The 144179-nt window shown below is 40.2% G+C and overlaps 6 protein-coding genes across 7 annotated transcripts; 4 read left to right on the plus strand and 2 right to left on the minus strand.

Annotated features, from left to right (window-relative positions):
• Positions 1 to 5299: 5299 nt before the first annotated feature.
• On the minus strand, positions 5300 to 23601 carry LOC146308930 (uncharacterized). Its single transcript, XM_084744101.1, has 6 exons — positions 23463 to 23601; positions 20824 to 20923; positions 10903 to 11186; positions 9671 to 9960; positions 9148 to 9280; positions 5300 to 5965 (listed from the first exon to the last, which is right to left on the minus strand). The coding sequence occupies exons 3-6, from the start codon at positions 11129 to 11131 to the stop codon at positions 5949 to 5951; spliced, it is 669 nt and encodes a 222-aa protein (XP_084600227.1). The 5' UTR covers positions 11132 to 11186; positions 20824 to 20923; positions 23463 to 23601; the 3' UTR covers positions 5300 to 5948.
• On the plus strand, positions 23383 to 25773 carry LOC146308931 (uncharacterized). Its single transcript, XM_084744100.1, has 2 exons — positions 23383 to 23625; positions 24495 to 25773. The coding sequence occupies exons 1-2, from the start codon at positions 23400 to 23402 to the stop codon at positions 25547 to 25549; spliced, it is 1281 nt and encodes a 426-aa protein (XP_084600226.1). The 5' UTR covers positions 23383 to 23399; the 3' UTR covers positions 25550 to 25773.
• A 5280-nt stretch (positions 25774 to 31053) lies between these two features.
• doc2a (double C2-like domains, alpha) lies at positions 31054 to 88124 on the minus strand. 2 transcript variants are annotated; one of them, XM_084744815.1, is made up of 12 exons: positions 87953 to 88109; positions 73530 to 73865; positions 67638 to 67717; positions 61225 to 61299; positions 59307 to 59416; positions 55031 to 55157; positions 54442 to 54501; positions 40357 to 40568; positions 38268 to 38349; positions 35397 to 35493; positions 32410 to 33937; positions 31054 to 32199 (listed from the first exon to the last, which is right to left on the minus strand). In XM_084744815.1, the coding sequence occupies exons 2-11, from the start codon at positions 73858 to 73860 to the stop codon at positions 33801 to 33803; spliced, it is 1311 nt and encodes a 436-aa protein (XP_084600941.1). In that variant the 5' UTR covers positions 73861 to 73865; positions 87953 to 88109; the 3' UTR covers positions 31054 to 32199; positions 32410 to 33800. The 2 variants fall into 2 exon arrangements, with proteins under 2 accessions (XP_084600941.1, XP_084600942.1); XM_084744816.1 differs by lacking the exons at positions 31054 to 32199; positions 32410 to 33937; positions 35397 to 35493; positions 38268 to 38349 and adding an exon at positions 39063 to 39296 and having other exon boundaries at positions 87953 to 88124.
• Positions 88125 to 107932: 19808 nt separating this feature from the next.
• Positions 107933 to 116219, plus strand: LOC146308933 (GTPase IMAP family member 8-like). The gene is made up of 4 exons (XM_084744077.1): positions 107933 to 107957; positions 109279 to 109857; positions 113358 to 113402; positions 114998 to 116219. The coding sequence occupies exons 1-4, from the start codon at positions 107933 to 107935 to the stop codon at positions 115783 to 115785; spliced, it is 1437 nt and encodes a 478-aa protein (XP_084600203.1). The 3' UTR covers positions 115786 to 116219.
• An 11889-nt stretch (positions 116220 to 128108) lies between these two features.
• On the plus strand, positions 128109 to 130837 carry LOC146308934 (GTPase IMAP family member 9-like). Its single transcript, XM_084745145.1, has 2 exons — positions 128109 to 128184; positions 129758 to 130837. The coding sequence occupies exons 1-2, from the start codon at positions 128160 to 128162 to the stop codon at positions 130558 to 130560; spliced, it is 828 nt and encodes a 275-aa protein (XP_084601271.1). The 5' UTR covers positions 128109 to 128159; the 3' UTR covers positions 130561 to 130837.
• A 4227-nt stretch (positions 130838 to 135064) lies between these two features.
• On the plus strand, positions 135065 to 138944 carry LOC146308935 (GTPase IMAP family member 9-like). Its single transcript, XM_084744944.1, has 2 exons — positions 135065 to 135135; positions 137926 to 138944. The coding sequence occupies exons 1-2, from the start codon at positions 135114 to 135116 to the stop codon at positions 138738 to 138740; spliced, it is 837 nt and encodes a 278-aa protein (XP_084601070.1). The 5' UTR covers positions 135065 to 135113; the 3' UTR covers positions 138741 to 138944.
• Positions 138945 to 144179: the final 5235 nt, after the last annotated feature.

Genomic DNA, 144179 nt, shown 5'->3' on the forward strand with positions numbered 1-144179 from the left:
TCACAACTGAAGTTATCCATGATTTTTAAATCTATGGTTCACACATTAATTTTCAGTTGTTTGGTGTCATTACTGTCTGTTCTGCACAGCTCACTAGTTTCCACCATGTGTGTTAGCTAAGACAACAGGAATAGTCCACTGTTGGTTGGTGTGTTGGTTTTCTTTAATACTAACTGCAAAAATGTTTTTAAAATATGTTGTGTTTCTTTAATACTAACAGTTAAAATAGTATACTGTCACAGTTAGGACTTAAAATTAGTATGTGGTTGGGACAGAGCTGAAGTTAGGCTAGGCTAGTTTCCATCATTTTGCATTAGCTAAGAGAACTAGAATAGCCTGCTAGCATACAATGGTATAGTCTGCTGTGTTTCTATAATACTAATTGCAAAAATAGTATACTGTTATAATTAGGATTTACAATTAGCTTGTACTTTGCAAGTTTTTAATATCCTTTTTTTTTCCCAAAAAACAATCAAATGGTTTCACTAAATATGTACATCGATGCAGACAAACGAAAATCTTCCACAGAACTGATCATTTCTCAGTGTAAGACAACTCGGTTCTTATAGGGCAGTTTTCTGTCGTTTTTTCTTTTCTATTTACAGAACTTATGCCAGTTGAATTAGAGAAGACTGTATAGATTTGTGGGAATGTTCATAATTTAAATTATCATAATTACAATGCTAGCAGGGAAAATCTCCAATCGTAACAAAACAGAGCGAAATACAAACAATCACAGAAGAGATTTAACAGTCGAAATGAAACAATGTGAGGCGGCTCTGAGAGGTAACGCAAGCAAATTCCTAAAACCGTGTACGCGTACACAACCAGAGCAAAACTCAGGGAAGCTAGCATTGACATCGAGCTGAAATTTTCTTTTTTGTCTTTTCTTTTCTTTTCTTTTCTTTGCATAATGTGATTTAGTTAACAGGCATGCTACATACAGTACAGGAGTGGGTAGAGTGAAGGTGCAGCCTGACCTCACCTGACCTCATCTCTGATTGGTGCAAAGATCAAACTGCTTTAAACCTTCGAGCTGAACTTTATCTTCATAGCTGCAACATCTTCTACAAAAAAAGCAACCCACGGTTCATGTGCATCTTTTGTGGCAAGTAGATTGTGGGTCTTTTATGTCTCCATGACAACAGGAAGAGAAAAATGTGATACCTTTACTGGGTGGGCATCTTACATTTATTTACATGTGCTACTCAGTTAGCTGTGCAGCTAAGTGAGGCTACAGTCTTTTGTAAAAGCATCCTGTAATAAATACTGTAAACATGCACAGGTTATAGTGGATGAAGGATGGATTTAGTTCCATAACAACAGCTTATTTCCTCATAGTGCCCACAAAGTGTGTTATTACTGTACACACACACACACACACACACACACACACACACACACACACACACACGTCTGCTCCTGTGCAGGTTGGCACACACTCTGCTGTTTGGCACAGGGCATCTGTGTAAAAATCAAGCTGTTAATAAACTCTAAACTGTGTCACAAAAAAAAACACGTCCCAGGACATTAGAACAATGATAATGATGATAATAATAATGATAACAGGATGTTCCTTCAACAAGAACAAAAAGCAGATTTCAGGCTTGTGAAGCCTCAGAGATCCACCTGGATTCAGTTTAGTGGAGAGGAGGTTTCATTAAACAGGGTGGATCAATACCTTATCAATACTACCAACAGTGAAGCTGTGACCCAACTGTGGACAATTCAGTAAATAAAAGCTGCAGCTTCTCAGCCTGATGTAGAGCTCCTGTGTGTGTGTGTTGTTTTCTGACTGTGGGAGGAGTGTCGCTATGACAAGTTTCCTTTTATTTTTATTCTTATTATTTTTTTCATCATTATTATGATTTATCTGACTGGTTACACTGTAACAAAATACAAGACAATGTACTGCAAAAGATTTTTGATTTATCTTTTGATGAGATAATTTTCTTTTACCAAAGTTAAGATGAATCAGGTTTACAGTTATGGAGTTTGATCAGTTCATGATGACCAATTTCTGAAATACTTTTTCTGTTTGTTTGTTTTTAAATAAAACTTAAAGCTTAAAGATTCAATTTTATTTAAAGAAGAAAAGTAAATTATCTCAACTTAAAGAGCATAGGTTTGCAAAACTTTTATAAATGTATTTCAAAAGTCACAAAGTTTGAGTTGGGCTCAAAACTCAACTATATATGTATGTATATATACATATATAGTTGAGTACATATATATATATATAATATTATCATGGGCCATGTCTATGGTTTGGTGAGAGAAAAGAGAGAATTAACAGTTGAGGCTCATGACAGATTTTGTTTTGGCTCTTTTGATCTAACCTTTGCAGACCTCTGGACTAAAACACTGGATCAGACTCACATTAATATTTGCTCTGGTTTTGTTTAACACATTTTAAACACTGAAGACTTTACAACTCAAACAATCATTTCTCTGAAAACCAGACTGAGGGTCAGAAAACAGAATGAAATAAAATTTTATTTGCTCAAGAGCAAATAAAAAGTGATGCATCACCCTCTGTGGGCACGTGAACAGTCGAGACCCGTGGTGTAAACGAAAAGCTTTGTCACCCAAATGAATAGAAGGGCTGGAGATCACAAACTGCCCTCGACTTCAAGTCCATTAAACTGCTGCTGCGCCTGCTGTGGTCAGAGAGAATAATTCATTAGGTCTGAATCAGCTGCACTCAGACCAACAGCAGAGCGCACAAACACACACTGTATCTGTGTGGTCATGTAGGGACTCACACACACACACACACACACACACACACAGACAGACTAAAGTTAGAGACGCTGTGATCAGACGGCTGTTTCTTTAACTCAAACATGTGATGTCACTGTAATATTTGTGTTTTAGCAGCTTCAACAAACTGCATGAGACACAAGAAAGAGGCTGACTGTAATAAGTGTTAGAAATACTAATAAGGCCTTTATAAGATGCTTATTAACATTGATGTGTAAATAAGACTAAATAAGTGTTAATAATAGCTTGACAAACATGTTTATATTCAGATTAGATAAGACATATAAACACTCATAAGAAACTGCTCAAAATGTTAATAAAGCCTTATGAGTTTCTTATAATAACATTACAAACACATTTATTGAGTTTAACTAGTTTAAGTTAGCCGTTATGTCATTTGTTGTTGCTTTATTAAGATTTACACATCCTTTGTTATTCATTTATTAATAAATATCTATGCACTTATTAACACCAGAACAGCTGATGAGGTCATTTTGACCGTTTTCTAATTTATATGTTCAATTAAAAAACACAATGCCGCTGATACCTGACTTTTCCTGAAAGTGACTGTATTTGCATTTAAAATAATAGTAATTTATATATAAATAAAAAAGATAAACAGAATAAATGCACTAATGATTAATGATTAATATTCAGATTAATTAATCCTTTATTATGGACTTGGTTAACATTAATAACTGTTAATAAGTGCATGATATAGGATATAGGATTAATTACCATTAATAAGCTCTGATAACTCCTAACAACTGCATAGTTAACTGTTACTAAATGCATAATAAAGTATGAATAACTCTTAATAAAGCAACAACAACAGCTTTGTAAAGGTTTAACAGTGACATAACGGGTAAATTAGTCAAACTCAATTAACTTTTAATAATTGTTATATTATTATTATTATATTTATTTCATTGACATTCTTAAACAATCTATAAAATGTACTGATGTTAATAAGGATGTTATAAGGGACTTATTACCATTAACTAACACTTATTACAGTCACATTAATATTAAGTGTTACCAAGAGTCGTGTGGCTCGTGTCATATGTAGATTTCTTAATTCTCAAGTTTTTAATGTCATCGTTAATTAATGTTTAGATTTTTTTTAATGGTCTTTAACAAACACTATTTCCCATAATCCCCACACTCGACAGTCAACACAGAACACACTGTAAAAATTTAACGGTCACTGGAGTCGGGTGAAATTAATTTTCTTTACTGTCTTAAAAATCTCATGTTCGGACTCTTTCTCTCTTTCTTCTCTGCTTCCTACGAGAGCTGCTCTTGGTTTTATGCGACCACCAGAGAGAAAGATGGCGGTGCAACGTGAAGCACAGCAGGACGAAATGCCACTGTAAAACTGCCTCATAAATAAACTAAAATAATTATAATAGAAGAATTATAGAATTATAAAATGATAATAATAATAAAATAAAAAGTTAATCAGAATTTGAAACTTGGCATTTCATTCTTGCGGCTGCAGCAAAGTTCAAGCCTCAGAGCGGTGGTGACTTCCTCCCTGTGATGTCACTGTTTAACATCAAACAGGTTGTGCACTAAAACACAGGAAGTTGTGTCAAGCAGCAGCTTCGGCCCAAAGATTTTATTCTACGACGTGTTTTCAGTGGTGGAAAAATTATGTCGCATCTTTTACTAATCAAATAAAAGTATCAGTACTTACTACACTGTAAAAAAAAAAGTTGAAAATTTCAAATCAACTTATAATTTACTTGCTTCTTTTTGTGTTTTGAGCCCAACGTTTTTTTTCTGTGAGCCCTTTTGGTACCGTGTGGTTTTGTTCTCCGTGGAACAAGTTGCCTTTGTTTGTAATGAAAAAAATCGCAGCTTTCTTTTGCAATTTTCTCTCACTCCTGCAATTTCACTATAAAAAAAATGCCTAAAAACATTGTGGGATGAGTGAAATCAGACATTTCAGGCTGAAACAATCCCTCAAAACAGAAACATGAAATCCGAGAGGGACTGGATACTGAATTTGAACGAAGTTTCAACGTTTCATCGTTTCATGATCGATCTCTGGAAGAGTTTGAGTTGGGCTCAGAACTAAAAGAAATCTATTGCATTAAGTTGCCTTGAAGTTTTGAGTTGTATCAATGTTTTACAGTGTGCAGATGGAGGATTAGGAACAAAATGTGCTCTAAAGATTAAAAGTAAAAGTTAGTCATTCTGCAGCAGGAAGTCTGAACATGAGATTTGTCGACGATAAGAAAATATGACGGTGTGTCATGTCAAGTTATTTTCTGTGTGTTAGAATATTGATGACAGAAAACGTCACTGCAGCGTTTTTTAGAGTCCCAGATGTTGTCGGAGCAGCAGCTGGATAAGAGGAAACATCAGGACTGCAGCTCTGTGTGTGTGTTTGTGTGCGTGTGTGTGTGTGTGTGTGTGTGTGTGTGTGTGTGTGTGTGTGTGTGTGTGTGTGTGTGTGTGTTTGTGTGTGTGTGTGTGTGTGTGAGCACAATGCAGCAGCAGCATGGGTGTGTCCACCTTGATAGTGTGTGTGTGTGTGTGTGTGTGTGTGTGTGTGCCACAAACAACAGGAACAGATGGATGATGAAACATTCAGAGGAAACAGGTCGCTCTGTTTGTTTCTCTCTCCTGCCTCCGCAGCACAAAGACGTTCGTCTTCAGTTTCTCGTAGCAGCAGAATCTCACTTCACCTAAAGTTTCTCTTTTTTTTTTGGCATCAAAAAGTGAAAACCACGTCCCCCTCTAAGTTTGCACCATTCCCTGACCATGAAGATTCGTGCAGGAATCAGAATAATCCCATTTCCATAGAGACAAATGCACGTTTCCATGACAACAGACCCACTCGTTCATCACTGAGAGAAAGTGGTCTGAGGAGGAGATAAGCTGCTACCACAGAATGAAATGAGCATCATGTGATCCATCCTGCTCTCCTTGTTCCACAAGTTGATTGGTGGCCGGAGTGGGTGAGTTGGTTGGTTGGTTTGTCGGTCAGTCGTGTCGGAGGTAGAGCGTCAGGCAGACCATGCTCGTCGTGCAGCAAGAAACAACAGCAAAGTACAGGAACAGATTTGTTTTTCATCCAGTGCAGGCGCTTTGAGAAAGAAGAGTACTTCAGGAGATCAGAGGGAGCAGTGGTGTCGTGTCGTGAAGTCGGTCTCACCGTTCCAGACGATTTGAAATCAGGTTTTTAATATCACTGCAGACAGAAGAAAGACATAAATTCACATATATTTGAAATGGTTTTACATCCTGGAATAAATGTGTAACTCTGTCCTTTTTAAGATTTAAAGAGAAAAAATGATTTATTTTATTAACAGTTAGAAGACATATGGTGCTGCTTTCCTGGAGAAGAGTTAAGCATCCTCTAGTTTCAAAAATGCCAGGCAATCTGGAAAGTTATGGTTAGGGTCACTCATCATCCCTGTCAGGTATTGCCTCACCGGCTCCCCCTTCTGCTCAGGTGCTTTCAGGACCAATACACTCCTCTCTACTGGTGTGGACATCGAGGTCTTCCTCAGCTTCACCAGCGTTAACGTCTGACCTCAGTGCTCCTCTAGAGTCACAGTCTATTCTACACCCGAGCCTTACTCCTTTAGATTTTAAGAAAAGGAGAGGGCTGGGTCTAATTCACTGAGATATGAACAAAACAAATGTCCATCTGCAATAAGAAAGGCTAAGTCTGATTATTATTTAAATCGAATCCCAAAGTCAAATTCAAATCCAGCTCATTTGTGGAAGGCAGTAAATTCTCTTAAGTCTTCCATCTCGTTTCCTCCTCTCACCACAGCAAACGTCTCTTTTATATCAGAGCATGAGGAGATCTGTGCAGCTTTTAATGGACTTTTTTCATCTGCTGCTAACCTGTTTGATCAAACTCGTACAGGACCACGTCTGTCCACTATTGATCCAGCCAGATAATGACAACTTCACTGCAGCGTTTCTCTTTTGATGAAGAGGCCACTGCACTCCTTTCTATGGATTCTAAGATTTCTGTGGAAGAGGATAAACTTGACCCCGACTTTTTAAAACTTGCTGCTCCAGTTATTACTCATATTTTGAACCTTTCAGTTTTAAACAGCACAGTCCCGAAGGTTTGGAAGGTCGCTTATTTAACACCTTAATAATTACAGACCCATTTCTAAATGATCATCTCTTGTCAATAATCAGCTAAAGTCATTTGTCTCGACTCACTGCATTCTCAGCATGCATCAGTCAGGATTTAGGGAAAGACATCGCACTGTTACTGCTGCCACCTGTTTTAAATGACATCATCACAGCCTTAGATAAGAAAAAACACTGCGGCTCTTTTTATTGATCTCTCAAAAGCATTTGATACGGTGGATCATGAATTGCTCTGTAGTGTTGGATTTGATGAAATGGCTTTGAAATGTTTTCAGTTACCTCAGCAACACGCAGCAGTCTGTTTGATTTGGTTACTAAATCTGAATTTGTGCAAATAGCAAAAGGTGTCCTGCAAGGCTGAATCCTGGGATCAGTGATATTAGCTCAGCTGTCACTGGCTGGAATATTCATCTTCATGCAGATGACACTGTTTTCTTCTGTGTTGCTGATGATGCACACTCTGACATAAATTCCTGAATTTCTGATATCAAAGTTGAACTCAATAATCATAAACTGCTTCTCAATGCAGAGAAAACAAAATTCATGTTGTTCATCAGATCAAAAGATATGAACCTTGACAGCCTCATCATCTCCACCAACAAAGGTACAAATATTGAGAGGCTCACAGAGTAGAAGTACTTTGGTATTTGGATCCATGAAAAGTTTAAATATCATGTTTCCAAGACTTGAATGAAAACTGCTTTATTTTATAGAAACAGACTCTCCTTTCTGCTGCAGTGTAGAAAGATGCTTGTTTTTTTTTATCAGTCTCAGACTGTGGTGATATTTTATACATGCACACCTCTGCTGCCACTCTGAAGCCCCTGGACTCTGTTTATCACTCTGCCTTCAGATTCATCACTGGAGACAGTTATAACAGCCATCATAGTGACTTGTATACTAAGGTTGGGTGTCCCTCTCTCTGTGTAAGACGTGAAAGACACTGGCTTTGATTGATTCATAAAGATCTTATGGCTCTTTTACCTTCGTACATCAGTTCAATCATTTCTTTTGATGTGGGCTCTTATCAAACTCGGTCCAGTGACTGGATTACACTGCAGGTGTCGACTGTTTTCACTGAATCTGGAAAATTCACTTTTTCATATTTTTGCACCTGCGACATGGAACAACATGCAGAACCATTTAAAGCTCTCCTCATTTTGATCCACTGGACAATTTAAATCTTTATCACATTTTACTTCTAGGTGTTCCTGTTTTACCTGATTAAAGGTTTTATATGTTTACTGTTTTTATTGATTATTGATGCTTTTATTTACTGTTGTTACTTCTTGTTGCCACTTCTATGTAATTTTCTCTTTGGCTTCTTCTGTGTCTAAGTGCTTTGATTTATTTGTTTTATTGTTTTACTGGGCTGCATTGTATTTCTGAGTTAAAATAAAGATTGAATGAATGATCACAACAGTTAGTGAAAATTCAACCAATCCCCATGAATTCTGCATCACCTTGCAGTTTTTTCCAGTCACTCCAACTTCATGAAAAGAGCACAAAGTTCAACACTCTGTGCAGAGTCTGGTTTTCTTCTTCATAGTTGCCTTTGATTTTTAATGAATTATAAACAATAAATGCATTTTAAAAATAGCAACTTGTTTTTCAGAGCAGTGAAACGTGTGACTTTTCAAATCTGGACTGGTGACGTTCCTCTACCAGTCACCTGCAGAACTTGGGATCCTATAAAGAATTATGGGACCAGTTTCGTTAAAGGAGCAAAATGGAGCCATTCCGTGTGCAAAAATCAGACCTGCAGTCCAAATATTGAGTCGGAGGGACAGATTGTAGATTAAATAAACTGAAATCATATTTATTACATGATCCATGGTTGAAGCAAGTTGTCCTCCTCCCCAGACGTGACAGAGACAGACAGCCTGCGGGAACGTAAATTAACAATAACAAGTGAGGACGAGTCCTCCACTGTCAGCTGATCAGCTGGTTATAATTCTGTCAGTTGTCTGTTGATGTAAAGTTTCAGCCAGTTGTCCTGAAAACAAAATTTCAGTTTCACTGCTGCCAAACTCCATTCACACTTTGATCAGTTTAACCGTTATAAACATCTACTCCTTCTAAAGCTAATGAAGGATTTCTAATGAATCATAAACAGACATTAACTCATTCGACATAAATAAATAAATACATCTATCAGGTTGAATTTTGGAGAAATGTGTCAAAATTAAATATTTCATTCATCATAAGTACAAACATCTGGACCAAGCAAGGAGACATTTATGGGATGTTACTTACATCCCCAGTTGAGGATGATGGCGGCGGTGAGGATGGCGATCCCTCCCAAGATGGAGACAATGGACAGAACCATGGCGTTACGGCCCAGACGGCGAGCGCCATCAATGTTTCCTTGCTGCAGACTGTTCCGGGACTGAAGACAGAAACCAGAGACGAAAAGTGGGACGTGATCAAAACTTTGCATGTGGAGCGCACAGACATACGTACGTCCATGTGCTCCACGTGTCTGGACCCGTTTTTCAGATGACAAGATTTAGACTTTGAGAAACATTTTATGGTTCAAACAACTAATTGGTTTGTGGAAAAATTATTGTCAGATTGATCACAAGTTGAAAAATAGGTCCAAACGTCCACCTGTTTTCACATGTTTGGACCTATCGTTCAATTGACAAGATTGTGACAGAATTAATTAATCGATTTGTATTATTTTCTGACATCAAACAACTAATTGATTAGTAAAAAAAAAAACGACCCTGTTAAAACGTGTTTTGTTGTGTTTTCCCTCTCAGATCTAAAGTCGTACCATCACGGAGAAGGTGAGGGCTACGATGTTGATTGGCCACAGTGGGCAGAAGCAGGACATGATGGCGAGGAGCAGGTAGTCCCTCGGTTTGGACCCGTCCACAGTGGCCTCCGTGATGGCGCTGGGCTGGCGGGTGAGCGAGGGCCGGGGTGAGCCCGCCGCCACCGAGCCGGACCGGCTGCCCAAGCCGGGCCGACCGTTAGCGTGGCCGCCTGGCTTCGAGTGCAGCTTGGGCGACACGGAGGACACTGTGGGAGACGAGTCAACTCTCACAGGACCGACACCGTTACCTGGACGACAGGAAGTAACAAGACAGGTGGAGTAATCAGATTACACACACAGGAAGTGAGAAGACAGGCTGAGTAATCAGATTACACAGATTACATTACTGTTACAATGATTACATCTGTACCAACAACCACTCTCAGCTCACAGGATACTGTTCTAAAGAGTAACATCATCACTACTAGAACCATGAAGGGTTCTTCAGCTTGTCCTCTTTTGGTTCCTAGAACTCAACATAAAGTGCTATATCTAGAACCATGTGTAAAAGGTTTCACCTAGAACCTAGAAGCCACTAAAGAGAACCCTTGTACTATGTAACGGTTCCACCCAGGACCCTCTCTGGAGGTTCTATCTCTTTCCACCTTTAAAGAGTGCTAACAAGAACCCACCAGGATGTTCTACCAAGAATATTTTAATATTCTGAGGTTTTGATCTAGAACCCGCCCAGGAGGTTCCATAGAGAACCTTTTTACATTCCAATGGTTTTTGTTCAGAATCTACCCTGGAGGTTCTACCAAGAACCCTGTTATATTATAGCATCCTTGATGAAAGAGTTGTTCGAGGATTTCAACAACCCTCGAACTCTTTCTTCCAAAAAGGGTTCTTTGGATTAAAAAGGGTCCTTAATGGAACAGTTAGTCTTACAAAGAAACCTTTACAAAGAACCTCTTCATAAAAATGTTCCTCAGAAGCAAATGGCTCTAGGTAGAACTTCAGCCCGTCAGGGAAAATCTTTATGTTGCATTGTGTGTCCAGTTTTCAGGTGTAGGGTTCTGTATCTGAAGCACAGTAGGAACAAAATGTCCCTAAAGTATCTAAAATCAACGTTCTCAACAGGCGGCAGATGGAACCTGTAGAGTTACTGGATTATAATTTGTGAGAACAGAGAAAAGTGTTGGACGGTGTCCATGGTGGGACATGCACAGGTGGAGGACAGGTGTATTTACTGGTCTCCATGTTGTCGGTGATCACTGTCAGGTGGTCCATGTCTTTGTCCTCCTGTGTTTGTTTGGCATCGACAGCGTCTGTTGTCGGGGGCGGGGCTTGTTGCTCCGTGCTGACCGGTTGAGAAGTCACAGCGGCTTCTCCTTCCTGCTGCGTGCTGACTGGTTGGTCTGGTTGCTGCGACTCCTCCATGCTGCTGGACGGCTGGGCGGCGCTGGGACTGGTGGCCATCAGACGGCGAAAGATGAAGCTAGAAGTTGAAGACAAGCTGAAGGCAGGGCACGTTCTGAAATCCAGAAAAGAGGCGGAGTCAGAGATTTAACTACTTAAAGTTTGTTATGAATTATTTTAATCATTGATTGGCTGTTGAGCACCAGATGATCTTTATTAAATATTGTAGGGATGAGCTTGTTATCATCAGCACAAATTTTATTTTGAAGGGTCAGTTTCATCTATTAATACACACAGGAACACAGCATCTCATTGGATGACAGACTCAACTCAAGGCATCTTGGGATTGCATGCTAACAACAACAACTTTTATCAATGCAAAAAAATCCTAAATAATAACAGACAACATTCAGTGTTGGATTTATCATCATAGATTTATTTGACCACATCTTCAAAAAGGTGCTGGATTACAAAGCTTCTGAAAGGGATGCAGCCGCACTGAGGCCAACGCTGTAAAGGCACAACATTAGCATTAGCTTAACTTCCTGCTCGCCTTACTTCGAGGCTAACCTCCGTTACTTTTACAGCAGTTGGGAAACAAAAGATGAGACTTATCTTGGTGTGGAGAAGCTGCAGTGTTTATTAACTGACACACTGTAACCTGAACTGTACATTTACTGCCACACTGACAACCGACTGCCAAGTTAAAGTTTCTGCACCACTCAGTCTCCCGATCGCGCTCCTTCACCTGCACGCCATACACACATACACACTGCTCTGGTCCTGAAAAGGGTTACGCTGCACTAATGACAGTATGCCTCAATAAAGTCCAATAAAATGTAATTATTAAGGTAGTACATTAAACTGAGACTAATAGATCTACCAACTGACCAACAGAGCAACCAACCTACCAACTGACTGACGAAACAACCAACTGACAACCTATCAACTGACCGACCAATGGAGAGAACGACTGACTGACCAATGGAGCAACCAGTCACCTGCCCAAGGGAGCGATCAACCGACCAACCAACTGACTGACTGATGGACTGACAATGTACCCACCAACCCACATCCCATGGAGGGAGCGATCAACCGACCAACCAACCTACAAACAAACTAATCATGGTTTTGACATTAGCTGGATTTTCCTCCAAATGTAACAGAAATTTCAACCAAATTTGAGGAAACTGGAGAAAGAAATGCAAAATGACACATTTCCATCCACCTGTATGTGATTATCAGGAGTTGGTTTGACAAGATAAACAACAGGAGGATCTAAATCTCCAGTTGATGTCAGGAAGAACTGCAGAAGAAGAGCCAAAACCAACCGAAGGAAACATGATGGAAATCAGACGCTGTAAGTTTACAGATCTGATCTTTTCAGCTTGTCACATGTCTTAGGTGCATCAGAAATTCTCCTAAAGTGTTTTTTGAAATATTGTGTGATTTTTTTTTCTTTATTATGATTCTTGTTCTTTTGTTGGATGATTTATGGGGATTTTTTATGGGTACTTTTCAATATTATTTGCATATAATAATCACAAAAACATGCTGTGAAAAACCACTGAGAATTCAGGGCTGCAATATTCATTTTGTTTCTGGTCACTCAATAACTGTGGTGTTATAAAAAGCTTGAGTCAGGAGATTTGAGAGAGAAAATTAAAACTTCCGCAGTTTAATGAAAGAACATTATTACGTTTTTCAGACGTCTCTTTTTAAGTCCCCGCCGTCTAACCAACATCAGACTGCACCCGACAACAAAGGAGGGAGAAAGTCTGCACAGTTCAGATATTAAAGCTACGTTATGTAACTATTGTACCTTAAAATAACTGCTTCAGAATCATTTTGATGTGACAGTGACTTCTGTCAGGCTGAGTGGTGCCGCGCTGCAGCCGGTACACCGGCTCTTGCACCATGTAGCATCTCCAGGAATACTGATATTTAACATGAACAAATACACACAGAGAAAGAATGCTGTGAAACTTCATGAGATGTTGCTGAGAGGCAGCAGGGTCACATTTTGGGTAAATTACATGATATCAGATCAGTTCAAAGACTCACATATTCACTGATACGTTACTCTGGGTGGGAGAAAAAACTGGATTCCTTAATCTATTTTTGACTGCTGAATAGATTTTTACACATTACATATATACATATCTGTTAGCTTGATGCTAACTGATATTGTGAATTCCAATTGAAATGCTAACAGAAATTAGCGTAACGATTGAAGTAATATCTTCACCAATGGATGCATTTTACTTCACATGCTTCACAGAAAGCATATATTGCACGTACTTCCACTGATCTGTAGAAACTAGAGTTTGTAACAATTAAGTGACATTTTATCAAAATTGCAATATGACTTATTGCTGTTTTCAAATCGCAGGAGGTGTAATGTTTGTTAAAGGCAGTCGACCTACCAAGCGAGCGATGAAGTGACAGCTTGAATGACCCACCAGTTTATCTGACTGGTCAACCTACCAGCTGACAGAGTGACCGACCCACAGCCCGGTCAACATAGTAACTGACTGAGCACCATCTGAACACTTTAAATGCTACGTGCTACATGCTAAAGGACCAGGATTTAGTGGCATCTAGTCGTGAGCTTGCAGATTGTAAACACCTCAACCTACAGCGGCCAAAAAACTGCAAAACTGCAGAACTGCAGAAAACCAACAAAAGAAAACATGAGGGAAATCGGACAATAAATCACAAATAAATCACAAATAAATCTTACATACTGGACTTTTAAAAGTTGAGATACAACTTTAAACATGGTGTGATGCAACTGAAAGCTCCAGGACAGACATTTTGTCATTGATTGATCTGTTCATGAGGTCAAGAATGAACCTACAATCTCAAATTTTGAGACAACAAGAAAGAAAACTTGCTTGAACATGTAGTTAATTCCATGCTTGAGGAAGATCATGTGAAGGCGTCAAAAGCTCCCATCAAGCCCAAGTGAGAGTCTTGTCAAGAAGCAAACCTCAGACCTGCTAAACATCTTGTGGGAGTGATCATTTTAATCCAAACCATGATCTTTCCCAAACTTTTACCAAGTGTTTTCTGCCACTAAACCTGCCCAGATCTCAACCACAGCCTTGTAAACATTGTTTATAACGTGTGAACAATGAAGAAACAACATTGCAGGAGTCAAGAGTTTCCATTTGGACATGAGTTACAAAGATTAGAACGTGATCAAGCAAGAGTAAGAAGAAGAAAGTTTTTGTTACCTCGAGAACAGAATAAATAGAACACAGATCTATCTGTGTGGGTTGAAGGTCGCTGATTTATTTCAGTGACTCAACGGCTTCTTGCTGGCAGCTGCTGAGGTTTCTGGCTCCTGGTCCTTTGTGTAGGTGGACACGAGCTCTGTCAGTATTTGATTTAAGTCCCACTGGTCACTGATGGGGTTTATTTAGCCTCATACATCACTGAACGCCTCTTTACACACTAAAAACCATTAATCAGCTGTGGATATTAACAGTCCTGTAACAGTGAGGCTGAGCAGGGATGGTAAGTTGCCTCCAAGTGTTTGTTCTGTTTCACAACACAGTAATCACCAAATTACAGAGTTCTCTACAGGAAGATTACTGAGGCTGCTTTCACTCCAACCTCCACTCAAAGAGGAAGTCTTGATCAAAATGAGCCAATGAAAACCAGGACGTACACCTAAAAAACTAAACAGTGCAGCAGCAGCAGGTTTAGACGGAGGTGAAAAATGTCCAGCATGACATCTTCAAATGTCTTGTCTTTGTTCTCTCAAACAATCTTTTTCCACTAATCAATCAGTTGTCTGGTCCATAAAAAGTCAAAACTGTATGTTCACTCTGCTGCAGTGGTATCTTCTTCATGCATTGATCTCATATCTTTTCTGACATAAATACATGTTCTTGTGATCAGCTGTTTGATAAGACATTCCTCTTTCAGCAGCGTGGATGTTATTTCTCACTCAGACGGAGGCTCATCGATCTGAGCGACGGCTCAGAGGACAAACAGCCTCTTAAAGAGCAGGTTTGGGAGAAAAGCTCGGCTGCTGCAGCTCCTTCACACACTCAACATTGTAATGACCTGCCAGGTCTCGACTGATGACTTGTACCGTCCCCCTGAGGGACCGAACGCTGCGGCGCTGCAGCGCTCGGTAAAAGCTGACAAAGACAGTCTTTTCTTACACTCTGTGTGACTGTGTGTTGTGTTACAGCACATTTCTTCAGCAGTCTGAGGGGCTGCAGTGTAATTTAAAACATGTTACAGGATACAAGTGCTCTTCAAAGGACCTCTGCAAAAACCGCCATGTTTCAGACAGCTGTGAACTCCAGACGTCCTGTTAGAGCGCCACACCTGAGATGATGCTGCTGAAATATCATTTTTCAACATGTTTCATTCATTATCATTCAAAAAACTGGACATATCTGACTGTGATTTAGCCATTTTAAACACTTTTATTTTTGAGTTGCAACATGTAAGAAGCTCCTGTACTGTATTGTACTCCTGCATAAAACTGCACAGCTTCGTCATCCATTTAAATAACAGTCACACTTTTAAATATTGTTCCTAATGTTTTACATTTTTGTTTTTGTATATTTGTCTATTCTCTGTTTTTCTATTCATGTTGCTTTAACAGACAGTACTTGCCTTTATCTTTATAATCTATAATTTATCTAATCTATCAAATTTGTTGCAAGTGAAAACCTACTTGGCAAAAAAACGGTTTCAGACTCTGATTCTGATATTACAGTTATGCATCCAAAAGTGAGTCCTGCGGTCCAAACAGCAAGTTGGAGCAATAAACTGTAAAATAAATGGGTTTAAATATTTAAAATATATCCTATTTAAAATATAATCTACATTTGAAGTGAGTTATTTACTCCTGCCCCCTCCTCTCCAGACCCGAGGAAGCTCTGCAGGAACACTGCATGAATGCAGGACAAGCTCAACATTATATATTGTCATCGAGTCCTCCAGAGTCAGTTGATCAGCTGTTTATAACTGTCAGTTGTGTGTTGATGTAAAGTTCAGCCCACTGCTCTGAAAATACAAAGTCATCTCATTGCTGCAAAACTGCTTTAAAGCTGTGGTAGGCAATATATGTTTGGTATCAGTGAGAAATGATTTTCTAATAACCTTTCAGCATGTTGTAAATGGAGTGGTCTAAGACAGAACTCCTCTTGGTTCTGTTTACAACATTCAGAGCTGGGGAGCTGTGCAGGAGAGGGTCGGTGGCAGACTGGAGCTTCTGGAGGAAGAAACAGCAGGGATTATAAAGAGGATTTATTTTCACTTGTGCTTCTCAGCTCGTTTGCAGCAGCAACCCATGAAGAAATTACAGAGCTGAACACTGTTCAGATGAAAGCTCAGGGTTTGTGTTTTGAACAGTTGATGTTTCTTGCCTGCGCACAAGAAGTGCGTGTTGCTTGTGTGGCAGGAGGAGCTCAGGACGGAGAAAAGGAAAACTAACTCAGATGAGACTCAACAAAACTGTTTTTAGGCTTAACTACCTACTGCAGCTTTAAGAATTTGAGTTGGGTTCAAAACAAAAAAATATACTGCAGTCCAAGTTTCCTCAACTTATTTTGTTTTTACAGTGTGGAATCAGGTTCCAGCTAAGAGTGTGGGTTAAGTTTGGGGACATTTGCTAATTTCCCCCTTTTTTTCCACTCTGTGAGATTCAGAGCTGAAGAGGAGGTGAGAAGTCTTTAATGAAAAGCTGGTGGATCTTTAAAGGGGGTCTGAGGGGTCTACACTCCCACAGCAATTAACCTGCGGCTGCTGTCGTGGTGTTTGCAGTAAGTGGCAGGATTAGCCGGCAGCATTGAGCTGCATTGGACTCTCAGGAGTCAGAGGGGGAAATTAGCAGGAAGAGATGCCCATTAGAGTCATCAGTCTGTTGTTTTTAGCTCTGCAGCTGCAGCAGCAGCAGCGTAATGACTCTCTGATAATGTTTATTTCATGCGGCGGTCAGACCATCAGTCAGCTGATGGACTGACATGATTCAGACTGTTATTAAAGACTGGAGCTGCTCAGTGTTGACCAGAGTCAGAGGGGTTGGTCTGCAGAAACTGAGATTCTGGGACAAACATGGGTCCATAACTATGCACTTGTGTAATCGGTTTTAACAATAAATGACATTTTGGAGATTGAAGTTCTGCCAGTATGAACTATAACCCATTTAATAATAATAATAAGAAAAATAAATTAAAAAATAGGTAAATAAATTCATATTATCAAGTTGTTGTTGTTGTTCAGTACTGAAACTAAAAGTGAAAAAATTTCTCATAAAGAAAACTGTTTTTGAAAAGGTGAAATGTTTTGAGTTTGAATATCGTATCAAACCACTGACCAATCAGATCAGTGATGAAGTCATCAGTCCTACAGGATCCTGACAGAAGTCCTCCAAAGTGTGTGAGTAAAAAAGGAAGGACCAATAAATAAATATGTCTATTCTGTGTCAGAAAAGAGAATTCACAACTTCAAACAATTAACAAAAAATAGAACTAACAATATCTACTGATAACATAGCTGTAAAAATACAATATATATTATAGATATTATTAAACAATATAATGTTATATATTGGCCAGTCCTTATCCCTGTGGTTTAATCATAACTTTGCCCTTTTGAAATATCTGAGTTGGGGTTAGAGTTTTAATATTTGAGTTTGGATCAAAAATTATTCACAATAATCATAAAATCAGAGACTCTGGAAACACACTCTGCTGATGCTTCTGTCTGTAAATCTACAAAATGAATACATTAAAAAAAAAAGGAAACAAAAAGGGAGTTTGGTGTAATAATTTCCACAGAGAGCACAGGGATCCTCAGACTGCTAGTACGTATATTCTTTATCATTTTGTCACCACTGCAGAAAAAAATCCTGCCATACCTCCTCCTTCCTGGCACTAATGTTTCACGCCCACCTTGAACTCTAACTGGGCGTCCATGTTTATTATGTGTGCACACAGATGAATATATTAAATGCTGCCTCCACCAAAAAGAAAACTCAGAGCTTCCAACCTGCACAGATGGATGAATTTTTCTTTGATAGATGTTGGGGACACGTGTCCTGCAGTCCCCTGTGCTGAGTACTTTTTTTTTTTTTAGCACAAATTATCTTAACGAGACTTTTGCAGAAATGAGTGTCGGTATGTTGAAACAGGACGGACTGCTGAGCCAGAATCAAGAAAGAATTTGATATCTCTCTGAACTGAGGGTGGAGCGGCTGCTGATGGGGCACTTCAGTCAAACTCTGGAGGCATGAAGGTGTAGAGGCAGATAATACCTCGCTCACACACACACACACACACACACACACACAGATACAGAGTTATTCATGCATATTGCAGAGGCAGATTCTCAGTCGCTCAGACCACCTGTTGGACCACACAGATCAATTTTCATGCCTTTCTGACAGAACTGCACACTTGCAGAAAAACCTCCATTAATGTTGAGTTTGACTCTTTACACATTTCGGTGCACATGAGTAAAGCCGTCTGTGTTCATCACACAGCAGCAAAATATGTGCATTGCATCAAATTTTGCACAATTTCTGCGTGCTGGTGCATCCTGGGTACGATCAGTAATCAGCTGTCTGTGGTTTTCTTCATGATGGTGAGTTGTTCCATGTGTTTATGAGCAGCAGCTGAAACATGACAGCCAGAGGATCTATTTCACATATTTGTTGAAATTATCTTCACACCCCCGACTGCAATCAATAAATCAAAAAAAAAAAAAAAAGGAAAAAAAATGTGCTATCTGTTTCTGTTGCAGGCCTGTGATTCAGGTGGACCGAATGAAATGATTGAGCCTGACTACTAAACGTAACACACACACTCACTGCACATGACCACAGTCACAGATCTGTGTATATAATGCTAAAGCTATAGCAAGCTAGTTACACAATAATGGCACAGAAAGTGCAGCCAAAATGTCTCAATGCTAACATGCTAACATGCTAACATGCTACTAACAGTTAGAGGTGAAATGATGTAATGAAGGATCTAATGTGATCAATGCAAAGTGAAAAGAAAACATCCATGTAATTATAGCTTTTATTTTGAAATTCTCTGACCACACTTCTGTACAACTGTTTTGTCCATTAGAAGGACACTTTGTAGGGCGTTACCTTTACCCTAACTACATTTTGTCCAGTTGTAGGGCCCTTTAAAGGACATTTTACTATGTTTTGTCCACTAGAAGGGTAACTTAGAGGACACTTTACCAAATTTTGTCAACTAGAAAGGCAGTTTACCATGTTTGGGCCAGTAGAAGGGCACTTTAGAGGGCACTTTACCACATCTTGTCCATTAGAAGGGTCATTTAGACGGCACTTTACTATGTTTTGTCCACTAGAAGGGAAATTTAAAGGACATTTTACCAGGTTTTGTCCATTAGAGAGCCACTTTAGAAGGCACTTTACCAAATTTTGTCCACTGGAAGGCGGGTTAGAGGGTACTTCATCCTGTTTATCATTATCATTACCTGGGTGCCCCTAAGCTGCCGGATTTGACACTTTGCGAGTGAGAATGAGCTGATTTTTGGGGAGTGGCTTTCAAGGGAAGCCTGACAGGAGCAGAGGGGATTTTTTCCAAATCTGGCTCACTCTGCCTGGTTTCTCCAACATCCCCAAGCCCAGCTTTAAGCTAATCTTAAAAGCAAAGTCATCAGCACATCAGAAGCGGATAAAGACTCCAGCAGGATGAGCAGAGCAGCTCTGCAGCCTCAACATGCTTCAGCTGCTCTGAGACTCCTGCTGTGTTTCCTGATCCTTCGACAGAAACGTCTGAAGAGGATCGTCTTTGGTTTGTTCTCATCAAAAAGACAAAAGTTTTAATGGAGCAGTTCAAGACTTAAGGACACGTGTGTCCTCAGACATTCGCCCTGCTAGCCTTTAACTTCATCTTCACACACACAGACACACACATGCTGACAACAGAGCAGATTTTGGAGGCAGCCATGTTTCTGTAGCTTCACACATTTAAATCCACAAACAGTGACTCCATCTGTCACTGACTTCATCTTCACACTGAAATCTGAAGTCAAACCATCAGCTCTTTTCAGTTTAAACACCTGATTTCACTTTAATTTTAATGATCCTTTAAGTCATCTGTTGGGGAAAAATACCATCTGGAGCAGCTTGAACCACCGAGGTTAGATCTGGTCCAGCTCTTCTTTCTTTAATATGCTTGTAAATCAAATGTTTTAGGGTTTTTCCACTGCTGCTCAGATGAAACAAGATAAAAACAAATCTTAGTTGCAGCATTATGTGGAGGATGATTTCATATGCTCTCATGATCCCCATGTAGTGAGGATGTGGCATCAATGTTATGGAGCAGTGATCCCAACAGAACAACCAGCTTCTCACAGGAAACAGAATGATCTGATGAAACACACAAATATGACAGAAAAATATCTGAATATTTGGTGAAGCAGCAGAGATCGAAAACCTGGGATGAAGCAACGTGAGTGCAGCCATGTTTAATACATTTTAACACACATGATGCATGAACATCATCAGGTCTCACACACACACACACACACACACACACACGCACACACACACACACACACACACAAATGCACCAAAAGCATCAAATGCAGACAAAAGATGTGACTGAGGCTGAACTGAAGGAAGCTGAAGTGACACACCCACTGAGTTGCTGTAGCAGCATCAGCAGCAGCACATGTTCTGTGTGTTTAACATGTTCTACACCCCCGACCCCCCACCCCGACATGTAAAGATCTCTCACCTGGTCCTGGTCTACGGCAGCTGCAGGCTGGTGTTCATGGTGCCTCTGCAGGAGGAGGGACAGGACGTACGATCCAGCAGTGAGAGACGAAGCAACAGAACTGAAAAAGAAAAAAAAAAAAAAACAGACGCAGGATTCAGGCTGACACACCTTTAAAAAAATGGCGAAATGTCTCTTTAGTGTTTAATTTGTTCTGCTGGTTTGTGGTGATGCAGAGTGTCGCTGCAGCAGCTCTGTTCTACTGCAAGAGGTGAAAGCAAAGGGAGGGGTGCTTTAACTGTGTGTGTGTGTGTGTGTGTGTGTGTGTGTGTGTAGTACAGGAGCTTCTCTGCTCTCCATCCTCCAGCAGTGTGAAGCTCTCTGAAGCTAAAAGCAGTTCCTGTCTGAACTTTCAAAATAAAAGCTCAGAAACACTTTCTGGTGAGCAGACCTGTCTCTCTCTCTCTCTCTCTCTCTCTCTCTCTCTCTCTCTGTGTGTGTGTGTGTGTGTGTGTGTGTGTGTGTGTGTGTTTGTAGTTTAAACACACATGTCTGCTCAGATTTTTGAATAATTTGGATATTTAACAATGTATAATGAAGTTTATTTTGTGACTTATGTTGAGTCAATAAGAGTCATTAATATTTTGAGTTTGTGAAGTGACAAATAATTCCACAGCCTGCAGTTGTTCATCACTTTTTGTGCAACTGCAAAAAAAAAAAAAAAAAAGTGAGGGAAAAAATTATGCAAACATACATATATATATAATATCCTGCGCATGTGTGTAATACACAAAGAAATAGTAGCTGTAGAAATATGTCTCCGTGTTTACAAAGGTTTTTTAGTTGTAGAAATGCTTTGTGTATTTGGAATTAATATATATAACATTAAAAAACTTTCTGTGCATATTAAAAGATACTGATTTTGCTCTGTAGTTCAGACTCGAGGTCCCATTTAGTCCTAAAAAATTTTCAGCTTTTGTCATTTTATCACTTTTTTTTATGATTTTAGGAGGCCAATCAACATCAGGCGAATGGACAGCCAATGAAAACTAACCTTTAATAAATGCAGCTGCAGGTACATTTGGTTCAGTGTTGATCAATGTGCTCCATCCCTTCTCAAATAAAAACAGAAAAATGAATAAAGTATGATCATAAATAATAATAAAAAAGAAACCACTTTGTGTGATCTGGAGTCATTAAATAAACTTGAATCTCGTTTTTATAAATGTTCATTGATCCTACACGTGCGTGTCAGCTGTGCTCTTATTTTGGTGGGAAACGTGCCGGTTTCCTGTGTGGTGCTGGTTAACGGTGGTTCACTTTCTGTCCCCGTCCTGCTGCGTTTCTGCTGACGGAGCACAATCCAACAATGCACCAGTTACAACTACACACTCCTCACCAGGATCAATATTCAGATTGATTCTGATGATTGTTTCTGTGCGGATTGATTAAAGACGTTCATTAATGTTCAGCACGTGTGTTAATGACGAAACAAACAACCCTGAAAATACAGATTAACTCTGAGTGTTCATGTTCAGTAAAGAACAGTAAATGTCTGATTTGATGGTGTTTTTATTTTGAAAGTGTGATGATGCAGGTGGAGTCATGACAGTTTCCTGCCCCCCAGTGGTCACAGACAGGAACTGCAACACTACAGTTCAGTTCATCACGGTGTTTTAATGTCTGTGGTCTGCAGGGACACTGACTCACAGAAAAAAACAAACTTTACCAGAATAACGAGTTATTATCATCATCCTACAAAGTCAGAAACATCCTGAAAATACGTTTTTTTTTCTGAACTCTGTAAACTAAATAACTAAGGTTAGATTTGCTCCTGTATTTCTTTACCTTGGTTTTAATTTCACTCCTTATTTACGTACAATTTAGTAATTTCTTTTTCCTTGTTAAATGATAAATGTATATTTCAGACTAAAAGAGTTTAAATCTGCTCTTCATTCTGTCCCTGTAGGAAAACATTTCAGTGTTTTCATGATAGAAAAGGTTCCAGCTGTAACATTTACAGCTAAAATGCAGTTGCAGTTATGATATGCAGTAAAATATCTGATGTATTTGTCAAATCTTTGTACCGAGTTGTTCAAGTTAAATTAATAAAGCTAAATTAATTTGAAAATAAAGACTTTCAAAGAAAGATGATTTATGGGCCTTAAAATGTTAAGACTATTGTTATTTTTGGTTTATTTATTGTTCTGAAGTGGTGATCAGACACTAATGAATATTATATTTCTACTAAACCTTACTGCATTCACATGAGAAAATACATTCTTCTGTTTTTAATTATGAATCAATGAGATATTTTTCATGGAAAAGAATTACTGAGGTAACTTTCAGCATTTTTTCTTAATCGAATGCAATAAACTGAACGGAAGAAAAAAAAGAGACTCTCAGATTCAGATTAACATTTGTGACTTTTGAGATTAAAGTATCAACTGTTTAATTCCTATTTGGCTGACAATTAACGAACTGCTTTAACTGTTTTTTGTACGTTTAAATTTTTTCAGAACACTTTTATTGTGAAGGAGCCCGTTGGAGCCGTTTCCTGTCTGGTTTGTTGATGTCTGGTTCTGCTTCCGGTGTGGATGGAAGCGGCCGCAGCTGTTTGTGGTTCCAAAATGACCAAACTGCAGCTGCTGAACGCCTACCTGACGGAGCGGCTGACGGTGGTGGTGAAGGAGATCCTGGACGTGGTGGAGGACACGGTGACCGAGTACCGGGAGGAGACCGCCAGGACCAAGCGGGAGAACGAGAGCCTGCGGAGGCAGCTGCGGGACATCCTGCTGCTGGAGGCCGAGACCGAGTGGCTGAGTAAGGGCCGAGCCAGACAGCGAGCTCCGAGGGGAGAGACGGCGTTCCGAACTGCGCTGAAAACATTCCCACTTTAAACTCGTATAGCGAATTAACGTTAAAATTCGTGTTTTATCCGGGTTTTAACAATTGCAGTTATTCTTTAGGAGGCGGTTTTAAATTCGGCATCCACTAAATGTACCGACAGAACCGAAATCTGATGAAAAATGTGACTTTTCGTTGTCGCTTTGCTTTTTACTTCCTCTTCTCCCACCGAGCATCAGCTGATGTTCGAGAGTAGAGTTTTTGTTGGAATTGAAAGGTGCTGCTTTAAAGATCATCTAAAAACACGACGAATTAACATTTGAAACGTATTGTTGCAAAATAAAATTAAAAATACATGCATTTTTGTGATCTGTAATGTAACGCTAAACATTGAATTAAATATCCTGATTTTCGCATGGAGTCTGGCTTGATGTTCCCTCAACACAGAGATCTTTTGGGACTTTTGGCTGAATTACTTACCCATAACTTACTTTATCTGACTGGGATTCACGTCTCTGCTGACTGTCAGATATTCGTGTTTCTGTTAAAGGGCAATTCTGTGCACATTATTGTTCACTCTGACTGAAGTCTTCCAAAATATTGGGGGCGAGGCGGGTATTCTGTATATGTGTTTTTAAAAAAAAAAAGTTTATGGAAAGATGTCATTTAAACGTACAAAACAAATGTAATATTTTGTGCATGTCTGAAAAAGTTTTGTGCAGAGATACATTTGCACATGTACAAAGGTTTTGTAGTTGTAGAAAAGCGTTGTGTATTTGTAATTAAAATAAAATAAGATTTTTGTCCGTATCGTAACTGTCGTGTTGTTCTCTGTGTTGTTTCAGGGTCCACCAGGTCCCGTCTTGGTTTTGTGGCCCCTGAGCAGCAGCAGCAGCAGCCGCCTTGTGACCCAGAGCTGAGGCCCCACTCTGAGGAGCCAGACTCCACCCTGAACCAGCCCCGCCAGCCTCCAGCGAATGCTGCTCCGCCCTCACACGATCAGCTCGTGTCTGTGAAGCTGCTGTCGGTGCAGAGCGACATGGCCCCGGGGCCCGTTCTCCCCCTGCCGGGGGACAAGAAACCCCCTGAGGTCTGGGAGCCGGTGCTGAAGCCCGACCCTCAGACATCACCTCTTCCCTCTCGCTCCGCGGTGACTCCTCCGGCTGCCGCGGGCCCTAAAGTCCACGTCGAGGTTCCTGCAGTTAGAGAGGAGGCTCGGGCCCCGGCCCCGCCCCCGGCCCCGCCTCTGATCAAAACTGAACCTGAGGAGTACACAGTGACTGAAGCCGAAGGTGTCACAGACGCTCTGACGGCGAGTTCTCACGGCGCACAGGATCAGTTCAGGAACAGAAGCGACACAGACCGGACGGCGGCGGTACGTGCAGAGCGACACGAAGCTCGTGGAAACAGGAAGTCCTCTCAGGAGAAGGTCACAGCTGATGATGTCACAGCCGCCACGTACGTCCCTGAGCTCGTACATCGCTGCCCACGCTGCGGCGAGGCGTTCGGCCAGGCCAGCAGCCTCCGCCTCCACCTGGAGCAGAAGAGGAAGACGTACGCCTGCGAGTGGTGCTGCAAGTCTTTCGCTCAGTCCGCCGACCTGCGGCGTCACCTGCGCACGCACACAGGCGAGCGGCCGCATCGTTGCACCTTCTGCTCCAAGAGCTTCAGCCAGAGGGGGAACCTGCGGCGCCACCTGCGCATCCACACGGGGGAGCGCCCGTACAGCTGCCCGTACTGCTGCCGCACCTTCAGCGACGGCGACACCATGAAGAAACATAAACGCACGCATTCGGGAGAGAAACCGTACCGCTGCGTCCAGTGCTCCAAGACCTTCACCAGCGCCAGCGGCCTGCAGATACACCTGAAGAAGGACATGTGCTTTGTGGCTCACGCCTGATTGGTCGCTTTAGGAGGGAGGGAGGGCACATCACTCAGCCTGACGCTTGTTTTACTGAGAGCGTCACGAGTCAGGAGGCTGCTGATAATCTACATATATTAATATATATGTAGTTTATCTTCATGTGAAATCTTTACGCCTTTAAACACTAAACTGGTGCATCAACAAACGAAAGTTGTTTAAACCGGAGCTGAAAGAAATTCTCAAGTAAAAAGTAGCAACAATTCTAAATATTTTGAGCTGAGCCCTGCATTAAAAATCGAAGTGCAAAAATACAGAATTACTAACAGCATAATAATAATAACAGCATTAAATATATCGTATAATAAACAGTTCTCTCTCCAGTTTGTATGACTGAACAGGTGAAAATAAGTTTTACTTCCCTAAGTTCTTAATTTTTCCCGTCGAATCTCTTTTTTCCAAAACATTTTTTGAAGTGTTTGTTGCTGTAATACTGTTTTTGGCCACAGGAGGCAGAAGAGCGCCACCACATGTTCTATACATCACTAAAATCTATGGCTGCCAACAACAATTAATGTCATAGGCACTTAATTGGTTGATTATTTTCTCAATTAATCATTTAATGGTTGTTTGCCTATAAAATGTCAGAAAATGATTGACAGTGACGCCGCGTTGTCTCTTCGCTCCACCTCTTCACGTGTTTTTTTTTTCACCTGACAGGATTCATTTTTTCTTTCTGCAGCCCTTCAGAGATGTTTCAGATGTTGCAGCTCCGGCGATTTGAAAATTCCAGCCAACTATTTTGTGATTTTGACAAAATTTCGATTCATTATTCAGCCACGAGTCAATTTGATTTTAAACAAAGTTTTTTTGTTTGTTTGTTTGTTTGTTTGTTTTGGAATGGACGGCTGCATTATTGTTCAACTTTAATTGTTAGTTTTATGGCCTGATAACTGTCATTTATATTTTCAGATTCTTCTTTGAAAAGGTCTAGAAGGTGAATCTGATATGAAGTGTGATCTAACGGCTCCAGTATGTCGGCTTTTAAATCGTTTTTTCTGCAGATGCCAAAAAACCCCACTGACTTTTTGACTTGATTCTTGAAATGGAAAGCTCATTTTGATGTACGCAGTCGTGTGTAAAGACGTAAAGACGTTTCCAGCCTGCTGCTTTGTGATGCAGCAGGTCAGATCACCTGTCCGACCATCGCAGGCAGCCAATCAGTGACGAGGAGACATTTTACATTCCAGCTGAGCATCACTGATGCACTTTGTTGTTTCCCTGAACGGGACAGGATGCAGTTTTTAAAGGGCAGCTACACTGACTTTCATCCTTCATATTTATTTATTTATTTATTCTAAAGTTTTACTTCCAGCTGATGGACTGAGTCTGCAGAGGACTCAGAGACGGAGACAGACATGTCCATCCTGGATGAGGACTTCACATCTTTAAACATGAAAAAAGGAAAGTTTAAACCTTTCTGTCTCACAGCATCAGGTGGATTCTTCCTGCACAAATCGATCAATGTGTTATCAATACTGTTACATGACAGGAGATCTGATCAGCTGATATTTGACTTACAGTAACATCCTCTGAAACATCTGTAAACATCAAATAAATAATGTCATCGCTGTAATAATACAACATTTCACTGAGTTACCAGTTTATTAGGCACAACAGCTGCAATGGTTGATCAATTAATTGATTATTTAAATTTAGTGGCCAAATAGTGAGTTTTCATAATTGATTAATGGTTTGAGCCCATTTGCTTCTAAAATGAGAGAATTAGCTGATTTTCTTTGTCATTTAGGAGAATAAATTAAAGGTTTCTGACTGAAGAAGAGCTGCAGCATCGATTATGTTCTGTCATCGATCAATAGATGATTTCCTATAAAATATTAGAAAATGGTGAAACATTCATCCTGCCACAATCTTGTCAATTCAAAAATAGATCCAAAAGTGAAAACAGATGGGGCTCCTGTTTTCACGTGTTTGGACCTGTAACAACTGATCAGTTTCAAGTTCAGTTATGATCAAAGAGATCAATAACTCACAGTTACACAGCTGTGGTTTAGTGGTGCAACAAGCAGAACACTGGTTCCTGCTCCTGGTTGTAGGAGCTCTGATGGAGGCCAGACTGAGTTCACCTGTGTGTAGTTGAGTCCAGGTGAGCTCGTTGCTCCGCCCACAGATCAGCAGAGGCATCAGACTGTCTGCACAAATCAAAGTGTTTGAGTTTTTTCCAGACTGACTTTGGAAAGTTTGCACAGCAAAAAAAAAGAAATGCATTTTTTTTGCAAATCAGATACAAGTTGATTCCAGTTTGGTTTGATTCCAGTTGGATTTCAGTGTAACAACAACAACAACAACAACAACAACAACAACAACAACAAAACCTTCAGACTTTGTGTCAGATTGACAAGTTAAAGGAGAAATCTGTAATATATTTACTGCAAATTATCATAAAATGGTCATGAGAACAACAGTACAGCTGTGGTGTCTACCTCTCAAATTTCCACTTCAGGCCACAATAACAAGTTAATTTGAATTCAAATTAATGCCGAATTTTGGGCCAAATGAGTTAGTGTCTGTTTATGAGTCGTAAGAAATCATTAATAACCTCGTAGAAGACGTAGGTGTTTGTAACGGTTAAACTGAGCAAAATGTTAATGGAGTTTGGCCACAGTGAGGCAGACAGGCTTTTGTTTTGTTTTTACATGAACAGAAAACTTATAGTGGAGGACTTGTTACTAGTTATTGTCTGTTTCTGATGCTGTGTTCCTGCAGTGTTCCTGCAGTGTTCCTGCAGTGTTCCTGCAGAGCTTCAGTCTGTAGAAGGGACGGGGAGGAACAACTCACTTCAGCTATAGATCGTATCTCGAAAAAGACTTGAACCTATTTAATGTAGTTGCTTCGTATTGCTCACCTGTTCCTAATAAAGTGGTAACTGAGTTGAATATTGTCTCATGCTGATGTCACGGTGTTTAAAGTCAAACATAAGATGCTTATTTTGTTCTAATCACTCAGAACTGTCTGTGGCTCCATTAATAAAATGGCTAAACGTTTAAACTTCAGATTTTGTTCTTAAACAGAAAACAAGATGAAAAGTTCTGAAAGAGAAAAGAATTGAACTGAATCGATGGATTTGGATCATTAGCCGTGTTTCCATCACATTTTTGGCTTTAGAAAAGTCAATGGACATGAAAAAATAACAAAAAACTTTCTCAATTTTGTAAAAACATTCACTGACTTTGAGTTCCAGCTCTTAATGGGAGACAGAAACAGTTTTTCTGATGTAGTGAACATTTAACTCACATGACTGATCAGCTGTTTCTGCTCTGAGAGAAGAAGAAGAAGAAGAAAAAGTTGTTTCTGCTGTCATGAATGTGGCTAATATGAAATATAATGTGTGTGATGCACCAGTTGGTCTTTTCTGTTCAGTCTGTCTTAGTTAACCGCAGCCTTTAGACTGGACTTAAGGTCGGTTGCAACAACCAAACTTCAGTCTGATTTTTCTGATGTTTTTGATCGCCAAGGCAACTGACTTTGGTTCTCCTTCTTCTCTGTTTATTAATGAACTAAACTAGTTGATGGAAACTCGCCTAATTCTCTTTTTTTGCATTTCAAAATTTGTCTTCAGTTTTGCTGATAACAGGCGTCGGTGGTCACTTCCTGTCCAGGTGACAGGTGTGTGTTTGAGGACAAACGTTCTGTCAGCTGATTGGTTCTGTACCTGATGTACTAAAAACTAAACCAACTGCTAACTAACTAAAAACAGAATAATATGATTTACTTCCTTTGTTTTGATCAGTGTTCGAAGGCTCGAGCTGTCAGGAAACGTTCATCCGTTTGTTGACAGCTGATTGTGAAGCATGATGGGAAACCAGAGACGACAGACGGCAGATTTGTGAAATTTCACAGAAAACAAGAACAAACATTGTGCGAGGCGTCGGCAGACAGACGGGAGCAGCAGCTTCACTGTGGACGTGTGTCTGTGATCATCAGTGTTTTGTATCGATGTGAAACATCTTGTTTTTTTTAGGCAAAATAAATGTTCAGTGAAACTGTCGAACTTTGAAAATGTTTTATTTTTAAAATGAATAAAATCATCTGTGGACGTGTAGATTTAGGTTTTAGGACAGTTTGAATTATATTAAAACATATTTTATACGTTCTTCATATGTTCTGTGTAAAAATCTTACATTTTAAATTAACTAGAAACTAAAGGTGTCAGTCTGTGAACACAGAGGCAGAAAATAGACAGAAACTCATTACTTCTTATACAACGTCATTATTTCAAGTACAAACTGTCAAACTGACTCAGTCCTTTTTACGATGATCTCATTATTTATGTCATTATTTTGAGATACTAAGTAATTATTTGAGAAACTGAGTAATAATTGAGATTCTGAATCATTATTTTTAGACACTACATCATTAATTTGAAATATTGTAAAGTAAAAGAGATACGACATCATTATTCTGATTACTGGTTTGTACTCAGGTGCAGTACTTGAGTAAATGTACCTTCTCGTCATGCTGGTGTGTTTGTGTTGTGAATATTTTGGCAGTCGGCTCAGACAGGACTTCACAGTATTGATTGTTTACTCGCGGTGTGTATTGATTTGTTCACTTCCTGTTTCAGGAGGCGTTCAGTGACCTTAAAGGCCCGTGTGTTGATAAACAAAGAAAACTTGTCATCTGTGCGTTTAGAATCAATAGATCACAACAACCATTATGATAAACAAGCTGTGGACAGAACAAAACAAACAAACAAACAAACAAACGTCAAGTTCTCACTACTCATCATAATTATTAAAAATAATTTGAATATTCGGTTTTACAGTCTAACAGATACTTTGACATTTTAAACAGATTTTGTTGCTAAAATTTTATTTACTGTAACTAAGATTGTGCTTATTAATGAATGCATGACTTTAACTTGTAATGTAGTATTTTTACAGTGTAGTACTGAAACAAGGAATACACTATGTATGTAGAGCTGCAACATTACTCAAATAACTGATTATTAATCAACTATCAAATTTATTGCAAACTTTTTATAATCAATTAATAATTGAGTCATTTTTAAATTGAAAAAAAGTCTAAATTCTCTGATTTCAGCTTCTTAAATGTGAATATTTTCTGTTTTTTTTCTCCTCTCTGACAGTAAACTGAAGATCTTTGAGTTGTGGACAAAACAAGACATTTGAGGACGTCATCTTGGACTTTGAGAGACATTTTGTAATATTTTATGGATCAAACAAATAATCAATTAAGAGACAAAATGATCAAAATATTAATTTATAATGGAAATAATTAATAATTTAAGCACAAAATAAAGCAATAATGATCGAGGAATTATATAATTATATATATAAATTGTGCAAATCTTTTACACATCATCAGCCTGTGTGTGTGTGTGTGTGTCTGTGTGTGTGTGTGTGTGTTGCAGTCCTCTGCTGTGGCTGCAGGGGGCAGCAGTGACTCACTCACCTGAGCAGCATCTCAGCAGAAGAACAAACCCAAACTGTTCTCCTGAGTTCTGTGTTGCATTCCAAATTTATTGTTGCATCATCGTACATAAAACACCTGATAGAAATGTAAGAACACCTGTAAAGCACGAGATCAGTGTAAACAACAGTAGAACGATATCGTATAGAAAGCCACACTCGTACATTCAGTCGTGCATAAAAGAGATGAACAATAACACTGTAAACATGTTCACGTGAGACGTACCTGAACGCCTCATGAGACGCACTTGAACGCCTCATCAGGTCTCACTTCAACACTTTGAGTTAGAAAACAGGCAGGGGGAATATAGAGATATAAAGAAGTATATCAACATATTGCATCATGCAACAACAAGGAAGAACCACTTGTATTAATTCATCATCATCATTATCATCATCATCATCATCGTCATGGCAACAACAGGATGCAGTTTGTTTGTTTTTTCACAGTTGTATTAAGGAGTGCAATAAAGATGTCATCCGTGCGTTACAGAGCAAATATCAGAGAAATGACATGAAGGAAGTTCAGATTATTTCAGGGTTTGACCGAAACGTACGGAAGCCGAGAACGCCATGCTCGCAACTGTTAATGTTAACGTGTCACAAGAAAATGTAGTTTTCTTGAGATACTGAAATAATGAACTCGGGATCTGGAGATAACAGAATTAAAAGAAAAACTCTTCCTGTCAAAATGAAACGAGATGATGCAGATTTTAAATGGAAGCTGCTGATGGTTTTTATTTTCTGTAGATGTTTTTAAGCCCTCAGATGTTTGGTATGTGATTGTCCAATAATAGCTTAGCAACCGCAGCTAAGCACAGCAGTGTGGAGTTTTTTAGACTTTAAAAACAAACAAACAAAACTCAATATAAGTTTAAAGGATGCATCAAACAGTGAGGTTGTTTGTTCTAATGTAACTTGTAGTCATTAGCATATCCAGCTAGCTAGTTTACTATCAACAGTAACAACCAATATTGATGGAAAAACACATCAAATGGCACCTGTGTACAACATGTTAGCTTTAGCCTCAGTCTTTTAGTATGACCTGAGACATATTAGCTTTTCAGTTGCATACAGACAGGAGCCTGTTAGCTTAAGCCTGAATCTGTTAGTATAATACTAAGACCAGTGACTTAGCTTAGCTTCAATCTCCTTCTGTTAGCATGATATCACAACCTGGGACCTGTTAGCTTTAGTCTGTTAGTGTGACATCATGACCTGGGACCTGTTAGCTTTAGTCTGTTAGCATGATATCACAACCTGGGACCTGTTAGCTCTAGTCTGTTAGCATGACATCATGACCTGGGACCTGTTAGCTTTAGTCTGTTAGCGTGACATCATGACCTGGGACCTGTTAGCTTTAGTCTGTTAGCATGACATCATGACCTGGGACCTGTTAGCTTTAGTCTGTTAGCATGACATCATGACCTGGGACCTGTTAGCTTTAGCGTCAGTCCTTCAGCTTTATGTCATGTCATTATGTCATGTAGGCTACGTAACCATATGAAGTGCAATATTTTTTTTACGTTAGCTGAACTAGCTAGCAAAGGACAGTTGCTAATGACTGCTAGTAAAACAAATATTCTCTTGCTAGAAACAAAAATCTTCTTTTGTCCACATCTGTCTGAGATTAAGTTATTTTTGTTTCAAATATCAGTGTGGATTTTGGTGTTAAATTTGTCACCTTTATAGTTGTGAACGTTCTCAGAGCAGGAACAGAACGGGGCGGGTCTTAGAGAACGTTCAACGTTTATAAGTTCACTATATTCTTGTCAGGATATTTCACTGACTGAAATACTTCATATAAAAAAAAGAAGATTTTAAAGCTGCAGGAATAAATAAATTTGCACACATCTGCAGCTTTTCCTGCCTGTTTTTTTTTTTTTTTTTTTTAATAACTGTCAGTGTTGGCAGATTTGACCTAATCAAAGCCCTGAACTGTCCAATCATCATTATATTTTAATATTGCCTTGAGTCTCATTGTTATGCAGCTGAATATCAGAAGAAGAAAAATAAAACTCTCCATCCAGGGACGCACCTCCGGACTTCACATATCACAGTTTTACACCTCTGTTATCAGCAGGTACTGTTGGTTTGAAGTATTTCTGAAGTCATGAATTCTTGTCTGTGAAAATGCTGTTTTTTTAAAAAAAAAATCATAAATGACGTATTTCATATAAATAAATAAATCCTTAAAGAATACATTTTCACTAAAAATAGTAATCAGTGTTAGTGTTTCTCTTGATAAGACATGACTTGTTTTGAATGAGTCTTCATATATTATGTATTCAAGTTCTCTGTCTTTATAGACAGAAAAAACTGCAGTTCTGAGTGGAACATGCAGGAACAAGCAGCATCATGACAGCAAAGATATAACGTAGAAATTTCTCCTTTTTAGAGGCAGATTTTTCTTCAATCAAGAGCACAGAACAAACAAATATCTGTGCTGCAGGAGAGAAACAAACATGCAGTTTAATGTCACCGAGTGCAGCTGTGGTTCTAATGAACATGTGGAATATTGAGTGTATCGGTGGAACCCTGCTGAGGATGAAACCTGGTTCTGAGTGTGATGTTGATGGAACCACCGAGGTTCTTCTTCTGGATGATCAGTAATGAAGGCACACCACCACCACCAGCCGTCACCGTGGCTCTTATTATAATACACCGCTGCCCCCTGTGGTGAAGTCGTCCCGTAAAGAACCCAGAAGAACCCCCCCCCCCCACCCCCCCAGCTGCCGTCTGCACGTGCTCAGGATGCCGCCGCTGCTGTGGGGGGTTTAGTCGTGGCTGAGGGTTCGAGGCAGCTCATTGGTCAGGATGTGCCAGCGCTCCACCCTCGTGCCTTTGTTCTTCAGGCAGTCCATCCAGTGACGGAGGGCGTCGCCCTGAGAGTGACAGCTGAGACAGACGCCACCTGGACAGGAAACAGGAAACGGACGCTGATGTAAAAGAGTTAAACACACACTCTACTAATTAATTATTACTTACAGTTTAGTATTTAAGAATTTTATTCCTCGTTTAAATTATTTAGAGTATTTTTTTATAGTTTTATTTACTGTTATTTTATTGTTTCCTGTGGAAATGACCGATCTGTTTATTTCTGAACGGTTCTACATCAGGTACGTGAACAAGAGGCAGGTTCCATGTTGGTGGACCTTCTAAGGTTGCTAACATGAGCCCACACAGGGAGTTCTACAAAGAACCCCTTTATTTTCCAATGGTTTCATCTAGAACCCACTGAGGGGCTTCTTCTATTTTATATTTCAAGAGTTTCATTTAGAACCTGCAGAAAAAAAAAATTGTATGCTAAAAGTTCATGTAGAACTCACTGAGGGGTTTATACCAAGAACCCTTTTATTCTCCAGTGCTTTCATCTAGAACCCTCTGAGGGCGTTCTACCAGGAGCACTTTTATATTTCACCATTACACTTTGTATTGTGTAAGGGTTCCACCCAGAACCCTCTATGAGGGTTCTATCCAGAATGTTTCCACTTTCTAAAGTTGCAAACAGGAACCCACACAAGGGTTTCATCTAGAACTCACTGACAGGGTTCTATCGAGAACCCTTCTACACTGAAAGGGTTTCTTGTAGAACTTTAGGGGGATGTAAAAGTATACTTTAGAAGGCTTAACCTCGTCTTCCAAAAGTTCTGAGGAAGATAAGAAGGGTTCTTTGGATGAAAAGGTTCTTGATGAAACTCCTGGTCTTACAGAGTTCCCTTGAGGAACCCTTTCTTCAAAAAAGGACTCTTTTTCAGAACCTCAGCCCTGTAGGAAGAACCCTTCTGGAACCCTTACTGTGTTTTTTTCCTGTTGGTCCCTGGAGATCTCTAGTGTTCTCAGAGTGTTCTCTGACGTGGTCACAGAACGCTGCTGTAAACTGCAGCTGTCTGATGTTCTGTTCGTATCGTGCAGTAAAACCTGCAGTGGTTGAACGTTGTGTTGGTTCTTCAGCTTCGGGACAAACAGCAGTAAACCAAACACGGTGCTCAAGATTCAGGTCTAATTAAGTCGTCCTCTTGAGATGAATAATCGGCCACCAGCAGCGCTCTGAGTTTCCATAATTAACCAGAATATTAATATAATGATACACAGAAGCTGTTGATGTAAAACGGAGGGGAGTCTGATCAGTGACACAGATGGTAAGAATGAAAAAAATCCATCAATAATCATAAACATACACGCTGAACAGCTTTGCCAACACTAATTAGCAGCTTGTGTTAAATTCATTAATATTTACAGACGACGATCCTGTCAAACCGTTTCACTTCATTTTGTGACTCAACCGTGAAACATATTTCTGAGAGTTTTACAAAAAGGCCAGCAGCTGTTCAGAGGATGTTTCTGAGCCTCTGAGAGGATCAGAGTCTCACCGATGAAATCATTGGAGCGTCCCAGGTCGTAGTCCCACACCGTCACCTCCAGCGTCTTGTTGGTCAGCTCCGACAGAGAGATCTCGTAGAAGAACTCCTGCAGAGAGCAAAGCACACGCTGAGATTTCAATCACAAGACAGGTCAGTGAGCTCCGGCAGGGAAAAATACTACTTCATTCTGAGGATTTTCAACTGGAAGTCTGGTGATATTCTCTAGTTTTCTTGAAAATATTAATATTAAACAATGAGGATGCAGAGTATGCACTGCACTCCAACAGGTGCTGGACTGAGGTTTGCTGCAACATTTGGAAAAGTAAACCAGATTTAAACTTTGTCTAAAAATCCTCTGAGTGAAATACTGGCAGAGATGTAGCAAATGAAAGATTTACCTTCAACAGTTTGCTGAGGCTAAATGCGCTCCTCACGGAAGAATCCATCCAAAATCTCACACCAAGTAAGTGAGAACTTTGTTTTTTAATACTAATTACTAATTCTGAGTGATTATTAGACCAACTGTTTCTCAATTAACCGTGTACAAACCAAGCCCTCTGCTGGAGTCGCAGCAGCCTCTGAACGCCAACAGAATATGACAAATGACGAATGATGAAAACGCCAAATAACTTGTTTTAACAGATTTCTTTTGTTTATAATATGAAGAATTTATCCAAAGCACTTCTGAGTGAAATACTGGCAAAGATGGCAACTGACTGATTTACATTCAACAGTCTGCTGTGGCTAAATGCGCCTCTCACTGCAAAAAGACACCAAAAGTTCCTGTCCAGAATCTCACACCAAGTGAGTGAGAGCTTTAGTAGAGCTTTACTTTTTAAAATTCCGACTGATTTTTAAATTTATTGAGTTGACTGTTTGTAATATAACAATGTGCACGGTGCAAGCCTTCTGCAGCACTTACCAGTAGCCTCTGAACGCCAAAAGAATATAAAATCAGTCTCCGCTCAATAGAATCAATTTGAAAACACCAAATAAATAGTTTTAGCAGATTCCATTTGTTCATAACATAAAGAATTGTAAAATATCACTTCCATGAGGCTGTTACTATATGTATGTGTACTATGTACTACTATAAACTTTCCTATTCATCCTGTAGCGGAGCAGCATGCACAGTTTATATTGTTATAATGTTGATTAATGTTGAAACGGCGTTCTTCTGCCTCAATAATAATTAATACCACCAGATAATACACTGAAGCAGTCAGGACTGGAAACAACAAAAGTTAGTTAAATATCTGCCTGCAATATTTGGCTCAAAAGTGTTTTGAGCCAAAATTATACCTTAAAAACAAGTGCATTTCACGGGATGGTGAGCTTCTGTTCCCACGTTAGAAAATACCTAATTTTCGGTTAAAATAATTATCCCTGCTCTTCACCGCATCACATCATCTAACATTACAGCAGCAGACATTTTTTTCCCCCATCAACCCAAGGCTATATGGATAATTTAGAATTCTATTATAATTCAAAATACAGTCAAATCAAATGTCTTTAAACTAATAAAATATACATTAATTAGTGAAAAATGTCTCCTAAAAACCACAAATCTGTTTGTACGGGTGGTTCTATCATCAGGCCCAGTGTTTTAAAACTTTTTCCCCAACATATGCATATCAGTTTTCACATGAGCATTTTACAAGGTTTCAAACAGTGACAGGAAGTGCAGGAGAAGATCTGATGAAACACTGGAGGCATTTCAGGTGTTCAGAAACGCAAGAAGAAACAGTGCAGAGGGTTTTTTTCTTTGCACTCAGAGCAGAGCTGCAGTCAGAGGCAGACGAGACCAGATTAAACAATATCTGTAGAAGACAGACTGAGTAGGATCTCATTAAGGCCCAGATCAGACAGAGAGCAGTTTTTGCAGTGAGAGGCGTCTTTTCCCAGCTGCCCTGTAGGCGTTTCAGACCCTTTAAACTCTCTGAATGCCTCCAGTTAAAAACTTTTTAACTCAAAGCAGGATAACGCTCCAACAGCACCCCAATGTCACCTTCTCACAGGGTCACGCCCCTCAGTCCACCTGAGCGGCAAAACATCCTGAAACATGGCTGCCTTTAGTCGGGAAACTGAGAGTAAAAAAGTCAACATTTGGCCAGAATCAGGTTTATTTTGATGTTGGGGAAATACACGAAGCACAGAAGGAAAACAAAAGTCGTTACAACGTTACTGCAAAGTGAATTTGTTGGTGAAATGAAAGTGACGAGGATATTCCAGGATATTCTGGTCGGATGTGGACAGGTCTGTACACGTAGTTTTATTTTATGATGAAATGTTCACATGCAGCAGCGTTGAGGATGTGCGATGTGCTGCATGATTGTTACATGGAATATAAATGAAAGATGCTAAATATTTAATTCTTAAGAAACATTAGTCAATTCTAGTGATGTAAAATACCAAAAACTCACAGCACGATAAATCCGCCAATAAAAAGTCCATGATATGATATTTATCACAATATTAAAAAATAAAGAAAAATCACAACTATAGAATTTGTCTCTTTTCAATTTTTTTTCTCCTTTTAACAAGGGAGGTTCTATATTAATCATTAATGACTTAATCACCTTCATGAATTCAACCAATAAAAAAAGGTGTTCACTGATAATTAATTCATATTAGTATCAGTAATTGTTCTTCATTTGACATTATTTTGTCGGCAACGACACTTAAACTTCAACCTAAAATGAAAAACAAAGAGAAAAAGCAACAACATCCATCTTTTTAAAAAATCATCCTTAACCATGAAGTTCAATTCATGATGTCTGTTGTTTTATTTGATCGTCTCACATCTGAACTTTGTCCACTAAAACAAAACGACATGAAACGTCCCGTGGCCCCTAAAATGAAAAGGTTCCTGGTTCTCACCTCGTTGAATTCAGGGTTGAGCGTCTTTTTCATCACTGCTGTTTTGTGTTTGGATTTCTTCTGTATGTCGGGCTTCAGGTATCTGAGACAGGAAGAAGAGAAAACCCACATCAGTTTGTTCTGTTTGTCGTCATTTACAGTAGAGACGATTCAGCTGCAGTGTCTCTGTGCAGCTCAGTCAAATAACACTCACTCATAGTTTGAGCTCATGAAGTGACGTTCACAAATGATTTCCTGCAGCTGTATATCACTTTTTGTCTGCATGTGCAAAAAAAAGAATCATGGACATACAAAAGACTGACTGTGTCAAAAAGTTTTGCAGCTGTAGAAATATTCTGTGCATCTTTCAAAAAAATGTGAGCACATATCATTTAGACATCCAAAACAAGTAACTATAGAAATATTTTGTTCATTTGTGAAAAAGTGTGTACTTATGCACAGATATGTAGTTTGCACAGGAATGTTGCATATTTGTCATAAAAACATTTTATATTCAAAAACGTTTTTACACATGCAGAAAATATATAATATTTCTACAGCTGCAAAACATAAATTTTCATGTGTGCAAGACATTTTAAGAAATTTGCTTTTCCTTGAACTTGTTTATTATTATCAGGTAATATAACAAGTTGTCATAATTTCAGTTTTCACTGCAGCTTTAAAACTCATCAGAAGTGCAGAATGGACACATTTTCATCTTGTTGGATATCAGAGATCATCATGAAGTCAGATTTTTAAAGATATATTGAGCCGTTTTAAAGAGATGGACTGTCTGAGTGTCGCAGCCTGCTGACACTCTGCAGTCATTTCTAAACTGTTCATCCGTCACTTCTTGTTCTGGTTCAGACTCAGTTTGTATTCCGACGGCGTGTGACAGAAAACTCTCCTCCGCTTCAAAGCGAGTGTCCCTCGAGTGCCGCAGGAAACAAGAGCGAACAGAAAGGCTTGAAATCCTCGACTCTGGCCCTCTGAGTGTTTCCTCCTGACAGACTCACACTGTTTCCTTTTCCTCTCTGATTATCCTTCCTGCTGGAAAACAGATGGGCCTTCTTTAACAACAATTGCATCATTGATAGCAAATTTAATAAGATGGAAAAACTCCAGCTTTTATTTGTCTCATTAGTGCTGAGGTCCAGTGTTCAGTCCTGAGTGAGATCCAGGAGGACTTCAGGTCTGGACTGTTCGTCCCACAGTGAGTCAACAGGCTGTAAAGAGGATTTCTTGATGAGGTTTTTATCTTCAACACAGATAAATACACAAAACTACACTCATGCAGTGAATCTACGTGGACAGAACTGACTGTTTACTTGGTTTCATTTGAATTTATCGGAGGACTGGACAACATCATTTTGACTAAACTCTTGATTTGGGGGCGTGTCCACAGCTACTATTGATTATTGTTAATGCTTGATCAATTGCACACATACTATAAATCCCTGATCAGTTTTGTTAGTTGTAGTTGTGTTGTTCACTTCATACTGTGTCAGACGTTTTTATCTCTCTATGCTTGTTAATAAAGATGTAACAATATATCAAATATGAAAAACCTGTGATATTAACAGTTCATTAAAAGTCTGCTGTGTGTTTTTTGTTTTGCGTTTGAAGATGCATTATTCAAACATTTACTGCCAAAGACAGTTCAGGACAAAGTCTTGCACAGGTAAATGCACACATGCTGTTTTAAAATTTTATTGTGGATATTTAGATTCTCTTGTTTTTGACACATTTATTTTTTTGTGATGTATCTTGCTACTCTCTCTGTATGACCCCTTGCAGCTGTTTACTTTATCATGCATTGTATTGATGAGTCAGTTGCGTTTCCCTGCGTGCGTTAATGAATTAATATTTATGCAGCAAAACTGTAATAAACTGATCTGGTAGAAACTGGAAAGCACAGAGAAAATAGCATTAAATAATCAGTTGTGCTGCTGTTCCTCGTGCACAAACGCACACAGTGTCTCTGTTACTGGGGAGACGCAGATGATTTCCCGTCTCCCAGTAATGTTATTTTTTACTACCACCGGACTGTAACATGTCAGATAATGCACTGATTCTGGACTTTTCCACGAGCGTGTGTCAGCATTCTTACATTTTGACGTAGGGGTCGGAGAATCCGTTGACGTCCATGGCTGCCAGGTGGGCGCAGCGCTTCACGCCAACACAGAGACCTCCGCCGCGACGTCCTTCACTTCCTCCTCCTCCCTCTGTGTCTTTGTCGTCCAAACCAGATGGAGGCAGAAACTGCAGCGAGAGAAGAAGACGACCTCTCTCCTCCAGGCTGTGCAGCTGCTCGTTCTCCCACTGTGGACAAAATCAGATTCATCTCATTAGTTCAGTCTGATCACTTTCTACTTTATGATATTCTGTTGTTTTCAATTAACCATCTTTTTAATCTCTTATTTTCATAAAAGCCCTACTAAGGATGGATTCACAAATTAGCTATCAAACGAGCCGTGAATGAATAAACCATGAATGAGTGACGTGAAAAACACCGGGAGCAGAGCAGAACACTTTTATTATCGTGGCTAAACTAACACAGCATTGAGCGCATCGCTCCAGAGATTCAAACCATAAAATAATAAAATGTCTCATTCTTTGATATCAGAGGTTTTCAGTTCGTTTGGTTTCCATTCGATGCTTTTCTCCCCTCTGGTTTGGGCTCAGTAATGATGGCAGGACATGATTGTCTCTGGTGTTTTCAGCTGCTTCAGGCACTTCAAATTGAAAATATTCCAGCATTTTACATCCAGTGATCAGTGTCACTCCCACAGGTGAGAACATCACAGACATCAAACCCACATCCTGCCGTGTTTCCACCGAGGATTCACACTGCCAGCAGGTTTCTCTGTGTGTGCACACACTCTCTGTGGGTGAGGCTCCACTGTCAGCGCTCTTTCTTCAGTCGGCTGCTAAAATCAATATCAAAAACCACATTTTAAAGAGTTTTTTTCCTCCACAAAAAGGCGAGGTCTTTACATAGTGATGCTGGAGGTCATGTCACACAGGTGGATCTCATCACATCATGTTACATCCTGTTAGAGAGGCAGATTAAACTGACTGATCAAAACCATCCTCTTCTTCTACATAAAGTGAGAGCACTTTACTGATCCCACAGCGGGAAATTCACTTTCTTATTAGATAAAGATGAAATAGAAGAAAATTCATATGTAAAAGAATTAAGAAATATAAAATATAAAGCGCTAAATTTCACAAAGCTACACTCTCAAGACTATATACACTTTATACACCTTTAACTTGTCGCATATGTGGAGATATTTGTATATACAGACAGATAAATATGGATAACTGGTGTGTTGCATTATAATTAAAAGGAAACAAATCATGTAAGTAGTGTTGCCTTGTAAAGGCAGATTGAACAGAGGCTGGTTGGACTGAACTGAATATTACAAACAAGTTAATTCAAAAACATAAAGTTTTTTATTTGGATCAAACTTCAGACTTAAAGTTTCGGCCTCCGAGGGGGCGTTCCCATACGGACGTGACGCCACGTGAAAACTATGAATTAGACAGTGAAGTGACGTGGTCAAAGCAAAACTGAGAAAACTGTTGCGGTCATGAAGAAGTTGGTCTGCAGGGTCTGTGCAGATACACACCATCACACACTGACACCGAGTCACAAGAGGTGATTAACACACATCATGCTTATATCTTTTTTAGGGAAATGTTTCATATTTTGCTCTTAAAAACCGAGCTGGAGGGAGAATATCTAATATCTAATATCTAACAGCAGCTGGTTCAGGAGCAGGAACAGGCTGTCAGCTGTGAGTCGTAGTCGTGACGGTGAGACACAGCAGAGACTTCAGACCTGAGTGCCAGTGAATCAGGTCTGTGATAGAAGACGGGGTCAAACTATTAAGAGCCACAAAAGCAATCAGCAAAGTCTTAAATTGAATTCTGAAATGAACAGGGAGCCGATGAAGAGGCCTGGACCGGGGTGCTGTGCTACACTGACTGCAGCTGGTCCAAAATGCACTGGACTGAGTTAGGAATGATTGGGGAAGGCCTTCACAGACAGAACCACAACAGTCCAACAAAAGCATGACTTTTTCCATGTCATGGAAAGACAGACATGACTTTAGACACGGTTCTTAACTGATAGTAACTATATTATTAAGAGTAGAGCTGATTTATTTGTCAAAATACAGCTCAGAATCAAAGATATCACCCAGGTTTTTTTTTTTACAAGTGATCACATATAACGGCATTAGGTGGTCTAGTTTACTGCCATGATGCTGAAGGAAGCTGTCAGGAGGTGAGAGGTAGAGCTGTGAATCATCCAGAGGTGTGGAGATTTGATGACTTCAGCCTCGACTTGGACTTTAACACCAGTGACTTGAACCTTGACTTTGACTCGAGCCTTTGACTTGAAAATACTTGATACCTTCTCCAAAGTCCAAAAACAAAACAGTTTGTTATTTAAAAATGATCAAATCGTCACCAAGCCTCTGCAGAGGCCCGATAACGACCTGGGTCCCGTTTCCCAGAGCCTGTGTGTGTCGTAAGTTAGATTTTAAGGTCTCCCTTTAGGTTACGGGCTAAAATACAACTCACGACACACTTAGCACTACGAAGGCTCTGGGAAACGGAGCCCAGATCATTTGAATCAGGTGCTTTAGAGCAGGGAAACTAAAGTAATCTAACCCCGAGAACCAGAAAACCAGTGATGAAGTGCCTTAAACAGACAAAACATCATAAAATGTCCTCTAGAGTGTCCACAATTGGACAAAACATGATAAAATGCTGCTACAGTGTACTTCCAGTGTACGAAATACATTAAATTGCATTGCGACTATCAAAGTGCGACTGCCCCACTGCATACAGCTGCTGCCCCTACTGTTTTTGCCCCGGCCCCTCAGAGTCCACCACTGTCTGGGATTATAATGCAGTGATAGTTGACCTGAAACATACCAGGAAGTGAAGTGCCAAATCTCAGAATGATGAAATCTCAAAAAGAAATAAGAAAGAGCAGGACTGACAGGAGTCTGTGGAGCTTTTTTACTTTGACTGCATCAGTAAATTTATCAACATCTCTGAGGTTCGGCGTCCATCAACACAAACAAACCCAGACAGGTTTAAACCACATTAGACTTTTCATTAAAACCATGTTTGATTGTTTTCTGTGTCTCAGTGTGATGAAGAGAAGATTTCACCATGTTCCTCTCAGATGATGAAACATTCTGAGGGTAGAATTACAGATCAGCAGTGACTCATCACCCTCTTCCTGTTACCTGTACGAGCTGTGAGTGTGCAGGTAGAGCTGAGCGCTGTGACTCAAAGTGTCAGCCATGACTGGATAATGAAGGTATTATATCTGCTTTCAGCTTCATCTGAAAATAAAACCAGCAGCCGGTAGGAGTCGAGCCTTTTCAGTCCACATATAATCCCATTTTCTACTGTTGGACTGAAAATTTAATTTCATCCCAAAAGGTTCCACTAACAGGTCGTGACTGAGGAAGTACTCAGACCTTTTACTGCAGTAAAAGCACTAAAATATCTTCACTACAGTCAAAACATGTAAGTATAATCAGAAAAAACATATTTGAAGTATTCAAAGTAAAAGTACTCAGTAAAATGTTCCCTGCGACTGTTGTAGGTATGAAGCTGGTTACTGTTTGGAAGCATATGTGAAGATTTTTATTCAAGCAAGCATGGAAAGTTTATTTTTTGGCACCTTTCACAGGCTGCAGCCACTGAGAGCTTCACAACCAAATAAATCAGAGAAAAACTGATGAATTATACAAAGATAAAAAATATATATACAGGGGAGTCGATAAAAACACAAAATTAAAACATAAAATACCAGATGCCTGTCTGAACAGGTATCAGAGATCTCAAGCTTATTGGAGACTGTTCCAGATTTTAGAGGCTGCCGACTGAAAAGAACAGTCTCTGATTGGATGACCTGAGAGCTCAGCTCATAATGTCTGGGTCAACTATGTACTGCAGAGCCACAAACTTTAAGACTTAAGACTCTAAAATGTACAGGAATTCAGTCTAAACAGGTTAAAAACAGGTGCAACATGTGACCATCAGTTGGACTGAGAGAGCAGCATCACAGCAGCAGTTTGGATGGTTTGTTGGTGGTGTGATGAAGATTTATGAAGACCGGTGAGAAGATGATTACAGGAATCTAAACGTGATGAGATGGATGTATGCAGCATCTGCATTTCATTTGATATGATGGACCTCAGCTTGTCTTTTTTCCCCTTAGATGAAAGAAGCAGAATCAAGACCGTGTCCTAACGTAGGTATCAAAACTCATGGCTGATCAAAGGTTACGGCAGGATTACACAGATTTAGTCTCACATAGACAGACGTCTGTCCACAGCACTCATCAGAAACATCTGGATCCACACATACAAAACACTCTGATTTGTTCACATCTCTTTAAACCAATCACAAACATCTTGGGTGGAGCAAAGTCCAGGATGCAACCATTGTGCTGCTGCAACATAGTGTCGAGGGGGAACTTATTTTGGTGGAACATTTGCATGTCTGAAGGGGAACTCTGGTATTAAAATGATTCCATCTATAGTCTGAATTTCAGGGAACTGAAAAGAACCCGAGCTCACCTGAAAGCCTTCTTCACGAAATGTAGGCGGAGCTCTAAAACATGTTGTTGTGTGTGCCACTGGTGACCATTATTTGATTTACACTGTTGTTATTTAGCATCACTGACGGTGTTAAAGGGGCGTTTCCACTGGTGCTTTTGGCTGCGCCGAGTCACACAGTGTCTCACTGATTTGCATTTCCATTACTACTTTTATTTTGCCAAGCCACACTTGAGAAGGACCGACTCTGGACTGGGGACAAAATGAGCCCGACGCACGTCCAAGTGGGCTGCAGTGACGTCTCGCTGACCACAGCAAACCTGTGATGATCCTCCTTTCTGAGTGTTGTGCTCCTGAACTCGTGTGTGCAGAGAGAAAGACGTTTCAAAAAGTCTCTTTATGTTCAGCTCAGTACTTTTTTAGCTTCACAATGAATCTTAATGTTTTGAAATGTAGTTTCTCTCCTCTGTCGCTGTTTGTACTTTCAGGTATACGTGCATTAATGATCAGTTCATAATGGTTTGATCGATCAATCATTGCAGCTCTGACCACAGGGCATCGCTTTGTGTCGTTTTTCTTTTCACAGCTCTGTGCCACCCTCATTTCTGTGTCCCATGAAGAGACGCAGGCCTTTCAAAAAGTCATAAAAGTGTGGATGATCTGGTGATTTAATTTGATCCAGAGGGCCGACGGGCTGCAGCTTCCGCTCCACCACTCACGGCGTTCATTAAAACTCGTCCCACTGCACCGTCTTTGATCTGATCCCTCTGCTCGTGAGGATCGATGCTTTAATCCTCCATCTTTGTCTCTCCTCCCCCCTCCCTCCTGTGGTCTCCATTAGACCCTCTCCCCCACTAACTCACCCCCTAACCCCTCCGGTCCTCATTACAGACAGCTCACTTTCATCAACTCTGACCTTTTACTCTGCTTCAGAAATCTTCAGTTTAAACTAAAGAAAACAGGTGAAAATGTGATTTGTATAAATGCTTCTTGTAGATTCAGTTTCAGCTGCTTCCCACCGTCCCTCACAGTAAAAATGCAGCTAAGAAAAGAAAAAGGTCAGAAAAGCAGCAGATCGATGGCGGGAGTCAGCGCGGCTTGGCAGGATTTCTCTCCACCCACCTCCGATTGGTGGGAAAGGCTCTTCGTAGCTGAGGTCTGCACTGGTTGAGATTTCAGCTCAGTAAAGTAAATGAAATAATCCGTCAGTGCAGCATCACGTTATCTGCTCACATCTACACTTCAGTAAATATGTTTCCCTGCAGGAGGAAAGGTCATCAGGCTGCAGGTTCACGTTCCAGGTGAGCGGCTGACGGATCCTCATGTTTGAAGTGCGAGAGTTAAAGGGTCAATCCGCAGAGTTCATCCAGAGCCCAGGTTTAACTGACAGCTGACCTCAGAGGAAGGTCGGATTTACCATGAGCTCGCCGTCTGATGTTCTGCAGGAGGCTGAAGGATCAGCGCCAGTTCAAACTGCCTCAAGCGTTACATGTTGTTTACTTCAGCGTGTGACAACAAGAAGATGTTTGTTTGTTTGTACCAACACCAGCCGTGGAGTTTCACTACTGTCAGCTGATGGGACAAAGACTAAACACCAGGGACGGCGCGCTGCAGGTGATGGACGCCGTTCTGTACAAGCTGGTGGGGTCCTGTTACCGTGGGAACACATTGTTTTGGTTCCAAAAACAGCCTCATTCAGATTCTATCAACGGGTCCCGAGTCAAGACGAACAAGTCCAAGTGGAGACCAACAAGTCCAGAGCCATGAGCAGTGAGTCCAGAGTAAAGACCAACAAGTCCCAAATTAAGCCTCAAAAGTCTCAAGTTAAATTCTAAGTCAAGACCACAAGTTCCAAATCAGAACGAACCGATCCTGAGTCAAAACCTAAATCAAAACAATCAAGTGCCAAGTTACACTGAAGTCTGTACTTTTGTCCAAACAAAAAAAACATGGTTGGTTGAGGACATTTAAGGTTATCTAAAAAAGAGTCCTTCACCTGGAAGCTCCTCCCACTTCACCATAACAGATGACGTACTCAGGCTGAAGGAAAAAGTTCTGACATCTAACGACACATTTCTAATCAGGCAAACTGCTTTTTATCCCACAGCCAAAAAAAAACTGGCAGAACTTGTCCAAATATCGATGGTGTCCATTAATAAACAGAGAAAGACTCAGTCAGACTGAGCTGCAGTTTGTTTTCAGGTGTGTGTTTTACAGCCAGCTGCACGCACACACACGCACACACACACACACACACACACACACACACACACACACACACACACACACACACACACACACACACACACACACACCGAAGGTGAGTCATTAAATAAAGCTCTGTTTGTCACCACACCAAGGTCAATTGGCCGAAAACACCGGAGGGATTTCACCGACACAAGAACCACCTCACTGTCTCCGTCTTTGTTAAAACACCTGTAAGACTGCTGAGGTGAAGACGGGCAGCTAATGAGCTCACAGCAGGTTAAAGAACACAGCAGAGGACGAGAAGCTTAGCTGAGTCTGCGTCAGACCAACCACAGGAACCGAAACAAATCTATAAAAGAGTCTCATTAAACCCTCCGGTCTGAACGAATCAGCTGATAGGACAAAGACTAAACACCAGGGACGGCACGCTGCAGGTGATGGATGCCGCTTTGTGTGACCTGGTGGGGGGCTGTTGCCGTGGAAACATTTTTTGGTTCCAAAAAAACTGAGAAACAGATGATAAACAGAAAAGATGCAAATGTGTCTCAGGTTTTATCAGCAAAGACGAATTAAGAGCAGAAATCAGCCTCATTCAGATTCAATCCACGAGTCAAGACAGACAAGTCCAAGTCGAGAATAACGAGTCCAAGTCAAGACCAGTGAGTCCAGAGTCAGGACTAATCAGTCCAGAGTCCCAAGTCAAGATCGTCAAGTCCAGCGTCAAGACCAACGAGTCTAGAGTCAAAACCGAGTCTCAGCTGACAAGTCCTGACTAAAGAACTATATTAAGACCACCACATCCCAAGTTAAGACCCAAAAGTCTCAAGTTAAATTCTAAGTAAAAAACATCATGTCCGATGTCAAGAACTAGATCAAGATCAACAAGTCCCAATCAAGAACTAGATCAAGATCAACAAGTCCCAATCAAGAACTAGATCAAGATCAACAAGTCCAAAGCTGCAAAAGTCTTGGGTTAAATCCTAAATCAAGAAAAATATGTCCCAAGTCAAGACCTAAACCCCCAAAGCCCCAATTCAAATCAAAACCTAAATCCAACAAGACATAAATCAAGATCAACAAGTCCAAGTCACGACTTGTATCATGATCAACAAATCCAGCCCCAAAAGTTAATTTCTAAGTCAAGACCAACAAGTCCCAAATCAACACCTAATTCAAACCTAAATCAAGACCAACAAGTCACAAGTTAAGACCCAAGTCGAGACATAAATCCAGACCAACCAGATCATTAGACAGATGTTTGATCTCCTGAACATCAGATGTTCAGTAATGTTTTTCTCACTAATTATAAAACTCCTCTGAAATAGAGCAAAACTGAGAAACTGATGTTGTGCATCCAACATATTTGCTTTTATTGGAACACACACACACACACACACACACACTCTCTCTCTATCTGTCCCTGTAGACGTGTAGTTTGACAGACTAATAACAGAACATCCAGTTCTGTCCTGACGTTTGGAGAGGTGAACATGTCGTGGTGAGATTTTCTAACCTGCAGCTCAGAGACTCCCAGGGGTCTTTAAGAGGTCCAGGAGTCATCCAGAAAAAATGAGGAGTAGTTTCATCTCATGACGGTTTAATTTCCTGGAAATGATCTGAGTTACAGAGCATATAATAAGGACTAATTCAGCTAATAGGTTTCACTTTGCTCTGCCACTGTCATCTGCCCACATGGAGTGGAGGAAGTCTCAACTGATGACAACAGAAGATGTGATGATACAGAGTCCACTTCTCTCTGCCTGTTGGATGCTGAGTGCCCAAAACTGACCAACCTCAGGTGGAGCAGCAGCGTCTCCTCACCACATGACATCATCTTACATTACACAGACCAACACATCACCGCCCAAAACGTTTACTTAAGTTGGCGTGCATGCATGAGATCGATATCCATCTCAGCATCTCACTCTCAGAAAGAAAGAAAGCGTTTTTTGTTTTTTTTTAATTTTCCCACAAACTGCAGATCTGAGGACCTTTTAGATCTGAAGCTGATGATAATTAAAAAGATCAAAATGCAGCGACATCAGGAGCTCGAGGAAACATTTTCAAATGCAGATTTCATATGATTAAACTAAAGATGATCATCTTTGATCCAACTCGCTCCACACACACACACACACACACACACACACACACACACACACACACACACACACACACACACACATATATATATACATAAGTGGCCTCCAGCCATCAATTATAGTGAGAAGTTTAACACAAACAGGGTTCAAACAGGGCTGCAGCATCAACCCCAATGAATATTTTATAACTCAATTTACCTGAGACCTTTTCAACATTCACTCTTCATCTGTTGGAGTTGGTGTTTGGTCACACTGGATTCTTTCTCTGAACCAACCGAAGCATCTCTGATTACTTTTCCAAATAATATGACTTCTTTTCTGTCATTTGAACCCTGAGGTCAGTGAATTTCCACCTAATCCCACCTAGAAATGGAAAAAAAAGCCAGCTGTGGGACACTTCAAGGACTTCACGTCCTCCGGGCAGGTTTATAAGGGTGCTGGACTGAACTGTGATACGGTTTGGCGCCTTGAAGTTTTCCAGGGTGAATTTCACCTGCTGTATCTTCACAGCTTTTTTAACAAATATATAAAAGGATTATGTCCAATTGCACAGCCTGGGATGTCGTCAGCAGACGAAGGGCTCCAAAATATTAGTTTTTAGTGTCATTCAGTCCATTATTTAATGCACATTTGACAATGTTTGAGATGTCTTTGTTATGAAAATTGGACATTTATCAAGACAACCTAACAATGATCAATGCAAAAAATATTTAGCTTTATGTTCTAACGTCACATTAAACTGTCATATGTGGCTGGTTTGAACTGGCTGTCATCAATATTTTCCTTGACTTCAACTACAGACTTCTGACTTGATGTCATCTTTCTTTTTAAATATATTTTAGGGTATTTTCATCTTTAATGGACAGTATAGAAGCACCGTCACTGCGTCCGGGGCTCAGCTCAGGTTTTTAACATGTAAACTGAGATGTAGCTTGAAAACTCCACCAGTCTTTAAGATAAAAGTTTGGCTGAGGAACATGACATGACTTCATATTGATGAGTGAACTGTGTGACTTCCTGTTCAAAATGTTTACTTATCAAAGTGTTGAGGACTGGAAAAGTCCTCGTCCTTGTCATTCTGTGTTCCCTGCAGACCGTCTCGGCTCCTCTGGGCGACTCTTCATCTGTCAGTCCTGCTCTCCTTCTCCTCCAGCTGTCACTCACTGTTCTGCTGATGAATTATCTCTCAGTTATCCAGATGTGTCTCTGGTGCAGATTCGTGCTCTCTGACCCTGCTCTCACTGTTGATACCGTCAGTTTGTTTTATCGGAGGAAACTGAAGCCACGGGTGAAAATCTGATATCAGCTTTGGATGAGGACGATCAACGAACACCCTGACAGCTCAGGAGCACTACACCACATCACAGCTTCAAATTCAAGCAGCTGCAAACAGCTGGATGATGTTCCTGTGACTAGCTAACACCAGCTAACCACTCGCTAACATAAAGAGGACCTGTAATTCAGTACAGTGAAAATAAAGATATCTGATGAGTGATAGAAGCAAAAAAATGTCCTCGATTTTTATGCTATGAAGTTTTTTCTTTTTTTTTTTTTCAACAATCGGGAGCCTGAACAGGATGTTTTATTTTGAAAACTGACCAGATTCTCTGCGCTGTTTCTGCGTCTGTCTGGCTTCATCTGACTTATACAGAGGTGCAAAGTAACAACGTACAAAATAACATTAAAGAGGTAACCAGGCGAAAATGACATGAATAACAAAACAAGATGAAAAGGATGTAAACAATACAAAACAAACAAACGAAACAAAGAAAACAACGTGACGAGACGTAACAAGACAAAAACAGCAAATACAACATAACAAGATGCAGTAAAATAAAAATGGCATAAAAGATTTAACAAGATGAAAACAGACATAAGGTAACAAGATAATGTGTAGAAATCTAAATTTGTTAAATGTAATAAAATAAAAATGACATAAAAGACACAAGACGAAAACAACGTAAATAATGAAACAAGATCAAATCAAAATAAAAGACATAAGACAAAAACAACATAAAAAACATAAAAAGACAAAAAACAACATAAAATATGTAACAAGATAAAAATAACAAAAATAAAAGACGACAAAAACAGCAAAAACAACATAACAAGATGCAGCAAAATGAAAAGGATGTAAAAAGTGTAACAAGACGAAAACAACAAAAATACGATGGAAGACACAAAACAACGTAAAAAACACGTTTAGTTAGATTTCCTACATTTATACAGCTGACAACCTGGAACACGACCTTTGACCTTCTCATCTCGAGTGTGAGTTCATTTAAATTCATCACTTTAGAACTTTGGACAACACACAACACTTGGACAGAACATAGTCAGACATGTTCATTATTGGTTTGGGTCCTTTTGGCAGATTTAATGAAGAGAAGAAGAATATGAGCAGACATCTGGAGCACATCTGGATCACAGAGAGCACATTAAGTCTGAGCTGCGGGCTGACAGTGTGAAGCCCGTCCCTGGATCACAACCGTCCCTCTGAATTATTTCACCTTCATGGGATGTGAAGGGATTTCATCACATTACCATCGACTGTGCCTGGGAAAAATCGAATTAATGACCTTTCCTGGTCAAACTACAGCTGCTGCAGAGAGGACGAAGACGCCTCACAGCACCGAGTCTTAAACCTGACTCAGGTCTCAGACGGTGTGTTCAGGTTCACACTCATCCAGAACAGGTTCATGTCACACTGTCAGGTGGTTCTGATGAAGTCCTGGTTTCAGTTTATGTCAGACCCCCAACTAAAGATTTCCCTCACCAACTAGTTGTTGCATATTTATGATATTAATGTAATTATTTAAATGTATTTTTGGGGCACAAAGCAAACCACCTGTTAAATGCTAAATGAGCTAAGCAGCTAATTGCTCAGGGAAAAGGCTCGTGTAGCAACTCAGTGACAAGGTGCAGCTCCTGAGAAGGAAAACGGGGTGAACTAAGACTCTTCTCACCAACTAATAGCTTGTAAGTTCTGTACAGTGATGGAAGAAGTACTTTTATCATGTACTGTTATCACCAAACACGGGTCATCGCACACAGACGAAACAACAACAAGACTTAAGATCGATTTTAAGACAACCAAGTTTTAGTTTTTTTTTAGATCTCACTGTTATCTCAAGAGGTGATCATTTAAAATGAATTCAAGATCAATGCAGTGAGAAGAAAAGAACATTTTAAGACATTTCTTTAATTGGGCTCAAATTAGTCTCAGGCTGACACGAGACAAAGGCTGTTTCTCTGGAGCCGAATTTAAGAAGCATGAAAGAAATCCCAGAGGAAAGTTGTGTTTCTCACAACTCTTTTTCTTTGTCTAATGAGAAATGAATGAGATTCTTATTTGAGGCTCTCTTAAACCCCTGAGAGAGAAAAAAAAGGAGCAAAAGAAAAGCAGGAGATCGCTGGCTGAGCTCAGAGGTTTCTCCTTGATGAAACAGCAAGACTTAAATCTGACAACTGAGACAAATTTAAGATCTCATTTAAGACAGCTGAGTTTTCTTTTGGATCTCTTTAATTGGGCTCAAAGGCTGTTTCTCAGGAGCTGAATTTAAGAACGACGAGAAAATAGTCTAAAATTGTTCTTAAATTGACACAGACAGGCTGTTCCTTTCCTCTGGACCAGCAGCTTCACACGACACACAGAAAGTCCTCAGCTTTCACCTAATTTAAGTTCTGGTTTGATGTGTTTCTTTCTATCTGGACAACAGGTTGTCTTTTCTATTAAACAATGAGAGCTGAAGTGCTGAAGAGTCTTAAATCTGATGCCTCCCTGCTGCTCTCAGCTCCTCACATATGAGATTTTTCAAATGCAGCAGCACAAGTTCTGAACGTGATGAATAAAGCGGTTCTACTCGTGAATAATTTCCAGTGGAACCTGGAGTGAAAGCTTGAACTGGTCCTCGTGTGAATCGTCCTCTCAGCGCTGGACGCTGCTGCACAAGAACCACGAGAGCCTCTTAACGGACTCTTCACGTCAGTCCGCTCCTCGTCAAACATCACTTCAGACTGAAGAGTTTCCTCTGCTCTTCAACACAAACATCACATCTCCTCTGCTGATTCTAACGAATGTCACAACTCAAACTAGTCACTTATCCTGATTTAGAAAACAACAGAGAAGCCAATCAAAATCTCAGTTCATCTCTAATCATTAATTCTCATAAAAGATAATCCTCTTTCAGGAGCATTCTCTGTAGGATTCATGCGGTGGAGATTTATATGGAACAACAACAGCTCTCAGGAGATTAACAACAATTCACTTCTCGTGTTCACAGGAAACATCGTCAAACACAGGTGGAACAAACAGCATCGACGCAGAGCCGCGATTAGAAACATTAACAAGGTTTAACTTGTGACTCGATGATCCCTCTGCTGACAGCTGAGTGGACGCCGCTGTGACCAACATTAGTTGAACCTGATCGTCTCCTGCTACACAAAGTCAAAAAATAATAGAAACGGATTACTGGATGCTAAGAGTTATTCTCTTCCTGGGTTTTCTTGGTCTTTGTTCCTGCAGCTGAGATCAGCACCTCTACCCCCTCATCCACCGAGCACCTGGTTTAACCCTCGAACATCCTCTGCTGTCCAAGATCTGAACGTACAGGCCCTTCAAAATAAAGCTCACAGACCGTCCACGATTCCTAAACAGCCCACCACACTCTTGGTTCTCCTCTGATCCTCCATCGATAAAACAATCACTTCAGCTTTAACTCATAATGTGTCACTGTTTGGATTCTCTTTGTTTTTTCTGTTGTTGTTTGTTTGTTTGCTTTATTCCTGTTTTTTCTTTGTCAGGCTGTGGAGAACTGTCGGTTTGTGTTAAACAGTTTTTCATGCCTCTTATACGACCTTCATGCGTCAGTATTCAAGAAAAACAATAAAGGGCGACTCAATCTGATCTCAGATTAAATCACAAATATAAACTATAATGAGAAACTAAATGAACAATAATTCATTTACATAAATAAACATGTCGCTGCAGCACGAGTCTAAGAAAGTGTGTTTGTTTCCAGCAGCTCAGAGTGTCGGTGGTGGAAACTACAGTTACAATAAAAAACAGGTTGAATGAATGCTGGATGGATGGATGGATGGATGGATGGATGGATGGATGGATGGATGGATGGATGGATGGATGGATGGATGGATGGGTGGATGGGTGGATGGATGGATGGATGGATGGATGGATGGATGGATGGATGGATGGGTGGATGGATGGGTGGATGGATGGATGGGTGGATGGATGGGTGGATGGATGGGTGGATGGATGGGTAGGTGGAGTCTTACCTCTCTTAAGTAGCAGGATATCCCTCGCAGGGCTTCACCCATGGCAGTCGGAGAGGGCAGCTATGAGACAGAGCAGAAACAGACGACAGAAGTTGCAGATCCCGATGAAGACGTGACTGTGTGACTGTTTGACTGACTCTGAACTAAACTGCATTAAACCAGTGTTTCTCAAACTCTTTATACTGCAGACGACTTCAGAAAACACTGAGCTCTCTGAGCACCACCGTACTGTTTGGTGTCTGTAGCAAATAAAGTATCTCAGCTGAAGAAAAAAGCGTTCTGACCTGGGAGTTTTCAGCTGAAAAAACAAACTCATTGGTGGACATTAAGCATCTGTGAGGCTGTTTTTACTCACAACAGTCCTTTTTTGAGCTGACTGTTAACATCCTGACATGTTACAGGTAACAGGTGTAATGTTTACTGTGCTGAGGCTGATGGGAGTGTCAGTAGTTCTGCTCATATTCAGTCAGAAATCAGATTCCACCTGTCACACAGATTCAGTTCATTTCCTCAGAGTTACTGCTGTGTCCTCAGGTATACAATACTGTGTGTGTGTGTGTGTGTGTGTGTGTGTGTGTGTGTGTGTTACCGGGGGCGGGTGCTCCAGGCAGGTGTGGAAGTGTTTCGTCTGGTCGGGTTTCACACGTTTCAGAGGCACCCGGGATTCCCCGATTAACTCATTATGAGTCAACTTGTCCTCGTCACACACAGTCAACCTACAGAGACAGGAGACAGGATAGGAGACAGGGGAGGAGACAAGAGAGGAGACAAGAGAGGAGAGGAAACAATAGGGGAAATGAGAAAGGAAACAAGAGGAAGCAAGAGAGGAAACAGGAAACATTTATAGAAAAATCTGAGATAATATAAAGATAATATATGTAAAAACATTTTCTCCCATGTGTCATTATTCTTTTCAGAAACCCTCCATCAGAGCTGTCTGATGATATTTCCCCTGAAGCTGCAGACAGATTCTCTGAGTCCCTGCAGGACCGAGGAGACAGACACATGCAGCAGAGACCTGTAGGTGGATATCTGACTTCAACGTAAACAGAAGCAGCAGATAATGAGGAGGACACTTCCTCTGGGGTTTCCACCACTGACTCAGTCTTTTCATCCACACCTGATCACACCACTGTCAGCTGCAGCAGCAGGAGGTGGAGGAGGACACCCTCCACCTGCTGACCAGCTCTCATTACCGCGCAGAAAAAAGGTCACTGACATGATGAAGATCAAACTGCAGGAGCTGCTGCTCCGTCTCACACTGAAATGTCAGACTGTGATCAAAGGAAGCTGCAGAATCCCGACGGAGCCACTTCTGAACAAAGGATGTTAAATTCAGCACCATGTTTGTGTTTCATTGGGTTTAACTGCACTGTCCTGCACACTGTCCTGCATACTGTCCTGCACACTGTCCTGCACACTATCCTGCACACTGTCCTGCACACTGTCCTGCATACTGTCCTGCATACTGTCCTGCACACTGTCCTGCACACTGTCCTGCACACTGTCCTGCATACTGTCCTGCACACTGTCCTGCACACTGTCCTGCACACTGTCCTGCACATTGTCCTGCACACTGTCCTGCACACTGTCCTGCACACTGTCCTGCACACTGACCTGCTCCCAGCGTCTGAGAAACAGCTGTTACTTCTTCAATACAAAGTTGACCAAAGTGTGTTGCGTCACATGATGCACCGCTGTGTCAGGACACAGCTGATCAAAGTCGCCTTATGCAGCCCTTTTTCTAGGCATGTCCCTGGTCTGTAGCAGTCTGTTCTTCAGCTGTCCCCGATGTCCACCTGAACTGACAGGTTGAATGTGAGACAGCAAAAGTAAATAACAGAGACGAGTGAAAAAAGCTTCTCCGTAAAGCAGATCAGATCAAAGAGGAGGCAGCTCTGTTGTGTTGTGTCTGTAGATGAAGTGTGGAGCCAAAAAGAGCAGCGAGCTTCACCTGAGACAGAAGATTAAAACAGTCACAACACAGTCAGGAGCTGCAGATTAAAGCACAAACAGCATTTTAAATGTGCAGCTGGAAACACTGACGGCTCGACAGACACAGACAACAAAGAAGAGCCGTCACAGAGTCTGAAGTCAAGCAAACACTGACTGACTGCCTCACTCTGTGTGTGTGTGTGTGTGCGTGTGTGTGTGTGTGTGTGTGTGTGTGTGTGTGTGTGTGTGTGTGTTCTGAGGCAGCCACTGACTGAGTGACCTCTGGAATCCAGCCAGAACTTATTTTTATTATTTATGAACTGAATCAGGATGAGATTTGCAGCCGTTTGAGGCAAATTTATTTAAAGGTCACGGCCTGCTGAGCTCAGTCCACCTCGACACGATGCGCTGTCTAAACCTTAAAGCTGAGCTTTCAATTCTTTTCAGCTCACAGATCAGTTGATATCTCCTTAGTTTTGTGGTGTTTGCTTTTTCAGTCAAAACTGTATTTACCAAAAAGAAGACATTTTCCTGCAGTGATGGTGGATAATGTTTGGTGTAACATCTGTGTGGGTGTGGAGTCAATATTTTGAGCTTGTGAGGTGACGTTCACTAATAATTTCACAGCCTGCTGTTGTATATCACTTTTTGTGTGCATGTGCAAAAAAATTCATGCATATCTTAAAGTTTGTGAATGTGTAATTATGTTTTGCAGCTGTAGAAATATTCTGTATGTGTGTGAAAAACTTTTGTGCGCACATATAATTTACACACGCAAAAAATTGCAACGGTAGAAATATTTTTATAATAAAAAACTTTTTTTTTCACACATGCACAGAATACTTCCACAGCTACAACAATCATTTTATAAGCTCAAAATACTGACTCCATGTATGGCTGGGCACTGAAAACTGTTGTATGCCTTCAATGCCTCCAGTCTACCACTGTTGTTAGCTGTTACGTAGTGCCGTCTTTCTTTTTAGCACTCTTCTCACCCCTGTGACTGTTTGTCACTCTGTGTCACTGGGTAACATTCAGTACAGAGTGCCGTTGTATGTTATGTTTGCAGCACCCAGCATCCACCACACTTCTGTTGTCAAACTGCAACAGAAGAAAATCTTGCTCGTTGTTTAGAAACTGTGAAGTGTCGACTGAGCTGAGATAAATTCCATATTCTGTTAGCGTTCAGAAGCGACTGCTGCAAAGCCTCTCACAATATGTGCTGCAATGTCAGATATAATTGTCCTAATAAAGTCAGTGATCACTCAGCGTTGGAAGGTTCTGGATGTGAGATATCAGATTGGATTCTGCAGGAGATTTTGGCTTCTTTCTTCACTGAGAGGCACATTTCACCAACTGTTGAAGGAAAATCCATCACGTGCTGCAGCACTTCACCCTGAAGTGTTTTGGATAAAGTTTTAATCCGGTCTTCTTGCAGGCTTTCAGCTTCACTTGGGAATTTTATCTTAGATTCCAAATGTGGCGTCTTCCTCATCAAAAAGTTGGACGTCATAAACATCCGCTCACTATGACTGGATGACCAAACATTTGCACAGAAAAAAATATTGCTAACAATACTCAACGCTATGTTTGCCCTGTTCCGTTTTGTCTTGGCGTTCAGAGTCTACAGAGGGTTGTGTCAGTCAGTCGTGCACCACAAAAATTGACAGCTTGTCTCCTAGCAACAGCAGCTCTCAGTTGTCAGTCATTTTTATGGAAACGCCCATCCAGAGGCTTGAAATTTAGACACTGTCAAGTTGACAAATATGTCAATCAAGCCTTTTGTCCTCTTTAGACAAATAGAAAATTAGACAACAGCAAAAAATCACTCTCAAGGTCTGAAAGTGGTCGTCACAGAGATGAGAAGTCTCTCTTTCACTCAGTCAGACACGTGGGGCCCTCGGGATGAAACACAAAATGTAGTTTTCTCACTCGTGTTTTCAAGCTGAGGAGGAGAGAAGAAGTGAGATCCCAGAGGAAGCTGGACGCTGAATGTTGGCACGAAGGTCTGAGGAGGCAGCAGAGCTCATCACAGGGAGGACGACCCCGTCTCCTACATCCACCACACACAGCTCTAATTAGACAAACCAAACGTGTTTTGGAGGAAATTTAATTGCTGCCTGGATTATCGCCGCCGTTTCTTTCCGACCAATGAAGTGTGACGTTCTTAGAAGTCGTCTGGAACGGGAAAATGTAAATGGAGCACGAGAACATCCCTGTTGTTCTGTAATCGAACTGGAAGCAACTCCATGAGCAACAAACATGTGTGAGACATGTAAGTTACAGTCTTACAAATTAAAGTGCTAACTAGAACCATGAAGGGTTCTTCAGCTTGTCTCCATAGGAGAACCCTTTTTAGTCCATGGTAGAACCTTTAATAAATGTTCACGTTATATAGAGCTGGTTATATAGAGCCATCTGTGAAAGGTTCCACCAAGAACCCCCTATGAGAGGTCCTATGGAGAATCCTTCAAAGGCGTAAGGGTTCCACCCACAGCCCTCTCTGGGGTTCTGTCCAGAACCATTCCACCTTCTAAGCCAAACAGCCAAGGGATCTAACAGGAACCTTTTTATATTCAAACGTTGTTATCTAGAACACTCAGGGGTTCTACTAAGAACTTTTTTTACATTCCAAGGATTTCTTTTTTATATAGAACCCACTCAGGTCCCCAAGGGTTTTATTTAGAACTCTTTAGGAACCCTCATGTCTCAGAGTGTTCCACTCATGAATTCTGACAGTTGAAATTAATTAAAAATGACATCTGAGCTCCACACGTGAATGTCAGGACGACCCCACGCCTGATTAATGACTGGAAGACTAATCAGTCCAAAATGAGAACCGATGGACCCGACCACACACACACACACACACACACACACACACACACACACACACACACACACACACACACACACACACACACACACACCTGAGCGTCTTCCTGTGCATGTCTTCTTCTGTGATCCCAACATAAGTGAGCGTTTCATTCCACACTGGATTCAGAGAATTACGGATCGTCTTCGTCTTCAGTTTATTGGCCTGAAGGACACAGAGAGACACACAGAGAGACACACAGAGACACACAGAGACACACAGAGACACAGAGACACACAGAGACACACAGAGACAGAGAGACATTATTAATAAATATTGATTTCAGGTTATTTCACAGTGTGCAGCTTCACACTGCAGCTCAGAAAAAGCAGCTGCTGTGTTCATCTTTTCATGTTTCTCTCTCTGTTGCTGTTTTTAAACCTGGACTGAATCTGACACAAATTAAATTTAACATTAAATTGAACATAATTTATCAGGAGGAAATCCTCTTCTATCAAATCCTCAACTGTTTCTCTGCTCAACACGTCCATGATTTTCTTTCATGGTCTTTAATAAACGACACATTAGATCAGATGAAGCCACAGTGTCACCTGCACCTCAACAGAAAACTCAGGTTATAATAATAATGAGATGAAGACAACATACGTCTCATCTTGTCTGTCCTCATCACATGTCGACCTCTAGTGGTCATAGTAAATATGGCGGTAGAGGAGAGGAGGAAGTCAGGTGACGTAGTTTAGAGCTCAGCAGTGACCGTCCACTTTTTGGAACTGCTCTGGTATCAGTACCAAAATCACCAAAACGTCCGGTTGTTACATATATGATTTGTCAGAATCGATATTCCACCGGTCAACTAAAGCTGTTCAGACTTCTGACGGGATCACGACCGTTTCAGAGCGATCGGCGGCGTCTATGACTGAAAGCTGACTGAACTCAAACTGCTCGTGTTTGAGTCGAAGAGACGCTGTGGTCCAACGTACGTCTGTGTGCAGCTCGCCGACTGTTAACTGCAGAAGGGTCTAGACTGTTAATGACGGTGTGTCACACGTCAGATCATGTGAGGACGTAGTCTGAGGACGTGGTCTCAGGTCTGAGGACGTGGTCTGAGGTCTGAGGACGTGGTCTGAGGTCTGAGGACGTGGTCTGGGTGTTGGTCTCAGGTCTGAGGACGTGGTCTCAGGTCTGAGGACGTGGTCTGGGTGTTGGTCTCAGGTCTGAGGATGTGGTCTCAGGTCTGAGGACGTGGTCTGGGTGTTGGTCTCAGGTCTGAGGATGTGGTCTCAGGTCTGAGGACGTGGTCTGGGTGTTGGTCTCAGGTCTGAGGATGTGGTCTCAGGTCTGAGGACGTGGTCTGGGTGTTGGTCTCAGGTCTGAGGACGTGGTCTCAGGTCTGAGGACGTGGTCTCAGGTCTGAGGACGTGGTCTTGGTGTTGGTCTCAGGTCTGAGGACGTGGTCTGAGGTCTGAGGACGTGGTCTGGGTGTTGGTCTCAGGTCTGAGGACGTGGTCTCAGGTTTGAGGACGTGGTCTGGGTGTTGGTCTCAGGTCTGAGGACGTGGTCTGGGTGTTGGTCTCAGGTCTGAGGACGTGGTCTCAGGTCTGAGGGCGAGGTTTGAGGTCTGAGGACGTGGTCTGGGTGTTGGTCTCAGGTCTGAGGACGTGGTCTGGGTGTTGGTCTCAGGTCTGAGGACGTGGTCTCAGGTCTGAGGACGTGGTCTGGGTGTTGGTCTCAGGTCTGAGGACGTGGTCTCAGGTCTGAGGACGTGGTCTCAGGTCTGAGGACGTGGTCTGGGTGTTGGTCTCAGGTCTGAGGATGTGGTCTCAGGTCTGAGGACGTGGTCTGGGTGTTGGTCTCAGGTCTGAGGACGTGGTCTCAGGTCTGAGGACGTGGTCTGGGTGTTGGTCTCAGGTCTGAGGATGTGGTCTCAGGTCTGAGGACGTGGTCTGGGTGTTGGTCTCAGGTCTGAGGACGTGGTCTCAGGTCTGAGGACGTGGTCTGGGTGTTGGTCTCACCTTACAGGCTCCTGGCAGCAGGTGCAGTTTGACGTATGGATCAGCTAAACCGTTGAAGTCCATGGGCTTCAGACCCTGCAGACACAAACAACAACAGCTCATCGAAATATCAATCAACAATCGATCAGCTGATCGATCAGCTGATCGATCAGTTCAGGTAACCTGGTAAATGTGGAGGAATTAACAGTAAAAGATTTATTAATTAAATCTGACAGAGTCACGTTCAACATCTCCGTCATTTAATGAATGAAATGATCAAATATTATTCAGGATGTTTGCGATGAATCTAAAGTTACATCTCCCTCTGTGTAATCAGATTACTGTAATCAGTCCCCCTGTGTTTCCTGACCTTTTCTCTGTTCACAGATATAAACCCGGAGCGTTCAGTGATTCAGGAGGACAGAGACTCAAACAGACAGCAGGACGGATGGTTTTTCTCTCACAGCCACCGGATCAAACCAAACACTTGATTTCAATCTGTTGACCTCGTCAGCGGGACGCAGATCATCGTGACAAATTGCCTCTAAATTTCTCTCAACAGCTTTGACATTTACAGCGACGGCGAAGAGAGATGTAATATTTTCTCCTCGCAGCATTTTTAATGAGTCTGAGGAAACAGACGCCGTGACCTTAAAGAATCAATGAGTTACTTCACTTCTTCTATCGTCTGTGAAATATCACATGATTTTACCTCTTTGGGTCTCGACTACACACACGAGAGAGTTAAAAATATGTTGTATTTCATAAACTTCTTACATGTTTTTTATGTTAAATCTTATCTAATAAATGTATTGAAGTAAATTCTTTAAATGTAAAAAAAATGTTTTTAAAATTTTAATTACAAATCAAAATGTTTCTACAGCTACAAAACCTTTCTACACACTCGTAAACTTTCTCTCTCTGCACAAAACCTTTTCAGAAATGCATAAAATGTTTCTATTACACACACATTGAACACAAACCTTTTTTTTTTATTTCTTCAAAACATAATTACACACTTAATATTTTATATGTGCATGATTTTTTTTGCACATGCACACAGAAAGTGATGTACAACTGCAGGCTGTGAAATTATTTGTGAACACAAGCTCAAAATATTAATGACTCTTATTTGACTCCACACCCACTCAGATTATCCACCATCACTGCAGAAAAATGTTTTCTTTTCAGTAAATACAGTTTGGAATAAATGAATAAGCAAACGCATCAACTGATCTGTGAGCTGAAATGAATTTAAAGCTCAGCTTTAAGGTTTAGACGATGCATCGTGTCGAGGTGGACTGAGCTCAGCAGGCCGTGACCTTTAACCTTTAAACGGCTGCAAATCTCATCCTGATTCAGTTCATAAATGATAAAAATAAGTTCTGGCTGGAAATGAAAAATGTGTCAAACTCCTGTTTTAAATTAAATATCGTGCTGTAGATGTAGTGTTCTGGCCCACACATCATTTTTACAGACCGAAGAAAACATCTTTGTTTGCAAAAATCACACCATTATAATTTGTTTTAAATGAAAATGAGAATAATGATGTGAAAATGATACTTTTCTCTAATATCATAAATCATACTGCAAATCAAAAATAATTGTAATTAGATATTTTCTCAAACTCAATCAGCTCTAAAACCAACCCACATGTCCCCATCCTTTTCTTCTTCTTCTTCTACAAATTGAAACTTTGCTTCATCATCATAGAAAACTAGCGTCACACCAGGCAGCGGCGAGTGAATCCACCTGTTCAGGTGTAAAACAGCTTCTGTCTCTGCAGCAGGAAGGAAAACGTTCACACTCGAGTTTGTCCTCAAATAAAGAAAAGGCGGGATGAAGCGGAGTGACAGCAGGTGATCTGATCATCTCCCATCTCAGAGATAATGACGACAGTTAAAGCTCCCCTCTGTTTGCTGTTTGTGAGTCTGTGGTTGTGCACCGTGACCACAGCAGGACGCACACACACATCTGATCCTGCATCATCTTACAAGAGAAGAAACACTGATACTGCAGCTGGAAAACACAGCAGGTCAGTTTGATCATGGTGGTTCATGTTCTGTTAGAAAGGTTCCCTCTGCTTCAGGGACCAAGACACTTTGATTCATGTGATGTGAGACACGCAGCCGCAGGATTAAATATTCACAACTGATCCTGTAAAGAAGAGAAACCATTCAGGAACTAACATGCTGCAAAAAAAACAACAAAAAACAACAAAAAACAACAAAAAAACAACAACAACAACAAAAACAACAACAGGGAATTCAAGGGAAATAATTTCTATCTAAAAAGACAATAAACTTATCAAAGTTTGGAATTAGAAAAGCAATTTTCATCATTTTAATAAACGAGATATTCCAGCTGTTATTGAGTTTTATTTAATCCATAAGTTTTATTTTTCTTATTTTTAAGAGTAACATCTCAATTTCAGAATCTTATTAAAGTTTGAATCAATCTATTTTTATTCCTCATCAGTGACAACCTGCTGCTTCACATTATTGCATTTTGAAAAGTGATTCAGCCTCGTCCTGCATCATCATCATCATCATCATCACCATCATCACCATCATCACCATCATCACCATCATCACCATCACCATCATCACCATCACCATCACCACCATCACCATCATCAGAAGATGAAAGATTCTTTTCTTTTTTTATTTTAAGCTCTTTTTTTTGCTAATGATTCATCTCAGTGTGAGGTAATGAGTAAAATACTTCTAGCTTTAAGGCACACGATGCTCAGCTTGATTCATAAGTTTTACAAATTCTAGCAAAGAAAAACTGGAATTTCCCATCAGAAGATTTATTTGCTTAAAACTATGTGATTATATTTAAGAATATCTGACTTTCTGAATGAGGCTGTTCTTGTAGGTAATTCTGTCACATGTCCTTCAGTCTGACATTCTGTGTCTGAATTACATGAAAACTTTGTGATCTGCTGGAGTTTTCATCTCTGTGGGTTTGAATCATTTCAGTCTCCACAGAGTTGGTAATGACTGGCTCATCAGCCGCTAACTGTGGCTGTAAGAAGTTTAAAAACACCAGAATCTGCTCTAAAATTGGATCATTTGTTAGTGTCAAGGCTGGAGAGTGGAACACAGAGAACAGGACACAAATGACGAGCTGCTGCAAAAATCAACGGCTCACAGGATCATGAAGGAACAGCTGAGGATCAGAAGCAAACGACTGCAGTCCATCACAGACAGACAGATCCAAACAGATCCAAACAGATCCAAACAGACCCAAACAGACCCAAACAGATCCAAACAGATCCAACAGATCCAAACAGACCCAAACAGACCCAAACAGATCCAAACAGATCCAACAGATCCAAACAGATCCAAACAGACCCAAACAGATCCAAACAGACCCAAACAGATCCAGACAGATCCAAACAGATCCAAACAGACCCAAACAGATCCAAACAGATCCAAACAGATCCAAACAGATCCAACAGATCCAAACAGATCCAAACAGATCCAAACAGACCCAAACAGATCCAAACAGATCCAAACAGACCCAAACAGATCCAAACAGGCTGGAGGAACAAGGAGAACATGACGGACACAGACACCAACCTTAATGATCTGTAAGAGAACAAAGGAAGTGAAGCGGCTGATGCAGAGACGACTGACGAAAAGGAATGAGGTGCAGGTGAGGAGTGGGCGGAGCAGAAATGGGAGCAGGTGCGTAGGTGTGAGAGGAGGGCGAGTCTGAGGACATCTGGTGGACAGGTGGAGAATAACACTGAAGGACAGAGGGACAGGGAGACAGGCTGGGGACATCCAGAGTCTCGTATTTGATATTTCCTCAGTCGTCAGTTGAAGGATCGCTCCGCCATCTTGCAGGCCGTCCCAAAGCTCTTATTTCTGCTCCGAGGACCGAGGACATACCAGAGCAGCCTTCCTGGAAGACTCTGATGATGTGTTCTGTGTGTGATCCACCACCAGGGGTTTAAAGATCAGCTGACAGCAGTCAGCAGCTGACACAAAGAAGAAGAACAGGAAGAGAAAATGTCTGCAAACTGGGGAGACAATCAGGTCCAGGAGCTCTGTACCCTCCGAGCAGAAGACACGATGGAATAACAGGGACGGTGGCGTGGTTTAGAAAGCTCTGCAGCATGTATGTTGTACTTCACACTACATTAAACACCGTTGTGTTACACGTCTCGTAACATCTGCAGGGAGACACATCGTAACACTAAAACACTAAACTCACACTTTAAAAACTGTATTGTAGTGAGATTACATGTCTGTGATTTATGTGCATGAATGTGAACAAAGTCCACCTTGTGATGGTCTGGACTGTATAGAAAAAGTGAATATAGAGAAATAAAGTGTTTTATATAACGAAAGGGATATATAATATAATATAGATAATATAATCACCTGGAGATTCCCACCTCTGATCGTAAATAAGATTTGTTCTCATCTTCAGTAAATCAGTTTATTCCTGCTGCACCAGAGGAGAATTATGGAGGCTGCAGCTGAAAATAATAATAAAATCCATAATAGTATTTCAGTACAAATTCAGGTTTATTGAGCTACTCATCAGAGCCGTGACATTTCAGTCCTGTGCACAGATTAATACGTGATCTGGTCAGTAAATTTCACTCAGGCGCTCCAGGTATAAACCATGTGATCGTGAGGCAGGATACAGTTTGTGTCTGTCTCACTGAACTGTTCACCTGAGAGCAGGTGAGACATGTCGCTGCTGCAGGAGACGTGTTTGAAGACGAGGAGACACAAATCACTGCTGAGCCTCCTGTATGGAGTCAAATAACAGTCAGTAATATTTTGATCTTGTGAAGTTCAAATAATCTCACAGCCTGCAGTTTCTTCACTTTCTATGTGCATGTGCAAAGAAAATTATGCACATACAAAAGTTTGTGGTTGTGTTATTATGTTTTGCAGCTGTAGAAATATGCAAATATGTAGTTTTTTATTATAAAAATATATATCTTTAATTTTAATTACAAATACACAAAACATTTCTAAAACTACAGAGCCTGTGTACATGTGTGTAGATAGTTTTCAGAAATGAACAAAATATTTCTATACTTACACTTTGTTTGCATGTTTTCACTCGTACACAGAATATTTCTACAGCTGCAAGACATAATTTCACAACCACAAACTTTTATATGTGCATGACTTATTTTTGCACATGCACACAAGAAATGATCAACTGCAGGCTGTGAGGTTATTAGTGAACATCACTTCACAAGATCAAAATATTAATGACTCTTATTTGACTCAACACCCTCCTGGATGATGACAGATACCTGTACACACACACACACACACACACACACACACACACACACACACACACACACACACACACACACACACACAAACACACACACACACACTGAGCTCCTGTAGATCCACGGTCCTGCAGCCTGCTGTCTCTTTATTGTTTCTGACACTTAATTTGGGCTCCTGTGTGACAGTTTGCTCTGAATCATGTTACACTCCGCTGTAAGTCTTTGTGAGTGTCACCTCTTTGTGCTGCTGTCATTGTGTCCCAAAGACACTTTATTTGATCCCAGTAGCTTCAAATAAAGCTGGTCTCAGGTGACACAGACTGAGTCTGCAGGTGTGAGGGATGTTACAGGAAGTACAAAGGGACAGTTCTTTAATGAAACGTTTAATGAAAGAGGGAAAGGGTTATCTATCTATCTATCTATCTATCTATCTATCTATCTATCTATCTATCTATACAGCTACAAAGAGACAAAAAATACCATAAAGACACACAAAACAACCACAAAGGGATACAAAATGAGACACAAAACGGGATGCAAAAAGTGCTGCACAACGGGATGTAAAATGACGACAGAGACACAAAATGACTGAGACAAAATACAACCACGAGCTTTGTTCTCTGTCTGAGGTCAGAACCTTTCAGTTTTTGCTGAGGAGCAGATTTTTGTCTGATTGTAGCATCACATATATTCATGGTGTGAATTAGAGGTGAGCTCAGAGGAGCTCTGGGACATTTGAGGGGAGCTCTAAAACATAAATCAATAATAACAGTAAAAATATATCAGAGTTGTGTGTTTATTTGGTCTTTACATTACTATTCCTTAACACCATGCAGCTCGCTCTGTTTGTTGTGTGTCCCGCCTCCTGACTGATCCCTGATCCCCAATAAAAAAGACAGAACTGGGTTTATGCTGGTGAAGAGTGCAGCGCTGCAGCACACTGATATTTTGGACAAAACTGACACAGCTGAGTCCGTTTCCATTGTAGAAAATGAGGCACTTCATTTGAAATATACCGAGGCCTGGAGGCACTCGTGTCTGAATGGGAGCAAATCCCTGCTAGCAGGTTCCAAAGTCGCGGTGTTGAGCCTGGAAGCAGAGAAGAAGAGGCCGTCACAGCGGCACATTAACACGGCGGTTTGGAGAGCGTCCTTACCTTGGCCCGGAGGACGGTGCAGTGCAGCTCACTGGAGCTCTGCTCATATCTCAGCTCAAACTCCAGGGTTCCCAGAGCAGCTGAGGAGGCAGAGAGGAGACAGACACACAATTATCATAACTCATACAAAAACACGATTTACAGCCGTCGCATCAGTGGACGGGAAAAATGACACTGTGGAAGAGACTGAAGGCATGCAGGAGAACAGAGGAACACACTGAGGAACACGCTCACAAGATGGAAATCCAATTTAGTGGAGCAGCACCTGTCACATGAAAGTGAACACGACACGTCACATGTCAACACGCAGAATCCTCTTAAAAGGAGAGCAAACACATCCGTCAGGGCTCGTTACAACCATGCATACACACACACACACACACACACACACACACACACACACACGTACACACACACACACACACACACACACACACACACACACACACACACACACACACACATACACACACACACACACATACATACACACACACATGCATACAGTGTGGAAAGACTCCAACATGTTCATACACACACACACACACACACACACACACACACACACACACAGCCTGGTGTTCTTCCAGTACAGTTATATAAGGCGATACATACAGCACATGATTCACAGGGATTAGAACAAATGTGTATTTTAGGCATCAGCCGTCATAAATATCAACAAACCACAGATTACACAACATATTGTATTTTGATTCTAAACTAAGAGTTATTGTGCGATCCTGTATGATTTATGGACACAGAGCTGGAGTCTGTCCCACATCCTGCTGAGCTTCTGTTGCTCGCACACAGCCTGTTAGAGGCAAATACTACCACTTCCTGTTGGATCATCAACAGACTACACACGACCACGCAAAGCAGGAAGCACACAAAGACACACAAAACAGCTACAAACAGACGAGACAAAGGGATGAACACAACGACACGACAAAATGAGACACAATAACTACCAGACAGAGACAAATTTACCATCAAGAGACACAAAACCACCACAACCAGATGAAGGGATAAAAAATGAGATGCAAAATAACTACAAAGACAAAAACTGAATCCAAACAGACCCCAAAGTCGACCATGCAGGGACTACAAGAGACGCCAAGTGATGCAAATGATAACAACCAGACACAAAATGAATCTGAGACAAACTAGAACCGTGTGGTCTGTCATGTGTCTGTCGCGTGTCTTGCTGTCTTGTTGGGCTTCATTGTGTGAATAATCCATCCATGACTACAGTTTCTGAAACAAGTTGCTGTAATTTCTCCTCCATCCTGAATTAAATTAAAGAATCACAGCTGCTGTCTGAGACTCACTTCACATCATTTGCATTTTGTTTCTACGACGCTGGCTGCACATCAAAAACAGCAGCTCCAGTCCTGCACCGCCGAGTCTCCTATGTTCAGTCTGGAGGCGGGAAAAAGGCTCGAAACCTGAAAAGATGTTTTGGGTTGCAGTTGTGCCGCGGTGGAAAGTAACTGAGTACATCTGCATTTACTCAAAACACCAGCCTTGATTTACAGCAGCAGAGGAAAAGCAGGAACATTAAATCACAAACAGGAACAGATCGTTGACTCAGGCAGGTTTCTGAACAGCCGACACGCCCACAGTCACCTCACACTGTTGTGTTTCTGTGTAAATAATGTACGAATTCATCGCACACACAGTCGATGTGTTTCATGTCCTCGTCTTACAGCACAGAGCTCAAGAATTTCAGATTTCTAATTCACACGACAAGAAAGACGAAGTCGAGTCGATTCAAAGTGACAGGAGAGAATCAGGAGGTCAACAGACTGCAATTATTACTGAGGTCAGAGATGATTAACACCTGAGGAAGAGAAAACACACACACACACACACACACACACACACACACACACACACACACACACACACACACACACACACATAACTTCATCCAACAAATGTCCTGAAACACAAAGGGTTAAATAGGTGAAGATCTAATCAGACACACGTGAAGGAAACAGTCAGCAAAAAGGGCGGGAAAAGGACAAAGACAGGACGTAAAGTCACCTGAGGGAGGACCAGGACTACAAAATAAAACAGGAAATGACCAGATAAACCTGAGGATCGTGACAGTTTGTGATTCAGATTTGAGTCACTGATTAAAAGTAACTAAGTAGATCATATAAACTACTTAATGAGTGTAATCTGAGTATGAAGGCGATTGATCAGTATCTGCTCAGATCTGACTGAATGTTTCTGATTGATGATCAGTAAAATGACTGATCTGAGTGATAAACTGATAATAAAACCTCTCTGCTGACAGACAGAAAAGCTCTCAGTGTATTTTCTGCTCAGATATTTTGTGCAGGTTTTTTAAATGTGAATGTTTATGATACTAATTCCTCCCACCTACAGCGACTCACAGCCGCCGAGGGCACAGACAGACACACTGCAGCACAAAGAGACACGCAGAGCTTCAGCATCATACAGCTGCACAGTAACAATCCTGATGAAACCTGTCCCATAAAAACCAGTCTTTGTTACTGGACGCGTCTTTTTATGTTTTAGTTACATGAGACAGACTGTCAGAGTGTGACGCTGTGCTCCGCCCTCAGGATCTCCCGCTCTGATCAATCTGATTATTAAAAAAACAAAACAAATCATCAAGCAGTGACTGCAAAACAAATCTGATTATAAATGCATGTTAATGAGGAAATAAAGAGGGTAGAAACGTCTAATGAGTCTTTACTTTCAGTCACAGAGGAGCTTTAAAACATGTCAGCAGCTCTGAAACCAACGTTCAGCCACAGTCACTCATCACAGCATGAAGGAGTGACGTGATCTCCTGTAACCTGAGAGACACTTCACACACATCTGCAGCTCAGAGTCTGTTTTATCTGCCTCATCTCACACACACACACACACACACACACACACACACACACACACACACACGTGTTGCATTATTAATGTTATTTTAACATAAAGACATGAATTATTCATGAGTTGTTGATGTGGACTGAACTCTGCTGGTGGCCGGTCAGATGAACTGGACTCTTTTGATTTATTGATCAGGGCGGAGTCACTGCAGCGTCTTTACATCCCCTCAGACCGACGCAGGTCAGAGCCAGATCCTTCTCATTCCCAAATTGTTAAATCCAGACTTTTCATCACACTCCTCTGTGCCCCTTTTACACCGGACAAAAAAAACCCACTAGCATCTTTTGTCTTCAGTGTGAAAGGCTACAATCAGCTCTCACTCCCAGGTCACATGACCCTGCAGAAGTCTTGAGTATTTATCAGCTCCATTTATCCCGTTCCAGCGGAGGCGATGAAGGCTCATGGCCTCCATCTGTAATTTCTGCAACTCTTTTACTCCTGTTTCATACACCTACTGGTCTTTAGTCAAATGGTGGATAAACATTTTATTTTTGATAAATTCTTCACAATAAAAGTCACCTGTTATTTTGTTATCTAAAAGTTTTTATTACGAAGCATCAAAATCAGGAAACGCTGTGTTTCTATCGAACAGTAACTGAACACAACTTCAATCAGCTGAAATCTGCATCACTGACTGGATGCACTCTGCAGGTATCAGTCCCATCACTGGTCGCTTGCTTCAAGCAGCATCGCTGTGTTCACTATCTGTGTTTTCAAACTCCTCAGGAAACGAGAACAACCTCTGAGCAGCAAACTGCACGCTGTAGACGGCAAATTATCACCTGGGACACTGAAGGTATCAACGTAAACAAGCTAACAGCTGTTAGCTTTTCTTTTGTAGTCATTTAAATACCAGAGTTCACTTCCTGTTAGACAAATGTTCAAGTTCTCCTTCAACTTTTTTTGCAGCAGTGCTGTCACTGCATTCTGGACTTCGCCCAAGACGTTTCTGATTGGGTATAAGACACACAAACAAGACAGGGAGTGTAGTGGAGAGGACACTATTCTGCCTGGTAGGGTGGTGGCTCAGGGTCTGGACACCAGGTTCACACAGGAAGAACCAGCCAGAGCACTACTTAAGCCGTTCAGAGAATGTGGGAATAAAGGACTGAGAGGCGGATGTGATATTCTCTTCTTCTTTTACTCTCTTATGCAGCATCACATACAGGGTACAAGCCCTGTGTGTGTGTGTGTGTGTGTGTGTGTGTGTGTGTGTGTGTTTTCTACAAGAAAGAATAACAAATACAACTTCGTTCAGGATGAATAAACATATCCATGAATTAACTCAACCTGTAACATATCACCAGTCTAAAATAAACAGACAATAATCAAATGAGGTGGGTGATCAAAGCTTACAGTCTTATCCCTCTCTCTCTCTCTCTCTCTCTCTTATTACACTGACAAACACTTTAAAATACTCAGCACACACATCTCAGACTTGTCTCACTCTGTCAAATCAACATCACTTTTTACATATCACTTCCGGTACCTGAACCGGCATGACGCTCTTATTGTGAAAGTCCAACGTGTGCTACGTCCGGTGACAAATTAGAGTCAAACATCGTCGATAAACGCTCCTTTAAAGTAGTTACGCCGCATGTTAGTGCAGCGATAACACCGTCTAAACCGGACTCGAACCAGATAATGAACAGAGAAACATAATTATGGATAAACATGACATATTTACACCCAACGTGCAGGAACAGGTGAGCTAGGTGGCTAACAGGTGAGCTAGGTGGCTAACAGGTGAGCTAGGTGGCTAACAGGTGAGCTAGGTGGCTAACAGGCAGGTAATGAAAGTGATTTAACTCCGAACTGTCGTCTACATCAGTCAGTAAAAGTTAAACACAACCACATGAACACAGAAATATAACAGACGATGCTTGTACTCACTTCTCGTTCACGCACACACGACTTAAACTGAAGTTAAGGTCCCGCACGACTGTAGCTCACCGTCAGACTGACACACTCTCACGTTTTACTGTGTGACGTCACTCACAATGTAACCAATAATACATTGGCTGTTAATAGCGAATAAGCAGATTACTAAATCTGTCTGATGGACTTGTGATGTTCTCACAAAATTTCACAGTGTGCAAATGCAAAAAAAAAAAAAAAAAAAGTCTACAGCTGCAAAACACAATCACCTTCACAAACTTTTATATTTGCATGATTGTTTTTTTGCACATGCACAGAAAAGTGATATACAACTGCAGGCTGTAAAAAATATTTGTGAACTTTGCTTCACACACTCAAAATATTCAAAATATAATCCTGGGGTCATAATTCTCACATATTTCTCCTCAAATTTTATTCAATAGAGCTGCAGGAAACATAATTTTGTGACATGAAGAGAGCATCTCTCGCCTGCTGTATCTAGTTCCCTGCTCGTGCCTCATCCTCCCCAGTGAGAGACAGACGAGAGACATCGTGACGTCCTGGAAAGAGGAATTCCTGTTTCTTACAGGGAGAGTTTTAAAGGAAATGGGCACATTTCTTCTTAGAGCAGCCAAACTAACACACCCCTCGATTCTATGTTATTTCTGTGTTATCATAATCAAATTTAAATTTGAACCACTTCAGACTTAATACTGTGAGTTCTAAGCTAACATCTCATGTAACATCATAACATCTGTCTGCTCAAAATCTGCACTTATTATTTTGTTATTTTCATTTTTTTTAAAGTAACCAGGATGCAGAAAACATCTATGAAACTAAAGTGTTCAGTTTCCAAATCCTCCCTGTTTTTGAGGTCTGAATGCAAATTCTTTCAAATAAAGTTAATTACATGTCTTAGAGGATCTTCAACGCTGTGAGGACAGTTTCTGATTAGTCAACATGGACCTGAACTCTGGTGTGAAATGTCATGCTGAGTCATGCAAAGAGACGCTACAGCTACAGTCTGATGTTTGTGCAGGTGTGTAGAGATGCACAGTAACACACACACAGACACATGCCAACAGCGAGGCTCACTGCAGTCGTCACTGTCGGAGCTGTTGATCTCCACCGACGTGTCCACGCTGCTGGTCAGAGACAAAGACCCGCCGCCGCCGCCGCTCGGCCGGCCATGGGCCAGCAGGGGAGACAGAAGGTGAGCCCCGCCCATCCCAGAAGCCACGGAGCCAGGGCTGAGGGCCAGAGGGGAGGAGGCGGGGTTCGGGGAAATGGGGCCGGGGGAGGTGGGGGACAGACGAGGGAAGTAGGCGGAGATCTGTCGGATGGGTCTGATGGGGCCGGGGCAAACGTCAATGGCCATGTGTTCCTGGATGGAGATGCTGAGCTTCTTTCCTCTCCGCACCGTCATAGAGTCTGAAAGAACAAGTAAGAGGTCAGTTTAGATTTACTGGAGCTCTCAGTCAAATCGCATGAGCTTCACCAGCAGATAAGGACAAAAGAAAAAGAAGTTTAGTTTACAGTAGTTTAGTTTCTGTTTAGTTTAAGTTTAACAGACATGGATCCAAATTTCATGACTTTAGACTCGACATGACAAAATCAAAAGAAACCTGAAACTTGATTTGAGTCTTTTGAAAATGCTTGATACCTTCCCTCAAACTCAAAGTTGAAAAAGTCTGGTACACTTTGGAAAACCGTTGTCAGTAAACACAGTTTGTCTCTGCATCTACAAATGTGAGTTCAGACTCTACCATGCAAAGACAAAGACATATATCAACAACATCCAGAGACACTGCAGACGTCTCTGGACCAGAGCTCATCTGAGATGGACGGACGCAAAGAGGAAAAGTGTCCTGTGGTCTGACGAGTCCACGTTTCAGATTGTTTTCACTGATCATGGACGTCGTGTCCTCCGGGCTGAAGAGGAAAAGGACCGTCCAGATTGTTCCCAGCACTGACTTCAACAGACAGCAGCTGTGTGTATGGACGGATTCAGAGAGACACATGCTGCCATCACTGACGTCTTCTTCAGAGACGTCCCTGATTATTTCAGAGAGACGATGCTGAGACACATCGTGGACGTGTTCCAACAGCGTGTCTTCATAGTAAAAGAGTTCAGGTCCTAGACTGACCTGGACCTGCAGTCCAGACGTGTCTCCCATTGAAAATGTGTGGTGCATTATGAAGCACAAAATAGGACAAAAGAGACTGTGGACTGTTGATCAGCTGAAGACGAATATCAAGAAAGAATGAGACAGAATTGACCTTTAAAACTTCAACAGTTAGTGTCTCAGTTCATAAAATCTTGAGTCTTGATTTGGGTGCAAAACCTTGTAACTTGCAAACAGTGACTTGGTCCCACCTCTTTGGCTTTTTAGTTCAGTTTAGTTTTGATTCAGTTGAGTATAATTTCAGTTACTTTGTAGTTTCAGTTTTTTAGGTTTCTGTCAGTTCGGGTCAAAGTTACCGAAGTATTATTGTACCTGATCAAGACCCAAACGCTGAGAGAACAGAAACACAACATGTTCCACTGTAGAACAAAAAACCTCGGTGAAAACCAGAGCAGTGACATGTCTTCATCCCTCCTCCTCCTCACACTTCAGAATATCTGCCTCATTTCTTCAGTGATGCTGATCAGAGCTGACAGAGTCCACCTGGATCCACTCAGGTATTAGACATGCTGACACACAGACCTGCAGGACCTGGAGCCTGGTTTATAAAAACACTCCTAGATTTATACCTGAACTGAGTCTAAAAGCTTCTACAGGAGGTTTAAACTGGTTATGAAACAGTCCTAATTTATTTTTGATGCCTTTAACAAGACCATCAGAGAGGAGATCAGCTGTTTGTGTAGTTATTCTTCTCACTGCGTCGGTACGCAGACAGGAAGAACCTGTGTTTACATTTTCCCAGACAAAGTTAGCCAGTGAACACGTCATAAGAAACTATCAGATTATGTTTTTAAAGTTTCCTTTCCAACCCTGTATGTTGGACTTCTTTTTGGGTACAAACTTTTCCAGGGGCTGTAAGACATTTAAAATAGGACCTGGAAGTTTCTGTGACGTGGCCCCAGGGCCTCCACTATCTAGAAAGTATCTCCAGTTGTAGTTTATTTGATATATTCTAGATATTTTCCTTGTCTGGATTCTTAACCTGGTGACTGACTGTTTTTCCCTTGTGATCCACGATTCCCTTGTGCTTCTCCAGCCTGCTCACACCATCCACCCCTGTACTCCACCCTGAACCCCAGCATCCTTCAGTAAACCTCCTCAGCTCCTCCTCCGTTCTCTGAACATCATAATGCAGACATGCTTATTTCCTCTTTTCTGACACCAGGTCTGACACAATTTATCCCTGACAGCAGCCTCGTCGGCCGGCTGCAGGTAACTGACAGCCGGTGTTTAATGAGGCCTGTGTGTGTGTGTGTGTGTGTGTGTGTGTGTGTGTCTCACATATGAAAAGAGGAATCAAACTGAATATGTGTGTGTGAAAAACGGAGGCTGGGTAAATGCAGGGATGGTTTTGTTTAAGAAAGCAGAGCGAGGAGTGTCGCAGCGTGATGCTGGAGGAGAAACACGCAGTTTAACAAACCCTGAGCTGTAAATGTATGTAGATATAAAACATATAGGAGTCATATACAGCAGAAGAAGCACCCAAGGGTGCAAAGACAGCTCTCTAATGAGGTTTCCATATTCCCTCACACACACACACACACACACACAGTGCTGGTTTCATGAACAGCAGGATGAAGTCAAACAGCTTCTGTGGCCTCCAGCCAGAACATTTACACCTCTGAGAGCAGAAGCTGTCGTCCTGCTTCAGACACAGCTGGTAGTCTGTCCTGTCTGATAAACTCTGTTACTCAAACTGGACGTCCTGGACTGTGTTTAATGTCTCCACGGTAACTAAAGACACGCAGCCAGAAGAGAACCGTAACCAGATGAGAACTGCAACCAAATGAGAACCGTAACCAGATGTTTCTTGTCTCTAAACCTGCCTAGATCTAAACCATCGATTCATTACATCATAAAACATAATTAGTTTGTGAATTTGTGCAGTAAAGAAACCGATTTGTAAATTTCCGGGTTCCCACCTCGACATGACCCGACAGCCTGGTTATGATCTTTCTCATTTTACAGCTAAACAGACACTGAATGATGTTTATAAAAACAGTTCAAGTGAGAAATAACAGAATCTTGATCAATATTTGATCAGCGCTGTCTAGTTTGATCTGAGTTTTGTAATTTTTGGACTGGATGGACAGAAATGACCTGTCAATCACACAGTAGCCCCGCCCTAAAGCACACGCTGCTCTATGGTTTGTTTTACTCTAAATGGGATCATAATTGACTAAATAAACATCATGCTGTGTTGAAGAAGACTTTAAACTAGTGATTGAGACCTTAAACTCCTTAGGAAAATATTTAGCAACCAACAGGTGGAGTCGCCCCCTGCTGGCCGCTAGAAAGAATGCAGCTTTGAGGCACTTCAGCATTGGTTTCACTTTTCAGACCTGGAGGCTCCACCCACTTCTTCTTCTACTGTCTATGAAATCACAGCCACCATGCAGGTTGTGTTTTTGGTGCTTTTGTCTGTCTGTCAGCAGGATTACAAAAAAACCTCATCTGATTTTCATGAAACTTGGTGGAAAGGTGCAACATGAGCCAAAGAAAAATCCATTAAATACAGAAGAAACAAATGATTTTTCATCACTTTGATAACTTTGCCAGAGAGTGCATTTGGCCTCGGTGGAGGTTTTGTTGCACAGCTGGCAGCTAAACAGACGTGTGAGGTCGGACCTGCTCACTCCACCACAGTCACATCTCCACAGTCTGAAGATGAGTCACAGCTGAAGCTTCAGGCTCTGCTGCTGACATTTGCAAAGTAAATCTACGGCTCACATCTGACGTCAAGGAGCCCGAATTTTCACACATGATGTGTCAAACAAAAACAGTGACCAGGACAGTTTGTATGAGGTTCAATATACGAGTATCATCAGTGAGGGACGGACATTACTTACACCATTAAACCCACTAAAAATACGCCGTTGCCCCTTTCCCCATTGCCACAGGATGAATTTGCCTTTTAGTTTTTTTCTATGTGCACAGGAAAGCTGAGACTCCACTCAGAAGAGAGAAGGAGACTTTAAAAGTCTGTGTGTGTGTCCAGCTCTCAGTGATGCAGGAGAGGAACTAAACTTCAAACCAACCCAACGTTTCTGACAGAAGATCTAAAAGTTTCAGGTTTCTGCTTTATTTCACTGTTTCAGCTGGTAGCTGGTTTATTTTACATGTGTTTTATGTCCAGAGAGACAGAAAATGGCCAGTAGTGGTAAACACTGGTTAAAGGACTAAAAGACAAATGTGTTGCAGCCTGGTACCTGTAACACCGACTTCCTTCCCCACTCTCAGACATGCTGTCGACAAAGTTATCTTGAATAAATGATGGATTTCTCTGTGTTCTCTGTGACCATTTTTGGAAGCGTCTGGATAATGTACTGTATGTACACGTGTTAATGCAGGAATGTGACATATTAAAGCTTAAAACAGTTGGATTATGTTGCAGCCTGTTTCGCAGCTGCAGACTGAGGCCTCTTAGTCATTAAGACCTCACAATATGTAGAAATAAGGCTCGGGTTTAAAAAATACTGGAATTACCCTTTAAAAGTGAGACGTGAACTCCTCATTAGTCCAAATGTTAAACAGCTGGTTTCAATTATCAGATGTACTGCTGATTTTCCAGCTAAACGCCTGCAGCATTCTTCTTCATGTCCTCTGGTAGGAGACGATGATCATGAAGGGAGAGAACAAATCAAGTGTTCAAGGAGCTGAAGACATTAAAACAGTGGGAGAAAGTGATGGTGGGAGTGTAAGACTTTCCTGTTCTCCGCAGGGCGTCGTAACGAGGCTGAAGCACAGCCTTACATCTAAACTGAAAAGTGTGAACAGAGTGAGGGGGCCGATCAAACTGCTCGCTGAACACACTCCACTGGACTTCAGGCTTCTCTGAATCATTTATGTAACAGTTGTTTTTTGGAAGGTGATGACTTATTTTGTTGTGTAGTTTGGAGGATTTGTTAGTTTCATACTTTGTGGGAAGTTAATAAGAACTTTTCGTCTATGTTCCTCCATCAGCGATGCATCATATACAGCAGAAATGTTCTGGATTCTTCCCTCAGAGGCTTCGATCTGTTGTTGTGAGCAGAGGAAGAGCTGATTCATGCATCCTGTGGTGATAAAATGAACTAAATAAATTCCCAGAGCCTCATATTTTGCAGCTCTCAGTGACCATCCTGGTGTTTGTCTGAGTGTTGCTGCAGGTAATAAAGGAAATCCAGTTTGAGGTGCAGACCTGTGAGTCTGAGGGTTTGTCAGAAACTAAAACACCAAACCACAATTAATGTTACATGAGACGGCACTTTACACCTCAGGAGAGTCATCACAGTGACACAGTGATGTCATCAGACACCATGAGGCTGTCTGTCACTTGAACGCTCCAGTTTAAAGTCAGTTTAGGTGATTTAAGTCCTTACTTTTGGTGCTTTTTTCAATTTCATATTTTGTATGTCTAGTCTTTAACAGATCTTAATCTGCTCTTTACCCTGTGGGTCGATCACCTCTAATTACCCCCAGCAGCCGTATCACGCAATGTCAGGACTGTCAAAAGGCAAAAAGACACATCCAGGTGAACTACAGAAAAAGGACTCTCTCCTATCTGAATGCACTGACGCTGCAGCCACACAGTCCAAAGTGAATTCAGCCATGGACTCAGCCTCTGAGACCCATCATCATGTTCTCGGCCTTCCTCCTGATCAGAGGCGGTGGTAGGTGGCAGGAAGGGAAGACCCCGAGCTGCATCGCCCCGTCCATAGACGCGCCAACCACTTCGCCACGTTGCCGGCCGACACCACCGTGGCACCTCCTCCTGCTACAACAACACTGGCTGTTCATCTGGACCCTGCACCAGCCAGGACCCAACTGCAGCACGCAGGATACCAGGAACAGTCGGTAATGACTTTTAACGCCAGACTCGATAAGAGATAAGACTCGAGAGGAGCAGGGAGGACATGTAGTCGAGGAGGAGGAAGATCCAGAACCAGGTAAGTGAACAATCCAAGCAAAGAAACCAGCAGGAGACGGGCAGAGGGTTGATCGAGGCCAGGCGGAGGGTCGAGAAGCTACTTAAAGGACGCACGCACAGAGGCACGTGTGGTGACACAGAGAGAGTCTCTGAACTACAGGCAGCCACAGGTAAGCAGACGGAAACACAGAACAGACGTTCTAAAAGTACTATAGAAAACCCTGTTTCTACAATACAACAGCAACACAACTAATGGTAATGTAACTTTATGTTGCAGTGACGTTGTTACTACGTCACAAATGATGTGTCACAGTCGTGTCATTGCAGAGACGTACCGTGTTTTAATCTCACAGGAATGCACGTTTACACAATTTCATTGGCCGATGAAGTGCATCACCATGAGGCAGAAGTTCAGCAAAATTCAGCTTTCTGCCAAACTGAGTCATAATTATGAACTCAAGAGACAAAATTCTGTCCTCTGCAGAGGTTCACTGACCACTGAGCACTCTACTGTTGTAAAAGCTTTTTTTTATTTGAGGTAAGGTTTCATTCCATTAATTATTTACTGATGATGAACCTGGACAGTCAGGTGAACAAGATGCTCTGTTACGTCGCTGACAGAGGTGGTTCTTTTCTGTGGGCTGCTGTCACTGTGTTTCTGTTGTTTTCTAGTATAGCTAGCTGGCTAACACAAACTTCACACAAGCAACATCAACTAAGTTGTCGGGGATTTCCCTGCCCGTCTCAAATCGTAGTCTTAAAGGCTTTTCCTACTGAGCCTGTCGGCAGCTGCAGGGGAACGACGCGTTCACATCTTCTGTGTTTGTAACGTGAGCTACGTTAGCTGAAGTTAAAGAGGTAAATGGGGCTGGATATCAAACCTCAGTAGACATTTAGAAAACATCAGTGCACAGTGAGATTATTTTTCCAGACTAAAAAGTCAAAAGCTGTTCAAACTGCTGTGCTTGTATCACTCTCTGTGTGCTTTTTCCATTCAGTCCATTAAAAAGTGACAGCGACCCCTCAGCAGTTACTTCCTGTTCATCTCTACCTGATCAAATAATAAACTTTGAATGCCGGGCTCTGCAACCTTTTTCTCTTCAGTTTCTTTGTCTGCCCACAAGTTGTGATGTTACTGTGAGAGCAGATAACTTAAAAACTGCATGTTCTCCCACCTTTGCCACCTTTGTCTCAAAAAAATCCAGAGAAAACCCTGCCTTGAGTTTCCTCTGGATGAAAAAAAAGAAACCCTGATGGACATGTGGTGCAGAGATAAAGACATTTTAAACATGGCACATGCCTTGCAGGGACGCCTGCCCCCTTTTCCTGGAGAGTTTTCTCAGCTGAGTGAGACAGCTGGAGGTTGCTGTCAGAGCAGTGAGGGACGGTGGTGACTGGAGTGATGAGCTGGTTAGCATGTTGTTTTTTCTGTGATGGTCAGTCAACCCCCCACCATCCAAAAAACCCCCAAAACAATGATGTCATTGTCTGTCAGCAATGTTTCACTGTGGGCATCCTTATATAGTTTGGTAGACCTCGTACTACATCAATGTTGTAACAAACAACTGATAAGATTAATTATCCTCAATTTTGCAATGTCATAAAAGTGTCCTCCCAATGGACAAAATGTCATCAAGTGCCCTTTAGAGGCCCTGCTAGCGGGCAAAGCATGATAAAGGGCCCTTCAGAGTGCCCTTCTGACAGACAAAACGTGATAAAGTGCCCTCTGAAGTGGCGTTCCAATGGATAAAATGTGTTAAAGTGCCTCACAACACATACAGCTTTGTGCTCTTATTTTTTTGCCCCTGCCCCTCAGACAGTATGAGTCCACCATTAAAAACCCCACTTGCCTTCAGTCAGCCACAGTGGCTGTGAAGGCAGCAGTGAACTGTCTGAATGACATCCGCCCACATCAAGGCTGCCATCCCTGCTGATCCTGATCAATCATCAGTTTACATATCAGACCGACAGATCAACAGATGATGCAGTCAGAGCAGCTCTTCACACAGAACTCACCAGAACATGTCTGTGAGAACGGCTCCATCGAGAACATCCTGAGCTGCAGCAGCTGCACCAGGGAAGATCACAGGGATTTACAGCATGTGGTGAAGCTCAGTGGGTCACTGGGACGACACCACCACCTCTGAAAGACATTTACACTGACCGATTGCCAAAGAAAAGCCCATCTTACCCTGGACACTGTCTGTTTGCCCCCCCACCCCTCTGGAGGAACCTACAGGACAATCAGAAACAGAACAGCGAGACTTTAAAACTAGGGCTGCAGCTAACAATGTTTGGTCCATAAAATATCAGAATATGATGAAAATGTTATTCAGTGTTTCCCAAAGTCCAAGATGACGTCTTCAAACGTCTTGTTTTGTCCACAACTTAAAGATATTCAGTCTTTACTATCACCAAGAACAACAGATCCCAGAAACTATTCACATTTGAGAAGCTGAGATCAGAGAATTTGGACCTTCTTTCTTTAAAAATGACTCAAAATCATTACACAATATCAAACAGTGGGCGATTAATCAATTGACAACTAATCACTGCAGCTCTGTTAAAACAGCTTCTTTCCAAAGGCTGTAACTTCAGTTTGTCCTCCACAGACAGAAAAGCACTGAACCTCACACACTGTAATATGATATTGCACAAACTGCAGTCTTGCACAAACCTGCTGCCACACCTCCATACTGACACCGTCCTGTTTTATTCATGCATTTGTTAATAAAACTGTCCTGCTTTAATGCTGGTATTTATTTTCTCACCTATATTTTGCTTTTATTTCTGTTTTTATTTATTGAATCTTTCATGCAGTACACTGCTGAAGAGCTGCTCATTAGATTCAGTTTTGTTCTACAAGCAAAATGACAATAATCTATAAATAATCACAGGATAATAAGTCACATTTTTAAGGTTTTATCCCATAATTATGAATGAAGTTCAGTGTAATCAGAGTTATTATTTTGAATATCCAGGTATAATCCTGATATGAATCAGTCCCCTGAGTTCTTGTCATCCTTCCTGGTTACAGTATTTGTTCTGTGGGAGTTTGAGCTGGCTGCTGCTGCACTGTTGTCATGTTTAATTCAGGGGGAGGCAGCATTTATCAGTGGAAACATTCTCCCACTGGAAAGTCAAATCTGGTGCTCGTCCAGTGACTGATATTCAGTCACAGCAGGATTACTGGTGAGACGCAGCAGTGGAGAGTTAAGCTGAAGGAAAAGAGTATGCTAATGAAGAGACATGAAATGCCCCCCCCCCCCCCACCCCACTGTCCTATCTCACCTGCCAGTCACTCCTGCAGTCTTTGTCCTCCTCCTGGTGTCTCCCCCTCCTGCTCTGCTGCTTGTTTTTGTCCACAGATATGCCTGCACAGTCTCCCCCTCACTGTGGAGACGTGACTCACTGGTCACTTTGAATACAACTGTGAGAGGGACGGAGGAGAGGTGGACCACTGATTGATCACAGCCTCACATATCATAATCATAATCATATCTGTAAGCATCATTATGTAACAGATCCTCTTCAGCCACTTGGTGGGAAGAAACTACAAATCCCAGTCCCAAGAAAGTCAGGATGCTGCATGAATGGGCCAACTGCAAAGATTTGCAAACATGTTTGCATCTATTCTGTCTAAGGTGTTTCTCTCTAAAGGTACTAACAAGAATCTGCCTAGGAGGTTCTACCAAGAACCTTTTTGATGTTCCAAGGGTTTTATCTAGAACACATGCAAGAGGATCTACCGAGAACCTTTTTATATGTCAAGGGTTTTATCTAGAGCACAATCGGGGGTTCTACCGAGAATCATTTTATATTATGGTACAAAGAACCCTTAAAAGGATTTCAACAATCCTTGAAGAACTCTGTCTTCTAAAAAGGTTCTCTGGATGGAAAGAGTTCTTATTGGAACCCTTGACAAACCCTTTCTTCCAAAAAGGGTTCTTCAGAAATGAATAGTTCTGGCTAGAACCACAGCCCTTCAGGAGGAACCCTTTTGGAACCCTTACTTCTAGCCTATGAATCATGTTTCAGATGTTTCTTTGATGGAAGATTGATTAAATTTTACATGATCGATCAGACTCTTAATGACAGATTAATTGTTGTCTTGAGTTAAAAAGTATTTGCAATCATTGCATTCTGTTTTTCTTTACGTTTTACCAGACGTATGTTTTGCTGCTGCTTAGCCTCACACAATCTCTGCTCATCAAATTAAGACAGAAATGAGCTGGTAATTATATCTGACCACCTCTGTCTCCAAACAGTGAGTGAGTAAAGAGCTTCAGGCTCCGGTGAAAGCAGAGTTATTGATGTGACGTTCAGGAGCCTCGAGCGAAGCTGTGGGCGTCGGCCTGTGACTGTGGGAGAATCTCTGGGTCCCACTGACCGACCACCTCACTGCTTCACCGTCTCATTTAACAGATAATCAACCACATGTGCTGCAGAAAGAAAACAGTTCGGTTCAGTTCTCCCTCAGAAATGTTCTGTGTTTCTGTGGGATTTGAAAACAGCACATTATAATTCATACCCAGCAACAGCTGCATGTAAATCAATAGAGCCTGAGCGCCGACACAGAGCTGATGTTCCTGCAGGCGGCTCAGCAGACGAACAGTGAAGAAGTGTCAGAGGCAGGGAGAGATGACTCTGCACACTGAAGACGTTCAACAATCAATAAATGACCTCAGAAACCAACTAAAACGGAAATGTGCTGAGAGGAATAAAATGCACAAGCTGTAAATTCTGCAGCAGGATGTGTCGATCATGTTCTAACTAAAATCAGAGTTATCTGTGAGATTTTTCTGCTTTTAAAACTTTGTGACTTAATTTAACAGCAGGCTGTAAATATTCTCTCCGGATTAATTTCCAGACTTCACCTCTGACATGGATTTGAATATTTCTTTCACCTCTGTTAATATCCCCGATCAATCAAGCTGAAAGTGAAATGACAAAGTGAGCAAAAGAAATGTGTGAAGAGTCTGGATCAGCTGTAATCCTCTGAGCTGTGGATTAACTCACTGCCTACATCCATGAGCAGTACACAACTCAGACTAAAGTACTACAAGTAAAAATCCTTTATTTTTCTCAAGTATTATCTGCAAAATGTACTTCAAGGGATAGTTTGGATCATTTGCAGAACATTTTCACCTCTTTAACTTTCTGTCAGACAAACTTTTTCTGACAGGAAACCACCATTATATAAAACAAATATCACAAACCAACCAAACTCCATTCACAAAAACAGTGACTTTAACTCAAAGAGTTGTTGGTCTACTGCTGCCTCCATCTCTTAGTTTCTCTGTGTTTTTGTGTGATTTTGGTGTTTTAAAACATTTTTTTGAATTTGAACTAACATTACTTGCTGCAGATTGGGGCAGCATTAGCAGCGTTAGACCAGCGACTCCTGTGTTCTGTGACGTAAAATTACTGATTTTGTCAATGGAGTTTGGCTGGTTTGCGGAGAGCAAAATTTGGCTTTTATAACGGCGGTTTCCTGTCAGAAAAGTCTGTCTGACAGAAAGGTAAAGTGATGAAAATATTGTAAATATTGCATGAGCTTTTTAATCAATAATCATCAGTAATGTGGATATAATGACAAATCATTAGAACAGCTGGAACAGTCGCATTAATTCTGAAAATTACATCCTTTAACTGTAATGCAGCATTTAAAAGCAGGAAAAGATAATACTGATGACATACCACCAAGTAACCATAAGATCATATCTAGTCTCATATCACATACTGATAAAATATCCATATTTTCCAGTCCTAAGTCTAAAATATGTGTTTCTGCTGACCCTGTGTCTTTTACCTCATAAATCCACGCTGTAAATAATCTGAAGTTTCCCTTTAAGTCTCAAAACATTAATGTCCACTGAAAAACATGCATCTCCCAATGGGTTGAGACAATATAAGATGACGTAATTTCTGCTGGACTGAAATTGAAACTAAAAGCAGGATGCAACATGACGGATGATGTCATCCCCGTTAGCATAAAGCCCACAATGCATCTGTGTTGTTAACCTGCCCCCCCCCATCAGTTCAGGAGCAGAGCGATTGTTTAAACCGGCTCCACGCTACAAAAGTGTTCAAATCCTAACAGATGATCTCAAACATCCACACACTACAAGATTTGAAAATAATAGTACAGGCTGTTATCAGGATTATTGTGCTAGAAGGAACATGATCTCATGTGATCTCATGTGGAAACAGATGTTAACAACAGAGATGGAAAAGTTGCAGTATTTGGATGAAATTGCAAGGTTGTGCAGAGTCCATTTGGATTGGCTGAATGTGTGTTAACTGTTGCGGTCGCACCATCGCAACTTCCTGTAGGACCTGATTTTTGCAGCCGTCCTGGTGATTCTAAGAGTAAATCAGGGGGGTGAAGACTGGATCTGTAACCATCTCACACTACATGATAATCTGGGCAGAATCTTGGTGCTGACCTGAAGTCCACCCCAGATTTCTCTCCTGATTCTTGGGGAGCTCAATTTGAGGAATATTGTCCCATGACTGCTGTAGTGTGGGAACAGTTTTGAAGAGGTTGAGAGAATCTGTGGCCTCGACCACGGCTCTGAAACATCAGACAGATCATCAGCAGACAGATTTGTAACTGTCTCTGTTTCTCTCTGTTTCCTCCTGGATCGATAAAGAACAACACAGAATAAAGACTATAAATATCAGCTCTTGACTGTATTACAGCCTATAGTGTAGAGTCAGGCTTAACGTGTCACTGCAGCGGGGTGATGAGATCACAGACACACACTGCAGTCTGTAGTTTTCTCTGATCAGTCAGTAGAATCCGTGCTGCTGGAAATAAACACCTTCGTAACTAAATATCTAACAGAGACACGACTACAGAGACAGTTTTTACTGCAGGGTTTACTGCCGTGTTACAGAACAACCAATCACAGACAGAGTAAATACAATACACCATTTTATATTATTGAATTATTATAACTGATGTAATTAATGATGTAACAGGATGAAGAGGAGAGAATTTATTCACCTTGTTACTGTTACGGTCCACAGAGTCCTCAGAGTGACGTCCAGCTTCTGTCAATGTTTTAATGAGTCAGATGTTTTAACCCTAAACTTTTAGACCACTACATGTCGAGTGACGGGTTCACCTTCGTCTTTTACGTTGTTTTTGTCTTTTCACGTCTGTTTTGTTGTTACGTCTTTTTCATCTTGTTATGTCTTTTTTGTCTTGCGCTGTTTTCATTTTGTTGCATCTTTTTCATCTTTTTTTTTGTCGTGTTAGTCATTTTTCTTTTATTACCTTGTTTTTGTCTTGTTTTTGTCTTGGTACATCTTTTCCATCAATGAATTGTCTTTTCCTATGTCTTATTGTTTCGTCCGTTCAGGTTGAAATCAGTCTTGATATTTGAAGGCGGCACACAATGATACCAAATAACAATAATCAATAATTCACCTCAAAGTCATTAAAACTAAAGTAATGAGTCTGTTTATAAAATGTGAGGAGGAGAAAGTTCAGATGTTTGAGTTCAGATGTTTGGAGGAAAAGTGAAAACAGTGACTTTCCACTTCTGATATTCAGATTTGAAAAGAGAAAATCAGAAATCACAGCTCATCACAACCACGAGAACAAAACAGATCAGACTGACGGTCCAGGAGTGTGAAAGACTAGCTGAGGACAAACTCCAGCTCTGACGGTCACACACACACACACACACACACACACACACACACACACACACACACACACACACACACACACACACCACCAGCTGCAGCTGCAGAAGTGCTTCAGCTTTTTGTTTTATTTTTTGCTTTATTTATTAATTTCTCATGTGTTTTAGATGAAAATTGAAATCTGAGATTTACAATAACATTATTACAATAATCAGAGTAAAGATGGTCAACAGTGATTAAACTTTTAAAAGAAATCTGCAAAGAAGCAGAACTCAGTGTGTGTTGAGATTTTAAGCCCTTAGAAGAAACAAAGATAAAAAGAGGCAGCAGAGAAATTCACTGGTTTCAGCAGCTCAAGGATAAAGGTAGAAAAAGAGTGGGAGTAAAGAGAGAGAAAGAGAAATACAAATAAAATAAGAATAAAAAGAGAATAACTTTTAAAATTATATGCACATTTCACTTATTCATATATAAGGAGAGATGAACAAGTATAAAATGTATATGAAATGTATAAAACAAGTAAAAAATGTAAAGACAATCTGTTCAAATTCAAGTAAAGTGGACTGATTTTACTTAAAGGAGTCTCATTGAAAAAGAGCAACAGACAGGAGGAGAGACAGAAGAGGCTGAGAGAAACATGCAAAGGCGAGAAGTGATTTTTCTTTTTCTTTTTTAAGAACGAAGGAGGAGCAGAGCAGAAAAATCATGAACCAGAGCTGCACGGACACAAAGAGCGGAGAAGCAGAGTAGTAAAGTGTTCTTACCTCTGATTGTGTGAGTGCAGCAGATTCCAACACAAACAGGTGGACGTCAGCGTACTGAGGTTCTCCGCACTAACAGGTGGAGAGGGAGGCAGCGAGCAGCACACAGAGAGGGAGGCAGGGAGGAGAGAGTGATCTCCCTCTGATAGATTTGGACTTTTAACCCTTTCTCCTCCTCCTCGCCTGATTTTTTCTCTGTGATTTCTGTTTAATATCCTCCTGCAGAGCCTCACATTCATCTGAAATGTCAGCAGCGATGAAGCTCTTCCTTTAATCACACTACACATGTATTAGATTAACTCTCCCCCACTCTCACCCCCTCCGTCCCTCCATCCTCCCCCCCTCTCTCTCCCTCCTGAGCTGCAGATTGCAGGGGGGGAGACTGGAGCAAAATAATGTGCCAACAGCAGCATCTGTCTCTCTCCTTCTCTCTGTATAATTTGTGCTTAATGATGCCTAATGATACATGTGTGCGTCCAACACACACATGTACAATCACACGTCCATGTCCATGCAGAGCTGCAGCGTTTTTACTCCTCCCCTCCAGGAAAGGGTGGAGGAGATCTGGACCTCCATCCCTCCTTCTCCCGCTCTATTGTTGCAGCAGTCACACATCGTTCTCCTCATTTGGGTTTTTGAGCTTCTTATTATTTTTCTTCATCTGTGTGTTGTTTTTTTTTAACACTTCCACTCACATTCATCCAACATCTAAACTTTATTCTTCTCATATGTGATATTAGTTTTCTTTTTCAAGATTTTTTTAACTGTAACATATTTTAATGTCCATCAGTGTGAATTCACATCTCATCGTACCTGTTCCACAGGTGAACCACAGAGATGCTCAGTGTGTTCAGTAGCACCACCATGTGGTTCTTTTTTAAGCATTTCACATTTAGGCTAAAAATGCAGGAATCATTGGGAGTTTTTTTTCTCTAGGTTCCTCTGATGAAGTCAATACAGGCCAAGCCCCTTTGCGCCTGTAAAACTAATCCGCCATCTTGGAGTTTTTGGTACACGTAACATTTTTTTCTTCCTTTTTTCTTCCTGTGTTTAAGGAGTTAGTGAGCCAATGAAGCTCGTCTCAGTTTGGTAAAAGAGAGGAACTTGAACGGTTGATTTTCTCTCTAAAAAGAAAAGACGATGTGAGAATATTTAATTTCTTGACATTTTGTGTGTTTACTTTCTTTGTTGGCTGTAGTGAATGTATGCAGCGAACGTAACAGTGAATTCACTTACTGTTCCTCTGTAATTGGTTATCAGACTTTTGGAGGCGTGGCCTCATGCTCTTAACTGGCCGTGACTCTTCGATGCTAAACGTCACTACAACCAAATTTGTGACTGCTGTAAAAACTACAACACCTCCACTAACACAGTGTGTCCCTGCAACATCGCAACCATGACAAATGACTTATGACTGAACATCATTACTGCAACATTACAGTTACAGTGTGTGTGTGTGTGTGTGTGTGTGTGTGTCTGTGTGTGTGTGTGTGTGTGCGTGTGTGTGTGTGTGTGTGCGTGCACAGGTCTTACATAGGAAATCTTATCCTGTTAAATAGATTTTTATTGTTTTTATGACTTCATATATGTTGCTCTTACTGTGCAGCACTTTATAAGATATGTTTTAAAAAGCACAATAGAAATAAAATGTATTATTATTTATTATATTTCTACAACTTTGTTGTCTTCATTGAGATGAAACTTGATCTATAAACATGTGGACGACATGTTGGAAGCAGGCAGCAGTAGTTTAGTTTAAATATCATCATGTCTCTTGATCACAATATTCAATTACCATCAATTCTTGCCGACTTTCAGACATGAATCACTTCCTGTTATTTTAAAATGCCGGGTCAGTGGGCGGCGGCTGCAGCAGATGAACCAATCACACAGATTTTCTTCAGCTTTTTTTATGCTTCTTATTCTTCTTCTTCTTCTGTACATTTTTTGGATTACTTATTTTTCTTAGTAATATCTGACATTAATGTTTTACTAGATTTTTTTCTAAATGGCGGTCTGAGAGAATACATAAATAATAAAGACATCACACACGTGATGAACATATTAAAGCAAGTGTTCAACAGTGCCACCATGTGGTCATTTAACATTTTACATTTAGACTAATAACTATTAACTGTTAGGTGCAGCAAAAATATTTTTGTACAGGAGGTTTCTGTTGATAAAGTTGATTTAAATGATATAGGCCACGCCCATTTGCATCTTCTGCCATTTTGGAATTTTTTTTGGCACATATTTTATCTGATCTTAACTTAGATGACTCCAAACATATCGCTGACCGTTTGTCTGTGACTCCTTATTAAAGTGGGCGTGGCCTAATGCCTATTTAACAGGCCACGACTCTTCAGTGTGAAACTGGATTGGAACCAAATTTATGAATATTGTACATCCAGGCTCATACACTTCTACCCACAGGGGGCGCTACAGTAACAGTAAAACATGTTATTTCCACAGTTTCTCCATGTGCACGACATGATGACGCATAGCACCACTAGCGCCCCCTTGCTGTTATTAATAAGACATCATCATATCTCTTGAACTCATCACTCAGTTCCCACTGATTTTTTTTTTTTGTGGTATCTTCAGACCTGAATCACCAACACATCGTGCTCCCTTTCTTCAGGAAATGCAAATATTCTATTTTTTTCTCTCCTTCATCCCTCCTCCTCTCCTTCTTCTTCTTCTTCTCCTCTCCCGCAGTCTGACAGATAGGTGTCCCTGGGGTGAACAAACCCCTCGTTAAAAAAATCTCCCCCTTCACCATCTTCTTTCCTCCTCCTCCTCCTCCTCCTCTTCTCCTCTCTGTATCCACCCACACACTCTCCTCTCTCGACCCATCCATGCATGCCAAATGGACGAGGGAAACCCTAAGATGATTTTTTTTTTCATTTTTCATCTCTGATCTCATGTAACCTGATACAAACCCCCTGCAGGCTGAATAACCTCTGGAAAATAAAAAAAAACACAGCTGCTGCTGCTGTGATGCTTTCTGTCTTGAAAAACCCAGATGGAACAATTTTCTTTTTTTGTGTCCACCAGCTGACGGTGGAGTCTGACCAAACCAAACCAAACTGAGCCTGAGAGAAGCTGCTCGCCACGTCTGCTTCGGGGAAAACAAATCACTGAGCGCTGCTTCAACACTTTGTTTTACAGAAGGAGCTTAGAGGAGGATTTTTAAAATGTCTATGTACATTATATCCCAGATTTAATATACATTCAAAGATGTACTGAACGCTACTGTCACTTCTTCTTAAATTAAATTAAATTTAAGTGATGGTGAAGTCAGTGAGACGAGAGCTGAGAGAGAGCCAACAATTCATGACTGCTCTACGTCATCAAATCTACATAAACAAAGAACTTTAATGTCTTTTAATAAGAGGGTCTGCATCCTGCAGCACATTAAACATTACTGTCTGCTCACACGACTCTCATGGCTGCACTGAACCACTGAGCAACCTGTGCTCACTGTTCAGTTACATCAGCCTCACCTCCCAGCAGTGTAAATGAATGTAACTGTAATCTATTACAGTAACTGAGAAAAACATGTGGTTAAATGACAGTTACTAATCATAAAGTTGGGGTTACATCTGAATGTTCTTCTTCAGGTTGCCTGATGTTTCAGCCCTGAGTCCTGTCTGTCAGGCTGCATACATATTTAAAACAGAAATTCTCTTAATTCCAGTTGGATCACAGAAGCTTGTGGATTTACTCGCAGGTATGTTTGCAGTGCTGTCCTTTACAGTACTGCAAAGCTTCAGGAGGCAACAACTGAACATACTCGGTGCGAAACCCTCTGCAGCCTCGTATCGCTCCACTAAGCTCCTCCTACCAAACCCACAAACTCAAACTGCATCAGAAGGAATCAGTTCCCCTGAGGAACCTCTGCTCTCCACGCCAAGACCACGACTCATCCTCTCAATCACGCCCCTCCAGCGCTTCACACCCCCTGGGCAGACCACACACACACACACACACACACACACACACACACACAGGTCGTTCCTCAGGTTCATCTTGTCTGTTTGCTGCTTGTCGATATGAGTGAACACGCGGCTGTAGGAGGATTTGACGTCAGCCAATAGGAATACACTCATGCACATGGGGATTTTGGGCCCCGTGAAAAAACGTCACATTGGGCCCCGCTGCCTCCAGCCAGCTCTGTGCTGTAAGTGAACCAAACCTTCAGAAGCTTTACAGAACTGGACCTTTACCAGCCTGTAAGTGTCTCATAGTCCAACACTTCCTGTCTAATATTTAGTGACAGTGAGGTGTGCAGATAAAACGCTGTGCAGACATGATGCAGGAAACCAGACTGCTGATGAACAAATGTTGTCATACTTCAGTCTGCATCAAAGTATTATTTAAGTATTATTTTATAAAGGACTGTCACTCAGACAGGCTGTGTTTGTCTCAAATAATCATCATCATGTGGAAAATAATTAAATTGTTTGAATTCTTGTCATTGAAAAGGATTTCACAGTTTCTTTTTTCCCTAACAATATAAAAAGAAATAGTCAGTTATACCAGCTGACATGTGACTGAACACAAAGCTGCTCACCTTCTTCAGCAGGTTCCTGGTCTCAGGAGCAGCAGGACGACTGATTCACTGTCTAAACTTTAATAAAAGTTTGTCTGCAGTGATTAAATGTCGGCTAAAAGACAAAGGAAATATAAACGCAGTGAAAATATGAAGTAACAGCAACAGCAGCCTGTTTCACTGCAGCTGAAACTGATTCATTGACATCAGTCACACATTTTTAAAGAAGTGGGTGACAAACTCTCTCCTCTCTTTCATTCTGTGGTTGGATTTATCTTTAATATGAGACATGATGCTGCTCCAACTCACAACCAAACCAAACAAAAAAACAAATGAATGTACTCTTCTCAAAAACTACTCAGAGTATTAGTTACTTTTTAATCAATCCCTCCAGGAAGTTGTGATGTTGATGATTCATGGAAACTCAAACAAACTCCATGAATTCTGCATCACTTTACAGTTTTTGTCTGATCATCACGGCCTTCCTGCACGTTTGACTCCCAACACAAAAGTCACAGAGAACAGGGATTTTATTCTCCCTGGAACAAACTGATTTTTGAAAACACAATGCAATGGTAAAGGTATAGTTCACCCAAAAATGAAAATTCAGTCATCACGCCAACTGAAGGTCAGGACTTTAGGAGACAGTATGGAAGTATTTTATATTTTTATTCTGTTGTATTTTTAACATTTGAAAACTGGTCACTTTTTACTTCCACCAGTGTTCTGTGGACTAAAAACCTAAAGACGACCTTCAATCAGCACGAGGAGATAATGACTGACTTTTCATTTTTGGGTGAACTATCCCTTTAAGGAAATGTGTTAAAGGCTGCTAGAACATAAGTGGTTTCTCATAAAACGACAGCACCAATCTAAACATGACCTGAAGCACACGACGTTCTGCTGAGAGGTTTGGTTCTCAGTTCTACGGTTTGTTCCAGATGATGATTTTCTAACTTATAGAAGAAGAAGTTCAGGTTCCACCTCGTGTCTCTGCAGGGACACGTTCTGCAGCTGGGAGCTACTGTTAGCAGTTAACCACCACTAAGACACAAACACTGAGAGGACGTCCACTCTGTCTTCTCCACGCCATCGATCATTATAACAGCTGTCTCTGAGGGACCCGAGGGCCCCGTCTTCACAACCATGTGATGTATTTACCTCCAGCTCTTCTCCTCCACTGAACATTCATCTTCATTTCACCTCCAGTTTGAATTTTATGCCAGAAAGACGGAGACAAACATCTCAGAGGGCTGAGAAATCCAGGAGAGAAAAGAACGCGATGAGAAAATGATTAAAGATGTCTTTTTTTTAAATGATAATAATCAGAACAACAGACGTTCCTACGTTCTGCCGTCACCTGCAGCACTGTTTCCAGGAACCTTCCTTCGGTTTGTCTCTGAGAGGACGCAGGAACATGACACCCTGTATTAAGTGAATTAAAAGATGAGAATATCACACCGCTGCTGACGTGTCGATTCACTTAAACAAAGTTAGATGAAGCTGTGAGCTGGAGGGCGAGCAGAGACGCCCACAGACGGCTGTGAGGAACTTTGATTCTGCTCAAACGGAAAAGTTTCACTTCAAAAAATCCAAGAACATACAAATGATTTATTTCACAATACTGAGAGTTTATAACAGCTCAGTGAGGCTGTCAGTTCATTTCATTTATTTTGTGTATTTATTTCAGATTGTAACAAAACTTTATTGAACTCTGAAAAATATATTTTTCAAGAATTAAGTGAGTCACAGCAACAACATGTGAGTCATTAGGAGCAGGAAGTGAGCTCCAGACTGGAAGAACAGAACCAATATTTAATTTTTTTTTTTTTACAACATCCAGAGATTATTCAGTTCTGTGAGTTTTAGATGGAATATCTCAAAAGAAAGAACAGATCAGAAGTCGAGCTTCGTTCATTCTGTTTTTATCAACACTTAAAACAGAGAAAACAGCGTGAAGACGTTCCTGCACACTAACGTTAGCTTGTTAGCTTCTCTGTGCAGGTGGACAGGAGCTGATGGATCCATCACACCGCTCTTCTTACCAGACTGAAGGTTTACGTGTTTGAGACGAGGACCAAACAGACGGACGGAGACGCTTTGAAAAGGTTGGACTACAAATAAATCCATCTGCTGATGGAGAAATCTGTTCAGGAAGCGACCGTACCATCGATCTGCAAATAATTCGGTAACTATGGTAACACATATTCATGAAAGAGCTGGTATTTAACAGATCAAAAGCCGTTTAAACTCTGTGTTCTCGGTCACTCAGAAATAATCAGAGACATGTCTTTCTAGAACACTGGTCTGTAAAGGACTCATGGTTATTGTTACCCTCACTGTTACTCTTTTTTCAAAAATGTATTTATTATTTTTGTTGTGTTTTGTGCAGTTCTAAGTGAACTGACTGATGCACCTTCAAAAATAAAAGAAGTGAATTTTTATATAAAAACACTTTGATAAAAATGAATTTATCCAAATAAGAAAACAAACACCAGTTTAACCAAACTATTCAAAAACTGGCTGCACCTGACAGCTGTGATGTCATTGCAGCAGGTGCTTCACCGTCTGTGACCTCTTCTCCTCTGCAGATCTCGTTTTGGTTCACTTTCAGCAGCTTCTCACTGCCGAGCCAAACGCTAACGAGTGTGTTAATTATTAATGATAATGAGTCTGATAATTGAAAATATTAAGTGTCTGCCTCCTACGTTCTCTGCCTCCTCCGTTCTCTGCCTCTGTTCTCTGCCTCTGTTCTCTGCCTCCGTTCTCTGCCTCCGTTCTCTGCCTCCGTTCTCTGCCTCCGCCGTTCTCTGCCTCTGTTCTCTGCCTCCGCCGTTCTCTGCCTCTGTTCTCTGCCTCCGTTCTCTGCCTCCGTTCTCTTCCTCCTCCGTTCTCTGCCTCCGTTCTCTGCCTCCGTTCTCTGCCTCCGTTCTCTTCCTCCTCCGTTCTCTGTCTCCTCTGTTCTCTGCCTCCTCTGTTCTCATGCTGCCAATGAAACGGTCATGTATTATGTAGATTGAGTGTCATTAACCCTAATGGCCCGTAAGAAATGAGACAATAAGCATTCAGGTCTGATTTCATTTACATTACAGACTCTGTCCGGTCCTTCGTTGACCCTCTGTATCTCACACACTCATCTGCATAATTAAACCATGAAATTAATGCAGATGATACAACACAACGGTCTCAGAAATGAAGAAGTCTGGGGTTTCCTGGAGGACAACATTTACTTAAAGCTCTTATTAACTCAGTTACTTTGTGTCTGAGCTCTGCAGGACTCAACAACACGACGCTGCATGCAGAAAAAAAGAAAGATCAAATTTAATCTCTCTTTAATCTTCAGATTATTTTTCACTATAAATCTGGATTAAATTGAATCCTGTTGCACCAAAACTTGAAACTTCAGGAGGTTTAACTTTTCAACATGAAACATGATACTTCAGCCAACAGCTTTTTATCAAAGGAGTTTCTCTGCTGATCCATCATGATGAAGCTAACGAAGCTAACCAGGCTAACAAACATTTTAACCAGCCAGTAAACAATGCAATGTTTTTTTAAGGAGTACAGATCAGCTGGAAGTAAACAGCTCTCCACCCTCCATTATACTGACTCTACTGTCCCAACTGCACAAAAATGGGTTTATTATTTCTTTATTTATTACAATTTTGCAAAGAAAACATCTCCATACTGATTAAACTCTATTTAATTTCAGATTACTTACTAAACCTGGATTAACTAAACTGAGATTAGTTTTTAATTGTGCATCTGAGCTCTGTCTGGTTTGAAACCTGGATTTAATCATTTCAAACCTGGTTTTACTAAACTTTGATTAGAACTAAACTTAGATGAAATAAACCTGTGTTTCTGCAGCTCAGTCTAAAGACACAGAATCACTGGAAGCATTGTGAAATTCATCTACACTGGAAACTGTAAACTCAAATTCTTAAATTTTGAAGAAGTTTTAATAACTACTGATCTTTTATTGAGATAATTTACTTTTCTTCTTCAGGTGAACTTAAGGCTTTGAATTTTACAAACACAAAACATTCTATTTAAAAATCATCAAAGTGAAAATAATTGTAATATTTTTTGAGTTTGGCTCAAAGGTTAAACATGTAAGCATCCTGAGGCGAGTCAGACAGTGTTGATGCCTCCACCTCCACCTCGGTTTGACTTTGGATCATCAAATGAGAACCAAAGCTTGTTTGTTCTGCAGGTGACAGGAAGTAAAACACGTGAGAGCAGGAGGTGACGAGGCTGCAGCGCCTCCTTAAACCAGGTTAAAGAAAGTCAAAAAGTGAATATGTTTGTGCAGCCGGTGGGTTTGGATCTAAAAATCAACAATTATGTTCATTTATATTAAAAAAAGACAGAGTTGATGCATGTGGAGGCGCCGAGCTCTCAGCTGAACGTATTCAGCTCATGTTTGTGAAGGATTTCGTTCTGTAAGACGTCAGCGAGTCTCTTTAAGACTCAGTTTGTTTCTGAGCGCAGGAGAAATAATTAGAGAGGCTTTAATAACCATGTTCTATGTACCCGTCAGCAGGAGATTAAAAGTGTCCAGAAGTTTGCTGTTATTGTTTCATAAATCTCATAAACCCTCTCTGGCCTCCACATGGAAACACTGTGAGGAGTTTTAGTCAGATGGGATCTGATGTTCCTCAGACGGTTCACAGGAATTAGCTCGTTGCTGTCAAACCAAATGTTGGGTATTTTTGGGAAATTTAAAATCTTCTGCAGCATTTTGAGCTCGTTTGGTGTCCAGAATGTGTCAATGTTAGTTAGGACAACTGAGACAGACGGTGGAAACTGTGGGCGGCATGTTGTGAAAAAGCATTTACTGGATTCTGTGGGCTGTTCTGGGGGGAACTGTTGAAATGCCCGATGCATGCTGCAATATTTTCAGGCATTTTCTGCAACAAAACTGTGGGCAGAAATGAAAATTTAAAAAGAAAGTTGCATTTTTTAATACAGTTTTTTTCAAATGAAAGGCAACATGTTTGAGGGAGAACAAAACTATATTCTGAATCATCTATGTAAGATTACCAAAAAAAATAAAATAAAAGAGAAAAGAGAAAGTTAAAAAGCTTTTATTCAGCTGGATGTTTCATGGTCAAATTCAGAATTTCACCACCTGAAAAAAAGGCTTTTTAGTTTTTTGCTCCTGCTTTTGATCTTTTTTCTTTTTGAACTTTTGTGTTCTGAAGCAAAGAGCACCTTCATTACAACTTCTGAGCTCTGCAGACCTCTTCTTTATTTTTTAATTTAATTGTTAAATTACTCATGTTTATGTCCAAATATCAGTAAAAAAACCTCAAACTTTAAAGTGCGTTTTGACTGTAGCTGTAATGAAATTCAGTTTTCTTTTTAAAATATTTGCTAATTGCATGTAATCTTACACCCGGCGCTGCTTTAGAGGCTCTCTGAGGTACAAAATGTGAATATTTAAAGAGCCGTGAAGCTGCAGTGACGAGAGGAAATAAAGAATAATGAGGCTCAGAGGGAGCCAACAAACCTCACGACACCTCACCTGTAAAAACCACTTACTCACAAAATTACACACACATGACAAATAAATACACACGCATGGATGATTAACTGATGTCAGCAGATAAACTGAAGGTTCATTGGATGATTATCAGCTGCTCAGAGCGTCCAGCTGATAACACAGAACCTGATCATCAGGAGACAAAACAAGTCTTCATTTTTAGCCACAAGGCAGTTTAATGAAACTCCATCACACAGATTTTACTTGACAAAATATGTTTTGGTGTGAAGGCTTCATATTTTTACAGTTAAAGAATCCATACACTGAAATATTGAGTTGTCTGAACTTCTACACAGAAAACACAGAAAACAAACAGCTGTCTGCTTTCTGCTCCACGTGGACTTTAAAAAATGTTTGCTGTCGTCAGATTGAACAGGGATTATAAGAGTGACACAGTTAAAACACGCTGAGGCTCTGCAGGGACAGCGGGGACGGCGGGGACGCCAGGGACAGCAGGGACAGCGGGGACAGCGGGGACAGTGGGGATGGTGGGGACAGCGGGGACAGCGGGGACAGCGGGGATGGTGGGGACATTCATCTCAGAGACAAACTGCATATTGGCCTCACTGATTTCCAGATGTAGATTGATTCTTTTTAATTGTCTGTCCAACATCTGGCAACAAATCCCAGTTAAACACCAGTATACAACATCACTTCCAGTGCGATTTGATTCTTTTCCTCTCTTATAAATCTTCTTCCATGTCCTGCTTCATGTCCCAGCAGTGTCTTCAGGACAGATTTATGGTTTTTCACCGTCGTATGTAAATGAGTGTCGCCCACATGTGAAGCTGCTCAGAGGCCGACATGAGCCGAGAGCTACTGAGCTTCTCTTTGTCTTTTTTTGAATATTTTCCTTTAATCGTGTCTTCATGACGTCTCCAGTGTCTCTGCTCTACTGCTGATGTGATGTTTGTAATTCAGACGGAGAAAATCAAAGTGTTGTATGAAGTTATGTTTATATTTTAATATAAAACCTGGTGGTGAAATGATCATCTGGTATAGAACAACTGCTGTGATCATCATCATCATCATCATCATCATCATCATCATCATCATCATCATCATCATCATCGTCATCATCAGTGTGTATAATGATGAGCAGAAGTATTTTGACCTCCATCTTTCATCTGAACAAAGAAAACACACAGCAGCCTTCAGAGGACCAGGAAACTAAAGAGAAACCTGGTGGAGGAAATGTTCGTCACTAACTGCTGGACAGCTCAAACACGTGACGCGTGTTGGTTTCAGGTACGAGCAGCTGACTGATACGCGCCCCCTACTGGACACTGACAGGAGAAGTTTAACCTGTTGATTTCAGTAGCTACGGTTTTGATTCGTCCTCCTCACAGCTGCACGTCTCCAGTGTTTCAGAAGCATTTTTCCCACATGGCGACTTGATTTTGTTGATTTGTTCCTCTGTCTTTGCTTTGTTTTTCTTCCATCATGGATAATCAGGTTACGTAGGTTCTTTTCTGCCTTTATGGTTGTGACTCTGCACAAACTGATGCACACACACACACACACACACACACACACACACACACACACACACACACACAGACAGACAGACAGACAGACAGACAGACAGACACACACACACACACACACACACACAGACACACACACACACACACACACACACATACACACACACACACACACATACACACACACACACACACACACACACACACACACACACACACACACACACACACACAGTCGGTGTGACTGACAGTTGTATTACAGGAGATATTACGTCGACACACTGTCATGTTGACTTTAATAAAACGGAGCAGAGATCTGATTGGTCAGCAGGATGTTTTTTCTTCAGCAGCTTCATCTTTTCTCTTCAGATCATCTTTGTTTCATCTTTATGAAAAATCTTTATATAAAACATGATATATTCTGTACGTTTGCTCAGTTTGTGCTTCCCTGCTGAATGTGAACAGTTACTCAGCTCACTGATCAAGTGTTGCTGACTTGTTGACTTGTAACTTGTCATCAGTGACTTGTGACTTGACCTTCTGTCCTGAAAACACTCAGCATCTTCCCTCAAACCCGAAGATTAAAAACGGTGTGAATCCACCAATCAGTTCATTTCCTGGACACAACTAATTCTCAGCAAGTCGACACTTCGTTGAACCAATCAGACGACAGCAGAGAACCATGAAGCGCTAACGTTACGCTAAAAAACGTATAAAAACTACGAGGTGGTCGATAAAAAATGAATTACAGTATGAAAAATAACAAATCACAGTTTTGCTGTGTCGTTGTCTGTAGCAAAATGATGACGATGACGATGATGAAGAATCTTAAATCATAATTAGCTTGCTGATGCTTAGCTAACATTAGCTTAACAGCTCATCAAATCGGTGAGGCTGGAAAGTTAGTGTGTGTGTGTGTGTTTGTGACTGTGTGCATGTGAACGGCATGTCGGGGCTTTAGTTTAGTTATATTTAGTTATTTTTTTTTTAATGTTTGAAAAGTGGTCACCATTCAGTTTAACTGTTTGTCTGTTCTGCAGCTGTGAAACTCCAGCAGAGTGAAACGTCCCGGACACTGAGGATCTACAGGCAGGAGGCTGCTGGGTATCTGCAGATACACACACTTCTACTCATAAGTGAGGAGGAATTATGAAATCATTTTTAGGAAAATGCTGCAGATTGTTCCTTTAAGTGTGACCATGATGTTAATACTCTGAAACATCCACAACTTGAACCATGAGCTCAGTTTCTATTGGTTGCTGTCTCCTGTGTGGGGACGCCTTCATCTTAACAGAAGTGTGTCCACTGTGAGACACCGTATATAAGAGACATACCATCAGAGAACCACACACACACACACACACACACACACACACTTACAGCATATCATATTACACTCTCATAACAGACAAATGATCTGAGGTCTCTTTTGGCAATCCCGAGGACTAGTTGCTAAGCAACCAGGGGAGTTTCTAAAAGCACTGGTATCTCCTCTGCAGAGGGGGGAGGAGGGGGAGTGTGTGTGTGTGTGTGTGTGTGTGTGTGTGGTACAGAAACATTGAATTGGATGTCGTGCTCGACTCCGTACGGTGAAGCTGATTATGTAACTCAGTCTTGAAGCTGGTGTGTGGGATCGTCTCTATAAATATTCCTGATCCGCGTTTCAAACGTCGGAGCCAGATCCTGCTGGCTGCAGGTGAGCGGGGGACTCGAACCATTCTGCTTCCTGTTTGTTGAGCCACAGCAGATTTACTCAACAGCATCAAGACAACACACTCTGCCAAACACCCAGAGCCAAAGTCAGGATTAAAGAGAAACAGAGTGATGAGCTCTGTTCAGATCGCTGCTGTTCGTCTCTTCATACAAACCAAGAAGTGCAAAGATTAAAGCCTCTGGAAACGTGGCTTTAAATATTAAATATGATATCTAATGTTGGGTCAGATTACTTTTAAATGTAATCGGTGCTGAATACAAATTACAAAACAATTTTTGTAATTTGTAACATAAATCTCTAAAACTGTTGATGAACTTTCGTATAAAACAGATGAAAATTCAACGGGAAAAAACACTTTTTTGCTTGTTCATTTTTCCAGGTCAGTCCAGGGCTGTTTCTAGCTCTTTGGGGGCCCTGTGCATAGGGGGGTCCCTATTTTGTGAAACTATGGTGGGGGAATCCCAAATCCTCTCAGAGGGTCTGGTCCATGCATTTCAAATATAAATACATCAATCTGGTGGAGTTTAAGAGAAAAAAGGCTCTTTTTTTTTTTCTTAAATTCAAATCAAACATTTCAAGTTGAGCCCACACAACCGGAAACAGGAAACACTGGTCCCCTACATCAAGAAACTCTTGAAAACTTACAGGACTCACAGAATCTGACATGTGTCCTAAATGTTAGGAACAAATTTGTCACTAACACATCTATTCATGAGATTTCCAAAAGTTTTCAAATTGTCCCTAATATGAAGAATATATTCAAACCCTGCAGCTCTGCTGTCTGATGATATTTGAAAACAAATTCATCCATAAAACAATTTTCCAACTTCATTAATTCAGGTTACTTATCTTACATGATAAAAAATGATGGTTACAGTCAGCTGCTAACATTCTCACAACGTGTACTGACATGAACGACGTAGTGACACGACATGTCGCAGAACTTCCCCACTGATCTCTCGACTGTTTGGGGCCCCCTAGTGGATTTGGGGTCCCTCTGCAACTGCATAGTCTGCATATAGCAAGACACGGCCCTGGATCCGGCACGGAGTGGACCACTTGTTTAAAAGTTTTTCATGAGTTAAAGCTATACTGTGAAACATTTCTCTATTAAAAAGTCTAAGACACCTATTACTTATACATCTGTATTGTGTGTTTAATAGAGTGTTTGTTATCATGAAAAGGGCTTTCATAATTTTTAAAAAGTCATTTTATACCACTGTAGGCAGGGGAAACAGCAAAAAGTCTTTTAGCCACCTAAAGTTTCAGTGTAGACTATATATTTAGAACATTTTCACCATTTTACTTTGCCATCACACAGAATCTACAGTGAGGAACCGATAGAACCATCTGTGTTCTCTTCACCAGACTCTGATATGTCCATTTTTTATCAGGCAGCGCCCTCCTTGTATTTGGAGGAGGTGGGGTGGACGTCTCAAAAAAAAAAAACACACACAGGCCGGGGTTCATGTCCTGATATCTATCTATCTATCTATCTATCTATCTATCTATCTATCTATCTATCTATCTATCTATCTATCTATCTATCTATCTATCTCATAAATCGATTTTTCAATTTAAATCTGATATTGATTCATAAAATCAGAGATCCATCTGTTAATATATGATGTGTGTGTTTTGTTTAAAGCAGACTGACATGAGCTGAGAACCTAAAAAGAGAGGAAACAAAGAGCATCCAGGTCAGACGGTGATGTCGGCTGTGTGTTTTGATGTGTGAGGCTGGGATGCAGTTGGTTTTCCCTCCTGATCTGCAGTGGGATCCCGTCCAACACTGTTTGTTGCTCCTCTCAAGGATTAAGAAACTGACTTTAGCCTTAAAGTGCTGCGAGTTGAGCTCCGAGGACCGAAAGGTTTACATGGTGTTATTCTTTATCTGAGCTAAATACAGAACACTGAACTTCAGATGAAGGAAGTTCAAACACTGTGTATAAAGCATGAATGTGTTGCTGGTATCTGCAGCAGACTGAGGCTGAATGTCAATGAGCTGCAGTTTGAACCTGAGTGTTTGTCGGTTCATCGACCGTCTCCTTCTGTATGGACGCAGACAGAAGACCAGAGACGAGATGTTCCACTCCGTTTACTTCACTCTGAACTGCTGGAGTCTGGATGTTCAGCTGCTTCGCTTCAGTCGGACCTGATGGTTTGGTTTCAGACACACTGTCAGCCAGAAAACATGCTTCTCTTATCAATAATTTATATCTGATGAGAGAAATAACTGCAGTGTGTTATTCTGTATTTCTCTTATTATCAACAAACCAACAGCGTGTTCATCGACACGTCCACAGTCTTCAATATAATCCATAAAAATAAAACAGTATTTAGTCATTTTGTTTTTAATAAAAAGTTTGCCTTGGCGCGGCTCATTTCTTCAAACTTCTACGATCAAAATGTGAGGATTCAAAAACACCTACACGGCTCATAATAAAACTTTGAGGCTTTAGGTTTTCATTTTAGGAAAAGGACGTCATTTCTGGCCTCCATCTTTGCTTGAATTATTAAATATTGTTCAGTAATCCCACCTGAGAACAGGAATATTTAGTCATATTCAGCCTTTAATGAGAGTTCTTAAAGTTCAGTGGAGCTCTGCAGTTTGTTTGGTAGAGAACTGCAGACTGCTGCGTTTAAACTGAATGTAAAAAACTGAGGTTTGATGCAGTTTAGAACGAAGCAGCTGTTTGGTCTCATCGTGTTCAGACTCTGAACACTGTGACTGCTATGTGTTTGTGTTGAAGTCCTCCACACTGCAGTGAGATCTCGCTCTCGTGTTCAGTCTCTGGATGTTTGACAGTCGCTGCCACCTGCTGGTCGATACGAACGTCACACTCTGTGAGGTCACTGTCTCTGCCACACGTCTCCACACGTCACGTCTCCTATCAGCACTCACATTTTTGTCTTGTGTAAAGAAAATATTTACAGCATCAGTCACAGCTTCTTCTTCTTCTTCCTTTCCCTGTGTGACCATCAACCAGACTTTGCACACGTCCAGTCCTGCGCTGAACTTTCATAATAAATCATCTGTATGTGCTACAACTTTGTAACTTCCACCAAAATGTTCAGCAGCTCAAAGCACCTGAAAGTTTATGAAGTCCATAACTTTTTATTTTCAGAAACTGTAAAACTAATTAAATCTGTCTCCTTCTTTTCTCCACAAACCATCCGGGTGGATTTTTGATTTATCAAAGATTGAGCCCACAGTGCTTTCAAACGTTTTACTGTAAACAGCAACTGCAGATTCTTATGAAATTTTTCATAAGAAAAGTTGTGACAGGAGCAACAAAAGTGAAAGTTGCTGAACGTTCTAACAGGTGAGTTGGTAACAGGTGACAGGATCATGATTGGGTATTAAAGGGGCGTCCTGGAAAGACTCAGTGGTTCACAGCGTGGACGGGGTCAGATTCAACACTTTATGAAAACACAAAACTGCAGGAATTTATAGATTTCACCATCTACAATCCATAACATCATGAAAAGATTCAGAGAATCCAGAGAAATCTCTGCAAACCAACACTGAATGTCTGTGACCTTTGACCTCTCAGGCAGCGCTGCATTAAAAACTGCATGAACAGTGGATTTTGTGACCAGCAGAGGGCAGCACCTTGTTAACCAGCTGCACACTGAGCTTCAGAGCACCATCCTCTGTCACTCTGTTTCCATGGACTCCAAATAATATTCATATAAATCAGTCATAAACTTTTATTTTGTCCTTAAAAAGCTCAAATGAAACGTCTTCATGGTTTTGTTGTGTGGATGTAATTCATAGAGAAGAATCTCCTTTAAACTCAGACTGTAACCTGTGTTCATAGTCTGTGTGTAGAGTTTAATAAATGTTCTTTTGTTCAGTCATTCATCATCTCAGGTACAGAAACACTGGAGTCCATCTTTGTTTAAAAAAATCTCCATCTTCATTTACAGTTGTGCTCAGATTTACTTCACTGTGTTGAGAAAACTTTCATCCACTTTATGCTCAATATGATTTTCTCATCAACCATTAAAATATGTGTAAAATATATAAGAAATCTCCTGAGTCTGAAGTGGGATGACAGTTATTATTTTCTCTTTATTATACCAAATATTATGAAGAGAAATAAAAAGTTACAGCCAAGAGAACTTTACAGCTTTGTGACTACAAAACCAGCTCTGATCATTGTCTGAGGAAAATCTTGTTTTTGTGGCAGATAAATCTACGGTGGCCCTGAGAGGTCAACACGAGCACATGAAGAAAACATCTTCATCAATCTGACACCACATGAGCTGCATTTATAAAAATGCTGCAGAGTGACAAGTGAATGACTGTCATGTGAAACAGCTCTGTCTGCCTGCAGAGACGCCATCCTGTCACAATAAACTGGTTTTGTCCTGCTGAGAGACGACATGATTATCTCACCACTGAATTCCAGCAGCAGCCGGTCAGAACCAGGCATGAGAACGGAGACTTAGTCATGAGAAAGGTGGATCTGCTGCACGAGGTACGGGACGGTTTGTTATTTAGAATAAAGACAGAGGGAACTTGTTGGAGAACAGAGAACAGAGACGACTGCAGCCGGTGAGAACCAGCTGATACTCAGTCTGAACGTCTGAGAGCAGAACAGCCAAGTTATTTTGACCAAACTTTATTGAATTAAAAAAGTATAATGCTGCTGACACTTGAGTTTTTCTAAAAGTGTCTGTATTTTCATTTAAAACATTTGTTGTATAAATTACAGAAAGAGAGAAGAAAGTTTGACTTATTTCAGACACGAGCCAAAGAAACACAGAAATCATCTCTGTCGATAAAACTTCACAAGTGATGCAATTAAATATAAAGTAGATATAAAAGTATAACGTATGAAAAAATAAAACTTTAATTTACTTATTGGCACAAAATAATGAAGGACAGCTGGAAGTTCAGGTGAAATAAAGTCCAACAAAGAAAATCCAAGTGTCAAAACACAAGAGAATAACTGAAGACAACAGACATGAAGCTGAAAACAGCAGGGAGGTGGAAACACACAAAGACAGGAAGTTCAAACAAAATAAAACAGGAAGTTAATCAGGTACAGTGAAATTATAAATGACTTCTCTGTTTCATCATCAGTCAGTAAAAGGCTGTTTGTGTCTGTTTCCCATCAGGCTGCAGGGATGAAGGATGTTCTCTTCTGTTCTGTAAAATCGATGGAGAGCCACAGACTCAGCTGAACAGATGTTAGCAGCTCGTCTCTGTTCCTCCACCTTCATGGAAACTGACAGGAAACGAGCCTCTGACTTCATCATCAACTTTACATGTCTTTGGTTTTCAGAGAGACATTTTGAAGCTTGTCATCTGTGAGCTGCTGATGAAGTGAAGCTTGACAGAGGAAAATGTCAGCACATATGTGTGCGAGAGAAATAACGAAATGAAACGTAATATGAAGACGGATCCACGACCTCCAGGCTCTGGTTCTGTTTCTCAGATGAACTCAGAGATCTGGACCTCAGTAAACCCGCCTCACTCACAGCCTTCAAGGACGACGTCCTCAAATGTCAAACTCAAAGATCATCAGTTTACTGTCAGAGGGGAGGAAAGAAACCAGAAAATATTCACATTTAAGAATCTGAAATGATTAATTGATTATCAAAAGAGATGCAGATTAATTTAATAGTTGATTAATAACAGATGAATTGTTGCAGCTGTCTGTGTTTGTTCTGCTCTTCCTTCCTTTGTTGTGCTCAATTTATTGATTGATTTAAAGATGATAATGGAATACTGTTACCTTTTTGTATCCAGATTACATAACCCTGTTAGATGTAATCCATTACTCCCCAAGTCTGAGGCCAACACTCCTCTGTCGTCTGTTAGTTTTAACAGCAGAGCAGAAGTGTGAAAGTAGAAATAATAAGAGTTGAATTTAGGATCCAGTAAACGAGGACGCAGGCTGCTGCTGTACATTCATTTCCACTTTTCCAAACTTCCCACGTTTCTGTGTAACAAACCATCTGATTCTGTCAACATGGTTTCAATCAACCTGATTTTACTTTTCTTGTCTCACATTTTGATGCTGAGATGATGAAGTGGATTTTTGGAGCTGCCTTTAGAGATGATCAATAATTCAAATTCTGAGATTATTATTAGTTTCAGAAATTAACTTGTGTTTCTAATTACATCAGGGACATCAGGTAAAACGGGACAAATGAAGTTTTACATCTTTGAACGTTTTAAATAAATATAAGCAGCCAATCAAAACAGTCATAGTAGTTTTGTTGTTTCGTTTTGTTCCATGATGAAGTTATTTTCATTAAAAAATCAATCAATCTTTGCTCCAGTAGGTTAAAAAAAAGTTTGAGTTTGCAGGTCTGAGAACCAGCAGCAGCAGGGAGTCTGGTTCAACTGGTCTGTCTGGTCCAATAGTTTAATATCCTCTGACTGCTCCGGAACATGTGATCTAATGATGCTGGTGAAAGACGATCACACGATGAATAAAATAACACAAATCAGCTTTTTAAAATTTGACGGACTTGTGTTTGATTTGCTGCCTGTAGTTCTGCTCTGTGTTCTGACGTGTGACTGGTCAGCTTCTCTCCTCAAACTGACTCGGTAACAGATGACACGTGTTGGAGGGGAGGGAACCACACACACTTTATGATATATGACAAAGTATTCAACAACAACACATCACAGACGAGCTGCTTCTAAAACACAAAGATGGAGAGAAAAGCTCCTCAGACCGGTGAGTATATTTTATTTAGGACCAGCAGAGGAACAATTTATTCTCTTCTTATTATTGTTACTGTTCTCATGCATCACTGAGATCAGTCATGTTCTAAAGAAACCTGTTCTAAAACTTTATCTTTAACATTTATTTAACCCACCATCTTCTTCTGCTGCTGTTAAATTTATTTATTTATTTTTTTCTATCATTTTATTGCATCACTTCACTGAGTTTCATAACAAAAATCCCATTTTGTATCTTATAATCATATTTCTGTCTGTGATAATAAGTTCTGATTTATATTTGTTTCTGTCTCTTTCTAACTCAAACTTTTACACTTCAAAACATCCTGTGTTACAAATGATATTAAAGACAAATATAAAGATGTATTTATCACTGTGATAAATACATAAATTAATATTTATAATCAGTATTTATGATCAGTCTAAAATCACACACTGACACCTGTCAGCTTTTATCATTTAACAGCTGAACTTTATTTATTATTGTAAGATTTTCTCCTTTTTTTTTTATAGAAACAATTTTGCAACAAACAATTTATTTAAGTAAATATAATGAAGGACTCACTTAAGTATTATTATTAGTCTGTATTAATATTAATATTAAAAGTTTGTGTTTTGCCTTTAAACTCACTAAATTAAAATGTTATAAAAACTGTTGACCTGCTGTTTATAAAGAAACTACGTGTATAACTGAATTATTGGACAGTAATTCATATTTCATTACATGTTTGCTTCTGATGTTTTGGTTTGTGAGCAACACGGTTATATTATTAAATATGGTTATGCTTATATTAAATTATGATTTATCATTTTTCTGCCTGTAGAAATTCTACATTTTGCATCTTCAGTATGAATGTGTGTGCAGAGGTTTTGATATATTTTTGTGTTGGAGCTTTAAACCTGGACGTGACAGTTTAGTTCAGTGTTTTTACAGTAAACTGGACTGTAAATAATCTTTCATTTTGACTTTAAGAACTTTAACAACCCAATTCAGTTCAGTTTTTTGAGTCTTGAACCAAACAAGACATCTGAGGACGTCATGTTGGACTTTGATTAATATTTTCTGACATTTTATGGACCAAACAACTGATTGATTATTGGGAAAATTATTGGCAGATTAATCACTAGTTACAAAAACAGGTCTAAACATGTTTTCACATGCATCTATTTTCTGATTGACAAGATTGTGACTGAACAGTTTCACCATAATTTATACTGAGGTAATCCAAAAGTAATGTAAAGTAATCAAGTTACATTTAGGGAATGAATTTTGTGATAAAACCTTTTATAATATCAATGATGTGTGTTTCTAACAGAGTTAAAGGAATCAGAGCTGAGGATTGTGCTCCTGGGAAAGACTGGAGTTGGTAAGAGTGCGTCAGGAAACACGATCCTCGGGAGCGACGCGTTTACGAGTCAGCGGTCTCCTTCATCGGTGACGGTGAAGTCCAGGAAGGAAACAGGACGGTTTGATGGAAAACCTCTGACTGTTGTTGATACTCCAGGTCTGTTTCACACCGACAGAAGTCCTAAAGAGGTGATGAAAGAGATCCAAAGAGGCCTCATGCTGATCAAACCCGGTCCTCATGTGTTCCTGTTGGTTCTCAGACTGGATCGCTTCAGCGGAGAAGACAACAAAACTCTGGAAGCCTTCAAGAACGTCTTCCAGGACGCAAAACATCATACCGTCGTCTTGTTCACTCGTGAAGATAAATGTGAGAAAGGATGTGAGGGCTTCATTGAAAGTCACGAACGTCTCAAAAAGTTCATCACCGAGTCTTGTGAAGGACACCACGTCTTCAACAACAGAGTCAAGGACGAGTCTCGAGTCACCGACCTGCTGAGTCAGATAAATGAGATTAAACGTGAAAGAGGCTTTTACAGCAATGAAAAGTGTAAAAATGCTCTGACTGCTTTAGAAAAAGAGATGCAGTCGTCTGAGGGAGGATCAGAGCGCTGGTGCTCAGAATTTCTGACTGCAGTGGAAGATCCTGTAAAATATGTTCATGAGAAACTGGAAGTGATGGTTCTGAACCTCTGCCAGAAAACTGCATCTAAAACCTTCAAATCTGATTAATCAAAACTCATCAAAGACTGTGATTATTAAGATTATTAAGATTATTATGATACGTTCATGATTCGTGGAACTTTATTCACTTCATATTTATATTAAATTCATCTTTATCATGAAATATGAATCTATGAAAACTTTTTGTTCTCTTATTAAAGATTTACACTCAGGCTGCAACTAATGATTATTTTCATCATCATCATCAATCAGGTGATGATTTTCTTGATTCATCGATCAATAGTAGTTTGTATTGAAATGTCATAAAAAGGATAAAAATGTCCATCAGTGTTGTGCAAAAACTAAAATGACATTTCTTAGATTTCTTATTTTAGTAAAGATATTCATTCAGTTTACTGTCAGAGAGGAATAAAGAAATATAATATATATAATAATATATCATGTTAGATGTTCAGCCAATCAACCTGAATGTAGATCATCATCATCATCATCATCATCATCATCATCATCATCATCATCATCATCATCCACAGACTCATCTGAAGTTATCAAAGAACTTCTTTCTGCTGACAGGTTCATGACTTGAGCGACTCGTGTCAATATTTGTTTTGTATAAAGACGTTTCCGACATTTTGAGGTGAATCTGACTCGACTTCTGATGACTGTTTCATGATACGGCTGATATTATTTTATGTGTGTATTATCCTTCAGTCATCATGTGACTGTTCTTCATGTATTTTATTTTTATTCAACATGTGTGTTTCACTGATTTTAAAATTTAAATCTAAAGCCACAGTTCATTTTCTGTGTCGCTGCTGTTTTCTATCCACTGTGTGTTGAGTCATTATAAATAAATTATTGTTTACATCATGTGATCTAAAGTAAATTATTTTTATCTCTACACTGTACGGATGAAATTAAGATACAAAAAGCTCACTGTATTCCAATACAGTTGCAAAAACTAAGATGTAATCAGATTACAGTTACATTTTGTAAAGAGGATTACAACATTAAAATAAATTTCAGAATAAAGAACATTATCATCAATTCTTCATGAGAGAAAGCAGCTGATCAGACAGCTGCTAACTAACAGCTGATCTAAAGAAAGATTTCAGCTGAAAACTACGACCACGTTAAAAAAAAAAAACTACGACCACGTTAAAAAAAAAACTACGACCACGTTAAAAAAAAAACTACGACCACGTTAAAAAAAAAAAACTACGACCACGTTAAAAAAAAAAACTACGACCACGTTAAAAAAAAAAAAACTACGACCACGTTAAAAAAAAAACTACGACCACGTTAACATCAGAACAAACGTAACTTTATTTATCACAGAAGTAACTTTCAAAAATATTAAACCAATAATCATCAGAACTCAAAATGATCAATAGATTATCAAAATACATTTAATAGATAAATAGATTATGGTTGAAGTGTTTTATGTTCCTTTGCTGTGTGTTATTGATTGATTGATTGATTGATTGATTGATTGATTGATTGATTGATTGACAGACAAAGAGTCCATGATGATAAATTGTCAGCTGTATGATGTACGTGGTAGAATATCATTATTGATTTTAAAATTGTAATTCTACTAATAATCCTCCGTTTTACTAAATGTACCTGTAATCTGATTACATCTTTTTATGGGTAACTGTAATGGAATACAGTTACACTTTTTGTATTAAGATGACATCATCTTGTTAAATGTAATCCATTACTTCTAAAGCCTTACAAATAAAATGCAGCTGCAGTTATTAAATACAGTAAAATAAAAATAAAATATCCAGTTTGTCTGAATCTTTGACTTAATTTAGTTCAGAAGTTAATAAAGTAAATAATGAATTAGTTACAGGCCTTTGAATGTTTATTCAAATGATCTAATAAATAACATATGATAATAATAACAACAACATATTAATGTTTATCTACTCCATCAGCTCCTGTCAGGTGAAGTCGGTTACGTCTTCTTGTCTTAACGCAGCGTCACCTCGACTGACAGCCGCGTCCACACGACACTTTAATGACGTTTAGTGTCAGTTTTCTTCAGGATGTGTAGAAGAACGTAGTAACCAAGTATCCTGTGTTCAACTGACCGTATAAACTAACAGAAAACTATAAATGGAACAATAAGTCTAAAAACTATTAGAACATTTTGTTATTTATTTAAAACATTACAAAGAATCCACAGAAATACAAATTTTTGGAGAAATTCACAAAAGCTGAATAACTTTGTTGCTCATTCAGATTGAAGCCTGAGTGTCCCGGTGGACGTCGTGTCCATTTCAAAGGTTAATGTCCAGCACAGAGCAGATCAGACCACAGTCACTGAGTTTAATTCCAACAAACTACGTCTATCATCTTTGATTTATCACATTTATAACAAACCAAATTTCCTGAAACGTCTCCATCTCATTCAGTCTCTCAGCTCGTTTACTTCCTTCTACACTCTGTGACTGCAGACACACAACAAAACTCACAAAGCAGGTCATTATTTTTCTAACGTACGGAGCCAAACTTTAATGCATCGTAACTTATCAGGTATGGAAATATTCTGCAGATTATCTGGTTTAAGCTACAAATGAATCTTTTCTCTGGATGTCAGTTTCTGAGCCGTGATGTGGACTGAGACAGACGAGGCTAAGTCTCGCTTTCTGCCTGGCAGCTGTTGATGACTTACAGCCACAAACAGACAGTTAAGTCAGCAATCACTATAAAACAATAGTCAATACAAAAATAACAACAACAACAACAATAATAATAACCATATACCATCCTGTCACCGTCCTCTGGCTCTGGTGGCTCATGGACATGTCCAGTGAAGCTGCTGGACGGAGCGTCCATGTTTCAGGTGGTCTTCAGTGGACACACCCCCAACAAAAACCTGACAATTTTTTCAAGATTTTGAGAAATAATTATATCTGTTGAGCTCATCTGTTTTTAATGATTTAAATGTAGCAGTGTGGTTAATAACATGTGACAAACTCAGAACTCAGTTACTCTTGTATTATTATTGATTATTGATTTACTGCAGGGTTTCTGCAGAAGATCACATGACTGTTTTGTTTCTGACATTTCATTTCACATTTCATTATATTTGAATATAATGATAATCCAGACTGCTGTGACTTTAGGTAAACTGCACCTATGGAAATGTTTTCTACTTGATGTGCTTCTGCTCAGCCTCCTGATTGGTTGCTTACAGCTACGTGTTTGTTTCTGATGTGTGATTGGTCAGATTCTGGCTGGGAACAGGTGATGTGTGATTCAGGGGAGGGAACTAGCAGCAGGCTACAGTATATAATGATGAGATAGAAATTTAAATAGTCAGAAGAAGACATCCACAGTGACGAGACATCAAAGATCTGCTGCCTTTAAAGATGACCACCGAGGAATATTTACTGCCTGGTGAGTATTTTTTTTTTTAACAGAGCCAATAATAATCAGTAAAATATTTGGATTTCATACAGATGGAACAATAATCAATAACCTTCAATCAATAAGTTCATCACTTATATCCGTGATGCACACAGGGTTAGGAGGGTTACTGTGAAAATGTATTCTGATACAGTTACTAATTACCTGTTCAAAAATGTAATCCAAAACCCAAAACCTAATCCAAGTATCACAAAATTCAAATGATGTAACTTGATTACTTTCCAGTACTTTGGGATTAAAATGTTTAAGTTAATAAAGTGTTGCAATTAATGATTATTTTCATCATCGATTCATCAGTTGATTATTTTCTTCATTGATCAGTTTGTTGTTTGGTTCATAAAATGTCAGTAAATGTTGATCAAAGTCCAAGATGTCGTCCTCAAATATCTTGTTTTGTCCACAACTCGGTAACTCGGTAACAACATTCAGTTCACTGTCAGAGAGGATGAAAGAAACCAGAAAATATTCACATTTGAGAAGCTGAAATCAGAGAATTTAGACTTTTTTAAAATTAAAAATTGACTGAAACTGATTATTCGATTATCCAAATAGATGCAGATTAATTAAATAGTCAGTTAATAAAAGATTAATTGTTGCAGCTCTGAGTGTCGACTCTGTGTTACAAGTGAACCAAACCTCCAGAACCCGTCTGTCTCATAGTCCAACACTTCCTGTACAACATTTAGTGACAGACAGACGGAGTGAGTTTTTACTGACTGAGCTGCTGCTTCCATTTTATTAAAGTTGGAGTGAGAAGGAAATTAGCCCGTTAAAAGGAGACACGAGAAGATTTTTATTTAGATAATTTTACTTTTGATTTTTTTTGTGGTTATGTTGGTCATCAACATATGATCAATATGAAGCCATCATGTGTGGTGATCCATATTGATCTCATGTATTCACAGCAGTATTTTTCTGAAGAATAATGATGATGATTCAAATCTTAGATTCATGTAGAATTACTTAATATTAATATATTCAGTGAAATCATCACAGTAAATAATCAGAGCTGATGGGAAAAGGCTGGAAACAAGAACAAAAATAAATGTTTTACTGTTTGTAATAAGTAAGTGTTCTTTGTTTCAACATCTGAGAGCTTTTTGGGACAAAAAGTGTTACAACCGTCCCTGGTCTCCCCTACTCTATTTTTAATTAATTAATTATTTGCATTTTAATGTAAGGAAATTGGAAATTGAGACCACTTGAAATTTTATTGATAAAACTATAGTTGCTAAGCAACCAAGAGGCATCTCCAGCTGTGTTAAAATAAAACTAACAATATAACAGCAGCAGTTTCTGTGGGTCAGTCTGACCGCCTGAAATAGGTTTTAAAAATAAAAATCACATTTTCTTTGTCTTTTGTGTCATGTATATATATATACATATACATATATATATATATATATATATATTTATGAAAAGTCAGGTACCAGCAGCTTTAAATTTAAAAACAAAATGACCACCTTGACTGTTCAAGTGTTAAATGCTTCAGTTTTTCTACCTTCACCACATTAAAAGATCAGATGACTTCTTCCACCACTGATGTCTGTAATATTTTCCAGCAGAGCTGAGGATCGTGCTCTTTGGGAGGGTTGGAGCTGAGAAGACTTCAGTCATGAAAACCATCCTGAGGAGCTCAGAGGAACCACGTCTCTCCGATTCAGGCACGTGTCAGAGTGAAAAAGTCCAGATCCAAGGACAAAACGTGATCGTTATCGACACTCCGGGTCTGTGCAGCGAGAAGAACACAGACGAGGAGGTGGTGAATGAGATTAAGGAACGTGTCTCACTTGCTGCTCCTGGACCTCACGTCTTCCTGTTTGTGCTGGATTTGGACAGATTTACAAAAGAAGTGCAGGACGCGGTGGACATTATTAAGAAGACCTTTGGTAAGAAGGTTGTAAGTTACACTATGGTTTTGTTCACATGTGAAGATGAACTGAGTGAAAATGAAAAAGACATGAAAGAGTTTATTAAAAAAAACAAAGATCTGAAAAACTTTGTCACAGAGTGTAAAGACAGGTACCACGTCTTTGACAACACGGACCAGGATCCGACTCAGGTCACCGAGCTTCTGCAGAAGATCAACGCCATGGTTCAGGAAAACAAAGGAAGATGCTACACCGCTAAAATGATCCAAGAGGCTGAGGAGGAAAGTTCTAGACTCAGGAAGAGAGTCACACTCATTATTAAGGGCTCTGCTCTGGCCGGGGCAGTTCTGGGAGGGGCAGTTTCTTCTTACTTTGCTGGAGACCTGGTTGGAATTTCAGTCACAGCTGGGATTTTAGTTGGAGCTGTTCTTGGAGGGGTAGGAGTAGTTGCAGCAGAAAACATAAAGACTTGGTTTTCATAGATGGGTCGGGGGGATCAGTTCATCTAGAAAATAACATAATGGAACTGGTTATCAGGGTTTGAAAAAAGAATTAAGACCACTTGTGTTGCTGTTCCTCAAACAAACTGAGCTGATTCACTGTCCTCTGTCCAAAACTCTGCTATTACTGACAGTCAGTCACTGACTTGACCAGCTGCCTTCACCTCATGCTAACTGGCTGTTTAAACAGCTTCTCCAACCAGCCAATGGAAACCTGACGAGCCGAGTCGTGGGCGTGGTTTTGTCTCGTAGTGAATCTTTGGTCTGAAGTGGGCTTTAAAGGTGCAACAAATATCTTTGTAAATGTAGGTGTTTGTTTCTGAGTTAGTAGTGTTAATAATATCTGATTCTGTAACAGGGACCACACCACACGTTCAGTATGAAAAGTATTTGTCAAGGATGTGATAAAGGTCATGAGGGGAAGAAGAATTAATTACATATCGTCTCTAATAATCTTGACTCTGGGAGGAAATCTGAGCACCTGAGTGAGTGGACATGAGGATGATGAGTGAAGAAGAACGTGATCTGGAGGTCATGAGAACTGAGAGGGTGTCTTTCTATAGGTGCACACAGGTGATTGGACTGAACAGGTGCAGGTGGCTGATTAGTGGATGTGGTTTTTTTTAGTCAGATGCAGGTGACTGAGGTTAGGAGAGAATGGTGTGGTTCTGTTCCTGAACTTTAGTTATGAAACTTCATTTATGCTAAGCTAACTGATGTTATTTACTAATTTAGCCAAAAGTTATTAGTATACCTTTTTGTAACCGTATGTTGTGTTTGTGACTCATATGGTGAACCACTCTATTAACACAGGGTTGGTTACTTTAAAATGTAATCTGATACAATTACTAATGACCTTAGTTACCTGCCAGCCTTTCCTTCAGTGAGGTGTGAAGCATTCAGTCCTGTAGCTGTAAACATAAACTCCATATGCACACATGCTGCATGATGGGTGTACTGGCACTGCAAGAGGACTACAAAGAAAGAGTGTTTAGGAACTACAAACAGTTCCTGGTCCATGATGAGGACTTACTAACACACCAGTTTAGTCTGGAGTCTAGAGTCGTGCTGTTGGATCTGTGTTTAGAAGGTTAACACTGCTAGAGATGAAGTGTGTCTTTTCACCTGTGACCACCAGAGGGCAGCATCTCATTAAACAACTGCACACTGAGCTTCAGAGCCATCATCCTCTGTGACGTGTTTCTATTCAGTTCAAATCATTTTAATATAAAATCAACTATAAACCACTTTTGCTTGTGTTGCAGAAATCCTTAAAAAGCTCAGATTTTAAGGATTAAAGTAGGAGGGGTCTGAAGGAAAAAAGGTTGGGAACCACTGTTCTAAAACATGATATTCCTGAAATAAATGATGATATTAAAATATGCCGTTGTTGTGTATTTATTCATTTATTACATTATAATTTCCTAACATTTATCTTCACTAATCAACACAGTGCTGTGTGTGCTGTTTGTTGTGTCCCACCAGAGCAGATAACACTGTCCATGAGAGGACAAGACTGATATCAGACAGGCAAACAGACAGACAGGCAGACAGACAGGCAGGCAGGTGGACGGACGGACGGGCAGGCAGACAGACAGAACATGTGACTTAGTTCAGTTCCTGCTTGTTTTTCATAGTTTCCAATTGAATGCTTGGCCCCAGTTATATTTTCTCTGGATTATAACAATCATCAGGCAGAGGAGAAACGACAGGAGCGAGAGAGAGAGAGAGAGAGTGAGTGAGAGAGAGAGAGAGAGAGAGAGAGAGAGAGAGAGAGAGAGAGAGATGCATGCTGCAAAACACAGTTTCTACAGGCCTAGAATACTGTATACAACGTCCTCCCATTGTAAAACCAAATGTCTCTTCACATTAGTTTCTGTTCACAAAGATCAGATGATGATGTTGATATCAGACTGTTAAAACCTCACAACCGTTAAACAATGAGCCTCTTTATTTCTCTGCAGGTAAACAAACAACAACACCTGTTTGCTGAACAATGTCTGTGTCTCCATGATGACTTTAACTCTTGTTTTTTATGACACAGTTTTATTAACATCAGTAACAGTTGTTTAATGTTTTAATGTTTTTCTCAGTAACCCTGCAGTTGATCACACTGTCATGCACTTGTGTGTATGTGTGTATGTTTGTATGTTTGTATGTGTGTATGTGTGTGTGTGTATGTGTGTATGTGTGCATGTGTGTGTGTGTATGTGTGTGTGTGTATGTGTGTGTGTGTATGTGTGTGTGTGCACGTGAGCAGTGTGTGCTAAATGATTGGACTCCCCTGAAAGCCACTGTGTCATTTGTTCCCTGGTAGCTTTTGAATTTGATTGACTTGTTTTCATTGTTTGTCAGTGGAGCTGAAGTGGAGCAGGTGAGCAGAAATGGGAAGTAACTAAGTACAAATACTTCATTACTGTACTTAACTGGATTTCTCTAGTATCTGTACTTTACTTTCTCCCTACAATTTAACACAAATATCTGTACTTTCTATTTCTAACATTTTCAAAACAGGTTTGTTACTTTAGTTTTAATGCAAAACAAAAACAATGTAAAAAAAAAAAAAAAAAAAGAAGTAAGAAAACCAAAATGACACAAGATGAAAACAGCATACAAGATGTAATGAGACAAAAATGGACTAAAAGATGTAACAAGGAAAATTTATATAACAAGATCAAAACAACGTACCAGATGTAACGAGACAAAAAAGACATAAGACGAAAACTGCTGTGTCAGCTGTGTTTTATAGAAGCTCCTCTGTCAGAGTATAAACTTCCTCCACAACAGTATGGAGGAACCTATTGTCCTGTTAGCCACTGGGCTAACTAGCCTGCTCCTTGGCTCGCTCAGAGAGGTTGATTCTCTCCTCACTGACTCTTTATTAAATGAAATGATGATCAGTCCTGAGAACAGAATGTCAGGAAGAAAAGTAAACAGTCGACTACAGAGACATTTTGACTGACTGGTGCTAACATGTTCTCAGCTGTACAACAATCAACACAAAGCACACAGAAAACACACTGATGGTTCTGATGTGAATGACTTGAGTGGAACCCAGAGTCCTGATCTGCAGCGATAGTTTCATCTGCTGTTCTAATGTTCCTGTGTTCTGTGAGTAAATCTGTCCTGAAAACACAAAGATAATCTACTATAAACAATATATATTATATAAATGACCTGATTCTGATCGATGATGAAGATGCATCACATAATTTCCAACTCTTCATTTCACTTCACTTTGAAATCCACATGATGAAATATAACGATCTCCCAGTCTTTTATATTTAATAGAAACCGTTGTTAATTATAGTTTGTGGTTGTTGGGTTTTTTTTTGTATTATGAATCATGTATTTATCCCACATGTTTGCAAGTTGAGATCTGCTGTGATAACATATAATTATCCAGCTTCACTTTTAATAACTTGCCAGTTCTAAGGAATCAGTTTTTGCACTGAGACTGGTATAACTGGTATAACTGGTATAACTGGTATGACTGGTAAACAGTGTTCACACTATAACCGTCACTTTCTGAGGAATTTCATACTGGCTCCAGGACGCCCTGCTTCAGAGGTAGTACTTAAATATCATTGTAAGTCTTCAACCCTGTGTACAAATATTGTGTATTAATGTCTGTATGTCCACATGAAGAACACGTGTACTGTGAGTCATGGTTATGAGTGGGTTTCTGTACTTTTAAACTTTTTATGAAGGAGCTAACTGGCCTCTGTGATAAAATAATTGTTCTTTTGTTCTGTGTGTGTGTGTGTGTGTGTGTGTGTGTGTGTGTGTGTGTGTGTTTGGGTTTGTCTTATCAGTTTTGGCAGTGATTAAAAAGGACTTTAAGAGAAGTCATTCTGTAACCAGGTGGTGAGTTCATCACCACCGTCTGAAGAATCTTATCAACATGAGTTTTATGTTAACAGACTGTATCTGAATGTCAAAGCCAACATTAGCCGGCAGAGCGTCCAGCATCACTGCAGACTCTGACAAGCTCAATGCAAAGTGCAGAAGTGTTGCAGTAATTACAGATTATGAGGACACCCAGTCTTCTGGATCAAAGTGTTTGTGGACTTTCTAAATCTTTATTCTAAGCCTGGTGCATCTCATGGAGCCACTGATGGACACCATGTGTGTCTGTATGAGTCAGTGAGGAGTGTCATAAAATGGATTTGTATTTGATGATGTGGGGATGAGAACGGTCTGTGTTAGATGTATGTTATAGAAGCTCCTCTGTCAGAGTATGAACTTCCTCCACAACAGAGGCCTGGTTTACACACAGGATGGAGGAACGTGTCCAACAACGATGTTCTGTGGAAGAGACCCACACTGGCTGGGGTCAGGTGCAGCACTTCATGCCACTGTTCTCAACTTCCTCTCCTCGTCTCTCATGTGTAGAACACTGGACAGACTAGAGCCTCTTCTCTATACACACATGCTGTTTTGACTCAGTTTGACTCAACAGACACATGGGGCCTCATCTTACACTGATCTAAAACACAAGTTGTTTCTTACATCAGCAGTAAATTAAGAAATGGTAAAATAAAACAGGAACCTGAAGGAACAACCAGCAGAACAGCAGAGAAACTAAACTTAGGAGCTACAGAGTACTGAGAGCTGAACACACAGACACTTCTGAAGACCAGTTTGTCTCTGCTGTCCTGTCCTGTCCTGTCCAGCACAGACAGGAGCCTCCAGAGGAAACAGACAGAAGCTCAGAGACATTTTGACTGACTGGTGCTAGTATGTTCTCAGTTGCACAACACAAAGCTCACTGACACTTTAGAGTCAGACACAGAGCTGTGGAGACACTCCTCAGTCTTCCACAGAATCGTTTCAGTTCTGGCAGCAACTGAAAAACAACAGTTACATAAGAGAAGTCTTTGTGTATCCAGGTGGCGAGTTCACCACCAGATTCTGAGGAAACTCATCAACATGAGTTATAAAACACACTGTTTCTAAATAACCTTGAAAATATCATTGCCAGATATGTTTTGCAACAGCGGCTGACATGTTGCATGTTGACTTGCAGCTCTATTCATGTATTTAAATAAAAAGGCCAGAACTGAAAAATAAAGGAGGCCAGATGTTCACATTTCATCTGTCTGACCTGTGAAGTCAATGCAACATTTCATTTATTCTCCTTTTTTCTATTGGAAAAGAAACATTACGTACAAAAGTAGAGGAAACACCCAGGCCAGATGGGACATGTAGTCCCTCCAGTGAGTTCTGGGTCTAGAGGCTCATTGAGCCCTCTGTGCAATTCAAGCTAATAAAGAACAAGAATGAGCATTTTGTTCACCACTGATAATATAAATGAAGTGTAACTTCTGGTTACTGTGGTGAGTGTGGAGGGTCTGTGTGGTGTTGGTGGTGTTGGTGGTGTGGAGGGTCTGTGTGGTGTTGGTGGTGTGGAGGGTCTGTGTGGTGTTGGTGGTGTGGAGGGTCTGTGTGTGTTGGTGGTGTGGAGGGTCTGTGTGGTGTTGGTGGTGTGGAGGGTCTGTGTGGTGAGGGTGGAGGTCTGCAGACGGTCAGTGGAAGGTGAACACAGAGCTCTGGTCAAAATGTAAAACGATGGGCACACATGGATTGACCATCGCTGTTGCTGCATTTACCATAAAATGATGATTTACCTGATATATTAACTTCTCATCATTCATCTCTTTTGTATCCCAAAGACACAAGTGAGTCTCAGCGAGCTCACAGTTTCTTTAAAGTCTGTCCTCTTGCTTTTATGGTACAGTCACATAAATATATCAAGTAATGCTGTTGTGTTACATCTTGTTCTAGTTATAATGCTCTTTGAACACATGAACGCTCTGTGACCTTATGAGTTTGTTGAAAACAGGCTGTGATACAATGAGTTCTTCGGAACAGCAGATAATTCATGGATTGGGGGTGGAGTCTCACAGAAATGGTCAAATGGGAAACATCTGGGTTGAATCAAGGACACACACACACACACACACACACACACACACACACACACACACACACACACACACACACACACACACACACACACACACAGTGCCAAATAAATGACTCCTCTTATGCACCAAGATTTTGTCTCTGCCTCAGCTCTCAGATTGAAAGTTGTGTTGTAACTACATTCCTGCAATGACTTTGTGTTAGTAGGGTTGTCCTGTTAGCCACCATGCTAACTAGCTTGCTCTTTAGCTGGTTCAGAGGGGTTTATTTCCTCCTCAGTGACTCTTCATTGAATGAAATGATGATCAGTCCTGAGAACAAAATGTCAGAAGAGAAACAGTCGACTACAGAGAAAACAGACAGAAGCTCAGAGACATTTTGACTGACTGCTTCTAACATGTTCTCAGCTGCACAACAATCAAAACTAAACACTCTGACACTTTAGAGCAGGCACGTCCAAACTATTCCACAAAGGGCCAAGTGGCTGCAAGGTTTCACTCCAACCAACCAGCAGCACACCTGACTCGACTAATCAGCTGTTTGCAGACTGAAATCAGCTGATTAGCTGAGTTGAGCCTGGTGTGCTCCAGCTTGGTAGGAAGGAAAACCCGCAGCCACATGAACCCTCGTGGAAAAGTTTGGACATGGCTGCTTTAGAGTCAGACACAGAGCTGCAGAGACACTCCTTCACTTTTTGAGCTTGACAGTAGAAAAATGCTCCATCCAGGAAGATCACCACACCCGTTCTACAGAATCAGTTTTGGCAGCAACTGATAAACTGTTAACTAAGAGAAGCCATGAACCAGGTGACAGTTTACAACCACAGTGTGAGGAATCTGATCAACATGAGTTATATAACACACTGACCTGATCTGTAACATGATTGGCTGAACTCTGGCTGAACCATCATCTCAGAGCTGCTGCTGCTGCGGCTGTACAGCAGCTCTATTCATGAAGTTTAATAAAAGGGCCACAATTATAAAAATAAAGTACAGAAAGGAACACGTGTTTATATTTCCTCTGTCTGACCTGTAGAATTAATTTAAATGTGTTCAACAAATCAACATTTCATTTTCTCCACTTCTTTATTGGAAAAGAAACATTATGTATAAAAGTAGAGGAAACACATTTAGTCTAGTAGTTGATCTGAAGTATGAATGTTAGGAAACTCAGATTAACTTTAGTGATGTTAGCGGCGTGGCTGTCACAACTCTGCATTTATACATTTACTACATTACTGCACAACCTGTTTATTGCAGTTTTCTGGGGTATTCCAGATGCCCCCCTCATCAGAAACACTTCACAGCTCCTCCTGGGGGATCCTGAGGTGTTCCCAGGCCAGATGGGACATGTAGTCCCTCCAGGGAGTTCTGGGTCTACCCCGGGGTCTCCTCTCAGTTAGATGTGACCAGTAAACGTCCAGAGGAAGTCGTCCAGGAGACATGGTGATCAGATGATTGAAGCACCTCATTGGTCTCCTGTGGATGTGAAGGAGCAGTGGTTCTCCTCTGAGCTCCTCATCCTGTCTCTAAGACTGAGTCCAGACACCCTGTGGTAGAAACTCATTCAGCTGCTTGTCTCTGTGATCTCAGTGTTTTGGTCTCCACCCAAAGCTCATGACCACAGTCCAGTGCAGCATCACTGCTGACGCTGCACCGATCCACCTGTCCATCTCACGCTCCGTCTCCCAGTCTCTCTATATTCTAACTGATGCACTCATTTATGAATTCTTTTGTTCCACTTAGATGATATTTTTCAGACACATATCTGTCAGAGCAGAGTTGGAGGGAGACTGAGATGGAAGAATCACTGTGAGACGATGACTTTGGGTTTGTCTTATCAGTTTTGGCAGTGATTAAAAAGGACTTTAAGAGAAGTCATTCTGTAACCAGGTGGTGAGTTTATCACCACCGTCTGAGGAATCTTATCAACATGGACTCTGATTTAAACTGGACTCTAATGACTTGTTGATAACATTGTTCTCTCTGGATTTATTACAGTTTATTTGACCTTGGATTGATACATGAGTGACATATGTGATCTTTGATATTCATTAAACACACAACTTTATTGTGTGTTTTTGCTGTGAACCACATGTCACATGAAAAAACGACCTTGTGCTGCTCATGCAGGCTGTGTGACTCCTGTATGCTGGTAATATGAGCACTGAGATAAAAAGCATCAGGTTCTGTCATGTCCACGTGCTGCTCATGCATCATCAGTTCAGGTCAGCATCTATCTGAGTCTGTCTTGACTGGACACAGGTCTGACTGCAGGTCAGTCTAGTGCCTGACCACAAAGACACACGTCCACAATGTGACTTGATATCATCTTACTGAAATAAGCAGGGATGTCAGGGATGACAGCACATGTTGCTCTACCTGTATGTTACTTTCAGCATTAATGGGGCCTTCACTGATCTGACAGTTACCCATGATGCCATGGGCACTAACACACCTCTCATTACATCACAGCTTATGGTCCTTTTCCTCTTCAGCTTGGAGGACACGACGTCCATGATCAGTGAAAACAGTCTGAAATGTGGACTCGTCAGACCACAGGACACTTTTCCTCTTTGCGTCCGTCCATCTCAGATGAGCTCTGGTCCAGAGAAGTCTGCAGTGTTTACCAGTTTACTTGTCCTTGATCCAGGGATGTACTTGGAAACACATTCAGCTCTGGATGGTCACATGGTCGTGATGTTTAGTGAATCCATCCAGGATCATACATGCAGCCTGCTCTGATGCATGTGCCATGCTGTCCTGGTAGAAGTTAGCCTTTAGGCATTTCTGCCAGAGGGAGAGGCTGTTGCTAGATCCAAGTTAGAACCTGCCTGTAGGTACTCGTATAATAAAGTTCTTACAACTGTCATGCACCAACTCATGGATGTTGCTGCAGCTGGTTAATTGTGATGGAACTGCAGGTATAATTTTCCACAGGGATTCTCAGGGCTGCCAGTTCTGACTTATTGTGTGTAAGACTCATGCAACTGACACATAACAGACGCTCACACCACGTGCCTTTTTGAATGCAAACTTTTAGTCTCTACTTCCTCTTATGTAGTTTTTTCTTCAAGTTAAGATGGTCTGATGCACAGAGCATAACAAAGTAAAGGAAGCACTTTTCAGAAGCGGTCAGTGAATGTACCAATCATCATGTACCAAAAATGAGTCTGTGGTCAAGCAACTAACCCACTAACTTAAAGCTGCTACATGGAACTTTCATGTTTAGTTGCTTTTAGAGGCACCGGTGGACAAAGGTGATTGTGTTTTCACTGTAAAAACTGCAAAATATAACGTCAAAAATAAAATGATCTAAATTAAACTCTCCTCCTGCTTCTTTCTGATTGGCCAACATATTTTGCCTGAGGTTGTTTTATTGATTTCAAGGCAAAGCCAACCAGTGGCAGGTATTAAGAAATCACTGGTCTTGTTATGGATGGTGGTTTTTGCTTATTTAGACATCAGTATTGAATTGAGGTTGTTTTACAACCAGTTAAAAACTCCTTGTAGTAGCTTTAAGTAAAACCATCAACAGAACAATAAAAAAAATACTCTGATCTGAGAAAATAATTTAAAATCTTGAGGAAATGTATCATAATCTGATGTACCATTTTCATCCCAACCTGTCACATACCCTTTGGGGCAATAATTCATGCCAGCTGTACTAGTTAATAAGGTACATATATGTCTGAGTCGACAGATCATTTGCTATGTAAAGACCAGTGAAGTCGGCAGGGGATGAAGGAGGCCAGAACTGGGTCACAGGATGTCTTTTTCTGAGCACAGGCTGAACAGGCAGAGATGAATGAACATATCTCCACATCCATGATAGTCCACCAGAGCCAGTGACAAAGAAAAGTGAGAGTTCAGTTGACATCAGGATGACAGGTGAGTCGGAAGCAGCGGGTCCTCTGGAAGACCTGAGAGCGGACTGAATCAGGAACAAAGAGATGGTTAGTGGGATCATTGCCTTGGTTGGCCTGTTGTTTCTGAGCCTGTATAACCAGAGACTCTATGTCCCAGGTAATGGTTACAACAAAACGGATGGATGGCTGGATGGGTTCTGGATCAGGACTTTCTTCTCTACAGAACTGGTGTGAAAGGGGATCAGAGTTGATGTGGGAACCTGGGCGATGGTTAGGGTGAAGGTAAATCTGCCAAAGTACAATGCTAACCTGGCTTGCCTAGAGTTGCTTTGCAGCCTGGGTGGATGAGAGGTTCCTGTGGTCATTCTATACCACAAAACGTCTGTTTGCCCCCTCCAGCCAATTTTATGGCAAAAAGCTCCCAGTTCCCAATGTCACCATTCTGTGACACAGGTCTGTAGGAGAAAAAGCATCTGACTACACAATTAACTGACAAGTATGCCAAGGTTGGACCAGGACAGGAGCAAAGGCAAAACCGTGGTAAGCTCTTTGAAAGTGGTCCTGTGGAAGGGGGGGATATGGAGGTGAGAGCAGTGAGGAGAGCGCCCTCATGAATCTCCAGTAGAAACTGGATCCTCCCAGGAAGAATTTAAGCAGTTTATAGCTGGTGAGTGCTGACCATTCTGTCACTGCGAAAACCTTGGTTGGGTCCATTTGCAAGTTTCCCTGTGTGATAATTTAACCAAGACAGGAGATTGTACGAACAGGCAACTCACATTTCTCCTTTCCTAAACTCCTCCAAAAAAGTTTGGAAATGTTATTCCAGTCAATTATTTCTCTCCTTTAATAATACCAATTGGTATTTTATCGTTGGAAAGTTTAGTCACCTTTACAATGAGGTACAACTTGTAAGAATCATGCATTTGTGGAATGAGCAACGCAGCTAAACGTGTGGGTAACACCACAAAAAAAACATGTCTAATTCCCCTGCAGTATTCTCCTGTTGGTAATCACTCTTGTTTTGAGCTTCAAGTGCTACCAGGTGTGTACCAGACACAGGTGTATGATTGGCACCTGATTGGCACCTGACTGACAGCACTTGGGTGCATGGATCCTGCAACTTTGTTGTTTGTGTGAAGCTGGTCTTCTGGTATGCAGAGTGGCAGCATTATTTGGTATCAGCTCTGGTACCATAATTAATTATCATTAGTCAAAGGCAGACTGTGAAGTGGGTGTCCCAGGAAGACGACACCCCAAGAAGACTGGTTCCTCACCCTTGCTTCACAGAGGAACCACAGGCTTTCTTCCAGAGATTTACAGTCCAGCTTTGCACAACAGTACCACAGACAGACAAGCTGCACATGGCCAGTCTTCATGCTTACAAGGCTGCCAGGAGGCCTTCAATGACTGCCCAGCGTTTGTGCTGGATCAAAGTATGGAGACAGCGTGGAGAATGCTATGAAGATTGCTGCACAGATTGCATGACATCTTTCAATGGGGGCAGTATGATGGTGTAGGGTGGTATCTCTCCCCCAGGCAAAGGTCATGATAGATTTCAGGGATGAGGGAGAGGTCAGCAGGTTCAGCCTGGGTCTGTGGCTCAGTGAAGGCTGACAGGTATAGAGGAAGAAGAGGAGGGGTTTGAGACTTAAACCCGCAGGCGATGCCTCCTATCAACAAACCGCCTATTGTGAAAGAGAAAGTCCTATTAGATAAATAAAGTTAGAGCCAATCAATTAAAAAAACATACATGATCATTGATACTGAAAGATGAATTAAGGTCTAAAAGAACTCACCACAAAGACACTGAGGTAGATTAAACATTTCACTTTGCATCCTACCTTCAAGTGATTCACGGGTGTAAACTCTGGTGCTTTTAGATGCATTTGGATGGTACTTTATACATTCAGTGAGTTCGAAGCATAGTGAACCCTTAACTGATGACATGTCCAGATGTTCCTTCTGTCCAGTGACTTCAGCCCAGAACATCATCTCACTCTGTGTTGGACACTCAGGCAGGAGTTCACAGGTCATGATAGGGCACCTTTCCCCCCTCTACCATCTCCTCTTGGGTGATTCTGCTGCACACACCAAACTTGTGATCCCTCAGCTTTAAAAAGGACACTGTGACTAAACACTGCAGGGTGGACTTCCTGGAAAACAGGTAGTCAAATACCATAGGGGACAAACTACATGTGAATAGTTACATGCAATGAAACACTGATATATAGAATACAAAATACACTGTAAGAACAGTAAAATGGTAGAACTAAATGTGTGTCTGTGCATGTAGTAAATTAGTGGTCAAACCAAACCTAAACTATACTTTGTTGGATGCTCTTTTGTTGCTCCCTGATTGGCTGCTTGCAGCTCCATTCTGGTTTCTGGCCTGTGATTGGTTGTCTCTCTGTAACTTGACTCAGTAACAGATGACATGTGTTTAAGGGGAGGGAACTACACAGACTTCATAATATATAAAGATGAAATGACAAACTATTCAAGTACAAGACATCAAGAGCAACAGGACAGATCACAGATCAGCTGCTTCTACAGGACAAAGATGGACAGCAAACATCTTCAACCTGGTAAATAGATTTCACTTATAATTCTACATAACAGAACATAGAACCAGCAGAAAAACAACTTATTCTTCTCTGATTACTGTTTTCATGTATCATTATTATCAGTGATGTTCTGAACAAACCTCTCAGTCTTTAATTTAAGCCTGATTTATCTGACTGACCACCTACTCAGTCATTTGCATCTCTTAAGTTTATTTTTTTGTCATTTAAATCTCCACAGACCTTGTTTTGTTGTATTATATATCACTTGGCTTCACAACAAAAATAACACTTTGCAGCTTATCATTCATATGTTTTACAATCATAAAATATATTTCTATGTGCTAGAATGTCATTATGTTAAATTAGATTACAGTTTAATGCTTGTATGTAAATCCTCTCTATATTTTTATATCTTGATAACTTTACATATTTAACAACTCCACTGTTTTCACTCTGTGTTAAATATTAAAACATTAAACACATAAACATTTAATTTTCATTCAGTTAAGTTTTTTTTATGTGGATTATCCAAAAAAATGATCTGCACCAGTATTCTTGTCAGTTTTTACCATTTAACAGCTGAACTGATTATTCTTTACATCAATTCTTTGATTGATAATTTAGACAATTTTGCACAATAAACAATTCATTAAGGTAGAAGATACAAACTATAAACTACTTGGCATTTTCCAAGTTAGTGGCTTTAACATCCAACTGTACTGTTGCAGTTTATACTGTTTTGCCATTTAAACACAAAAAATGAAAAATCTATTGAACTCCCATTTTTATTAAGTATTTAATTCTTGAAAAGTTATTAATTAAATGTTGGGACTTTTTGCCTTTAATATTTTGGTCTATGAGCAACATAGATTTTTATTCTTGTACAAATTACAACTAAATTCTGTGTTCAATGTGTGTATTTGTGCAGACATTCAAAATTACACCCAGCAAATCATTTTTTCCTCAATCAGCACTCTTACAATGGACTACAGTTTAATTTTGTCCTTTGATTAATCCTTTTATCTTTAAGGTTTTTTCTACGTTCTTACCTGAGAGATGTCTGTCTAGTTTATATCCAGGATGGTCTTTTTTGCAGCAATAGAAGAAGATCCCCCAACCATAATAAAAAACCCAGAGTGCATTTCTAATCTATAACAAGAATAATCTTCCAAGCAGATTGGGTTTAGTTTGACACAGATTATCAGAGTCAGAGTCATAACTGATCAATTATAATGAGCAGTATCATCAGCATACAGGAGTATACGACATGAACAAGCTGTTTGTGCAATAACACGGAGTACAGACTATGTACACATTTGCATGTGAGGCTGTAGCTAATTTTAATTACACATCATAAACTAAAGTTTTGGACGGATGAATTATTATGATTCAGATTTGTTGTTCTTACATCATTCTTGTCTGCGGGGATCATTTTTAACAAGTGCTGTGTGAACAAATCTTTGGTACTGATTCTTTTTTGAGTTGTGTTTTTCTAACTTTTGACTTTATCAGCATTTATTTTTAATAACTTGGGGGGGGGGGTCATGGCTTGTACGACTTTTTAATATTATATCTCTTTGACATTTTCCAACAGACTCAGAGCTGAGGATTGTGCTCTTAGGAAAGACTGGAGTTGGGAAGAGTGCGTCAGGAAACACCATCCTCGGGAGCGAAGAGTTTAAAAGTGAACTGTCTCCTTCATCTGTGACAGTAAAGTGTGAGAAAAAGACAAGAGAGTTTGATGGACAAACTGTGGCTATTGTTGATACTCCAGGTCTGTTTAACACGAGAAAAACTCCAGAAGAGGTGAGACAAGAGATCCTAGATTGCATCACATGGCTCATCCCCGGCCCTCATGCGTTCCTGTTGGTACTAAAACCAGATGCCTTCTCAAAACGAGACAAAAAGATGCTGAACGACTTCCAGAACGTCTTCAAAGATTCAACGGAACATACGATTGTCTTGTTCAACCATGCTGATGAAGATCAGGTCAAGGCTTTCATTGAAAGCCATAAGGATCTCAGAGAGTTCATCGAGTCCTGTGAGGCGTACCACGTCTTTAACAGCGAAGTCAAGGATGAGTCTCAAGTAACCAGCCTACTGCAGAAGATCAACAAAATAAAAAAAGAGAGAAGCCACTACAGCAATGAAATGTTCGAAGAGGGTCTGAAAGCCTTTAATCAAATGGAGATAAAATTGGCAAGTGGGGGAGAGGGAAAGGGAGAGTGGATCTCCAAAATTTTGAATTTAATAAAGGAAAAACTGAATATCTCTGAGATTGCCAAGGTAACTGGGTTAGATGTTAAAGATTTAGAGGGAGGTTGGAAATATTTGGATAGTTACCGTAAATTTGTGATAAATTGGGTGTATAAGCAAATGCCATCTGAGGCTTCCTAACGAGCAGTCAGAGCTCGTCACACCAGTCTCACTGTGCAAGAAACAGAGCTGAAGTATTTGGGGATAAATCCAGACTCTACATTTTAAAAGTCATGCTTAAGAGATCAATAAAAAGAATTACAGCTAATCTCAACTGTCTGATGATATGAAATTGTTAGATATTTGACCACACCTTGTTGTTTCTAAATTCAGTGGTATTCTCACCTTTGTTCTGTGGTTTGATTAACTGGTCTCAGACCAACCTATTGAATGTCTTTACGTAATAATCCTGTTCTGAAAATCAAATAAGGAATCATCACTGCCACATTTTATGTAAATACAAGTTGTAAATTTTTTGCTAACTTCATTGCTTTTCAATATGTAAAGCTCGTGTTTAAATGTTTAAATAGACTTTCAACATCTCTGTGAATATGTCAAGACTCTACAGAGCAGAGCAACCAGAGCAGCTTCAACTAGCAACTGTAAAGTTTCACTCCGTAAAACATCTTTAGCTCAGACGGCTTTTTCTGTGCAAGGAGCAAAATCTTGGAACTCACTATCTCATCACTTAATTATCATTTTTAAGAAAGCTACCTAATCCTGGTGATTCAACAAAGATGTACTCATATCATGCCATTTTCTAAATGTAGTGGCTTTAAATCTGTGCTTTGTTGCTTTTTGCTGTGCTCAGTTTTAATTTGATGTATGAATGCTGTAAATTAGCATTCACTACAGATACTATGATACTTGCATCAGATGGCAGTTTGCAACTTTATACTACATCTGTCCCTGTCATATAATCGAAAATAAATATAGTGTCCTCACAAAAAAGTGCATCTCCTAGTCTGTGACTTGCTTTTTGTGTTCTCTGACTTTGTGCCAAACTTGAGAGTGAAAATAAACTGTCTGACAAACACCACAGGCAGCAGTGTTTCTAAACAGTAGCATGGAACAGATAGTGTTGGATAAAACGTGTTAATATGTGCATAAACCAAATGACACTCACAGTTTCCAGGAGCCGCCTCTGTGGGACCAGTAAGAACAATATATAGGACTTTTTTTGTTATGCATAAGTGGAGGTAAAAGACCAAACACTTGGTGGCAAGATTTCTTTGTTTCTTAACAATGTCTAAAGAAAACATGAGCCCTTCTGAATATGTGTGGTCACTCACTGTCCAGAACCACCAGTCTTAAATGAAAAAGTTAACATTAACCCACAGCCGACCGTCTCTCTACACTTGTCACAGGGATGGATAATTGGACGAATGGTTGTTTTTTTTGGGTTGGATTTTCATCATTTTATTTTACTTTTTTAATTGTCTGCATGAATGACAGGTGCTGCTCCGTGAAGCGCTCTGTAGCACAGGACACGCCCACTGAGCCGGAGGATGAGTGAGGAGAAGACAGCCTGTTTTCATAACTAATGCAGTGAATTAAGGATATTTTTAGAACAAATGAGAGTTTGGGATTGTTATAACAATGAAAAGACTGACCAAGATAGTTTTGGTGATTATTATTTTGCTTCTGTCTGTTTGAAGAATATTCATAAAGTGTGTTTTATGAAATTAACATGGCAATTAAAGCTCGCATTAGTTCAGTAAAAGGGAAACTTAAATTCCGAAAGTGATCTGTTGTTTTTTGCTTTTTAATAAGGAAGATCTGTCAGAATGTTTTGTAGTCGATGTTCGCACATGTGCACCTACAGAGTCCCCCTGTGCACATAAGGGAAATCATAGCTGTGCGACTATCCTCTGACTGTCCCGCTGAGACAAGATCGATATGAATCACCTTCACTCACACCGACTTTCTTCTGTCTTGCCTTTAGCCTCCCAGGCTACATACAGACTGGGTTGTGAGGTTGTGGGGACGGCGTGCAGCCTGAGAGGAAGATATGCTGAAAAAAGGGATCTACCAACCAAAGTAGTTTTTGAGGCAATTACTTTTAATTTTCAGTTAATATTCCCCAGAATAGATGCTTTAATGTTTTTCTATGAATGTGTAAAAGGCCACAAACACCAAAATCATGCTCCCATAAATTCACTCAATATTTAAACAGCGTTTTTTTTTATTTTGTCTTTTGTAATTAATTAAGTCTTCACTTGCCAAAATCGTAAACAAAATCAGACCATGACAGCCATTTTAAATGCAGTAAGAAAAGTTTATATGGTGTACATTAATCTTAACTATTAAATTATGAAAATATTACTGTCAACATCTACACAGACAGTATATTGTATGAAAACTAGCGTTTTTAATTCAAACTCAACATGTTCATAATAAACACTAACTATTAAATAACTTATATATTTTCTCCAAAAGTGCTCCAGATTACAGCCAGGCCTTATTATATGATTATATTAATATTACATACTACTGGGAACACAATCTTGCAAGATTTTGTGGGACACGATTTCACGTGATCTCCTGTGGAAGCAGATGTAAACAAACCGGAGACAGATGCTGTGCAACAGTTCGCTGCAGTAAAACTTTGCTGTGAGAAAAACAGATGCAGAAGTTAAAGGAGTCTGGATGAGAAAATGTTTGAGGAGACGCATCAACACAGGTTGTTTATTCTTCAGTCAGAACAGGAGGTGAGATTTGAACTGTCAGTCTGTGAACAGCAGTCTGCTGCTGGCTAACATTAGCATGAAGAGCTACAAAGTTTACGGCTGTTCTGTGACATTGCCAGGTACTCAGCTGATACGTCTCCTTGTAGACTGTCTGTCTTCTCTTTATCCTGTTCTTGGAATCTGTCAATAACAACGACTTCATGCAAGCATGTGTCTGAGTGTGTGTGTGTGTGTGTGTGTGTGTGTGTGTGTAGCTGTGATCAGCTCTTTTGTGGATGTGATGTTAGGTTAGTGTCTGCTCACATGACATGACTATTGTGCGAACATGTGTGTGAATATGAGCGGCATAGAATCAGATATGTGACACTGACAGGCTGGTCACTGGTCAGGGCTGGTCATGTATAAAACCAGCTGGTTCTGGTCTCTGGTCGGTGCATCCCTACTACTAATTGGATGAGACCAACTACCCTAACCCTATTTGCAAGTGCAATGATTTTTTGTTGCTGATGCTTATTGGCCAATGATGATCTGAACTTTCCTATCTCCCCTCTCTCTGTTAAATATTTAAACTGATGAACTGATGAACAGGGCTGTGACGGTGTGGATTTTCAAACTTCATACAGAAGGGCCCTGCACCAACCACAGACTCCCCAGTCCCCCTGCAGGCTGGGGGATTCAAACTCTGGACCTTCTGCATGGTGGTGCAGTGGTTAACACTGTCACCTCACAGCAAGAAGACACACAGTGTCTTCTGGGCATCCTGGAAAGACTCAGTGGTTCACAGCATGGATGGGGTGAGATTCACCACTTTGTGAAAAACAGTTTAAGAACAATGTTTGTTTGACACAAAACTGCAGGAATTTATAGATTTCACCATCTACAATCCATAATATCATTAGAAGATTCAGAGAATCCAGAGAAATCTCTGCATGTAAGGAGCAAGACTGAAAACTAACACTGACTGTCTGTGACCTTTGACCCCTCAGGCAGCACTGCATTAAAAACTGCATTAAAAACCCTCATCATTGTATAAAGGACACTACATGGACTCAGGAACACTTTGGAAAACCGTTGTCAGTAAACACAGTTTGTCTCTGCATCTACAAATGTAAGTTCAGACTCAAAGACAAAGACATATATCAACAACATCCAGAAACACTGCAGACTTCTCTGGACCAGAGCTCATCTGAGATGGACTGAAGCAAAGAGGAAAAGTGTCCTGTGGTCTGACGAGTCCACATTTCAGACTGTTTTCACTGATCATGGACGTCGTGTCCTCCGGGCTGAAGAGGAAAAGGACCATCCAGATTGTTCCCAGCACTGACTTCAACAGACAGCAGCTGTGTGTATGGACGGATTCAGAGAGACACATGCTGCCATCACTGACGTCTTCTTCAGAGACGTCTCTGATTATTTCAGAGAGACGATGCTGAGACACGTTGTGGACGTGTTCCAGCAGCGTGTCTTCATAGTAAAAGAGTTCAGGTCCTAGACTGACCTGGACCTGCAGTCCAGACCTGGACCTGCAGTCCAGACGTGTCTCCCATTGAAAATGTGTGGTGCATCATGAAGGACAAAATAGGACAACAGAGACTGTGGACTGTTGATCAGCTGAAGACGAATATCAAGAAAGAATTAAATGTTCAATGGCATTTTGAGGTCAATCACAAATGTTATGACAATTCATGGGTTTTTTCTGTTTGGCCTTCAATCATAACCTGGTTCCCTAAATTTGCACTGAAGTCATTCAAATGTTGATCTCAGCAAACAACTCTCAATAACTATGGAGTTATTTCTCAGCCAACCGATTTGCTGCTTGCAGCTACATTTTCATTTCTGATCTGTGACTGGTCAGATTCTGGCTGGGAACAGGTGATGTGTGATTCAGGGGAGGGAACTAGCAGCAGGCTATAATATATAATGATGAGAAAGAAATTTAAATAGTCAGAAGAAGACATCCACAGTGACGAGACATCACAAAACTGTTGCCTTTACAAGACAGAGATGGCAAGTCAAGAACTTTCTGGTGAGTATATTTCTTTAACAGAATTAATACTCTGTGTAGTTTGATATGGCACATTTCTCTAATATCAGACAGTCAGTTATATCCATGATGCAGGATCTTTTTTAGCTCTCAGTTGTCATATTTTTAACTATCCATTGACTGAACATCTGAAAACATGAGCTTTGATATTTTATAATATTCAGTCTACACAGATCTAATTACTTTATTATACACTTTTATGTTTTATGTCAGAATTTTCATTTTTCTTGACCTGTTACATAAGTCTGAAAGGCATTACTGTGTTATGTGGTATTATGTGGTCAGCTTTACTCCCAATGTGTTTTGTTTGTCTTGATGACTTGATATTAATAACTTAAACTTGACCATCATGTTTGTCTACTTTTAGTCAAATTAAGAAATCTAGAAATAATAAATTAGAACACAGTGTTTAGTAAAAGGCAAGTTTATTTGTACAAATGTTTTTTAGAGGAATTAAAAAGTTAGAGACTGAGAACCAAATAAAATATGATAAGATTATTTTGGTCTTAAGCCAGTGAGAGATTTATAAACAGTCAGCAGCAATTTAAACTTTATTCTGTAACAAACTGGAAACCAGTGAACAGACCTGAGAACTGCTGGGATGTGAAGCAGCTGAATGAGCCCTGAGACAAGATCATCACAATAACTGACTTGTTGGACATAAAAACATGGAATAGTGTCCTGCCTGGACATTTAATCTCATGATGTTTGCTGTTTTCAAGATGGTGGAATCAATATTTTGCAGCTGTTAAAGATTTAACTCTGAGTCCAAGTTTATTTCAGAGAAAGAGTCGAGCTGAGCTCTAACTCTCAGCCATCCTTCATTTCCACCAAAGACAATCACCTCAGTTTTGTCTGCATGTAGAAAGTTCAGGTTCATTCAGTCATTCACTGGTTCAGTTCACAGAGGGACTCCAGCTGCTTGATGAGAGACAAAGTTAAACTTGGGTGTCGTCTGCATAATATGTGTTATTATTTTGTTATGTTGTTATTTGAATAATGAGGCTTCATGGAAACAAGAACATGTTGAATCAAAGATGAGTAAGGATGGAACCTTAGGGAACTCATGTTGGTCAACTCAGGTTCATGGTTACCAGCTGAGACCAAATACTTCCTGTCCTTGAACCACTGAAACACTGTGCCTGAGAGCCACAGTTAACAGTTTTCAAGTTCCTCCAGAGGTATTATATAATCAGCAGGCAACACATAGATGTAATACAACTTGAACTTGACATTGGTCTAGTTGTTTATCACACATGTATCCAGATTACTCTTTTCTTGGGAAAGATTTGGTGACTAACAAGTTTTCCAGGCTTCAGGAAAATGATGTACTGACAGAAAACTGTAGACTGTCTGCAGTAAATTTCTCACAAAAAAGCTGAAAGCAGTTTAAAAGATTTGCTTTTAAGATAGTTGATAGAGCGTCAAGAGTTCTGTAATCAATAGCATCAAATCTGGCTTCTTTTTCTAAGCACACTGGCTTCACAGCCTGTGATGAAAGAGCAGACAGTCTTAGCTCATGGTGCAGCTATCATCATGTATGAGCAGACCAGAAAATTCTGCTTGCATCTTTTTAATATGACTTTTATCACATCGTCAACAACATCATGACAAAAATCCATCATGGAAGACTTTCATGGTCCAAGAGGCTTTTTGTTGAGCACAATGAGTTGTAGATGATAACGGTAACTTTCACAGTACTGTAAGAGTCTCAGAAATTATATTATGGTATCACAGTGTACATTATTACAATATTCTTTTATTTTTCAGTTACAATACTATACACACACACACACACATTTAAAATAACACATAACATTAATATAGTAGAATTCAATACCTTTGATAAGAAAACACACATGGTATCATAACCGCCAGTTTTCATGTCGTTGTGTAGTCCCGTCACACTGTGTCAAATTTTAAATCAAACTCATTATGTCCTTAAAAGTTGTCACTTTTTGGACTGTTAATTGTAATCATGGTTAAACAATGCTTACTCTAACAATACATGTTTTCTACTTGGTGACTTATGTAACATGACAGTACAGGAACAAGCAAACTACTACATGAAAAAGTGACGCATGCATCCGATTGTTCTATGACATGAATTATGTCAGTGAATACCCCAGTCCTGAGTTTTGAAGTTTTTAAACATCTTTAAAAGGCAGTTTATAACAAGAGATCACTTAGTGATAGTGACCATAAATAAAAGTGGTGTTCATTTGTGAAGTTTACATTTCTGAACAAAACATGTAAATATAATGAACTTTTGTTTCCCACATAGTTTATTTTCTGCAGTAATTCAACATCAGAAAAATCCCCAGTGCTTCTTTGTTCAGGGAACCATAGTGATGCTAACTTTACCGTGGGCTTACAAAATACATCACACCTGCAGGACGTTGACTCCTCGCTGCAGAATGATGAAAGACAAAGAGCACCAAACAGACTCCTAGTCAGCTGTTGAACACCCTGATGCCACCTACTGGCCTTTTGGAGTATTGCACCTGAATAACATGTTCATAAAGAACTTAATCAAAGTCTGATGGATGGATGATAACTTTAATATGAGGAATTTATTTTATCAATAATTATAATAAAAAGCATTAATATACTCTATAAATTATTCTGAAATGAGTTATTCTACATGATTAGTACTTTACTCAGTATTTAATAACTATATTTTGATGTCTTTACCTTTGTACTTTTATTTACTGCATTAAAGGATCTGATCACTTCTTCCACAACTGATGTCTGTTCAATATTTTCCAACAGAGCTGAGGCTTGTGCTCATTGGGAAGGTTGGAGCTGTGAAGAGCTCGGTCATGAACACCTTCGTGAGCAGCTCCGAGGAATATGAGAACCCTGCTTCTGAATGTCAAAAGATATTCGTCCCTGGAACAGAAAAGTGTCAGCGTCAAGAAGTCAAGATCAGAGGACAAAAGTTGGTTGTTATCGACGCTCCGGGTCTGTGCAGCGCGGAGAAAGAAGATGAGGAGGTGGTAAAGGAGATTAAGGAATGTGTCTCACTTGCTGATCCTGGTCCTCATGTGTTCCTGTTTGTGCTTTCCTGTTTGGACAGATTTACAGAAGAAGAACAGGAAATGGTGAAAATTATTAAGGAGACCTTTGGTGAAAATGTCCTAAGTTACACCATGGCTTTATTCACCCATGCAGACAAACTGAAGGGGAAAAAAATCCAAGACTTCATTAAAGAAAACAAAGACCTCGAAAGATTTGTCAGTGAATGTGAAGGTAGATTCCATCCCTTTGACAACCAAGACCAGGATCGAGTCTTCAGTCTTCTGGAGAGTATTCGCAGTGTGGTTCAGAAAAATGGAGGAAAGCATTACACCACTGACATGCTTCCTAAAGCTGTGAATAAAGGACTTATGAAGAAAATCGCCATCTCTGTAAATTCATCTGGTGTGGCTGGAGCAGTTCTTGGAGGAACAGTATCTCACTTTGTTGGGAGCCCAGTAGGAGTTGCAGTTGGCGCTGCAGCTGGAGGGGCAGCTGGAATCACTGTAGGAGGTGCAGGGATACTTGCAGCAGAACACATGAAAGCTAAGACATGCATGATACAGTGAATCTACATTACTCTTACAAAACAAACAAACAAGAAAACAACATGCTTTAAATATGTAAACACTCATGTGTCATGCTTTAATACATCAATCCAGCAAATATCATACAGTAATCGAACTTTTCAAGCTTTAGATATTAATACTTGTATAACAAAAATGGAAATGTAATTAAATTCCTGTTATTAAAACACTGATAACTTTTCCTTAACAGAGTCAGGCTCCTCTCAAGTGGTGTTGTTAGTGTTATTATAGTGTTATTTATCCACTGAGAGATTGTTTCTGTGAATCGCCAAATTTTAGAGCAGAAACGTCCGTCTTCTCCCAAAACGTTAAAAAAAAAAAAAAAAAAAAAAGCATTTTAAAATTTCAGCAGGAATGTGTCTCTCCTGAGATCACGACTCGGTCATGGCTCAGGATAATCCAGGTCTCATGTGGGAACTATTTTCCTTCTAGCAGAAATAAAGAAGTTTCTTTCTTGTACAAACAAAGTAGTTCTGATAGATTCTACTGCAGAAGAAAAGTAGTTCCAGTAATTTCTACTGTTGAACAAAAATAATTCCCACATAAAAACTGCTCACAGCAAAGTCTGGAGATTATCTTGGGTATTTTTCATTATTTCACCTTTTTGACACAAATCCACTCTTAAGAGCCGCAGAATACTGAATTGTTATCAGTGTATTTTAACAACATATTGTTATCCAGTTGTCAGGTTTGGAATTTCATTATGTTCATATCATTTAAGTGTAGCAACAATAATACAAATGATCAATACATGTAGTAATGTTTTAAAAAGAGTTATAAAGTTTTTGAATCTAAATGTAGGGGTGTCTTGGTGACCTTCGTGAAGCTGGATGAGCTTCTTGGAACAACTTTTACTGAAAATATGGGTTCTGTCTCGGACGACTGTATCCACGTCTCGTATATGTTACATCTTCATGATTACAATGTTTTTGGGAAAATTTTTGTCATGTTGTTTCAGTTTTGGTGAAAAGTTTGATATGTGTGTTAACAGCTTTGACACCTACTGTTCAGCTGTATCATCTCTTATTGTCCAATCAGGTTTGACATACTGACAGTAATGAGCTTCATTTATTACTATTACTATGTTGTATTCTGACAAATACTGGTTGTGTTGTCTGTTTCATTAAGTCTGATTTCAGAATGCTGTCATTTACCAACAATAAAGATTAGTAAGCAGTCCAGACTGTCTCATCATCCAGCCTCCATGTCTGTACTGTCCTCTGAACAGCTCTGGTGTGTCTCCCCTGGTAAAACAATGCAACAACTTTTCCAGAAAGTAGAGTATCTTTGGTGTTTTGGTTAAAATGGCTCGTCATACTAACAGATAAGGACTCAGGATTCAGAAAACTTTGAGTCATTTGCTGATAATATACTTTTTATACTTTTACACAAGTATATGAGTATTACTTCCACCACTGACAGAATGTCATCAGTCATGTGAAGAAGGTTTGATTCAGATTAGTATTGATTTATTGATTTTTACCATTATTTGCATTTGTTGAAACACTTTTTGTTGCTGATGAAGAAAACTTCTGGCTTCTCCACTTTGATGAATAAAGGAATAAAATGTGCCTGTGGCTTCCTGACCTCTCCTGACACATGAAATATATTCATTTTTTCTTCATTAATGTATGTGTGCAAATAAAATAAAATAAAATAAATTGTCCCTGTTTATGTATATGGTTTGGTTTAAACACAAATGTTAGAAGCTCTGATTGGCTGATTTTAATCTGATTGTAACAACAGTTTACCTGTAAAAAACAAACAAAAACAGCTGATTAAGTGTAATACAGTGTATGGTTCAAGCATTACTTTTGTAATACAGTTAAGTTTTCCCTGCGTACATTTGGGCCTTTGTTTTCAATAAATCAATCATATCGGTCAGTTTTGACAGGAAACACAAAAGTTCTTATTTCGTGCCACAGTTTAGAAAATTTAACTGGTTTCAAAAAAGTGACTTTGGTAAACATTTAAGTGAAGTATTCTGTGATAAATAGTACATTAGGTTTCATCTTAGTATTTATGTTTTTTTCCCTAAAAACAAAACCAAGTGGTATGAGCTGAGGTAAATGAGGCCTGCAGGACATAAAGTTCAAAACCTGTCATGTTCATAAGAGCTGAAGTTGATAAAAAGATCTAATACAACATTAGGTGATAATAAATGTATTATTGTAGATTTATAATGGAATAAAATGATCCTGGTCAAAAGTGACACTATGAGTGTTAACTAAAATGAACTCAGTCGAGAACTGTTCAACACCTCTTTGAAAAATAAATGTGAAACTGTAAGTGCTCACAGGTTACAGTCTTAGTTTACAGGAGAGTCTATTCTATCAGTTACATCCACACAACAAAACCACGAAGAGATCTGAGCTTTTTAAGGATTTCTGCACCAAAAGTAAAAAGAGTTTATTTCTGATTTTATATTAATATTGTGTGAACCAGGTGGAAACACCTGTCATGTTCGAGTTGAGGCTGATCTGAAGCTCAGTGAGCAGCTGTTTAATAAGATGCTGCCCCCTGATGGTCACAGATGAAAATACTCTGTTCATCTCTGAACAGTGAAGTGAACTCTGATAAACCTGAGAGAAGTCAGGAGTCTTGGCTGAACTGTTGAGGAGCATCTTTCTCATGTTGATCTTAAAGAAGAAAGTCACAGATTTTTAACAAAACCTCCCCACTTCAGCTCTGACAAACCAGTTATTACTGGTTGATGTAAAACACGTTCAGCGTGGGAATGTTACACATGAGGTGGAACCTGGAACATGAGTGGACGGACCTCAGATTGAAAGAGTTACTGTGACATACATTTTTATTTTATTATTGTCTTTTTATACCTTTATGTGATGCTGGTGCTACAGTCTTTGTCATACATGGTCTTTAAAAACTTGACTAAACTCATTATTCTAATATATAATATAGAAGTTTCTCATTATAATGATTTAAAGGATGTGGGTTTGGTGCATTCAGGACCACTATAAAAATATTTATACTTTATTTATATTTTATTTTTTAGTCTCTTTATCCTGTTCCACTCATGATTTCATGAAACTCTTAGTGCCGTTTATAGTTTGATTAATTAGTTTCTGCATGTCTATATTTCATGTTAGACTGAATCTGTTATTGATGTTTTCTTTATTTATTTGTGAGCAAACACTTGGAAGATAATAATAAAAACTGCCAAAGTCAAAATGTTTCATCCTCTGTTCCTTAGACTGTTGAGGAGAACACGAGGGAACCAGCTCAAAAAAAACTTTAATGATGTAAAACAAACGAACCAAACAAAGGAGGAGAAAATCCAGGGTCCAAAGAAACAAAAGAATCCACGAGAGGTGAAACTCAAAAAACTCAAACAACACGGTCCAAACACAGGAGACACAGGAAGACAGACGGGAGAAACCAACTGACACAGACACACAGAAACACAGAACCAATGAGACACAGGTGGACAAACAGGTGAAACTAATGACCATCAAAAAAGAACAGGAAGTAAAGACAAGACACATGAGGGAGGACCAGGACTACCAAAATAAAACAGGAAATGACCAACAAAAACCAAAACCATGATGTAGAGATGAACTGTGTATTTCCTCCTGTTACCACCAGAGGGCAGCATCGTATTCATTAACAGTATACTCATGAAGTACTTTTACTCTATATACACTTACACTGCTACATTTCAGAAGGAATTGTATGTTTTACTCCAATAAAAACTTGTTGTTGTTACTTGTTACTTTTAAGATTAAGATTTAATATATAAAATAATCCATCCATTGTCTTCTGTTAATCCTGGGCAGCTATCAAAAATAATAATCTTATAAAATACAACACATGAATGAAGATTGAATCAGTGACTCCCACATGTTGCACCAAAGAAACGTTTCACCTCTGAACTTCTCACATGGTTTCATTTCAATAACTGATTCAATATTTGACTGAAAATCAAAGATTCAATGCAGAAACTGAAAATATATTTGTGTATGAAAACTTTCCTCTATCATTAATCATCTGACTGTATATAGAAGTTCATCCTGTCTCCACCTGGAGGCGCTGCAACAGTAAAATCCTGCTCTGCCACTGATGCAGCGACCTGACAGACTTTCTGCTGCACAGATCTGAAAAGTCTGCTGCTGCTGTTCAGGCTGCATGTTGTCATATGGATGTAATTTGCTTTTAGCTGCAACAAACTGTGGAAAAGCTTCTCCAGTAAGACGACAGTTTAAATCACACAGTAAATCCTCCAGTGAAACAAAGTCCCTTCTGTTATTTAAACCTTTGCTCGTGTAAAAGACTAGTTTGGATTTATAGTGAGAATAATTCTTCTGCTTTTTCATGAATGGTATGTTGGCTCACAAATCAGACACACTTCATCCACAAGTTTAAACTGTAAAAAATATGTACTACAAATAGTTTCATTACTGACAACATTTGTGAAATGACTTGTTTCAAAATCAGAATTTGATCGTTACAGTCCAGTGACATTTGGACTAGAAGAGCCACACAGTTAAATTATTTCATCCCTTTTCAAGTTAGTGAAGTGATGAACTGAAAACTAGTATTCATTTCAAGTAAGTCTCTCTGAGGAGACGCCCACTACATGATTCAGCCTCAGCCGGTTGGATTTAGACCAGAACTACTTGGTCAGCTGTAAAAGATCTTGAGGAGCAGTGAGTGAATCATCAGGGTTTGTGAGGCTGCAGCTGGATCCTTCTTGGTAGTTTTTTTTATAGCAGCAAGTGATTTCTGGCTTCATGTGCCACTGAACACTGTTATTTTTGCATATTATTACTATTATTTCTGCTGGTATTATTATTGCTCTAAACTATATTCATTCATTCATTGATCATCAGTGTCTCCCTGCACCTTATTTATTTATATACATTAACACTGGCTGTACTTTGTGCATCCTGTGTACTTGTCATGTATATTTTGTGTATTTTGTCTTGACTTGGCTGCTTTGACAGTTTAATTAGATTTTGATAAAGTCATCTATCTATCTGAACAACATTCATATGAAATGAACTGAACACGGTGTCCAGGTCTCCTTACACATCCATGAAACAGGGAGTTTAAGGTCAGACCCCATGTGTTTTTTTAATTTAATATTAATATTATTATAAGTATTTTGTATTATTTGTAGTGTTTGTCATCTGTAAGAATGTAATTTTGTATAAGAGGTGAAGGAAGTTAAACCAAAATGTAAATCCAAAGCTGTAATAGTCAGCAGTCATGGTGTCTTGGTCAGTACTGACCGGAGGTGAAGATAAAACAGTAACATCACCATGAACTCCTGAACAGCAGAATTCATGGCCAGGCCTCCTAAAGCAGGTCAGGGCTGACTCCTGTTATCTGAACACTTACTGATAATAAAATGCTCTTTATAAGGGACAGTAGATTTGATAACGTGGGTCACAGTTTTCT

This window comes from Lutjanus erythropterus, chromosome 19 (assembly GCF_056507025.1).
Source record: "Lutjanus erythropterus isolate fLutEry1 chromosome 19, fLutEry1.hap2, whole genome shotgun sequence".
NCBI classification, from domain to species: domain Eukaryota; kingdom Metazoa; phylum Chordata; class Actinopteri; order Lutjaniformes; family Lutjanidae; genus Lutjanus; species Lutjanus erythropterus.

Excerpts from the sequence above, each read along its gene's own strand:
- LOC146308931 (XM_084744100.1), top strand. The coding sequence starts at position 23,400 with ATGGAAGCGGCCGCAGCTGTTTGTGGTTCCAAAATGACCAAACTGCAG. Across the intron at positions 23,626-24,494 it reads GGCCGAGACCGAGTGGCTGA|GGTCCACCAGGTCCCGTCTT; the intron begins GTAAGGGCCGAG and ends GTGTTGTTTCAG.
- LOC146308934 (XM_084745145.1), top strand. The coding sequence starts at position 128,160 with ATGGACAGCAAACATCTTCAACCTG. Across the intron at positions 128,185-129,757 it reads CAGCAAACATCTTCAACCTG|ACTCAGAGCTGAGGATTGTG; the intron begins GTAAATAGATTT and ends ATTTTCCAACAG.
- LOC146308930 (XM_084744101.1), bottom strand. The coding sequence starts at position 11,131 with ATGGCCACCAGTCCCAGCGCCGCCCAGCCGTCCAGCAGCATGGAGGAG. Across the intron at positions 9,961-10,902 it reads CACCGACAACATGGAGACCA|GTAACGGTGTCGGTCCTGTG; the intron begins GTAAATACACCT and ends CCTGTCGTCCAG. Across the intron at positions 9,281-9,670 it reads CCCTCACCTTCTCCGTGATG|TCCCGGAACAGTCTGCAGCA; the intron begins GTACGACTTTAG and ends TTCTGTCTTCAG.
- LOC146308933 (XM_084744077.1), top strand. The coding sequence starts at position 107,933 with ATGGAGAGAAAAGCTCCTCAGACCG. Across the intron at positions 107,958-109,278 it reads GAGAAAAGCTCCTCAGACCG|AGTTAAAGGAATCAGAGCTG; the intron begins GTGAGTATATTT and ends TGTTTCTAACAG. Across the intron at positions 109,858-113,357 it reads CTTTTACAGCAATGAAAAGT|ATCTGCTGCCTTTAAAGATG; the intron begins GTAAAAATGCTC and ends GAGACATCAAAG.
- LOC146308935 (XM_084744944.1), top strand. The coding sequence starts at position 135,114 with ATGGCAAGTCAAGAACTTTCTG. Across the intron at positions 135,136-137,925 it reads GGCAAGTCAAGAACTTTCTG|AGCTGAGGCTTGTGCTCATT; the intron begins GTGAGTATATTT and ends ATTTTCCAACAG.
- doc2a (XM_084744815.1), bottom strand. The coding sequence starts at position 73,860 with ATGACGGTGCGGAGAGGAAAGAAGCTCAGCATCTCCATCCAGGAACAC. Across the intron at positions 67,718-73,529 it reads CTCCGACAGTGACGACTGCA|CTGCTCTGGGAACCCTGGAG; the intron begins GTGAGCCTCGCT and ends CTGCCTCCTCAG. Across the intron at positions 38,350-40,356 it reads TCCGACCCCTACGTCAAAAT|ATACCTGAAGCCCGACATAC; the intron begins GTAAGAATGCTG and ends TTCCTGTCTCAG.